The 144,179-nt window shown below is 38.3% G+C and overlaps 1 protein-coding gene and 2 pseudogenes across 1 annotated transcript; 2 read left to right on the top strand and 1 right to left on the bottom strand.

The window, feature by feature from the left end:
* Positions 1-37,750: 37,750 nt before the first annotated feature.
* On the top strand, positions 37,751-38,719 carry LOC102403379 (annotated as a pseudogene).
* Positions 38,720-52,849: 14,130 nt separating this feature from the next.
* Positions 52,850-130,773, bottom strand: TACR3 (tachykinin receptor 3). The gene is made up of 5 exons (XM_006066877.4): positions 129,904-130,773; positions 100,902-101,090; positions 98,807-98,957; positions 55,367-55,563; positions 52,850-53,569 (listed from the first exon to the last, which is right to left on the bottom strand). Exons 1-5 carry the CDS (start codon positions 130,443-130,445, stop codon positions 53,257-53,259), a joined length of 1,392 nt encoding a protein of 463 aa, XP_006066939.4. The 5' UTR covers positions 130,446-130,773; the 3' UTR covers positions 52,850-53,256.
* Positions 105,370-108,024, top strand: LOC102402729 (annotated as a pseudogene).
* Positions 130,774-144,179: the final 13,406 nt, after the last annotated feature.

Below are 144,179 nucleotides of genomic sequence, written 5' to 3'. Positions count from 1 at the left end.
GATTTTTGGATGGCATCATCGGCTAGATGGATGTGAGTTTGAGTGAACTCCAGGAGTTGGTGATGAACAGGGAGGCCTGGCGTGCTGCAATTCATGGGGTTGCAAAGAGTTGGACATGACTGAGAGACTGAACTGAACTGAACTGTGCACCAGATACCCTCTCCCCTCTTTACCCCTCTCTTCACACTAGGCAGCTATCTTCTGTCTAAGGGCTCCTTTGCTCTCTGGCCTCAACTGGGAGCTTGAGTAGGAGATTAGGAGAAGGGAAAGTGAACGAGGTGTTGGCTTGGGAGAACCCTTGCTCAGCCACAGTGGGCTGGCTGCTTGTCTCCACCACAGCTCCTGTTGGGCAGCCTGGCCAACACTGTCTTCTCTGCTCACTCTTTAGGACTGAGGTCAGTGGTAACAGCTTTCTGCTGTTACCATCCCTGGAGGTACTACACCATATGTTCTGATTTCCCTATATCCTGTACCAACTTTTGTAAATAGTCTTTTATTACCCGGCTGTGGTGAGCTGTCTGTCTTTTGCTGGAACCAGGGCTTTTTAAGCTTTCAGAGAACGTCTTTATGATACTTGTTTTGTTCTATCTCTGCTCCTGTCCTTGGTCTACTGCCCCTGTTTTGAGTCTGGAAGACTTGCCCATAAAGAAAGGAAAGTATGGAAAGAGACCAAAAAATAGACTCTTTCCTTGGGTATAATACCAAATTAGAAAGATAAACAGCTTGTAAAGAGGATTGCTGCTGCTAAGTCACTTCAGTCGTGTCCGACTCTGTGTGATCCCATAGACGGCAGCCCACCAGGCTCCCCCATGCCTGGGATTCTCCAGGCAAGAACACTGGAGTGGGTTGCGATTTCCTTCTCCAATGCATGAAAGTGAAAAGTGCAAGTGAAGTTGCTCAGTCGTGCCTGACTCTTAGCAACCCCATGGACTGCAGCCTACCAGGCTCCTCCATCCATGGGATTCTCCAGGCAAGAGTACTGGAGTGGGGTGCCATTGCCTTATCCGAAAGAGGATTAAGTCATAGGTAATGACATTTTGGAGAAGGAAATGGCAACCCACTCCAGTGTTTTTGCCTGGAGAATCCCAGGGGCGGGGGAGCCTGGTGGGCTGCCGTCTATGGGGTCGCACAGAGTCGGACACGACTGAAGCAACTTAGCAGTAGCAGTAGCAGCAATGACATTTTAGCCCTCAAAGTCTTTAAAAGAATTTATTATACCCTATCTATATATATAAAAAAATCCAAATCCTTACCTTCCCCCTTTTAAAATGACCTGTCATTATGGATCACATTTTTTGATAAAATGTATTTTCTGTTTTTTAGCCTTTTTTCTCAATAGAATTTTCACATACATTTCCTCAAGTTTGCTTTTCAGAAAAGAGATTACTGCTTACATTTTTCTTTGTAGGTGGTATAATTCTCAGAACAATGAGATTCTTAAAAATTGCACATCCACGAAATTTGGTAATAAAATTTTATTTAATTAAGCATGCATTTTGGCCATGTAACTATCCTTATTTAAAGTATCTGTTCAAATCTTCCCATTTTAATAGAGTTGTTGCCCTAGTAATTTTTATTGCTTCCTTGTCTTTTTATTCTTATTAATGTGAAAGAAGTATATATGTATTTTAGAAACTACCATTTTGTTTATTTTATATGGTCTCCTCCCAGTTTGTGGCTTCTTTTTTTTAGCAGTTGTTCCAGCATTGGATATTTATTTATTGGACTTGGCAGTACCAAGTCTGTGGAACAATGGATTTCCATAAAGGTTTGAGTATGTCTCTAGATTCTCAGCTGTCTTTTCCAATTAAGACAAGGCTGTCTTAATTACTGGAGAAGGCAATGGCACTCCACTCCAGTACTCTTGCCTGGAAAATCCCATGGACGGAGGAGCCTGTTGGGCTGCAGTCCATGGGATCGCTAGGAGTCGGACACGACTGAGCAACTTCACTTTCACTTTTCACTTTCATGCATTGGAGAAGGAAATGGCAACCCATTCCAGTGTTCTTGCCTGGAGAATCCCATGGACAGAGGAGCCTGGTGGGCTGCTGTCTATGGGGTCGCACAGAGTCGGACACGACTGAAGCGACTTAGCAGCAGCAGCAGCAGCAGTCTTAATTACTAAAGCTTTATTATTAGTCTCAATGTTTAGGAAGAAAATCCATGCTATTTTTGGTCCCTTGCTCTTCCATATTAATTTTAGAATTTGTTTGTCAAGATCTAAAAAATAATATTGGAGAAGGAAATGGCAACCCCCTCCAGTATTCTTGCCTGGAGAATCCCAGGGACTGGGGAACCTGGTGGGCTGCCGTCCATTGGGTCGCACAGAGTCGGACACGACTGAAGTGACTTAGCAGCAGCAGCAGCAAAAAATAATAGGAATTTTAATTGGAGTTGTATTGATTCTAATAATCATTTTAGAGAAAAATAGATATTTTTACAGTTTTCTGTCTCTCAGCAATGAATTTATTTTGTCTCTATTTATTTAGGACTCCTTTAATTTCTTTCAGTAAAGTTTCTTAATTTTCTTCATTAAGTTATTACATCTTCAATTATGTTTATTTTCATTTTTGTATTTTTGTTACTTCTGTTAATATGAGTCATATTTATTATGTGTTAAATTTTATAGTTTGATTTTTCATGCCTTAGGTAAAATAATAGTAAAAATTTTTGCTATCAAATTGATTAAAAATTAGCATATTAATTAAAGTTAAGCAGTTACTGAAACTTCCTATATGTAACATTTTCTTAAACTAAAATATCAGTAAAATAAATATTAATAACATTAAAAATTCTTATAAAAGGATTTCTCATGATTTCCTTTAGAGACTTAATAAAGAAAGTGTGAATTAACACAAAGAAGATTTTTGTACAATTTTTTTTCTTGAGTATGTTAAGTGTCAGAGGATGTTGAAGGTTTCACAACTATTTAAAAGTAATTTTTTTCTACATACTCCTTTCATTCTTCTTCATACTCTTTTATGGAAATCCATATTCGTTAAAAGGTACCCAAAGAAGTTAGAATTGGCTCTTTAATATGTGGACTAATTATTGGTTCCATTGTTTAAATTTTTTTTTTCATTTACAATCAATTTCAATAGCACACAGCACATTTGACAGAGTTGACTTTTTTTTTTGAGTTCTATATTTAGCATATTGTTAAAGCTCCAGGTTGCTGTATTTCATCTTGATGTTGTCTCAGAAATCTTATCAGATATCAATATCACTTTGCTTCTGGATTGATTCCTAACATTGTGTTTTCAGGTAACTACTTTATGCATTAGTTTGCTCAAATGTTATTTTAAGCTTTCTACACTAAAATCATAGCTGTAGCCACCCTACATATTCCTTACCTAAGCCTAACTGGTTCCTAGAGATAGATAACTATTTTTTTTCTCGGTGACTTCAGTCATTCCACAAGTGCTTTACAAGGCACTCATGTTTTGCTGGTTGGAAAAATGCCTATCTTCTTATCTGTTATGGCTTAGGTCTTGTCTGTCACAGGAATACTATACTCTGATTATTTGATTACAATTGGGCTTTTATGAAAAACTCAATACAGAATTCTTTCTAAAGCCCATGACTTTTTAGTGTTATTTATTATTAGCTCTTCCTATTACTTTCTGGTACTACACTCTAGAAATGATATTAGAATTTTTTGTTAAGAGAGAAAAATCAGAAATTGCATTCTAAGTTTTTGATAGTGGAATAGATACTTGTGAACACAATGAGCAAAACCAAATATTTAGGCTTTTGTATATTAAGAATTTAATAATAAAAGATTTCCACTGAAGAAATTGAAGCATCATATATTTGCATAATTTAATATGCTATCAAAATGTTCTCTGATTAATAAATAATATTTTTAATGAGGACAGTGATATAGTTAGAAAGTGTCATGTTAAATGTTCAATGACAAAACCCAAAATAAAACATGCTGGAATGGACATTGCTGTAGAATGTAAACCATTTTCAAGTTACAATATATTCTACATAGCTAGTCAAAGATAAAATAAGATGAAATAAAATTTTTATTTGTATATAAATTTCTTTATTAGAACACATTTTTAATTTTCAAAAATACCTAAAACCTCTGGATATTAGCAAGTTTACTAATGCTAAATTAATTTATAGTTAATATAGATTAACAAGAGAGCTGTCTCTAATTAGTGCTCAGTGGTTTAGTAAAAATTGTCAGTAGGATATCCTGGAAAAAAGAATCATTTACATTTTCAGTTGGCTATAGACTAGTCTTTCACAAAAGCAGTAAAGACTTACTTATAAAACATTAGGCTCAGTTATAAGGATTTTGCCTATCTCATTTTATCTTATGAACCAAAGAGAAATAGAAATTGTTTGCAGCTATTTGACAAATTTTTACCAACCCATGGTGTACTGGAGTCATCTTATAATGAGAGTTGATGGTGCTCATCTCTAATTCTGTGTTTAGTGGCATTATATTGGTAATTTGAGATCAACCATGGTGGGAGGATTTATATCCCAGAAATTGACAAATGCTACAAATCATGGTTTTTTAAATCAACTAGAATGCTGTTTGTTAAACATTATTAGCGCCTCTGATAAGAATCCACATTTTATTAATTTAACCTTCATAATAAACTAACAATGTGGGTTGTTGTCACCATTTTATAAAAGAGAAAATTGACAGAGACTAATTTTCTGAGGATTTTATGCACAGTAGAGTCAGGATTCAAACCCAAGTCTCTCTGATCCCATGGATAATTAATGTGTAAATTTAATTATTTATTAATAAAATGAATAAATCAATAAAAAATTTATCCTATTTCCTTGTTGAGATGGATGTTTAGGCCATATTTTAATATTACTCAAGTAGTAGTAGTAGTAGTTTAGTTCTAAGTTGTGTCTGACTCTTTGCAACCCCATGGAGTTCTCCAGGCTCCTCTGTCCATGGGATTTTCCAGGCAAGAATACTGGAGTGGGTTGCCATTATTTGCAGGATGGCTTGAAGAAAAGAGGAAACTAGAAGAAGAATACAGTATGAGGTTTATTTTGGTAAATCTATATGAAAAGAAAAAGATGAGTGAAGAGCTGACAGAGAACGCATAGATCATATCTCTTGATTGTTTGGAATATCCTTATTGTTACTCTCAGCACTGGATGAATGATCTAGCAATCCAATGTAAAATAAATCAATATTAATATTGAATTTTGACTAACATAAGTATCAATATTAATGCTAACATCACTATCATTGCTATTACTACTTCTACCATGTTTGGGGTGCTTACTGTGGCCCAGGCTTGTGCAAAATGTTTTTTTTTTTGGGGGGGTTTGTATTTTGGATTTTGTTTTATTTATTGAGGTAAAATTGACAGATAGCAGTGTATTGATTTCAGGTATGCTGCTGCTGCTGCTAAGTCGCTTCAGTTGTGTCCGACTCTGTGCGACCCCATAGACGGTAGCCCACCAGCCTCTCTCGTCCCTGGGATTCTCAAGGCAAGAACACTGGAGTGGGTTGCCATTTCCTTCTCTGGTGCATGAAAGTGAAAGTAAAGTCACTCAGTCGTGTCTGACTCTTTGCGACCCCATGGACTGCAGCCTACCAGGCTCCTCCGTCCATGGGATTTTCCAGGCAAGAGTACTGGAGTGGGGTGCCAGTGCCTTCTCCAGATTTCAGGTATACCACATAGTAATTCCATATTTGTATACATTGCAAAATGATCACCACAATAAGTCTACTTATCACCTGTGACCAGTGGCCAAAAAATGTTTTTCTTGTGACTAGAAGTTTTAAGATTTACTCTCATAGATCTTTCAAATGTACAATAGAGTATTATTATTTTTATTTATTAATTATTATTTTTTAAATTTTATTTTATTTTTTATCTTTACAATATTGTATTGGTTTTGCCATATATCAACATGAATCCGCCACAGGTATACATGTGTTCCCCATCTTGAGCCCTCCTCCCACCACCCTCCCCATACCCTCCCTCTGGGTCGTCCCAGTGCACCAGCCCCAAGCATCCAGTATGGTTCATCGAACCTGGACTGGTGACTTGTTTCATGTATGATATTATACATGTTTCAATGCCATTCTCCCAAATCATCCCACCCTCTCCCTCTCCCACAGAGTCCAAAAGACTGTTCTATACATCTGTGTCTCTTTTGCTGTCTCGTACACAGGGTTATTGTTACCAGCTTTCTAAATTCCATATATATGTGTTAGTATACTCTATTGGTGTTTTTCTTTCTGGCTTACTTCACTCTGTATAATAGGCTCCAGTTTCATCCATCTCATTAGAACTGATTCAAATGTATTCTTTTTAATGGCTGCTTAATACTCCATTGTGTATATGTACCACTGCTTTCTTATCCATTCATCTGCTGAGGACATCTAGGTTGCTTCCATGTCCTGGCTATTATAAACAGTGCTGTGATGAACATTGGGGTACATGTGTCTCTTTCAATTCTGGTTTCCTCAGTGTGTATGTCCAGCAGTGGGATTGCTGGGTCATAAGGCAGTTGTATTTCCAGTTTTTTAAGGAATCTCCACACTGTTCTCCATAGTGGCTGTATTAGTTTGCATTCCCACCAACAGTGTAAGAGGATTCCCTTTTCTCCACACCCTCTCCAGCATTTATTGCTTGTAGACTTTTGGATCACAGCCATTCTGACTGGCGTGAAATGGTACCTCATAGTGGTTTTGATATGCATTTCTCTGATAATGAGTGATGTTGAACATCTTTTCATGTGTTTGTTAGCCATCTGGATGTCTTCTTTGGAGAAATGTCTATTTAGTTCTTTGGCCCATTTTTTGATTGGGTCATTTATTTTTCTGGAATTGAGCTGCAGGAGTTGCTTGTATATTTTTGAGATTAGTTGTTTGTCAGTTGCTTCATTTGCTATTATTTTCTCCCATTCTGAAGGCTGTCTTTTCACCTTGCTTATAGTTTCCTTTGTTGTGCAGAAGCTTTTAAGTTTAATTAGGTCCCATTTGTTTATTTTTGCTTTTATTTCCAATATTCTAGGAGGTGGGTCATAGATGATCCTGCTGTGATGTATGTCGGAGAGTGTTTTGCCTATGTTCTCCTCTAGGAGTTTTATAGTTTCTGGTCTTACGTTTAGATTTTTAATCCATTTTGAGTTTATTTTTGTGTATGGTGTTAAAAAAATGTTTTTCTTGTGACGAGAAGTTTTAAGATCTACTCTCGTAGATCTTTCAAATGTACAATCAGATCAGATCAGATCAGTCACTCAGTCGTGTCCGACTCTTTGCGACCCCATGAATCGCAGCATGCCAGGCCTCCCTGTCCATCACCAACTCCCGGAGTTCACTCAGACTCACGTCCATAGAGTCAGTGATGCCATCCAGCCATCTCATCCTCTGTCGTCCCCTTCTCCTCCTGCCCCCAATCCCTCCCAGCATCAGAGTCTTTTCCAATGAGTCAACTCTTCGCGTGAGGTGGCCAAAGTACTGCAGTTTCAGCTTTAGCATCTTTCCTTCCAAAGAAATCCCAGGGCTGATCTCCTTCAGAATGGACTGGTTGGATCTCCTTGCAGTCCAAGGGACTCTCAAGAGTCTTCTCCAACACCACAGTTCAAAAGCATCAATTCTTCGGCGGTCAGCCTTCTTCACAGTCCAACTCTCACATCCATACATGACCACAGGAACAACCATAGCCTTGACTAGACGAACCTTTGTTGGCAAAGTAATGTCTCTGCTTTTGAATATGCTATCTAGGTTGGTCATAACTTTCCTTCCAAGGAGTAAGCGTCTTTTAATTTCATGGCTGCAGTCACCATCTGTAGTGATTTTGGAGCCCAGAAAAATAAAGTCTGACACTGTTTCCACTGTTTCCCCATTTATTTCCCATGAAGTGGTGGGATCGGATGCCATGATCTTCGTTTTCTGAATGTTGAGCTTTAAGCCAACTTTTTCACTCTCCTCTTTCACTTTCATCAAGAGGCTTTTGAGTTCCTCTTCACTTTCTGCCATAAGGGTGGTGTCATTTGCATATCTGAGGTTATTGATATTTCTCCCGGCAATCTTGATTCCAGCTTGTGTTTCTTCCAGTCCAGCATTTCTCATGATGTACTCTGCATATAAGTTAAATAAACAGGGTGACAATATACAGCCTTGACGAACTCCTTTTCCTATTTGGAACCAGTCTGTTGTTCCACGTCCAGTTCTAACTGTTGCTTCCTGACTGCATACAAATTTCTCAAGAGGCAGATCAGGTGGTCTGGTACTCCCATCTCTTTCAGAATTTTCCACAGTTTATTGTGATCCACACAGTCAAAGGCTTTGGCATAGACAATAAAGCAGAAATAGATGTTTTTCTGGAACTCTCTTGCTTTTTCCATGATCCAGCGCATGTTGGCAATTTGATCTCTGGTTCCTCTGCCTTCTCTAAAACCAACTTGAACATCAGGAAGTTCACGGTTCACATATTGCTGAAGCCTGGCTTGGAGACTTTTGAGCATTACTTTACTAGCATGTGAGGTGAGTGTAATTGTGCAGTAGTTTGAGCATTCTTTGGCATTGCCTTTCTTTTGGATTGTGTTGAAAACTGACCTTTTCCAGTCCTGTGGCCACTGCTGAGTTTTCCAAATTTGCTGGCATATTGAGTTCAGCACTTTCACAGCATCATCTTTCAGGATTTGGAATAGCTCAACTGGAATTCCATCACCTCCACTAGCTTTGTTCAATAGAGTATTACTATTTTTTCAATTAAAAGGTTTTTTATTTTAATTGGAAGCTAATTACTTTACAATATTGTGGTGGTTTTTGCCATACATTCACATGAATCAGCCATGGGTATATATGTGTTCCCCATCCCGAACCCCCCTCCCACCTCCCTTCCCATCCCATCCCTCAGGGTCATCCCAGCTTGAGGACACAGTCAGGATGACTGTCTATGAATCAGGAACTGTGAGAAACAAATATTTGTTGTTAAGCTACCTAGTTTATGGTATTTTTGTTATAGGAGTCCTAAATGACTAAAACAGCATGTATTATTGTACTGTTGTAAAATGGGACTCTAGTTTGTAAGTGAGAAACACAAGCTTTAGAGAAGCTTCCCAATTTGTTTAATATTGAATGGTCTAGACTCTCTCTCTCTTTTTTTGTGTGTGTGTTGTAATTACTTTTTTTTTTACATTTATTATATATGTATTTTTTTTAATTTATTTATTTTAATTGGAGGCTAATTACTTTACACTATTGTAGTGGTTTTTGCCATACATTGACATGAATCAGCCATGGCTGTACATGTGTTCCCCATCCTGAACCCCCCTTCCCACCTCCCTCCCAATCCCATCCCTCTAGACTATCTCTTAACCTTATCTTGATAATGTGTGATTTACTAAACTGCTAGAATTCCCTTGCAGTTTTCTCTAAGACAATGCAACTGTTCATGACTAATATGACATATTGACCCGATAAGTCTTGAAATGATATGGGGAGTACCATACTGTCCACTTAACTTCTGAGAGGAGGATTTCTAAATCCGTGACCAAAAGGTGACATATTATATTAGCTAAACCTTCTCCTTTGGCTATATGAAGCCAACATGTAAATAAAAATTCACCTTGACAAAATCCATAGCTTTTTAATCTCTGTTTCTACAGAGAATGAAAGGGACCACAAGGAGAAGATGACAAGGGGTTCAACACATGGGAAATGATTTAACAGCTACTGAACAGTTCTAATTGTTCTAAGAGCTGCAATGGAAATCAACATTTTAAACACTAAGAAGTACAGTAGGCATTTTCATTTCTAATTTTGATGGGATTCTGAATTGGAGTTTTGACTTCACTCCTTAAATTTTCTTTGTCTGGCACTATAGAAAATGCATTTAATTCAATGAAATTACACAAGATATAAGATTTTTATTATTTTTCTTTTGGTTTCTCATAATAAAAATGCCATATTTGTTTCAAAACATGTGTTGTCACTTCAGCCAATACATACTAAATGTAAGGTTTTTGAGCAGCACAGTGATGACAAGCCAGGCAATTTAGTGGTCTCATGATTCAGACTTGAAGCAGCCCAGAGTGAATGCTGTGTAACATCACATCCTCAGACTATGGAGGACCATAATTAAATTGTCAATTCTAGGTTGATTTTCTTTCTCTCGGTATATGTCTCAAAAAATAATTGCAGTTTTGACTTTCAGAGGAGTTTTGATTGCTCTGTATCTATTGGAAAGCATACAATTCTTCATCATTCCACAGCTCTATTAGAGATAAAGGGGAGAATGCAAGGCAATGATTTGAGAACAACATACAAGATTGGATAGAGCTGGTGGTGTGATGTACTTACACTTTATAATACAAAAGGCATTGCAGACATCATTGTCCTTCTTTTGAAGCTCTGCATAATCCTTATAAAATAACTTCAAAAACAAGCTAGAATAAACTAAAAGAAAACCAGAAAATGATTATTTTAAAGTTTCCTTTTTTTGTTATTAATCAAAAATATTAGGGCACATAAAACCAAAAATATGTCTTGAGTGCTTTTGAGTTTTACAGTGTTATTTCTATTAATCAATATGACAATTAGTATGTGTTAAATGATCATTACTTGTCAGATGCTGTTTTAAATACTCTACGTAGATTTTTTTGCTTGAAATTTCTGTTGTTATTAGCAGAAGCTTCCATACTTATTTATGTAAGAATATTATCATGAAACAGATAAAATAGATATTTTGAGTCAGAATTTATTTTTTCAACAAATGGTTATTGAATGTTAGCTATATAGGATATCCTATTTAAATTCTAGGTAATAAGAGAGATGAAACTTCTGTCCTTAGGTACCATGTATTCTAGAAAGTAAGACAGAAAATAAATAAGTACATAATATTATAGGTAGCAAGACATAAAATAAAAGAAAATAGAATGGAGTAATGGGATAGTGAGTGATGTGGTTGCTATTCCAGGTAAATTAATGAGGGACTTTTTCCCCGGAGAGGTTCCTTATGAGTAGAGGTGTAGATGAATATTTAGGGTGAGAGTGTTCAGGGAAGAAGGTGCAGCAAGTTCCAAAGAATTAAGAAATTGGAACGTACAAGGAAGCTGGATGGCTGGAAGGGAATGGGCAGGGAGAAAGTGGGAGGAAATTAGGTCAGACAGGTAGCCAGGAGTCAGTGGATCAAACACTTTGCAGGTCAGGATCACAGACACATGCACTTTTAACTGCCTGGTCTCTCTTTTGTTTCTTTGCAATTGTTTGGAAACATCACATTCTAATTAAATAAAAATGTCTGTCTACTCTAAGACTGAATTATTAGAGCTGAAATTTGGAGAAAAACAAAAAAACATTATTCTGACTGATCTCATTTTAAATCCATGGTCACCAGCTACAGGTGAGTGGGATCAAGAATTCTGACATGAACTTGTTAACTATGAGATGCTTATTATAAATTCAGGTAGAGGTGCAGAATTGGATAAAAACTAAGGAGTGTAGGGTGGGAGATGTGGGGTGATGGTAAAAATTTGAGATATTTCTATGTAAATGGTAGGTGACGGGATTAAACATGGCTAGAAAATAGTCCAAAGACTAAGTCCTTAGGGACAGCAAAATTTAGAATGTAAATAGAAAATGTGCTTCCCTGGTGGTTCAGTAATAAAGAATCCACCTGCCATTGTAGGAGACGTGGGTTCAATCCCTGGATTGGAAAGATTCCTGGAGAAAGAAATGCCTGGGAGATCCCATGGACAGAAGAGTGTGGCGGGCTACAGTCCATGGGGTGACAGAAGAGTCGGACATGACTTAGCTTCTAAACAACAACAAACAGAAGATGCAGCAAAGGAGGCTAACAGGGTGATGAGTTGAGTAGGAAATAACTCAGAGGTTTGTGGCATCCTCGACGTCCAGTGAAGACTGTTCTGAGTAAAATGAAGTGATTAACTATGTCATATACTGTGGGATAGTTGGGTAAGAAGGAATTGATCATTAGATTTGGCAATGTGGATGTCTTTACAGGGGCCAGTCTAATGGAAATAGGTTTGAGAGGATATGCAAAGTGGTGACGTAGTTTGGAATTTGGGCAACACTGAAGGAATATTGTTAGAAAGGGGATTGAAGACAGAGTGGCAGTTAGAACAACATCAAGAATTCAGAAAAAAAAAAAAACCATAGAGAATTCAGAAAGGATGTTTTTTAATAGGAAATATTATAGCATATTTGTGTGATAATTGTAATAAGTCAATTCAGTTCAGTTCAGTTCAGTTGCTCAGTCGTGTCCGACTCTGCAACCCCATGGACTGCAGCACACCAGGCTTCCTTGTCCATCACCAACTCCTGGAGCTTGCTCAAATTCATGTCCATCAAATCAGTGATGCTATCCAATCATATCATCCTCTGTCGTCCCCTTCTCCTCCCACCTTCAGTCTTGCTCAGTGCCAGGATCTTTTCCATTGACTCAGTTCTTCGCATCAGGTGGCCAAAGTATTGGAGTTTCAGCTTCAACATCAGTCCTTCCAATGAATATTCAGGACTGATTTCCTTTAGGATTGGCTGGTTGGATCTCCTTGCAGCCCAAGAGACTCTCAAGAGTCTTTTCCAAAACCACAGTTCAAAAGCATCAGTTCTCTTGCATCAACTGATTCTAAAGAAAGCATCAGCTCTCTTGCTTTTTCAATGATCCAATGGACATTGGCAATTTGATCTCTGGTTCTTCTGTCTTTTCTAAATAAGTCAACTCAGTTCAGTTCAGTTCAGTTCAGTTCAGTCTCTCAGTCGTGTCCGACTCTTTGCGACCCCATGAATCGCAGCACGCCAGGCCTCCCTGTCCATCACCAATTCCTGGAGTTTACCCAAACTCATGTCCATCGAGTCAGTGATGCCATCCAGCCATCTCATCCTCTGTCGTCACCTTCTCCTGCTGCCCCCAATCCCTCCCAGCATCAGGGTCTTTTCCAATGAATCAACTTTTTGCATGAGGTGGCCAAAGTATTAGAGTTTCAGCTTCAGCATCAGTCCTTTCAATGAACACCCAGGACTGATCTCCTTTAGGATGGACTGATTGGATCTCCTTGCAGTCCAAGGGACTCTCAAGAGTCTTCACAGTTCAAAAGCATCAATTCTTCAGCGTTCAGCTTTCTTCACAGTCCAACTCTCACATCCATACACGACCACTGGAAAAACCATAGCCTTGACTAAATGGACCTTTGTCGGCAAAGTTATGTCTGCTTTTGAATATGCTATGTAGATTGGTCATAACTTTCCTTCCAAGGAGTAAGCGTCTTTTAATTTTATGGCTGCAATCACCATCTGCAGTGATTTTGGAGACCCAAAAAATGAAGTCTGACACTGTTTCCACTGTTTCGCCATCTATTTCCCATGAAGTCATGGGACCATATGCCATGATTTTTCATTTTCAGAATGTTGAGCTTTTTCACTCTCCTCTTTCACTTTCATCAAGAGGCTTTTTAGTTCTTCTTCACTTTCTTCCATAAGGGTGGTGTCATCTGCATATCTGAGGTTATTGATATTTCTCCCAGCAGTCTTGATCCCAGCTTGTGCTTCCTCCAGCCCAGCGTTTCTCATGATGTACTCTGCACATGAGTTAAATAAGCAGGGTGACAATATACAGCTTTGACGTACTCCTTTTCCGATTTGGAACCAGTCTGTTGTTCCATGTCCAGTTCTAACTGTTGCTTCCTGACCTGCATATAGGTTTCTCAAGAGGCAGGTCCCGTGGTCTGGTATTCCCATCTCTTTCAGAATTTTCCACAGTTTATTGTGATCCACACAGTCAAAGGCTTTGGCATAGACAATAAAGCAGAAATAGATGTTTTTCTGGAACTCTCTTGCTTTTTCCATGATCCAGCGGATGTTGGCAATTTGATCTCTGGTTCCTCTGCCTTTTCTAAAACTAGCTATATAGAGTATGAAAAAAGTGATGATGAGAGAGAAGGTATAATTATAGAAGCAAGTTCTTTGAGTAGGTGAGAGGAGGTGGGATCCAGTGCCCAAGTGGAGAAGTTGGCCTTACACAGAATCCCAGAGTTTGCCTTTGTAATTGGACATTCCTGATAAAGAGAGTAGTGTGATCAAAGACCTTGTGTAATGGGAATGAACGTGATCTGTTTGAGAAACTGAGAGAAGAGTTGTGTGGTAGGAACACAGAGAGAAAGGGAGCAAATCATTGGTGCTGAACTTGGACTGGCAGGTGTGGAACAGGTTATACAGGGTCCAGGTGTCTAGGGTGAGTTTTTTGGGCTTCATTCTAAAATCGGTGAAAATCACTGAAGGGGATTAACCATGCCAGCAGTCTGTGTGATGTAATCGGATCTGGCTGTTTTGTAAACAGATTGAAGGCAGAGGAGTGAATGAATGCAATGAGAAACTGTGGTGTCTGTTGCACTGGTTTAGGTGAGAGAGTATGGTAACCTGGGAGTGTGGTCAGACTGGAGATGGTGAGAAGTGGAATACTCTAGCTGTATTTAGGAGGTAAAAGTCAAGATCTGTTGATGAACTGGATTTGGAAAATGTCAGAGAAGAAGGAAAATTCCTTCTTCCTTATAGATCAAACTGCTTCTTACCTATTAAAACTCAGTTCAAATATCTCCATTCATATTAGCATTTTCTGACTATCCCAGGAGCATTAAAAACAGGCTCATGTCCTTTACATCTCTTTATGGCACATAAAGTGATTTCTCTGCTGAAGTAACTGTATCTTCAGTAACAGCGAGCTGTGTCGGGGAGGTAGAGGGTAAGATAAATTGAGAAAGTAGTGTTGACTTATATATCATGTTTAAAATGATAGCTAGTGGGAAGCTGCTCTACACCACAGAGAGCCCAGCCTGGTGCTCTGTTACAATCTAGAGGGGTAGGAGGGAGAGGGAAGGGAGACTCAAGAGGGAGGCCTTATGTATAGAATTATGGCTGATTCATATTGTTGTATGGCAGAAACCAATACAACATTGTAAAACAACTATCCAATTAAAAAATAAAAATATAAAATAAAATTGATAGTGACCACTTAAAAAGTGACTTAAAAGCGGTGACCACACTTTTTTCTTTGTATTCCAACATGTGACATCATATCTTTCAAATAATAGATGTTTATTGAAATTGCTGTTGACTAGATGATAGAATAAATTAAAATGCCATAGATAAATAAAGCTAAAATTCATTAAGTAAGCACATATATATTTAATAACAAATAAAGATTTGTTTGTTTTTTTTTGGTAGACATACCTACAAAGATGGCTTAATCCACTAAAGGAAGATCTATAAATCTGAATTCTTAGAAAAAAAATTTAGTAGTGTGCATTTGCTATAATTATGGAAGACAGCAAATTCATAACTTTCACTTTTCATTCATTATCCCGTATCTTTTCCAGCTCATTTCAAAGAAATTTTTTGGCTAACTGCACAAGCAGTTTATTAATAGATAAACTAAAGCAATTGTTTTAGAAATATGTTAATAGTATTTATTCCACTGAAAAGTGATGTATTTCAAAGTTTTAGTAGAAATATATCTTGAAAATGCTTTGGGAATTCTATTAAAACTATGAAAAACAAAATATATGAATGAATATTTTGTAATGATACTTAATTTTTCCAATATTCATATTACACTTAATTGTTTTTTATGTAAATTAATTGTATCCCTTTAAATATGAATTTTTTATACTCATAATTTTGTGAGGAATTATTATGTAATTTTGTCTAGCTTTCCATGCTGTGTAAAATACAAGTTATTGAATATATTATGCTAGATATTTTCTTGTTATTTGATATTTATTAGTTTGAATTTCGGAGAAGGCAATGGCACCCCACTCCAGTACTCTTGCCTGGAAAATCCCATGGATGGAGGAGCCTGGTAGGCTGCAGTCCATGGGGTTGCTAAGAGTCAGACACGACTGAGCGACTTCCCTTTCACTTTTCACTTTCATGCATTGGAGAAGGAAATGGCAACCCACTCCAGTGTTCTTGCCTGGAGAATCCCAGGGAAGGGGGAGTCTGGTGGGCTGCCGTCTCTGGGGTCTCACAGAGTCGGACATGACTGAAGTGACTCAGCAGCAGCAGCAGCAGTTTGAATTTTATTCCCCAAAATTTATTGAGTGCCTGTTGTGTACAAGGTACTATTTAGGTGCTAGAAGTTCTAAAGCTTGGAATCTCCAGGGCCAGGAAAGAGAGCCTTCCCATTCAAAGGTCATCTATTAGAGCAAAGCATGAAGGAAGTGCTGTAGGAACATATAGGAGGAGTGGCTGACTTGTTCTTCCTAGAGAAATCAGAGAAGCTGTCTCAAAGAGGTAACTCTTGAAATGTCATGAAGGAAGAGAGGTCTAGGAAGGAACACATATAGAAGCAGCAGCATGGTCAAAGGCCTGAGCATGAACTGTGTCTGCTCAAATAATTAGGAAATGCTAAGTATGACAAGAACAAAATGTTCATTTGGCTTAGTGTCCGATGATTACGCTGTGTGCTTTTTTGGGCTTCCCAATAAAATAAGCAACACACAAAAATGCTCATTGTTTTTGAAATGGGATTTGTCCTTATCATTCAAAGAATTACTAGTAACAACAAAGATCGTCTCAACTCCAAACCATTGACCATCTTCTGAACGCTGTGAAAATAATTAAGATGTTATAGATAGAATATGCCAACATTCATTAAAATATCCACTCATTTTTAGGATTAGTGAATATGGATCTATATGAAAGGAGATGCTAAAAGATGATTCATAACTTCTTAGATCTCAAGTATGGTGATGTCTCTAAGAGGAAGTGCTTCAGTTCTGAAAGATTTCTTTAATACTTCTTTTCCTAGTTTGGATCAACAAGATCTAAAGCATAAAAAGGGCTCTGGAAACCTGCTAATGTCTCTAAAGAGACTTAGCTCTACACCACAGAAACTGCAACGACATTGCTGGGGATGTAAAGGGAGGGACCGTGTTCCCAGCACACCATTCCTGTCATCTTTAACACAGCCTGCACTGAAGGCAGATAAGCGGCATCCCTGCATTGAACATGGGGAGAATGTGATGTGAGGAGCTTCCCTGAAGTTGACCTCCTAAATTCTGAAAATCAAGGTAAGTTCTACTCCCAGGAAGAAGATGAAAGCAGTGTGGTAGTGCTAGGCCATTCCTGACCGCAGAGCTACAGAAGAGAGATGTAGCCGTGCTGCTTCCAGGCAACAAGTCACCTTTCCTGCCTGATCCCACATTTGTAGAAATAGCCAAACAGATGTCTAGATGGGACAGGCCCTATTCAAGGAAAAAAAAAGATGAAAAATAAACAGAAAAGTACTCCCATAGAATCTATAAAAGGAAAAGAGAAAGTAAGATGAAGGAACATAAGCAGAAGGGACATTGAAATTTAAAGGTAATGATTTTGTTGTCTAGTTTTTAAAAAGTGATAATACTATAAGCAGATCTCATTAACAGTGTTTGATATTAAAATTAGACTTTAGGGTAGGGAACAGTTTTTGCTACTTGTTCTCATCTATACTTATAGTCCATTTTTGTATATTAAAAAGACAAGTCCTATCTAAATTGAAACCTCAGTCTCCCATTTCAAACCCCCACTGTGCCCCCAACTCAGCTCAGGCCAGACTGTGCAGTCCAGCAGAGAAAGAGGGTGTGATCTGGCCTTTCCCCTTTTTTACCTGTTCTACTCCCTCATCACCGCTGCTCTCACCTCCAGCATTGGGACAGGGAGGGGCCAAAGAGGAAATGGTACTGTTATTTGTCTTTAGGCCTTCTGTCTGCCAGATGCATTAAAGTTAGCTTTTGTGGGTTCTTGGAGAACTCTACCCACCCAGCTTGGACCCCTCATACTCTACTTTCTGATGCATTGCCCACTACCAGCTTCTCATTGCTCTAGCTCAGCAGCTGTTGGGGTGACATCAGCTATGCCGCTTCTTTCTGCAGGTTGTTATACACAGCAGATTATTATCCTAGAAGGGCATCCTTTGAAAACTGATCAAGCCTGGCTAAATTCTAGAGTACCTGTTTTGATTTGTGGAAGTTATGCATTTTTCATGCTCCTCTACCAAGCCCTGGAAGTTCAAGCCTCTTCTCTATATAAGAGAATGTTTGTTGCAGAGGATATTATTAGGTTTGGGGCTTTGAAAATCGCAATATATTAAAGTTATAATCTCTATTATATTTTCATAATTATGCCCTTTTTTATGATTTGAGAAACATTTTCTCCGGGTTTGTGAGAGGTACGATTATCCCATTCAAAGCATCCACTGCAGAAAGTAAATAACTTCAGACGAGGCCAATACTAAGAAGCAGTCTTTTTTTCACACGCTTGGGAGAAGAGAATGCAATTTGGGAAGTTTGCAATTCTTATTAAAGCTCCAATATGTACTAAACTGCAGAGCAGAGGATGTAAAAAGCAGAGTAGGAAAACATTTTCTGTCAATGTATTTAGCAAAATTTAAGGAGAAAGAGCTTGGTGAACAAAGAAGAAAATTTCTTGATCTATAGGAGTGTCTATTGGGTCACATGTATTAATTATCAAGCCAACAAATATGTAAATAAGTGGCAGTTCCCAATTTATGATCCACTTAGGAGCAATTAATGATAAAAAGAGAGAATTAATTGAACTACTATTTCTGTAATTACAGACAATTCACTGCTGTATATGTGCTTGCAGCAGGCTTTGCGTATTTTGGCAGGCAACTGAAGGATGCCAGAAAGACATCTCCAAAATATCTCTACAACCCACATCATATAATGCCCAGAATTTCACTATCGTGTGGTTTCTTCTTTTGGATTGAAGTCTTGCTCTCTCCAGGGAGAGAATAGAACTCTTTAGATTTTGCTGACTTCTTTCACTGGAAATAAGAATAGCCAATAATACTGTGAATTCACAAGGGAAAAACTCTGCAAGGGCAGATAACATAAAAATAAAAGTTGGAAATTACTAGCAACTCCACCTTCTTTCTTATAAGTGGGACGGACATGCCTTGCTCTCCTAGCCATTCAAATTTTCTCATCATGCAAGACTGAGAGCCATGAAAACTCCAGGGAGTATAGACTCAAACAGTCTGCATGTTCTTTCTTAAAGCTATAAAACTACTGGAATATGGGGCATTGTACTGGACTTAAAAGTATACCCAAATACTAGCTGAAACAAATAGGCAATAAGAACAGAGGTGGAGAATTTATAACATGACATTTTCCCACTATTTAAAGTATGAATGCATATGGACCAGGATAAGACCATAACACGGAAAAAGAAAGATATTAAGATAAAGCTAATAATTTTACTTTTCAAAAACATTTTTTTTAAACAATAAAGCAAGTAAAAATATTTGAGGGATGCATAAGAAAAACTAAAATTCTCAAAAAATTCAGTTTCAGAGCAAAAAACCATCTATATTGAATTCAGTTGTATAAAGCAAAAGGCAGAAGGACAATTAAAAACTTCTCAATAAAATTCGATTCTTATTTTTTTCTGAACTGTAAGAGCATAAATATGAAAAATAAAAAAGGGACTGTTTCAGTGTATTCATGACTTATTATAGAAACCACTTAGAAGAATAAATATTTTGAAATATCTGCTGCTGGAGTTCAGTTTTTGTTTGCCGTAGTGAGCATCTTTTCATATGTCTGCTTGCTGTGCATGTATCTTCTTTGGTGAGGTGTCTGCTCAGATCTTTTGCCTATTTTTAAATTTGGTTGCTTCTGTATTGTTGAGTTTTAAGAGTTTATTTTTAAATTTTGGGTACAAGAGTTCTTTTTGACTTTGGGTATAAATCCTTTATTAGATATGTGTTTTGCAATATTTCCTCTCATCCTGTGGCTTATATTCTCATTCTCTTTACGGTGTCTTTGCAGGGCAGACTTTTATTTATTTATTCAATAAAAGTAAATAAATAATTGGCTGTGCTATGTCTTAATTGTGGTGAACAAGCTCTTCATGGTGGGGCACAGGCTCGCTAGTTGTGGTGTGTGGGCTTCTCTGGTTGAAGCCGGTGGGTTTAGTTGTTCTGTAGCATGTTGGATCTTAGTTCCTTGACCAGGGATCAAACCTGCATCCCCTGCATTGGAAGATGAATTCTTAACCACCGGACTGCCAGGGAAGTCCCCAGACTTTTAAACTTGATAAAATCTAATGTCAGTTTCTCCTTTCATGGATTATATTTTTGAGAGTTGCAAAACTCATCACCAAACTCAGGGTCATGTAGATTTTCTTCAATGTTTTCTTCTAGAAATTTTATAATTGTGCAGTGTACATTTAAATCTAAGATTGACTTGAGGTTAACTTTTGAATGCAGTGTAAACTTGCAAGTTTTTTACTCGAGCAACTAAGTATATAATGGTAGGATTTACTAAGATGGGAAGACTGAGAGAAAAGTCAGTTTGGGAGTTTGAGATCAGAATCAAGAAGTTCAGGTATACATATGTTATACCACCCTGTTTGACAAACATACAGTTATGTCAAGTAGGAAGTTGAATAGAGAAGAGTCTAATTCTCAGATGCCCATTCTTAATATTAGGAAGTTCAGAAATCTGGTTTATACCTTAACCAGGACCTTGAACTCCATTCCTTCTTGTCTCTTCTCCTTCCTAAAGTATATTGAGACAAAGTACCAACTTTCTGCTTTCAAAAATTTTTTTGCTTATATGAAGTATGCAATAGGACTCCCATCTGAGCCCTATTTTGGTGCTTAGTATGTGATAGCATGCTTACTTGCCTCCTGCAAAACTTGTATGCAGGTTAAGAAACAACACGGAACAATGGACTGGTTCCAAATTGGGAAAGGAGTATGTCAAAGCTGTATATTGTCACCTGTTTATTTAACTTATATGCAGAGTACATCATGCAAAATGCCAAGCTGGATGAATCACAAGCTGGAATGAAGATTGCTGGGACAAATATCAATAACCTCAGATATGCAGATGACACCGCCCTTATGGCAGAAACTGAAGAAGAACTAAAGAGCCTCTTGATAAAAGTGAAAGAGGAGAGTAAAAAAGTTGGCTTAAAACTCAACATTCAGAAAACTAAGATCATGGCATCTTGTCCTATCACTTCATGGCAAATAGATGCGGAAACAGTGGAAACAGTGACAGACTTTATTTTTTGGGGCTCCAAAATCACTGCAGATGGTGACTGCAGCCATGAAATTAAAAAAAGGTTGCTCCTTGGAAGAAAAGTTATGACAAATCTAGACAGCATATTAAAAAGCAGAGACATTACTTTGCCAACAAAGGTCCCTCGAGTCAAAGCTATGGTTTTTCCAGTAGTCATGTAGGGATGTGAGATTTGGACGATAAAGAAATCTGAGCACCAAAGAATTGATGCTTTTTAACTGTGGTGTTGGAGAGAACTCTTGAGAGACCCTTAGATTGCAAGGAGATCCAACCAGTCAATCCTAAAGGAAATCAAAGGAAATCAGTCCTGAATATTCATTGGAAGGACTGATGCTGAAGCTGGAACTCCAATACTTTGGCCACCTGATGCAAAGAACTGACTCACTGGGAAAGACCCTGATGCTGGGAAAGATTGAAGGTAGGAGGAGAAGGGGATGACAGAGGATGAGATGGTTGGATGCCATCACTGACTCAATGGACTTAAGTTTGAGTAAACTTCGGGAGTTAACAATGGACAGGGAGGCCTGGTGTGCTGCAGTCCATGGGGTTGCAAAGAGTCAGACATGACTGAGTGACTGAACTGAGCTGAACTGTATGGAAATCAATCCTGAATATGCATTGAAGGGAGTGATGCTGAGGCTGAAGCTCCAATACTTTGGTCACCTGATGGGAAGTGCCGACTCATTGGAAAAGACCCTGTTGCTGGGAAAAGTTGAAGGCAAGAGGAGAAGGGGTGACAGAGATGAGATGGTTGAATGGTATCACTGATTCAATAGGCATGAGTTTGAGCAAGCTCTGGGAGATTGTGGAGGACAGGGAATCCTGGCGTGCTGCAGTCTGTGTGGTTGCAGAGTCAGACATGACTGAGCAACTGCACAACCTGTAATAGGGAAGCACTGGCTCGTTGGTGAAATTTTACCTTGATGAGATCTATTCAAACTATGGGACAAGGGGAAAACTTTCAGATCGTGGGACATATTTAACCCAGAGGCATAAATCTTTGAAATTTTGCTGTTATATCTGCTGGCAAAGGGAGAAAAATAGAGGAATACCAAGTCAAATGGGCCAGGCTGCTTTTGAATTGCAATTCCTTCAACCCTTGAAAAGGGGTAGGGGTGAAAAACCCACCTGCCAACACAGGAGACACAAGAGATGTGGGTTCAGTCCTTGGGTTGGGAAGATCCCCTGGAAGAGGGCACGGCAACCTACTCCAGTATTTTTGCTTGGAGAATCCAATAGGCAGGGGAGCCTGGCAGGCTGCAGTCTATCGGGTCTCAAAGTCGGACATGATTAAAGTAACTTAGCACACATTCATGGAAGTGGGACACCAATAAAAAGAATATAGCTACATACCAGACTTCAGTCCAAGGGAAGCGGGGAAATGTAATGTAGTTGGGCATTCATATGTCCAGAAACCATGGGGGAAAAGTGAAGAAGAGCTTTCACTACAGTTACAGCTTCATTTGTTCTTTCCTTCTTCATTCTCTGTATTCCAGAGACATTGAGTTTGAGTTCCTATATTGCTCTTTCCTTTCCTGTGGGTTTTGCCAATGCCATTCTTTCTGCTTTATAAGCCTTTCATCCTCTTTTTCACAAGCTGAAAATTACTCAGAATTAAGGATATTTTATGTACCTGCAGAAAGTTGTTGTTTCCTATGTAACACCAGGAGACTTTAATAACTCATTCAATGACTGCCATGCTGGAATGTAAGATTCAGGAGTAAAACTCTGTCTTGTTCTCCACCAAATCCCCAGTATCTGGCAGATAGCTGTTGCTTGGCAAATATTTCTTGAATGCGTACATGGATGAATGAATAGGGGAATGGGTCAGTACAAACATAAGTAAGTTTAGGGATAATGGGAAATAAGCAGATGCAACTCCAATGTGACATCTTTGGTTTTTGCCTATGAATGATAACTGCAAAAGCAGAGTAGGTAGCTGCTGGAAGAAAAATTGAGAAGATTGGTAAAATTTGTGTAGTTACAAAGAGAAATGAAGGAAGACTAATGAGTAAAAGAAAAAAATAGCCAATAATGTTAAATATTTAATTGTGGTTGAAAACCACAGCTCTACATTGGTAGCTAACCATTATGATTTTCTCCAGTATTGTATAGTTTCAGAGACAAGGCATTTTGACAATGATAATGCTTAATAATGGCTACAATTTATTTATACAGGAATGAGTTTAGCACTTTATATGTAATGATTCATGTAATATTTTCAACATTTTCCTTATTTATAGATGAGGACACTTAGGATTAGGAAATTTAAGGCCCAAGCACATGTAATTATCTATTAGAGAAGCTTTTTGATTGCACTCACATCTGCCATACCTCCAGGACAGAGATTTACAAAGCAGGCTGGCAGAGGAGTGACTGTCACAGGAAAGCAATAACAGTGCTGTGAGGATGCCCTGGAAGTGCTGGTTCCTAGGGTCAGTTTGGGTTTAGAAGGTATGAGGCCTCATGGATGCTTAGTGGGAACAGGTAGTGGTAGAGGTATAAATGTAGGTATGCAAATTATATTTTCACATTTTAGATCAGAAGATGAAGTTGGGAAAATGACAAGACTGGAAATATAGACCTTAATAATGTTTTGTCAGAGGGGAATGGGAGTGAAGCTTGTTAAATGGCTGTCCACATGGGCATTGTCTTTCAGAATAATAACAGGAGTTGGTAGAATAAAAGACTATGATCAGGATACTAAAGGTGGCATAAGAAAATGGAGGACAGTTAATGGCTGTGATGAAAATGAGAAGCACAGAGTATAGCTGAATCTTTAGGGGCTCAAATAAGGAGGGATTTTGGGGTGAACAGTAAATATAATGAGAATGAAATTGCAGTGGATAAACAGGAGAAAGAGGAATGTATCTTCTCACTATGAAATACTGTACAAGGAGAATTAACAACTTCTGTGCAGGACCTTTATATCATTAGAGGAGAGCTGGGGTATAGTTAGGGCCAAGGGGTGAAGGGAATTGTTAGGATATTGTGCATTATAGAGAAGTTCTTTGAAACAGAATGGGATTCAATGTGGTTCCAGTAAAAAGAGGTAGAAGTAGAATCAGCAAGATAACGATAGCTCTGGGAGGGAGAAGAGATAAATTAGATGGAGGGCTTTGCAATGTGGATTATAGATCAAGGGCACTAGAAAGGCAAGGAATACAGAGGAAGATGGGATATACTTGAAAGTAACTAACTAGCCTCAGGGTTCCAGCTGGGGCTTTGATGGTAAGTTGTTTTGTTGCCACTGTAATTTCAGATCCAAGCTTTCTGGGGGAGCTAAAGAACAAGAGGTGAATTGCAAAATAATATTAAGGGCTACTAGAGTGAGAAGAAGCTAGGTTAAAAATAGAGAATAAAGTTTATCTAGGTGGAATACATTTTAAAAGGGTGTGGCGATTTGAGGGAAAAACAAGAAAAATAACACAATTTCTTTATTTAAAAAATTTATCTTTTGTGTTGCTCATTTGCTTTTTAGTGGCCGAGGCGGTCTGAGTGTTCTCCTCAGCTTGACCAAGTTTTAGATGATTTCTTTCTGCCTATGTATGTGGCTCAGTGGTAAAGAATCCGCCTGCAATGGCAGGAGACCCCGGTTTGATTCCTGGATCGGGAAGATCCCCTGGAGAAGGGATAGGCTACCCACTCAATTATTCTTTCGCTTCCCTGTGGCTCAGCTGGTAAAGAATCCAGCCGCAATGCAGGAGCCCTGGGTTCGATCCCTGTGTTGGGAAGATCCCCTGGATGAACGGAAAGGCTACCCACTCCAGTATTCTGACCTGGAGACCCTCTTTGGAGGGTCGCAAAGAGTCTCCAAAGAGTCGGACACGACTGAGCAAGTTTCACTTCACTTCCTGCCTATAAGTCCCCTCTCTCTCATCCCTCCCTTTTAGGGAATCCACATGGCCTCACCCCCGAGGTCCCTCCCCTTCCTTTCTCTAGAGCATTTAATTTAGAACACGTGTAATTGTACATTCTTTTTCTGCTCTATTGAGATGTAAATCTTTAAAAATCCCTCTTGCCAGTTTTGACAGTTTCCAGTACTATCTTTTTCAAGGACCTGGAAGCTATGTCTTTGAAATATAATCATTACAAAAGATAGTGCTCCCACCTCCCTGTTTCTCTGGGAGGGCAGGAGCCTAATTTCAGTTGCCCCAAGTTGAAGAACGATCTCCTGTCATAAACATAGGAGAAAGTTTGCTTTTTCTCTGGGTGAGGTCAAATAGCAAACAAAAATGACTAATGTTCTCCTCTCACCCCAGTGATGAAAAGGGTCTCACCCTGTGTTGCTGCGAGTTGAGCATAGCTGGCTTCTGGTCGCTCTTTCCTATTGCAGTAGACTTGAGTGAGGACTTACACTGTTTAACTTTGCTCCAGCTTTTGCTTTGACAGTAGTTTGAGAGTATTTTCTGTCATTTTCTTAAAGACAGACTTTTCAAAAGTAGACTGTTTCCTAACCAAGGGCAGGGAAATAACAACTTGAGATAGCTTAGGAGATTTGATCATTCACAAAAAATTTCCAAGACTGCTAAAATTTCTGGAGACAATTTTCACAGAAAACCTCAAGAAGTATATATTAAAGTATTCTTCTTTCCCTGGGATAGAAGAATGACACAGAATATTTTCAAAGTTAAGAGGAATAGAAGTTTGCCTTTGCATTACTAGTATCGACCTCTATCTAATCTGGGCTTTCAATGAGTCTTGCAATGGGATGATTAAACCTTCTGCCAAGTGGGTCTCTGAGAACTTCAGTTGTATTTTCCAAAAGGCACCACTGACCATACATTATTTCCTCCACAAATCACCCTCTCACTTATGCTTAGTTATCAATGGCACGCTTGTGTGCCGCAGTCCATAGGGTCCATGAAGTCGTAAAGAGTCACATGACTTAGTGACTGAACAACAGCAACAATAAATGACAAATCAGGTGCTTAGCCAGTGCTCGATTGTGACCATGTTTATAAAAGCAAGTGTTGGGGTACCGTATGTTAGAAAACTTACTAATAGTACGCTCAGTGAGACTTGAGGTGGTGATTAGGAAGCATCTCCTTGAAATTCTTGTCTTGGAACACATGCTTAAAGGTGTGGTATAGATATTTTAGACCATAACTGCTGCTGCTGCTGCTAAGTCGCTTCAGTCGTGTCTGACTCTGTGCGACCCCATAGATGGCAGCCCATCAGGCTCCCCTGTCCCTGGGATTCTCCAAGCAAGAACACTGGAGTGGGTTGCCATTTCCTTCTCCAATAACTGCTGCTAATACAATCTTTATCAATAGATATTAATTCCCTTTCCAACTATTTTTTCTTCTATTGAGAGAATATATATATATGTACTGGGTGTTAGTTTGAAAAAATAATATAAGAATCAAATATCTGTGAACATGTGAATAGATACTATTATACTTACATGAACCATCCTTAAAGAAACAATAACAACAGCAATAATACTTATAGAAAAATAATTATGCATTATCTGTGGCAAAGAGTCTGACACGACTGAGTGACTAAACAGCAATAATCTTTTGCTAAGAGTTTTGCACGCATTATTTAATTTGTACAACAACCAGATATTTAAATTATGTACATAATATGCATGCATGCTCAGTCACTCAGTCATGTCCAACTCTTTGTGACCCTTTGGACTGTAGCCTGCCAGGATCCTCTGTCCATAGGATTTTTCAGGCAAGAATACTGTAGTGGGTTGCCATTTCCTCCTCCGGGGGATATTCCCAACCCAGCGACTGAACCTGTGTCTCCTGTATCTCCCACATTGCAGGTGGATTCCATGGTGGTTGTAAATCTGAGTTTCTTTTCCCTTTTCCAGCTCAGCTTGAGGGAGAAGGCTAAACACCTCTTCCACGCTCCCTCAGGAGAGGAACCATCACAATGGTCTCTATATGGATTTCCTTCATTTTTATCTAGTTTGAATTTGTCAAAGGATTCATTTTGATAGCTCTTATTAAGTTCAATGTGTTTATCATAATGTATCACCCATTTTCTCCAGCTTTGAAGTATTAGGTAAAATTTTGAGACAACAGAAAAAGTTCTATTCTCTTTTCTCAGTAGCAAATTTGATTATAAATTTGTTCCTCCTTATCTTCTGAATGTACAAACATGCTTAATTTTCATTTCAATGTAAGTAACTCACAAAGGGAAAAATCAGAAAAGATAAAAGAGTGATTAGAAGACAAACACATGAAAACAAAACAAAACAATTTAAAACTAAGTCTACTGCTCTGCTTGAATAAAATGTCATAGAACTGGATAAATGTCTAAGAATCAAGGATTAGGTTATATAATCTCCAAAAGGCATTCAGGTATTATTTTAATTATCTTTAAATCCTTTCTATCTTTATTTCATAAGGGTTGAGTTTCATAGAATTCTCCTACAAATCAGAGAGATTAATATACTCAGAGAGGCTAAAAAAAATCAAATTCTGGGTGTCATCTCCCCAGGAAATCATTTGGAGAAAACTAATGGGCTATTCTGTCCTAACCTAGAGTTTGTTTTGCAGAGAAACACTTCACTAGGTCAATTTCTAAGGCAAATCTGATTTAAAACCTATCTGGGGACATTAGCTGCTTTTTGAGTCTCCTAAGAAGCAACTAGAAAAGCCACATTTATTTTCTTTAACTGCAATGAATTTATGACATTTCTATTCTAGTGTTTCCAGTGTTCTATGAGCTAGATTACACTGGGCAATGGACCCAAGTTAGGACTTCTTGAAACTGATTGCTGCTTAGAATGAGATTTTGATGTGTGTGTGTGTGTGTGTGTGTGTGTGTGTGTGTGTGTGTATAAATGTGTTTATTTCTCTTGCATAAATAGTCAAAAGTGGGATTTTTGAGCCATACAGTAAGTGTGTTTTAACTTTATGAGAACCTGTCAACTTTTTTCCAGAGTGACTATGCCTCATGCATGTCCTCCTTTACTTGGATTTTTTTCTCTATACCAATGGTACGCTGATAACAAGGACCTCCTTTGTGGCTCAGCTGGTAAAGGATCCACCTGCAATGCGGGAGACCTGGGTTCAATCTTTGGGTTGGGAAGATCCTCTGGAGAAGGGAAGGATACCCACTCCATTATTCTGGCCTGGAGAATTCCATGGACTGTATAGTCCATGGGGTCACAAAGAGTCAGACACAACTGGGCGACTTTCACTTCCACAAGAATAAAAGAATTATGACAATGGGAACTATGCTATCTGTAGGATAGAATTAGAAGGGAAAACAGCTTTCTAGAGGTAGATCCCTTGAGTTGCAAATAGTATAGCAATGGAAAATATATGCTCCTGATTTTCAGATTAGTTCAGACTTCAAGCATGATTTTGGTCCTGATTTTGGCATTCAAAAGGACTCTGCTAAATTTTCTTTCATAATAATGAGTAGTACAAGAATTATAAAGTTATGTACATTTAATTTTTTGCTGTGGAAGACTATTTTATTTTTTAGTTTAATGTCTTGAGGTCTGGTTCAAGATCCTGCAATATACATTTAGCCATAGTGAGGGTTTGTCTTGGGACTTATTAACTCAAAGTACTCAAAATGTGTAGTTATATAAGTATGCTTCATCTATACTAGAGTTCCATTGCATGGAGCTCCTTTATCTTGATTTACTGAACATTTATATAATGCTTAACAGTTTTACCCCTCAAAACACTCATTTTGTTATTATCTCTGCTTAGAAGTCTTTAGCTGCAGGATCTAAGGAGGTCCAAAAGGAGGCCCTGACAAATGAGAACTAAAGCATCATTTGTTCACGTTGTGCTCTCATTTCTTAAGGACGATTGCTGATTTCTGTTAGATTCAACCAAGGTCATCCATTTAAGACATCAGATTGGGGACTAAGGCACAAAATCAAGCCGTTCCCATGCTTAAAACCTTTACTCAAAGAAAACAAGCTTTTATTGCAATTTTCTTCAAATTCTCCATTTTCATTTGAGTTTTCAAATCATCTTGTTTTTGCTGCGGTGCTACCTTCTCCTGTTCTCTCTGGCTAATTCCTTATTTGAAGGCAGAACCCAAGCTAAGGTTCATGGTGAAGCCGTAACTCCTCTGCAGATTAACCATATGCTGATTCATATTGTGATCTAACTTTGATTTCCACTTGGTGAGATTAGGATTCCATGTAGTATTGAGCACATTAAAGCCAGCCATTACCTGTATGTAGAATTCACGAAAAAATACCACCCCCAAGACAGTCTTCAGCCCTTCCTCCTTTGCTGAATAGCAGCAACTTCAAGTTGAAAGAAAACAAAACAGACAAAACAACAACAAAAGAAAAGGTTGGGCGGTAGGATCTGTGTCATTCCTGCTTTCAAGCATTGATGAAGGATATGGGTATTTAATTTTAACAGCTTTCTATAATTTGACTCATTATATTTCATAAATACCTTTATTGTATCCATGAATATCTATGGTTAGTCTGGAAAAGCTGCTGACTAGAAATGAGATAGTATTTAAATCTTTATTCCAAATTCAGGTTTACCATGGGTACCTTGGCTGCCTGGCTTTTATCTCTCCTAAAGGCTGTTGGTAAACTACATCTTTCCTTCAATCTCTTTATTTACACTATGTTAAAAATGACAAAATGCTCTTTTCCCTAGCAATTATCTTCTTATCTCAAAATTACATCTTTTGCAGGATGAAATTATCTAAGGAAGCAATTGTAATGTGTATCAGCTCAGATCAGTATGTAAGCTTATTAGTAGCTTTATTAAAAGTTTTAATTTCCTAAATTAAAGTACAACTTTTAAATTTTTGTGAAGAAATTAATTATTTAGATAAGTTGGTTAAATGCAAAGAAATAGTTGTGTCTGCAGTTACTAAAATTTTAATTTTGAAATGTTAATCTCCATGTAGTGAAACTATTATTGACTGGATCTGCTTAAAAGGCTGTCATATAATTATTTTTGCTAGAAATTGCTTTAGTATAGCTTTAGTATAATACTGGTCAGAGAGAAATGCAATAAATTAGCCTACAAAGATTATAAAGCCTTAATTCAGTTTGGGGGTATCCTCAGTTAGATGATTTTGTTTAATGAGTATCAGTTCATTGGAGATAGGAGCTCTGGAATTTAGTGCTTTGAATTTTACATGCTTATAATTTTGTGATTTTTGAAATATCTATTTTCTCTGAAGCTACTTACTTTTTTATTTTAGATGTTTTTCTGGAGGATAAATTAATTGATATGTTTATAACCTTTGAAAATTATTTTCTCCAATAAGTGGTTCCTCTGTACTGAAACTGAGATTGATATTATCATTTTTCCTATTTTAGACATAGATAGCTATCAGAATTTTCAAAATTTAATGCCCAAATCTCTCAGAAAAGAAAACCAGTCATGGTTGTATGTAAGTCAGTTATGATGCATTTGGCATAAGGACCATTTTAAGTCTGTTTAATCAGAAGCTCATACCTAGATGGTCCTGAGGTTGGTTCACAGGTGTATTTGTCTCTCTCAGTCAGACTTATTATCCCTAAACATAATACCCACTGGGCTTCCCACATGGTTCTAGTGGTAAAGAACCCACCTGCCAATGCAGGAGACATAAGAGACACGGGTTCAGTCCCTGGGTTGGGAAGATCTCCTGGAGGAGAACATGGTAACTCACTCCAGTACTCCTGCCTGGAGAATCCCTTTGACAAAGGAGCCTGGTGGGCTACAGTCCATGGGGTTGCAAAGAGTTGGACACAACTGAAGTGACTTAGCACGCATGCATAATACCCTCTAGGTCCATCCACATTGTTGCAAAAAGCAGAATTTCATTCTTTTTTAATGACTAATAATTCATTGTATGCATATATACCACATCTTCTTTATATACTTATCTGCTGATAGGCATTTATGTTGCTTCTGTGTCTTAGGTACTGTAAATAGCACTGCTGTGAATATTTGGGCACATATATCTTTCTGAATAAGTATTTTCTTTTTCTTTGGATATATTTCCAGCAATAGAATTACTGGATCATATGTAGTTCTATTATTAGTTTTTGAAGAGTCTTCATACTATTTTCTGTAACAGCTGTACCACTTTATATCTGCACCTACAGTGTAGGAGGGTTCCCTTTTCTCTGCATCCTTGCTGACATTTGTTATTTGTGTTTTTCTTGATGATAGCCATTCTAACAGGTAATCACAATCTCACTGTGATTTTGATTTGCATTTCTCTGATTATCAGTGATGTTGAGCATCTTTTCATGTGCCTGTTGGCCATCTGTAAATCTTTTTCAAAAAATGTCTGTTCAGGTCTTCTGACCATTTTTAAAATAATTTGTTTTTGATAATGAGGTGTATGAGTTTTTTACATATTTTGGATATTAACTCCGTATCAGTCATATTATTTGCGAGATTTTCTCCCATTCTGTCTTTTTTTTTCCATATTGTCCATAGTTTCCTTTGCTATGCAAACTTTTAAGTTTAATGAAGTTTCCCTTGTTTAGTTTTGCTTTCATTTCCTTTGTCTTTGGTTGTTGTTGTTGTTCACCTGCTAAGTCATGTCTGACTCTTTGTGACCCCCTGGACTGCAACATGCCAGGCTTTCCTGTCCTCAACTATCTCCTGGAGTTTGCTCAAATTCATGTCCATTGAGTCGGTGATGCCATCCAACCATCTCATCCTCTGTCGTCCCCTTCTCCTCCTGCCTTCAATCTTTCTCAGCATCAGGGTCTTTTCCAATGAGTCAGCTCTTTGCATCAGGTGGCCAAATTATTGGAGATGTAGCTTCAGTCTCAGTCCTTCCAATGAATATTCAGGGTTGATTTCCTTTAGGATTGACTGGTTTGATCTTCTTACTGTCCAGTGGACTCTTGGGAGTCTTTTCCAGCACCACAGTGTGAAAGCATCAGTTACTCGGCTCTCAGCCTTCTTTATTGTTCACCTCTAACATCTGCACATGACTATTGGAAAAACCATAGCTTTGACTCTATGGACCTTTGTCAGCAGTGATGGCTCTGCTTTTTAATACACTGTCTAGGTTTGTCATAACTTTTCTTCCAAGAAGCAAGCGTCTTTTAATTTCATAGCTGGAATCCCCATCTGCAGTAATTTTGGAGCCCAAGAAAATAAAATGTGTCACTGCTTCCACTTTCTCCCCTTCTATTTGCCATGAAGTAATGGGACCAAGATCTGTCTTAGGTGGTGGTGTTTTGGTTGCTAAGTTCTGTCCAACTCTTGCAACCCCATGGACTGTAACCTGCCAGACTCCTCTGTCTATGGGATTTCCCAGGCAGGAATACTGGAGATGGTTGCCATTTACTTCTCCAGGGGATCTTTCAAACCCAGGGATTGAACCTGGATCTCCTGCATTGCAGTTGGATTCTTTACTGACTGAGCTACAAGGGAAGTCCCTCTGTCTTAGAAGACAGATGCAAAAAAAAAAAAAAAAAAAAAAAAAAATTGCCGTGATTTGTGTGTGTCCTGCCTGTGTTTTCGTCTATAGGTTTTGAGCAAAAGACTCAAGCCAGCACTTACAAGAAGAATAGATCTATACAACCAATATGTTTTTAAAAGGGTACTCAGCTTCACTGGTCATCAATGAAACACAAATTAAAACAATAAAGGATAGGACAGCTAATGTGAAAAACAGTCTCAAAGTGGTTGAGGACATGCAGTAAATGGAATATTTGTAGACTGCCCATGAGAATATCAATTACTGCAACCACTTTTGACAGTACCTACTAAAACTGAACTTGCATATGCCCTAAAGCTTATGACTAAGGCACCTAGAGACAAATATAAGAATATTTCATAGCATCATTGTTTGTAATGTCCCAACACTGGAAATATCCAGTGTTCAAACATAGAACAAGGGAGTACTATACAGAATTAACAAATTTCAAATCCCATGCAGCTAAAGAAGGTCAGTAGTTGCTTTCAAATGTTACTTAAATCTTTAGTTCACTGTTGGATTTTATTTTTGGTGGTGACCTATTGGACTTGACATAGTCCTGTAACCTAAAATAGAACTTCCTATCATCAAATGGTATATTATATGTTATATGTTGGAGTTTTCACTTTCATGCATTGGAGAAGGAAATGGCAACCCACTCCAGTGTTCTTGCCTTGAGAATCCCAGGGACAGGGGAGCCTGATAGGCTGCCGTCTATGGGGTCGCACAGAGTCGGACACGACTGAAGTGACTTAGCAGCATGTTATATGTTGGAGATGGTGTGAAGCAGAATAATTTGGAGGAAAATGCTCAACATCTCTTTCTAACAAATGTTCAGTGTAAGTATTACACATAAATCCATAAAGAAAATCATGTTTGATGATAAAATTAATTTCTTCTTGCTAACAAATTTTGTTAAATACATATTCTGAATCATTGCTCAATAATGTGAAATATATAGCATCCGTAGTTCAAAAGAGTGAGGTGAGTTAAACTGTGTTTCAGCTTTTTAAAACTGCATATTTAATTTGTTTCACTCTTGGGATCACAAGCATCTATATAAATTTTCAGTGTGGTGCTATAGCACTATAACTTTTGTATATTTCTATACAATTGTACTGAGGCTTAAACAGAGTTTGGGAGACATGACTTAAAAATAAACAATATTAGAACTCAGTCTAATAAAGTATAAAGGGCAAACTGTCTCTCTTACATGCTTATTTACAGCTTATTTATTTTGCTATAATTTTAAGAATGGATTTTGACTAGATGCTCACAAGGAAGTTATATGAGTTCTATTCAATCCCCTTTAAAACTGTCTAACAGTTGAGAAATCTGAGTAAATTAGAATTTCATAATTCCAATTTTACTTCCTTCTATGTGCTATCTCAGAAGTTATTAGAGGCTGACTGCAGTTAACCATGTCTGTTTAATAATGGTTTTTATTACTATGTAGGTACTGCATTTTAGGAATTGTTTAGAAACATGAAACTCGTGATATGAGTTTCACAGGAAACCCCTGTGAAACAGTTATTTTCCCCATTCTACAGAAGAAAATTAAGATTCAGAAAGATCACAAAGCTATCGGGATTGGAACAATGGCCTGTATTAATCCAAACTTTATGCTTTAACAGCTGCGTTCCTTTGCTTCATTCATTTGTTCTTTTAACCATTTTATATTAATTTTCTTTATATGTCAGACATGGCCCTGGATACTGAGATTCCCTTGGTACATAAGCCAGTCAAGGTACAGCTCCCAGTCTGATATGGGAGACAGTTATCTAGTAAATGAGTAAATACATAAACAAGAAAAGTATCAGATCAAAAAATGTATGAGGTGATAAGGTGGAAACTGAGAGATCAGGAAATATATCTAAGAAGAAATATTTTAACTGAGATCTGATGGACGATAATTAACTAGCCATGATAAGATCAGAAGGAAGGTATTGCTTGGCAGAAAGGAACTAACTTAAAAGCCCAAAGGCAAGAATTCTAGGGAGAGAAGAATTTAGTTCTGTTGTTGAAACAGAGTGGATGATGTGAAGCATAAGGCCAGATGAATCAAGGAGGCAAGCGGAATCAAATCATGTAAGACTTTGTAAGTCAGGAGAAGAATTTATATTTTGTTTTATGTATGATGGAAAACTACTAGAATTTTTAAACTGGCTATTGTGTGAATAATGAATTTTTCATAGTAAGAGTTAAGGCTCAGAGTCCAGATAGGGGATCACTGTGTTGATATAGGTGAGAGATGCTGTGCTGTGCTGTGCTTAGTCTCTCTGTCATGTCTGGCTCTTTGTGACTCCATGGACTGTAGCCCGCCAGGCTCCTCTGTCCATAGGGATTCTCCCAGTAAGAATACTGGAGTGGATTGCCATGCCCTCCTGCAGGGAATCTTCCTAACCCAGGGATTGAACCCAGGTCTCCTTCATTGCAGGTGGATTCTTTACCACTTGAGCCAGCAGGGAAGCCCTAGGTGAGAGATAATGCTAGCTAAATATGAGAGGCAATGCAGGTGGAAAGAAACAGATAGTTCTGGGTTACATTTCTGAGGCAAAGTTGATAGGACTTGCAAACAGATTAAATGTAAGAGGGAAAGAAAATTGTAGAAGATAGCTTATTGACTTAAGCAACTTGTTGGATGGTGCACTATATATTAAAATGTGGATCAGAAGGAATTCATTTTGGAGACGTTATGACCATGTCCTATTCATTCCATGGCTGAAGGAGAGCTCCTATGTCCCAAATCATAGAAGATGGTAAACAACAGCACTGACACTAGATAGATGCGATTGACAACTTCTTAGTCATGTATTCTCACAGCCCAGGGGAAGAGGATACCACGTGCCATGCCAGGTCTAACAGGTGTTGCACTCTGGGCCACAGTGAACCAGAAGGGGCTGTGGAAGTAGGTCGTATAGTAACAAGAGGGTGAGTTGCCCATGGTTCCTGCCCTCTGGTTCCTGCAGTAGGATATGATTAGCTTGCTTAAATAATTTCTTAAGTTGGTAGGCAGGTGATTCTGTTAGCTTTAGGACCAGGTGGAGGCAGCTGGTTCAGCTGATAGGGAACTAGTAAGATGGGAAACATTTTCTATTGGGTAGAAGCATTTCTGGCAAGAGCATGGAACTCACAGCTAGAACTTTGGGACCCTGTGAAGCTCGGAGATGTCATGGCAGCACTTAAGATATCAGATCTTATAATACAGCAGGAAAATCAAGCTCTCTTTGGTCATATTATGTTTGAGATGCTTGTGTGAAGATTCTGTTCAAGTAGAGCTGTCAAACTGTATATACACATCTAGAACTATGAGAGGTCAAAGCTGGAAGCAATGATTTAGGAGATAGGAATATTTAAAATGATGAATCTGGATGGGAGAATATTTTTATAGGGAAGAGAAAGGGGCCTAGGACTTAGCTTTGGATACATTTTCAAAGGTATCCAAATGTACACTGAGAGAAAGAGTGTCAAGCAGACTAGGAAGTGTAGATGGTGAGACTGGAAGAAAACCAAATGGCTGAAGTTTCTTGATCCAAAAGAAGCATTCCAAGAAGGAAGGGATCATATATGACAAATGCTCCTGAGTTGTCTTGTAAGATATGTAGTCATTAGAATTAAAACATGATAACCACGAGAGTCTCTGTGGAGTTGTGGGAAATGGAGAGGATATTGGAGATTCTTTGTTGATCCTCATTTAGAGTTCATCTCTCAGAGACCGATGTAAGAATTTGTGAGTTGGGTTTTATGTAAGTACTTAACACCTGAGAAGTCACAAAAGGCAGAGGTAGAGCAGCCAGCTCATGGTGCTGCCTTCCTCTCATGTCATACTTCCTCAGTATTTACCTTTGGAGCCTTGATAACCTTCTTTTAGTTTCACAAGCAAGACAAGTTTCTGCTTCAGAGAATTTGTATACACTTTTTTTCTCTGCCTGAAAAAAGAAACTCCCATTTTCTTAAGGATAATCTAAATCAGGGTCAGCTTAGGTTTCTGTTTAAATGTCTCTTTTTTCAGGAATCCTCCCTGTGCTTTCAAATGAGGTTATGTTTCTCCAATTGCATTCTCACTGTGAATTCTTCCTTCACAACTCTTCCATGGTAATCATTAAATGCATATCCATGTAATTATTTCAGTATTGTCTCCTTCACTTGACTATAAGTTCTATGATGTCTCAGACTCTATTTTGTTCTTAATGGTATTTCATGTGCTCGACACAAGTGCTGGTATAATGAGAGTGAACAATAAATATTTCGATTATTGTCTTCCCAGTCATAAGTAAAAATAGAAGAGCTTCATTCAATAGGAAGGATAAGGACAGAACCCATTCTTTTAATTTTTTTTATTTTTTATCTTATGTCTAGGATAGCTTTTTAGAAAATTAAAGTATAGTTAGTTTACAGTGTTGTGCTAGTTTCAAGTATGCTGCTGCTGCTGCTAAGTCGCTTCAGTCGTGTCCAACTCTGTGTGACCCCATAGATGGAGGCCCACCAGGCTCCACCATCCCTGGGATTCTCCAGGCAAGAACAAGTTATTTTATCTATCTTTGTAGCTATTTTTATATTGCATATATCTGTTAAATATTAGTAAATGACAAATATGGGAAAATTTTGTTGGTGTTGGAATAGTGCCTTGGAATTATTATTTTTTTTTTTGCTATCTCATGGGCATAAGTGTTAGTAATCTACTCAGGAACAGTAGAAAAGGTTCTGAGGAAGGGCACTCTGACATGGATTCATTACCTTTACTTCATGCGTGATCTTCACCTCATTCTGAACTTGATGCCATTACATTCTTAATCTCTGTCTCTTTCTTCCCCCCTCCACCTTAAGTCCTTGATCTCTTTACTCATACCTGACTCTCATGTCTTCCTTCATTTCATCCCTAATCTTAAGAAATTAGTCTCAGACATGCAGTAAGTTCATCTGTTTTACATTAAAGTCTTCCTGAAGCAAAAATGACTTTATTAATGTTGCTGGGTTAAAATAAAATGTTATGTATCCAGTAGCTCCGATAGCTTGTACAAATAGTGTAAAATAATTAAAAAAATTTTTTTGGAGCTTAGTGAGGCCTTGCAGGGCAGGGAGGCCCAGCCCGCGTGTGGCCGCAGCCAGGGACACTGAAGCTGGGGGACTGCCCTCAGGCGCTACCCGGCTGGGCTGTGAGCTGGCTGCAGCATTGGCAGTGAGGCCGGGATGCCAGTTGGAGCTCTGCAGCGCAAAACAGAGGCTGCGCCCCGGTCACAGGCAGGGGTAGAAGGCCAGCGGGTCGGCTCTCCCATGCACAGTGGATGCAGATGCGGCAGCGGCAATGGATGTCCTAGAGGAAGACAGCTTCGCTCTGTCCTCCTCTTGTGCCTCTGATGCAGAATTTGATGCTATGGTTGGATATTTAGAGGACATTGTCATGGATGATGAGTTCCAGTTATTACAGAGGAATTTCATGGACAAGTACTACCAGGAGTTTACAAGCCTTTTTAAAATAAATATATTTCTTTGGTAGAAAAGTATATAGAAGAACAGCTGTTGGAGTGGATTCCTGGATTTAACATGGCAGCTTTCACTACAACTTTCAGTTCAGTTCAGTCGCTCACTTGTGTCCAACTCTTTGTGACCCCATGAATCACAGCACGCCAGGCCTCCCTGTCCATCATCAACACCTGGAGTTCACTCAGACTCACGTCCATCGAGTCAGCAATGCCATCCAGCCATCTCATCCTCTGGCGTCCCCTTCTCCTCCTGCCCCCAATCCCTCCCAGCATCAGAGTCTTTTCCAATGAGTCAACTCTTTGCATGAGGTGGCCAAAGTACTGGAGTTTCAGCTTTAGCATCATTCCTTCCAAAGAACACCCAGGGCTGATCTCCTTTAGAATGGACTGGTTGGATCTCTTTGCAGTCCAGGGACTCTCAAGAGTCTTCTCCAACACCACAGTTCAAAAGCATCAATTCTTCGGTGCTCAGCTTTCTTTTCTTTCTCAACTCTCACATCCATACATGACCACTGGAAAAACCATAGCCTTGACCAGATGGACCTTTGTTGGCAAAGTAATGTCTCCGGTTTTCAATATGCTAAACTTTACAGCACCATAAAGATGAAGTGGCTGGTGACATTTTCAACATGCTGCTCACATTTACGGATTTACTGGCTTTTAAAGAAATGTTTCTGGACTACCGAGCAGAAAAAGAGGGCTGGGCACTGGACTTGAACAGCGGTTTAGTGGTGACTTCACTGTGCAAATCATCTTCTGTGACAGCCTCCCAGAACAATCTGTGGCCCTAGGCCCCACCTCTAGGCTGTGGGCTCTTCCTGGAGATCACCAACTCAATAGAATGGGAGAGGCTTTGGCTAATGATGTCAGAAGAATACATATTAACTCTGATCTGCAACTCATTAATGTTAAGTATTGATGGGTCAGAAGAAAATTACTTGACCTTCCTGGGACAAGATGTTCTTGTTTTTGGTAACCCTAGTACTCCTCCCTGAGCAGACCCCTCTCTCAGACTTCAGAGTCTGGCTCCTGCAGCAAACCCAAGTCCAGCATTCCACCTGGGATTCCCGTGCCCAGCATTCACGTCGGGATGTCTGTGTTGGGAAAATCCACCATCACCAACTCTCTTGGCTGAGCCGGCCTTACATATCCCATTAGGCTTTTCGTGCACTCACAGTGCTTTATATGGATCATAGTCCTGAAAGCCTCAGTGGGCATTTTGACTGGGAGTAATGACCTAGGAGTTAACTCAAGCTAGCTGCCCATCTCAAGATTTCTGAAAATCCTACCATCACAGCTAGTAGGAATCAACTTGCAGAGATTTCTTTTACCTAAAAGCTAATGTGAAATTGAATTCCTAGTCTTAACATGTGCAGTCTTTGTATCACTGTCTTCTACGGGTCCAGATGTTGTCCCATTGTTTCTATAACCCTCGTTTACATGTTTTTGAAAAAATATTTTCGTAGGTGAATACTCAGGCTAACCTAGTGGATACAGTCTTGGAACTTCTGTGATTACTCACTTCAAGATCAAAGTATTGTATGCTGTGTGCTTTTTAGCTGTTGGTGTTGTGAAAGCTAAAATGCTTTCTACCTTGGTGGTCCATTTTACTGGGTGCCAATGAATGTATGCTGAAAGTAGTCTAAAAGATATCCTTTTCTTAGACCATATTCGTGTTTGTGCAGGTTTGCTTAATACCCTTTCTATGTAAATCAGCTCCTTAGGTTTGGGGTAGGGGCTCTGCATTTCCTTCTTGGCTGTCAAAATAATCCCACCAAGATAGTGTTCCATGGTCTAGCTTAGCATGAGTAGGAGATAGCAAACAGCTTTACTGGTCATCTGCTTAGATTCAGTACATTGTCTTATTACAATGTTTGATAGAACGTTACTGGCCAGAAAACATGGGTGAAATAAAAAATATAGTAGTTCAATTCCCAATGTATAATTTTTTTGTTTTTATTTTTCAAGTAAAAATTAGAATCTCTAAAAAAAATTTTTTTTAATTGCCTTTACTGACTTAGGAAACACACTGAACTCTGAGTTTGATCTGAAATGTTACAGAGGAGAAAGGCCTTGATCATTTGTAATCAGATTAGCATCCGTTCTTATGATGTTGATGCATGGTTGGAAGAACCTAAGGAGAATGTGAGGAGGGCACTTTGTGTGAATCTAAATTGATGTTATAAAAGTTAACTGGCTCTGCCTAGTGGAAGTGATTTATTATTTGGCATAGTCAAGCCTCAAAATAATTTTAGGGTTGCCTAATGATGTACTGTTAGCTTCCTTTATTTTTAACTTTAAAAGTAATTTAAAAGCTAGTGGGGAAAATGTAGCTTATTTAGGCCTCCTTGGCCCTGTACACTTTGTTTTATGTGATTCACTTCTTCTTCTCCTTGGAGAAGAGATTTATCCTTGAGGATTCAGCTCAAGCATCACCTCTCCTGTGAAAATTTTTCTGTATACATCTCCTTTTTTTCTTCCCAATTTTCCCACGCAGACAGAGGTGCTCTTTCCAAGGCACCTTATAAATATATTCTTTAATCCTTTGCTATATTGTAGTGAAATTATTTGTTTGCAAATGAAACTGGGACATAGCATTTTGAGGATTCAACAGAGAGATTCAAAAGAACAGATGTTATATTCGTCAACAGTGTCTTAGTCATAGTTAAAGAATTGTCCTAGGAAAAACATACAGAGAAAACTAATAAAAGAAAATGACTATAACTCTTGTTCTGATTCCATTCTCAATAAATTTCCTGAATAATTGTTTTTCCATGTAGGAAGCTAATATGCTAGCTATAGTATTCTGATATCTTCTCCAGTTGCTTGTGAGATTTGCTAATATTACTCAACTACTGAATTTGGAATTAACTCTGGGATGCTGCAAGCTTAGACTAAGAACCAGGACTGACATTTATTTATTGGGGTAACCAGACCTCATAAGATGTTTCAGCATCTAACTGGTCAGGATCTTCTCTGAAAATTCTACATGTTTTGAAATGTTTGATGGTAGTAATTCATCTACTTCAAAACCACCAGATGCAATATATACTATCCATTCTTTAAAGATTACAATATCAGAATGTGTCAGGATTCTTTGCTTCCTAAATTTATTAGCAGAGTCAGAGACAGACATACATAACCTTAATTTCATTTTATGTAGATGGATCTCACAAATTACTAGTCAAAGGTATAGGTAGCTTCTGGAGTCAAATACGCTGGATTCAGAGCTTTATTTTCACCAAAAGCAAGCTGCATAATTTGGGCAAGATGCTTAAAATATTTGCATTTTCATTTATTTACTAAATTAGTAAATAAATACAGGTATAATATTTCACCTTATAAAGCTGCATAAAAATTAATGAGCTATCCATGATTTAAAAATAGAGTCTAAGTGCTTCAATTGGTAATAAAGAGGGTGAAGCTGATTGAAGATGAATTTTATTTGTTGAAATAAATATGTGAACTTTAAAAATATTTTACTAAATTGGGCATGATTTTCTCTTGCCTTCACATGTTTTTTGTTGAAAGCAGACAAAATAAACTGAGCAATCTCTACTTCTACATGGCAAGGAAATCCTTATGTCTTTGGCATAATATTATGGATTATTGTGAATGTTCGGTACCCTCATAGTCTTTATATACTCACAGTTTCTGAGGATGAGCATAATGATAAATTTAAAAATTATGGTTGTCTCAACCCTGCACTGAACAATGAAATTTTGTATGATCATTGAGGACTATTAGTACCAAAGCAATTATATAATGCTTAGATAATTTTTAGCTGCTTTCACCTTTATCCATACATGACTATCCTTAATAGTCTGCTCTTCCGTTACTATGTGACGTAAGTAGACTACATTTTAAACTTGACCCTGATCTTCATGGACTCTGATGGCAAAAAAGGGAAATGATTGACTCATGTTTGCTGGAGGTCCTTTGATTCCCGAGAGAAGTTAAGAGGTGAAATCTAAGAGAAGTTAAGCCATCTGGAGGAGGCACTCATCTCTTTGAACTTGAGGTAGCTGGGGTGATAGGTTTTTCAGCTTGAGGAGAGCAGCTAGCTAGCATGAGTACTATAATTGTCATATCAGGCTCAAAAGAACTTTCAAAGCAGTTGCTTAATTTTGGTTTACTATGAATTTGGAGCTCCAAGTCTGAAAGAAGGTTTCCAATAATCCAAGAACAAAAAGGAAAACGGCCTTAAAAATTCCTTCTTATATTCATACTTATAAAACCTAAAACCACAATTTTCTGAAATATTTAAATCTTCTAAATTAAAAGTTTTATTTTCAACACTTAGGCAGAATGTTAAAATATATGTTAATAACCTAAGAAGATACAGTACCTTTCAGTATGTTAACATAAGCAGTTGAACTGCCAAGCAGAAAATAAGTATAATTGTTTATTTTGTATGCTTATAATCTTAAGAGGTATTTTTACTTATCTTGTGTCTTAACGACCATAGTCAATAGTAAAGGGAGCTGATAACATCTCATTTTTACATTTGATTCTATACATGTATTTGTAGATATGACAGTCATTAAAATCATCTACTAAAATACTCCACTGCCAGGTAGACACAATACTTTTCCTCTAGAATTTTATCATTGCTAAAACCAGTGCCTACTATTTACTTCTATTTTTCCCTTTTTTGAATGTAAGTTTGTAGTTATATTTGTTCTGTTCCTTTCCCACCACTGTACATTGGATGTGGGGTGGGACAGATGCTTGTCTTTAGACTGTAGATTGCCGTGCCAGGAGTAACTCCAATCAGGTAGATGGAGAGGGCTGCACACCACCAGGATATCCTAATCTTTGTACTGGGTGAAGTAACTGGGTGTCACTTTCTGATGTCTACAATGGGGTGTGTAGGGAGTCTATTCCATTTTGAGCACAAATGGTGCTCATAGACATTTAGTGGTCAGATGGATCATCTGTGGCAGAGACTAAATTTCCATGAAAGAGTTATGCCATCCTCCCATAGTGAGAGGTTGTTGCTGAGGAGTGGCTGCCTAGTCAAGGTCGATATTTCTTTGGCTTTCTTTTGCATTTAGGTAGTGCCAAGTAGATTAGGAATCAGACATACCTAAACTCATTTCCCTCATGCTTTGATTCAAGATAATGCACTCACTTTGGAAGCTGGGTTTTGAAAATACTGATGCTGCAGAGGAAAAGAGCTCAGTTCATTCACTCAGCTTGGAGGAGAACCACATCTTCCTTCTCAAAGACAGAAATTCCATCTTTGAACTTTGTGTGAAAAATAAACTGTTAAATGTATTTAATGATTATTTTATAATATACATTTTTTGTTTCATGCACTTAATTGATCATTACTTGTACTAATGCCAATATGTGTTTGATATTTAGAAGTCAGATTCTTCAAATAATACAATATTTCGTGACTTTAAATTGGCTATGTTTGTGAGGACTATTTTTAGTTTTTGTTTCTCTAGGAATGCACATCTGATTTCTGAAACTATTGTTCATTTTTAATTTGAGGTAGTTAAGTTATCCACTTTAATAAATGCATCACAGGTCTGTGTTTTCCATAATATCACCTTGTTCTTTACATTTTAGGGGACTAACAGTCTTTCTAAAGTTTTTGAGTTTGCAGACAGCGATCTCTTTGCCATTTCCACTATTGGTATTGCAAACCCAACCTTGGGATAATGTAAAGGTAGGATAAAAACAGGGCACTGACTTGCCCAGTGGTGGTAGAGGATGGCTGGGTTGCGGAGATGCAACATAAAAGGATAAGGTGAGATGAAATGGAATTCTTGTGTAGCAGCAGGGTCTGCTTTGGTGAGTTGGGAGGTAAATTGCACAGGTTTTTTGAGCATATTAGCCTGGATGACTATTCTTTAGTAAATAAACTGTTATTCTGTACCTGTACTTGCAAGGCTTTGGAATGAAAAAGGTAAAGAATATTGGCCAAGAATATATGTTCTTCTTTTCATACCTTTATTGTGTATGCAGAAAAAGTTTAATTTCAGTCAGATCCCTCATTCTTTAGGAATTAGACATATTTGTCAAGATTTGCATTTTAGCATTAATTCTTTGAATATATAAACTATTTTTAAGTATGTAACATTGTCTTTGAGATGCCTGTATTCCTTACCTTTATGTGTGTTAGTCACTCAGTCATGTTTGACTCTTTGTGACCCCATGGACCCTGCCAGGCTCCTCTGTCCATGGGATTCTCTAAGCAATAATACTGAAGTGGGTTGCCATCCCCTTCTTCACGGGATCTTCCTGACCCAGGGATCAAACCTGCATCTCCTACATTTCAGGCAGATTCTTTATCATCTGAGCCACCAAGGAAGCCCATTCTTTCCCTAATACCCAACATTTTTGAGCCTGTTTCTCTTACTTAAAACCCTCATACAGCTCTCATTGATCCAAGGACCCCACTGGACTCCCCCTTGATCTGTTGCATTTGGTTCCAACTTGCCTAATTTAGGCTCTCGGTGGCTTCTTGAGTGCTAAGAATTTGTTGCTATCATCAATGCACATTAATCAGTTCATTCATCCGTGCATCTTGCAAACTATCTCTATCCACTACACTTGCGTATTTTATTAATGGTGCTCTGCCAAATGAAGAGTCTTGTACTTTGAAACTCTGCCTAAATTTTAGGAACACAAAGCTGAGGCTTTACATGTTTTAGTGCTTCTTTAGTCTAGTGCATAAACATATGCTTAATGGTTAAATTCATTTAAAATTCATTTATCCTCTCAGGCTAACTAGGAATTCCCACCCAGATTGACTCAGGGTATTTGGAGGTTGGAGGAAGATGGAGTCTAACAATTAAAACCTCTGGTATAGATAACGATTCTGATTTAGAATGTAGGACAAATTTCTGATACCTTTTATTTTATATTTTTCAAAATGTTTTGTTTTATTTTATTTTTTTAAATATAAATTTATTTATTTTAATTGGAGGCTAATTCCTTTACAATATTGTATTGGTTTTGCCATACATCAACATGAATCCGCCATGGGTGTACACATGTTCCCTAAATTGGAGTTAGTTGCTTTACAATGTTATGCTAGTTTCTGCTGTAAAATGAAGTCATTCAGCTATTTGTATTCATATATCCCTTTCTTCTTGGACTTCGCTCCCACCCCGCCAACATCCATCCCACCCCTCTAGGTCATCAAAGGGCACGAAGCTGGACTCCCTGTGCTATACAGCAGGTTCCCACTGGCTGTCTATTTTGCACATGATAGTATATACATGTCAATCCCGATCTCCCAATTCATCCCACTCTTCCTTCCCCCTGCCCCATGCATCCATACATCTGTTCTCTATATCTATATGTCTATTCCTGCCCTGCAAATAAGTTCATCTGTAGCATTTTTCTAGATTCCACATACATGGGTTAATATACAATAATTTGTTTTCCTCTTTCTGACTTACTTCACTCTGTGTGATGCCTTTTTGATTCATACACTAGAATCCTTTTCTACATCCTTTCCAATACATTTTAGAATGGGCTGTGGGCATCTTGTTATAAACTTAAAAGAATGTTTCATTGCTAAAACAATGTAAAGTTAATTAAAAGAGGTCTTCATCTCATTCTCCTGAAATCTCAGACCAGGCAGAAGTTCAAATTCTTTAGGAGGAGATTAGGCCATTCATCACTGCTTGTTTGGCTTATCAGAGTCATGGGAGTTCCTTTCTAATTTATACCATTTCTTTAGGAATGTGACATTATATTTAGAGAGCAATGTAATTTCCCCTAATCGTGATATCATCTGCCTATCAATAGCCAAATATTCTGACCTGTAAAAACCTGTAGCAATTGTTTTTCAAGTTTGCAAGGCATGGTAACCTTGAAAAAATGGAGAGATTTCCTGTGAATTCCATTTAAATAGTTTTACTCTTCTCCTCAGAATAATACTCTTAAGATTTTTATTACTTGTGCAGCATATGCTTATAAAGGAAAATATGATTAACACAGAAAGAAGAAAAATTGTAAACTGTGTCTTCAGATGAGGAAATGTGGTATGGTTGGTATCTGACTGTTAAAGGGGTGTAGCATGGTTTTTACTGTTATCTTGGTGGCTGCATGGAAAGCTTGTGCTGGAGTTGTTGAAAGATGGTAGCGGTAGGTGTCAACTGTTTGCTGCTGCTAGAACACCACTGACCATAATCTTTCCCCTTCTACATCTGAGTTCCTTCTACTGACTCCATTACAGACCCTAACAAATTCAGGCAATAATAGAATGTATACTTTTACAAAATATCAGTCTTGGTTTCACAGTGAACAGCATACAGAAGAGGGGGCTTGGTGGTGAGAGACAGTTGGAAAATGTCATCTGACATACTCTTACTTGAGAAATGATGGCTATATGAAGAAATGATGGCTTCGATCTCCACTATACTTTGTATCAAAGCTTTTATATTCACTCATTAATTTAACAATTATTTAGTGAGTCCATCCCCTAGTAGAGTTTATATTGATCTATTTGGGGGTAGGTAATAAATATAATGAATAAGTAAATTATATGGTATTCTAAAAAATGATTAATGCAGGCTAATGTTAGCTCAGCTGGTAAAGAACCCACCTGCAATGCAGGAGACCCCGGTTTAATTCCTGGGTTGGGAAGATGCACTGGAGAAGGGATAGGCTACCCACTCCAGTATTCTAGGGCTTCTCTGGTGGCTCAGCTGGTAAAGAATCTGCCTGCAATGTGGGAGACCTGGGTTTGATCCCTGAGTTGGGAAGATCCCCTGAGAAGGGAATGGCTACTCACTCCAATATTCTGGCCTGGAGAATTCCATGGACTGTATAGTCAATGAGATTGCAAAGAGTCAGACATGACTGAGTGACTTTCACTTCACTTCTGTTAAAAAATGAAGAGCAAGGTGGATAACTGGGAGGAATTGGAGTAGGGGGTGAAGATTTGTTATTTTAAATGAGCTGATCAGGATTAACCTCACTGGGCAAAGATTTAAAGAAAATGATGGAGTTTGTCATGTGGTTATCTTGGTGGAAAATATACTGGACAAAGGAATATTCTGAGTAGAAAGCAGGAGCAGGTTAACTGGACCATAGACTCAAAAGCCAGTTCCAGAGTCCTGAGGTTGTAGCGTGCTTGACACATTCCAGGAAAGAAGCTGATGTAGATGGCTCTGTGGATCCTGTGGGATATGGGAGAGAAAAGCAAAAAAACTAAGAAGGGTCATATCATGAAGGGCCTTGCAGGCCATTGTGAGGATTTTGGCTTTTATTCTGAGTGGAATGGGAAGACATGAGAGGATTTTAAGCAGAGATGTGAGATGATGTGATGCAGTTTTAAAGAATCATTCTGGTCGCTTTCTTGAAAATAAACTTTAAGGAGGGCATGGGATGGAGATTGTTGCGATAATCCAGGCAGGAGGTAATGGCAACATGGATCAGGTTAATAGTGGTTGATGTAATGTGACTCTGTAGAACACTGGATACCTTTTAAGAGCTTAGAAGATTTCCTGATGCTTTGGATATGTGGTGGCTGGTGAAGATATCTTACTTTTTTCTCTCCTTCCTTCTTCATGATAAATTGCTGGAATAGGTAGTGATTGCTTGTATCTAAATGAGGTTGAGAGACTGAATCAAATAAGATGTCCTTGCAGCTGCTGGAAATGGAGAGTCAGTGTGGGTCATTGCTACCCCCTGACCTGAAATTGTTCCAAAGCACTCTTCCTTGGAGCAGTCAGTGATGCTGCCAAGGAAACTGGAAAAGAAAAATTTCTGCTTTTCCTCCCTCATCTCTTATCTCCTGAAATTTAACATTTTTATTATTCAACCTAAAAGGGTTGCACCATTCCTAAGAAGTGAGTTTAGTTCCATGAGTCTGAAGCTACTCCTTCTATTAATTGGCCATTTCTAACCCTTCACCTGTATAGCTTTCCACACTCAGGGGCTTCAGCCAGATGGCTAATTTCCAGAACACTCAGGTAATATCTGAGATTTTGTGCAGACTCTGGAAACAGCCCAGAGCTCAGAGATAGGGGGCTATAGGCTACTTATGTCCCTCAGGATCTTTGGATAAAGGCAGAATGATACAGGCAACAAGGGTTTCTTTAATCCCCCCATAAACACAATGACACCAATGATGTTTTCGAACATTTATTTAATGTTTGACTCTGCCTTATTCATGCACTAGCTCATTCAACCCTCACATCAGCACTTTGAAGAAATTACTGTTTTCTTTTTTCACTGATGAATTAAGTGATGCTCAGAACAATCACTTGCCCCAGGTCCCCTAGCTAGCAGATGGTGAGGCTTAGGTATAAACTCGAGTCTGTCACTTGTTACAGCTCTGATACCATGGCTCTAAGATACTCTGCTCCATACTCAGCTACATGCACTTGTTTTATTGGAGTTGAATTGCTTTATAATGTTGGGTTAGTTTCTTCTGTACAGCACCATGAATCACCCATATGTACACATATATCCCCTCCCTCTTGAGCTGTCCTCCCCGCACTCTTGCATCGCACCCCTGTAGGTCGTCACAGAGCACCAAGCTGAGCTCCCTGTATAACAGCTTCCCACCAGCTCTCTGTTTTGCTCATGGTAGTGTATCTACGTCAGTGCTACTCTCTCAGGTCATGCCACCTCTCTTTCCCCACTGTGTCTACAAGTCCACTGTCTATGTCTGTGGCTCTATTCTTGCTCTCCAGCTATAGGCACTTTTGAGTCTATGTTCCAGTTAATCTGCTCCTGCTTTCTACTCAGAATATTATTCTACAGTTTAATATCTTTGCTCCCCATAGACGCTTTTTCTGAACCAAAGTAATTTAGGAAAACTAGACCTTTATGGGCTTTCCTAGCTGGCATTAGTAGTAAAGAACTTGCCTGCCAATGCAGGAGACACAGGAGACATGGGTTCAGTCCCTGGGTTGGGAAGATCCCCTGAGGGAGGAAATTGCAACCTGCTCCAGTATTCTTGCCTAAAAAATTCCATGGACAAAGAAGCCTGGCAGGCTACAGTCCATGGGCTCACACAGAATCGGACACAAGTGAAGCAGCTTAGCAGTAGCACTAGACATTTTATGAGGAAAAATAAGGGAGGAAGCACAAAATAGCATTGAGGGATGGTTAGGTATGTTTAGAGAAGATAGAACTTTCCATAACATATGTTTTGCTAACCAGTAGGAAAATAGTGACTGCTTTTATTTTTAATATTATTTTTAATGATTTTAAAGGAAAATAAAAATAAATCAAATCTGTTACACATACCACACATACAAAGGGTAATGAATGTATTAAATCTATTAATGCTCAGTATAATTATCGTAACTTGAAAATACTTTATTCACTAGCTACAAACCGTATATACATTTATTTCTTATGTACACAGAATTTTTGCCAAGCTATTTACAACACACAGTTACTATTGGACATTATTCTCCATTGATGCTTGGCCCGAAGGAAAATCTCACAACCTGGCTGATGTCATGCTTGAATTTTCTTAACTTTTGGCACACTGTCAACAATAAGTGGTATCTCAGATTGTTACTTTTAAAAGTGTGAGAAATCGCTATAATTCTTCTGCCTTTACAGTTGATGGAATAATTTGCCAGACACTAATCAGAAGTTTTCTGATGGAATTCTGCATTGACAAAAATCAAATTCAGATTCTGAGCTAGCTAGCATTGATTTTTCACATTTATTTTGTGCTTCTGAGGTTTGACACTAAGCTTCTTGGCATTCTTCTGTGTGCTTTGTAAGGATGGAGCTCACTGTGAAGTACCTAGGATCTCTGGTTATGAGATTGGGCAGATCTGGAAAAGAATATGAATTTGGCTGCTGGGTCAGAAATGTCATCATCATGAATTTGGAAGACAGAATAATACAGCAGCATACTGAGCTGGCTAAAAAAATGAAAGCTGTTTGTTTGTATTCTGTAGTAATCACATTTGCTTTAATTTTTTTCCCATGCAGGTAATTTAAAAAACATTTTGTCCAGATGCAAAATAATGAAAATACAATGTTAGTTATTTTTTGTCTTTAAGAAGAATATTTTAATTGAATCTTTTCTTGAGAACTTTTAGAGTGCTCTCAAAATAGTTTGTATTTTTCTGCTGCTGATCTAGGTACAAAAAAATCTAGAATGTTTTGACCATCTGCTGGTATTTCCAGTCAGTGTTTGCCTACAAACAATGAAAAAGATTCACAGTGAACTTGAACATCAGAGAGCAGAGTGAACTTTGGAGGCCAATTCTTCCAAACCCTGACAAATATGAAAACACTGGCACAGCTTTATTTAAAATGACACCTACTAAAGCTGGTTTCCATGTGTTATTCTACAGTTCTCAGTGTGAAGATTCAGACAAAAGGACTAAAATCTTATCTCTTTCATTCTTTCATATTGTACTCATTTGTTTTATTATTATTACTTTTCAAATTTTTGAACTTAAAATATTCTGCTTTATAAGGTCTTGGTTTAAGAGTCATGAGCATTGAGTTAATGATGTCAGTTTTCTGTAAAAAGTATTAAGGATACTGTCTGGACCTCAGGTACTTCCATCATGCCAGAAGGATGATCCTTGGCAAGCAAAGCAACAACAACAAGAAAACATACAAAACAGCTGATTGGAGCAATATTTTCCCTTAGATGTCCTACGAAATTATGTTGAGTTTCTGTAATGGGTGAAGGCAGGAGTTATGTTTTTCAGATGTGCTTTGGTAATGGCTGATTACATTGAATGTGAGGGCCAGATTTCACATTCTAATCTACTGCTGAATATGGTCCCATGCATCTACAACATTCATTAATGCTGGTCTCACAATCATTCATAAGTTTAAGAAGAAGAAATGTTTGCTTTAAAATGTTAGGCTTTTTCTTGACATTTTCACGTTGTACGATAAGCATTTTACATGTTTTGGAATGAACACTTAAACACTAGATTCAATGACTAGGAACTAAATAATAATACAGTTGCTTATCTAAAGCATGCGTACAAGCTTCACAGACTTCATTGAGCTGTTTGTGGCAACTCTGGCCACTTACTATTTCAGCATTCAATTTTGAATTTAATTCTTTGAAGTTTTTTTTACATACATTAAACCGACTGTATGTGTCTGCACACTTGCATGTTTATGTATATATATGTATCTGTTTATTAGTGTAATTAAAATAAATTTGCTTAAACACTTATGATAGAGGTGTTTAGACATTTAACACTTTGTAACAATTAGATACTTCTGATGCTGGATCCAAAACAGGGGAGGAAGATTGGAAAATTTAATGTTGTGGCAGCAAACACCATGTATTCTCTTAAAATAATTGTTTTTTATCTTGTTCTTAAGAAAAATGGTCCTATATTCATGGAGGCATACAATCAAAGTGTCGCAGGTAATTGTAGTTAGATAGCTTTAAAAATCTAACTGAATATTTTGAAGGAGAAGTTTGTACTACACATCCACATTCTCAGAAGGTTACTGCTTTCTTGCGCCAGATTGATGATATCTCTAATTCAAGAAAAGATGGCTTTTGAGCACTGAGTTCTGGAAGATAAATTCCACACTTAATGGTGTGCCTTGATTTGTTATAGCTCTCAGAAATGTGTCAGTATATTTTTTTCTTATAGTAAAACAGTTTCTTCTTTAGGACTATTAGCTCATTTCTTTCTGGGGAAATTTCTGAATTATCTAAGCAGATAAAGGAAGGCTCTTTCTGTAAAAATATGTATATTATACTCCTGTTTGCCCGGTATTAGTTCATGTGTATCCACATTTTGTCCAGCTTTCTATTCTAACAGTTGATTCTGTTTTCTACACCTTACTTGATTTACCTATATGTATACTAATACATCCTGTGGAGGAGGGCATGGCAGCCCACTCCAGTATTCTTGCCTGGAGAATCCCATGGACAGAGGGCATGGCAGGCTACAGTCCTTAGGATCACAAAGAGTCAGACATGACAGAAACAACTTAGCATGCACTCAAACAAGTACATATAAGTAGTACATAGACTTTTGTCCTAAGGCTTTGCATTTAAATGTATTTTCTGATACCTTCTCTTAGTCCTTACTCTTTTTTTTTTCCAGTGGGGGAAGGGGAGAGAATAAGGGCAGTATACAGTTGTTAATACTCACCTTAAACTTTTTCCTTGGGTTATGAAGGAAAAATACATTTTCCTTTAGAGCTAATAGATGCTCTTGTCTGCTATCATAGCTATAAATTAGTATCTTTAATTCTTGTCTAAAAACTGGTAGTCAGTTTCAGAGATAAATGAGATTCTTCCCTTCTTCATTAGAAAGCCTCTTTACTATTATGCAACCTATTTTTTTCTTAAACCTACAAATATTTGTGAAAAATAAAATAAGGAGGATCACTTTGGCCACCTCATGCGAAGAGTTGACTCATTGGAAAAGACTCTGATGCTGGGAGGGATTGGGGGCAGGAGGAGAAGGGGACGACAGAGGATGAGATGGCTGGATGGCATCACCGACTCGATGGCCCTGAGTCTGAGTGAACTCCGTGAGATGGTGATGGACAGGGAGGCCTGGCGTGCTGCGATTCATGGGGTCGCAAAGAGTCGGACATGACTGAGTGACTGAACTGAACTGAACTGAGGGATTTGCTTTGTCATTTTAAAGTTCTATCTTTGACTATTTCATAGTTTGGCTCTTTAAAATATGTAATAGTCAAAAACTAAACGATTATGTTTTTCTTTTGAAGCCACTTTCCCAGAAAAATAAAGAGAATAATGTGTGCAGCTACCTAATAGTTTGATCAGGTTTCTTTTTCAATTATATTTCATGGCGAATATCTTTAAATCTCAAAAAATTTTTATCCTACAGAGTTAATTCTCTTTAGCAAAGATTGTCATCAATTTTTACTCTAAGAGGTTAATTTCCCATCATTTTAGTTGTAAAATAAGTCATATAACTTTTTTCTTTAATAGCTATAGATGAAAATTTTCATTTTATATAGATTTTATTTTTATTCGTTCACATCATTATATTTTTATGGTTCTTTAATCTTTTGGGGAAATCATATGTCACTTTAGTGTCACAAATATATATTGCAATTTTTCAATGAGAAAAATGAAACTCTTTACAAATACTTTTCAGAAATATGTTTCTGTTACATACAATTATTAAATTTTTCAAAGAATAAATTTAAAGCCCATTTGATTTTTGAGGGGTCAAATACCTTAATACTGTCTTTGCTAAACTCAAATGCTACCTTTCTCAGTTGAAACACATTGCCTAAAAATTGCCTCTCTTTTTTACAGACTATGTAGGACAGGGCTGGCAATCAGGAGAATGTGGACACTATGGTGACACCATGATGACCTCACTCTACTCTTTCCACTCAAGAAATGAATTTAAGAATATTCATCCACAGAAGTATAGGGTGAGCTTATGAAACTTGAAGTGGTGGAGCCAGATTTGGAATTCTGGCGGGAGCAACCATTGAAGCTTGGGTCTCTTGGAGGCACTCTCTTCTTCCGACTGGATCTGGTGTTATCTGCATCACTAGGGTCAAACACCACCGTCATGGACTCCATCCTGGTCACAGTGTACAGGCTGCTTTGCCGAGTCGGGTGAAACCTGGTAGTCTTGAGCTCCAGCTCATCGTAGCTAGAAACTTCAATGAAAGGACACCAGCGGAATGCTCTCTTGAAGCCTGCTCGAAATCTGAGGAGAAGTAGGCCACAAGAAGAAAAAGTCATATTTTCTTTTTTTTTTTAATTTTATTTTATTTTTAAACTTTACATAATTGTATTAGTTTTGCCAAATATCAAAATGAATCCGCCACAGGTATACATATGTTCCCCACCCTGAACCCTCCTCCCTCCTCCCTCCCCATTCCATCCCTCTGGGTCGTCCCAGTGCACCAGCCCCAAGCATCCAGTATCGTGGACATTTTCTTCAACTTCTACTGAAAGCTCTGCTCAACGCAATTAAGCCAACTCATTTTTTGAATTTAATTTTCTAGTCTAACTTTTAGAATTTATGCCACAGTACTGGTACTAGTTTTCTAAGTCCTTTTTGTTTGAATTGAATCTTAATTTCCCATTGATCAAAAGCAAGTTGTCAAAGAGTAAAAGTGCAGTATCAGTAATCAATATGCCAAAGAAGCAGTGTGGGTTTCTTCAATAATTTTATACACTTGCATAAGTGAATTAAGCTTTCTGGGTACGGCCCTGAAAAATGACATAGTTTGAAATAGATTCTTATGGTAATAATTACACATTTATAAATTAGTCTCATTTAGTATTAAAATTAATTGCTCAGCTGGATGTTTTTATCTAACTGCATATTAAAGTGCAAAATCTTTGGCTTTGTAAGCCATTAAATGAAGTTGATTAAAAACATATGCTCTACTTTTAGGGTTATTTGAATTGATATATGGCTTGTGCAATTAGTGAAAAAAAGTAAGAATTAAATAATATTTTTAAGAAACTTAAGGAATGGTGTGGTAGAGGTCTAACTTAAAATACAGCTGAGAATTTAGGTTGAGTAGCTACTTACACGAAGTCTCATTCCCACTTGTCTACCATATTGGTTTATTAAGGAAATTATTCACCTTATGAAATTTAACCTCCATGTGCTGACCTTACAACTAAGGTGTTTTTAATCTGGAAACCAAAGTTTACCTTTTTTTCCCAGTCTTAAATTTAATTGTGAATATTTCTCCTTTTCTTTCCAACTTCACTTTAAAACTAGCTTCCCCTCTTCCAGAGGTTGCACCCTGTCTTACTCACTGACTTCATCATACTGGAGGGAGGTTTGGGATTCTTCTCCTTAGTGTTGCTTCTGTTACTCTTATGACACTTTCTATTTTGAAGTCTATTTACAAAACACCCTTCTTAATAGGGTCCACTCACATATGCCATCGTCTCTCCATCTGTGCATTTTTACAAAGTGTCTTCATTTCTTTGAGAACTTGAGCACATCCTCACCTCACCTCCTTTAATAATAGGACATTTCTTTTTCTTTGACAAGTAAAATTCTGAAGGATTTGGAGAGAGAATTCGGCGTATATAGAAATCAGCCATTTAGAAACCCCAAGAGCATTGTTTTGAGGGGGTAATTGTTAAGGTGAGATAGTTCATTAAATAGGGAGGAGTTGGGTTTCCCTGGTGTCTCAGCTGGTAAAGAATCTGCTAGCAATTCAGGAGACCTGGATTCAATTCCTGGGTTGGAACAATCCCCTGGAAAAGGGAATGGCTACCCACTCCAGTATTCTGGCCTGGAGAATTCCATGGACTGTGTAGTCCATGGGGTCGCAAAGAGTCAGATATGACTGAGTGACTTCCACTTTCACTTTTTCACTAGAAAAATACCTAGCTCTGTGCTCCTCTCAGTGAAGTTTTCAATTTTCCATTCCTTTTGAATTTTAACTGTGTACCAAGAAGCTTAAACAATATTATATGCTTTCAGTGAAGCCAAAAGTGACACGGAACTTGCATTTGGTAATCTTATTTTTACCTCTTATTCAGACAGCAGTAGATGATGGGGTTGTACATGGTCGAGCTCATTGCCAGCCAAAAGCTAGCCAGATAGACCTGCTGAATATATTTCCACCTGTTTAGTTGTTGATAGATTGCAGTGAGGATGAAATAAATATGATAAGGCAGCCAGCAGATGGCAAATGTCACCACAACAATAATCATCATTTTTACAACCTGGAAAGAAAGAAAGAGGTCATTTTTGGCAATATTTAGTTCTAATAGCTTACCGCAAATCATATTTTGCTACCGATACAGTTAAATATATGGCGTGCCTAAGAAATAGTCAATAAGTTAAAGAATGGCAAGGTAATATCGGGAGAGTTACCTAAGTTTCAAGAAAGGATTCTTGTGTCACCTCGTGAATGGGTGGCACTCACTCAAATATAAATATATTTTAATTGGCTCGAAGAAAATAAGTGTTTATAAAACAACAAAGAGCCTGGGAGCAGACAGGAGAAAGAACTAGGATTTGGCTGTGCTAGCCCGCACTATAAAGAGTGAAGACATTCTATCTAGAGAAACAGACTGTTGAGTGACAGTTGGGGTGTATCAGACTGTAGGGGTTGAGCAAGTTCCTCCATATTTATTATTGCCTGAGTATAGCTCATGACTATTCAGATTTCTTTACTTTAATGCCATGCTCACTGGGAAACCTTCAGAATGTTAATTTGGTTTCTTTTGTAATCGGATATTGGGAAAGGTTTCTCTCGATAGTGATAAAGGATATTCACGTTAGTCTGAGAAAATATCACTAACTTTAAATTTGTAAGTAGGCAGTTGGCTTATACACCTGGTCTATATATCGACTTCTGTGATTTTGGCAAGCATGGATTATTTCCTCTCTTTCCACACTTTTGAACTACAATATGTTTGAAAGCTCCTGTGAAAGTAGAATGCAATCTCTCCTCCACCAGTCTTTAAATTCCTAAAAGGCATAGAGAATTCTTAGTTATCTTAATATCCCTAGCATCTAGCACAGTTTCTAGTATATTGCTGCTGCTGCTGCTGCTAAGTCGCTTCAGTCGTGTCCGACTCTGTGTGACCCCAGAGATGACAGCCCACCAGGCTCGCCCATCCCTGGGATTCTCCAGGCAAGAACACTGGAGTGGGTTGCCATTTCCTTCTCCAATATATTGCTAGAGATAGATAATTAGATATAAGATGAATGAATAAGGAATGACTATACAATTTGTAACAGGAAGTTGAGTGGGAGGATGTTTTGTATGTCTCTAAATAGGATAAAATTGGATAAAATTTGCTAGACTCAAAGTAATCAACACAGTGATTACTGTGATCACAGTGATCAATACAGTGAATAAAGTGCACAGAAAGCCAAGTGGCTTGGCTTGGCTTTCTAAGTGAAAGGGAAAAGTTAGTAACAACATTCTAGAATAACCTCATTTAATATTTCTCACTTACTCAACCAATCTGTTGAGTAAATTTGTTCATACTTCTTTTGGGAATTTGTAAAAAGTTTAAAATAATGCATATTAAACGAAATAATTTTGAGGTTTACCCATAGTCATATTAGAACACAAATCAGAGAAAGTCCTGATGTAAATGACCTATGTAGTATCTTGAAACTATGAAAATACATTATTTAAGTACTGGGTTCATCATTTGATTGCAAGTGAGGATTCAGATGAAAGTTGATAAGGTTAAAAATCATGAGAGACATGATTCTAGAAATAGACAAAGCATGAAATGGATCAGTGTGGAAGGCAAAGCTTTCCCAAGGGTCTAATCATGGTAACATCTAGATATCTAGTTTTAGGTGATAAAAATTGGCCATCAGAGCTGAAAATCCAGATCAGTTCAGTCAGTTCAGCCACTCAGTTGTGTCCAACTCTTTGCAACCCCATGAACCGCAGCATGCCAGGCCTCTCTGTCCATCACCAACTACTGGAGTCCACCCAAAATCATGTCCATCAAGTCAGTGATGCCATCCAGCCATCTCATCCTCTGTCGTTCCCTTCTCCTCCTGCCCTCAATCTTTCCCAACGTCAGGGTCTTTTCAAATGAGTCAGCTCTTCACGTCAGGTGGCCAAAGTATTGGATTTTCAGCTTCAACAGCAGTCTTTCCAATGAACACCCAGGACTGATCTCCTTTAGCATGGACTGGTTGGATCTCCTTGAAGTCCAAGGGACTCTCAAGAGTCTACTCCAACACCACAGTTCAAAAGCATCCATTCTTTGGCACGCAGCTTTCTTTATAGTCCAACTCTCACATCCATACATGACCACTGGGAAAACCATAGCCTTGACTAGATGGACCTTTGTTGGTAAAGTAATATTTATGCTTTTTAATATGCTGTCTAGGTTGGTCATAAGTTTCCTTCCAAGGAGCAAGCATCTTTTAATTTCATGGTTGCAATCACCATCTGCAGTGATTTTGGAGCCCCCCAAAATAAAGTCTGACATTGTTTCCACTGTTTCCCCATCTATTTCCCATGAAGTGATGGGACTGGATGCCATGATCTTAGTTTTCTGAATGTTGAGCTTTAAGCCAACTTTTTCACTCTCCTCTTTCACTTTCATCAAGAGGCTCTTTAGTTCTTCTTCACTTTCTGCCATAAGCGTGGTGTCATCTGCATACCTGAGGTTATTGATATTTCTCCCGGCAATCTTGATTCCATCTTGTGCTTCCTCCAGTCCAGCATTTCTCATGATGTACTCTGCATAGAAGTTAAATAAGCAGGATGACAATATACAGCTTTGACGTACTCCTTTTCCTATTTGGAACCAGTCTGTTGTTCCATGTCCAGTTCTAACTGTTGCTTCCTGACCTGCATACAGGTTTCTCAAGAGGCAGGTCAGGTGGTCTGGTATTCCCATCTCTTTCAGAATTTTCCACAGTTTATTGTGATCTACACAGTCAAAGGCTTTGGCATAGTCAATAAAGCAGAAATAGATGTTTTTCTGGAACTCTCTTGCTTTTTCCATGATTCAGTAGATGCTGGCAATTTGACCTCTGGTTCCTCTGCCTTTTATAAATCCAGCCTGAACATCTGGAAGTTCGTGGTTCACATATTGCTGAAGCCTGGCTTAGAGAATTTTAAGCATTACTTTACTAGCGTGTGAGATGAGTGCAATTGTGCAGTAGTTTGAGCATTCTTTGGCATTGCCTTTCTTTGGGATTGGAATGAAAACTGACCTTTTCCAGTCCTGTGGCCACTGCTGAGTTTTCCAAATGTGCTGGCATATTGAGTGCAGCACTTTCACAGCATCATCTTTCAGGATTTGAAATAGCTCAACTGGAATTCCATCACCTCCACTAGCTTTGTTCGTAGTGATGCTTTCTAAGGCCCACTTGACTTTACATTCCAAGATGTTAGGTTCTAGGTGAGTGATCACACCATCGTGATTATCTGGGTCATGAAGATCTTTTTTGTACAGTTCTTCTATGTATTCTTGCCACCTCTTCCTAATATCTTCTGCTTCTGTAGGTCCATACCATTTCTGTCCTTTATCAAGCCCATCTTTGCATGAAATATTCCCTTGGTATCTCTAAGTTTCTTGAAGAGATCTCTGGTCTTTCCCATTCTATTGTTTTCCTCTATTTCTTTGCACTGATGTCTGAAGAAGGCTTTCTTATCTCTCCTTGCTAGTCTTTGGAACTCTGCATTCAAATAGGTATATCTTTCCTTTTCTCCTTTGCTTTTCACTTCCCTTCTTTCACACCAATTTGTAAGGCCTCCTCAGACAGCCATTTTGCTTTTCCAGATGAGTAGCTCACAAAATGCCATCAATAGCCACATAATGTAAAATGTTTTGATTTTTTTCCCATGTTTTTTCAATTGCACTTTTTTTCTGAATAACTGTGTTCAGAATTCTGCATTTTATCTCTCTCATTTTAATTTATATATTTGTAGAATACAAGTAAGGGGCATATTTAAATATAATTTACATTTATACAATGCTTCACACATCTAACAACTTACTAATTGATTTTCAATCGGACTTTAGGAAGCTAAGGCAAAGGCCAAAAACTTGACCACTGTGATTCATGAAATCTAAGTTAGATTTTTTTAAAACCCAGACTCTTTAGTCTGTTTTTTCTGCTTACAATTAATAACTCTTACTGAATGTCTATTGGGTCTAAAAAAACATAATAGAGAAAGATAATGGGTAGAGAACCAATTCCTTAACCTGAAAAAGATTATGATATAATGAAAAATATTGAAATATAAATTAAAGTACATAGAAATGTGAATATAAACATGTGTAAATAAATTAAAAAATAATATTTATGGGACCTTGAAAGTGAAAGTCGCCCAGTCCTGTCGGACTCTTTGTTACCCCATGGACTATACAGTCCATGGAATTCTTCAGGCCAGAATACTGGAGTGGATAGCCTTTCTCTTCTCCAGGGGATATTCAATCCAGGGATTGAACTCAGGTCTCCCATATTGCAGGCGGATTCTTTATCAGCTGAGCCACAAGGGAAGCCCAAGAATACTGGTGTGGGTAGCCTATCCCTTCTCCAGCGGATCTTCCTGACTCAGGAATTGAACTGGGGTCGCCTGCATTGCAGGCAGATTCTTTACCAACTGAGCTATCAGGGAAGCCCATTTACTCGTTTATTATAAGCAAGAATGACTCAATGCATGTTACTTGTAGATCAGGGAATATTAGGCTGAATGACATGGGTTTGGTTGATTTTTTTTCATTCTTGAGTATGTGAACATCATACTGTTCTTCCAACATGGTGCACAGAAGTCCTGTCCAAAATTATTCTCCCTAGCTCCTCCCTCTCCCTAGCTTTCCCCCACGCTCCCTAGCTCCTCCCTTCCCTCTTGCCCCAGTTATTCTCATTGACTAACAACCTCTTCTCCCACAAACTTTTGCACAATTATCACTTTTTCTATGACCAGCCTATTCAAAATTGCAATCTGTCCTTCCAACACTCCCCTAAACCCCTTAGCCTGTTCTTTATTTTCAGTTTATGTGTCATGTGTATTCTTTACTTTGTGTCTCCTTATGCGAGAATACTAAAGAAAAAGCAAGAATTTTCTGCTTGTCTTATTTACTTACATATTTCAGTCATGTAGACTAGATTTCACACAAAATTGGTGTTCAGAGTTTTGAAAAATAAGTTAATTAAACTGAATAAAAAAAGAAAGAAACTAAAAGACATGTAGTTGATTAGGTGATGCTCATGATTTTACTCCATTATGAATTACTCGTATCATTTGTCCTCCAACTTTAGATGAGCATATGTAATATACAATGAGTTATTTCCTTTTCCAGGCAAACAAATTCAAGTAATGTGTATGAGTGCAAAAGTAATGTTATCAATATATTATTTTGGATGCATGAATGCATTGTATTTCATTCTGAATAAGTGTTAAGAGCAAGAAAAAATATTTATGACAGTGTGAACATGGTTCAAGCTACTATGTTAAATACAGTATCAGCAAATATACATAAAATTGCTTTTATGCAGACTAACTGCAAACTACCTTTGCATGAAATTGTTTTCCAACAATAGCTGAAGAGCTGCAAAGGCTATCAGAATCTTTTAATGTAACTGCCAACCATCAATGTAGAAGAAGTCCAAAAAGAAGGAAAATTAAAGTGCATGTGTAGAAACAGTATCAGATAACTTATAATTCACATACACATGACCTTAAGGATTCTGTTGCAAGACATTTAGAAGCCTATTTGAAGATTTTTAGGAAAAATCTAAAAGAATCTAAGAGAATGGATCTTTCACAGTGAAACAACTGCTATATTTTATTTATTGCTATACAAAGTTTTAATCATTACTGTGGGTCTCTGCTCATAAAATTTTGTGAAATGATTTCAGATATCAAACTCTCAGGCCCACAGGTTGGATGTAAATGCAAAAGTAGTCTCTTGGGTTGACAGAATTATTTTGCTTTATGAAGTACTGAAATCATGAAATTGTAATCATCTTCCTCATAAAAAGGCAAGGGAAAGAGCACTTTGAAGCACAAACCTTGAGCAATGATAGATGTGTAACTGCTCAGTTCCCCCATGTCTCATGGCTGGATAGTGGCACTAGCTCAGATAGGCTCTAAATGCTATTCAGGAAAGTTGGTAGACTTGATATGTTTTAGGCAAATAAGAGACTGGGATGAAGATTATTCAAATCTCTCACCATGCCTTAACAAATTTTATTGTGACTTGATACAAAGATGGATTGGTGTTGGGTATTCCTTGAAGCTGAAAGACATAGCCAGCTTCTGAGGCAATGGGATTTATTTTCCATGGCAACATGGACACTTGTGGCCACCCTGTCCTTGGTACAGGCACTTACTAGCAGAGGAAGAAGGGAGGTGGGACAAGTGAAGTAGCTCTTGTAACAACACTGCCCCTCTTTAATAGTTTAGAATCCACTTTACTCACATAGGCAGGATTGAATGCATATCAAAAGTTAGTGAGAATAAGCTTTGGGCACTTTTATTCAGGTATCTAAGGGAAAAACATTCTTTGATTTTCATATCTTGTGCAGGTTAGACTGGAATGCCTGCAGCTGTTCTTATCTATCATATTAAATTAATGCAGGATGGATGATCTTGAGTTTTTAGTTGTAAAAGAAAAATGGATCAGGCTAGGAGATTAAATGAAATATTGCCAACCTTAAAAAAATCTGGGAATTATACTCTTCAAGGCAGAATTTATTCTTTGTAAATGTCTAGATTGGAAATGGTCAACCTGTAATGAGAAGAAACATCCTGTTTTGATTAAAATCTCAGAGCGTGTTTTAAAGAACCATCCCATGACTATACCCTACTACTTCTCTGTAACTTTTGTCTGCACTGATGTCCTTAAATGACAAATGTATCTCTTTAGGTCAAAATTACATGCTTGCTTATTCTAGCTTCATATTAGCAAATTATAATATTCTCAAGAATAATATATGGAAAAAATTAATGACAAACATCAAAATATAAAGTACTGCATCTTGGATTATTTAGGTGGGCTTTTTTGTTATTTCAGTTTCAAAGAACACATTTAAATTGTCAATCTCAAGTGAGAAAATAAAACTAAGTAGTAACACTTGTGAAAAAAGTTGAGGGTAGTCCAGAAGATGAGTTGAATTTTTTCAATAATTTCAGAATTAAATGAGAATATTGTGTTAGTGTCATCCAAGAAATTTGACACTGTTGCCAAATCCAGCTAACGTGACTATCCAGTTAACATTAGCTTAGAGTAATGATTGTATGGAATTATGTTGAGGCCAAACAAACAAAAAACCATATATGTATATGCATGCAACTGTGTAAAATGCTTCTGTCTGTGTGTGTATGTTTGTGTGTATGTGTGGTATTGTGTTTAGATTCCACTTCTTTACATTTCATTGGTTGTTTCACTTTTAATGTAATTTTAGTTTTCCAATGGAAACAGCCTTTTAAAGTATTATTACTTTCAGGTTTATGATGTTCTGAAGCCAAAACAAAAGGGATGTCACATAAAGGAAGGCAAGAAGACATTAGAAAAGAAAGTACATTAAGGCAAGAGGAATAAAGACTGATGTTATGGGATCATGGCTAGAGATAGAACTTATAGAGGCTTACTAGGGACTGAATTATGTCCCCACCCCCACACTTTAAGTTTTAAAGTTTACTTATTCTTTAATTTATTAAATTTTTTCTAGATTTATTGAGATAGAATTAGCTCATAACATTATGCAAGTTAAAGTGTACAGCGTGATGATTTGATACATGTACATATGGTGAAATGATTAACACCTTTATCACCTCACGCAGTTACTTGTGTGTATATGTGTGTGCATGTGTGCTTGTTGAGAACATTTAATATCTACTCTGGTGTAACATCTATGAGGCATCCCCAGTGGCTTGTGAACTGGCTTCCTGATGGGATCCATGATGGGTTAGTAGGATCTGAATGGCTTTGACATGTTCAGTTTGGAGCCCTGCCTACTTCTCTACCAGCTCTCTCCATCCTCTAGTTGTGCAAATCTCCACAGTCCTCTGGATAGAGGGAGACAGAGATGGGCTCTTTGGCAGGGCTCCGCACATCTGAGGAAGCTGAGAACTCATCCCTGATATCCTCTTATCACCACCACCCCATCCCTCAGGGAGAAATCACAGCTAAGAAGATCCTCTTGGTACCGAGTTGCCTTGCAATGGGAAGGACATGATGTGTACAAAGTTAGTTTGTTTCTCTTACTCTTTCCAGGGCATCCAATCTCAGATTTTTTTTTTTTTTGTACTGCAACTTCTCTATTGGAATCCCAGACTTCCACAAAGGTTCTCTGATCCATGGGTGACCATCTAAGTCAGTTTTTTCAAGGGACTCCTGGTTCACACCTAAGGGCCACTCCAGGGTTCATGGAGTGAACAAGGTTCGAGGTCTGTATGTTTATTATCTGACTCCCAGTGGGCAAGACTCTTCCCAGGTATGGTGCTGGTGACAGAACCAAAGCCAGATGGGGATGTGGCCAAGTCCTCTGAGGTGTGGAGTTAGTTCTGGGTCTATAGCTGGGACCATGGTAGGTAAGCCATCCTCCAGGGTGCAAATCTATCTTCTCAAAGTGATTCTGCTCATTCTTGTACTGCACTGTGGTTTTAGTCTCCTACGTGGATCCCCCAGCTACCAGAAAGGCACTATTGTTTATGGATAGATTTACAATTGTTGTTGTTGAGGGGGGTATGATGAGGGATGTCTTATTTGGCCATCTTTCGGATGTCACTCCCCCAAATTCATATGTTGAAGTCCTAATCCTCAGTACCTCAGCATGTGACTGTATGTGGAGACAGGTCTTCTTTAAAGAGATAATTAAGTTAAAATAAGGTCATTAGGGCAGGACCTAAACCAATATAACTTGTGTTCTAAAAGGAAAAGACAATTAGAACACAGACACACAGAATGAAGGCCATGTGAAGACAGAGGTTTGCAGCCATCTGCAAACATGGCTGACAGGTCTTAGAAAAACCACTCTTGATGACACTTGAATTTATACTTCTAGCCCCCTGAATTGTGAGAAAATATTTCTGTTGTTTAAATAGCAGTCTATGTTATTTTGTTATGGCAACCTGAGCAGATTAATACTATGTTTGAAATGCTGAGGACAGTTTAATATGTATGGCTTCATTCCAGCAAGGTAGGAGGCAAAACACTATACATTTTCCCAGTGAAAATAGAGATCTCCAGAGAGATTCTGATTGCCTGAGAATTGCTTTCAGGGAACTAAAGGACAGATCAGGATCTTTATTTCTATCAGTTGAGCCTCTCTTAGGTTATATATGGCCTTCCTCACAAGCTCTGTTTTCCATGATAATTCCTTTGCAACAGAAATGACAAGCACACAGAAAGCTTACTTGCTGGGCAAGGTGATAGGTTTTTCGTGGTTGTTATACAAATCAAAAATCCAATTGAATCTGTCACTTGAGCTTAGACTGAAGAGTGGTTCCTTTGTTTAAGGCAAAAGGTTCTTTGTTATACACTTAGGTATTCTCTTTTTAAGGAGCAGATCTGGCTTGTTAGTATTTAGAGGAAAATAATTAAAATAGAAAATAGCCATAAAAAAATTCTATGGTTTATAAAACAATAGAAGTAGATCTATTTGCCAATATTTCAGCTATTCAATTAAGCAAGATCAATTTCAACAGGGATTAACAAAAACCAAATTGTCACCTATAACCTCAGATATGCAGATGACACCACCCTTATGGCAGAAAGTGAAGAGGAACTCTAAAGCCTCTTGATGAAAGTGAAAGTGGAGAGTGAAAAAGTTGGCTTAAAGCTCAACATTCAGAAGACAAAGATCATGGCATCCAGTCCCACCACTTCATGGGAAATAGATGGGGAAACAGTGGAAACAGTGTCAGACTTTATTTTTCTGGGCTCCAAAATCACTACAGATGGTGACTGCAGCCATGAAATTAAAAGACGCTTACTCCTTGGAAGGAAAGTTATGACCAACCTAGATAGCATATTCAAAAGCAGAGACATTACTTTGCCAACAAAGGTTCATCTAGTCAAGGCTATGGTTTTTCCTGTGGTCATGTATGGATGTGAGAATTGGACTGTGAAGAAGGCTGAGCGCCGAAGAATTGATGCTTTTGAACTGGGGTGTTGGAGAAGACTCTTGAGAGTCCCTTGGACTGCAAGGAGATCCAACCAGTCCATTCTGAAGGAGATCAGCCCTGGGATTTCTTTGGAAGGAATGATGCTAAAGCTGAAACTCCAGTACTTAAGCCACCTCATGCGAAGAGTTGACTCATTGGAAAAGACTCTGATGCTGGGAGAGATTGGGGGCAGGAGGAGAAGGGGATGACAGAGGATGAGATGGCTGGATGGCATCACTGACTCAATGGACGTGAGTCTCAGTGAACTCCGGGGGTTGGTGATGGACAGGGAGGCCTGGCGTGCTGCGATTCATGGGGTCGCAAAGAGTCGGACACGACTGAGCAACTGATCTGATCTGATCTGATGAATATTGGGGCCAAGTCATGTTTTTGAGGCTTCTTTGATGGTAGAATAGGGAAGAATGTTAAAATATGGTTTAAAATGTGGTTTACTTTAAAGGCATACATCTAGAAAATAACACAAAAATGTAATGAAATTAAAAGTGTGTGTGTGCTCGGTCTGTCCAACTCTTTGAGGACCCATGGACTGTAGACTGCAGTGCTTCTCTGCCCATAGAATTTCCTAAGAATACTGCAGTGGGTTGCCATTTCCTGCTCCAGTTAAAGTTTAGGATCTTTTGACATGCAGAAGGGGAGAGACTCAAGAAAATTTCTGCCTCAATTACCCTTCTATGGAAGAGGGTATAAGAGAGGAAAGAACTGAAATCAACTGCCAGGTCACCTCATCTTTCTGTGTTCTAGAAGTTGCAAGGAGAGATTTGTTTTCTTGAGAATGGGCTTGGCCAGAAAAAGGACTAGGCTGATATCATTTGCAAAAAAAAAAAAAAACAGATTTCATGTCTTGTTATGTGTTGACATAGCTTGTCCTTTAAAATATATTATTAATATGTTATTATTAATATATTGTGGTCCAAAATGTTGAGCCAGCCAGTGTCTTTTGCAGTTGACTTTTTATCTTGAAGGTGTGCATACTTTGTTTTTGTGAAATGGCATAAATCTGGAATATTTGAGATTACTCTTTTCTGTATTTCTATAGAAAATAAGATCAGTCACTGAAAATTAATTTTTTCTCTACAGTATATGACACACTAAAAAACATGATTTGTAAATGATGTTGTCCTTATTTGTAGTTACCTTGAAATAAATCTGCATGATTTGTACGTGCTTACCCCTGGAAAGTCCCAATCCAGTTTCTTTCCTTGTAAAAATTTCTACCAAACCTTTGGGAGAGTAGTACCTCAAGCTCACTCTTGGAGTAGCTTCCCTCATATTTCTTCATGCAGGTAGCATTTAGATACTTCCTAATTAGACCTAGTGGGCTTCCCAGGTGGCACTAGTGGTAAAGAACCCATCTGCCAATGCTGGAGGTGTAAGAGAGGCAGGTTCGATCCCTGGGTCAGGAAGATCCCTTGAGAGGACATGGCAGCCCACTCCAATATTCTTATCTGGAGAATCCCATGGACAGAGGAGCCTGGTGGGCTACAGTCCATAGGGTTGCAAAAAGTTGGACACGACTGAAGCGACTTAGCACATATACATGCAGTTAATCCTAGCATATTATATCTTATAACACAGATACATATTATAGTCAAGCCTGTTTCTATTTCCTTCTCTCTGGATATGGGCACGTGTATTGTTAACCTTTGTGTCTCCAAAACTTAACATATTTCTTGACATTCAATAAATACCTTTAAGATTGAGGATATCTTAACTTTACCGTCCATGTTATGAAAATTTTGACTGCAAGAAATATCATTTATCTTTTTCTTACCAGTGTTTTGCCCTATCATGCACATAATAAGAATTCAAAAATAGTATTTAAGTAAACTTAAAAGCAAAAATTGTTTCAAATGTTTTAAACCTAATTAAAATCATTATTATTGCCTTTGGTCTCTATATTTAGCCGGACATTTGGGAAGAACAGTTACATGAACCATGTAAAGGTGTAACCTTAAGAAAGAAGTTCAGTTATCTTTGTTTACTTAATCAATTATATCCTTAAATTATAATTGTTCTACAATAATACCACTTTTCTAGAGAAACCAAGGCCCTACGCTCTAGAGATACAGTGCTAAATTAAAAAGAAAATACATTTTCTGTTTTCACAACACTTCCATTATACTAAGTTCAGTTCAGTCGCTCAGTCGTGTCCGACTCTTTGCGACCCCATGAATCGCAGCACACCAGGCCTCTCTGTCCATCACCAGTTCCTGGAGTTTATCCAAACTCGTGTCCATTGAGTTGGTGATGCCAGCCAGCCATCTCAGCCTCTGTCGTCCCCTTCTCCTCCTGCCCTCAACCCCTCCCAGCATCAGGGTCTTTTCCAATGAGTCAACTCTTCGCATGAGGTGGCCAAAGTATTGGAGTTTCAACTTCAGCATCAGTCTTTCCAATGAACACACAGGACTGAGCTCCTTTAGGATGGACTTGTTGGATCTCCTTGCAGTCCAAGGGACTCTCAAGAGTCTTCTCCAACACCACAGTTCAAAAGCATCAATTCTTAGGTGCTCAGCCTTCTTCACAGTCCAACTCTCACATCCATACATGACCATTGGAAAAACCATAGCCTTGACTAGACGGACCTTTGTTGGCAAAGTAATGTCTCTGCTTTTGAATATGCTATCTAGATTGGTCATAACTTTCCTTCCAAGAGGTAAGCATCTTTTAATTTCATGGCTGCAATCACCATCTGCAGTGATTTTGGAGCCCCAAAAAATAGTCTGACATTGTTTCCACTGTTTTCCCCTCTATTTCCCATGAAGTGATGAGACCAGATGCCATGATCTTCATTTTCTGAATGTTGAGCTTTAAGCCAAGTTTTTCACTCTCCTCTTTCACTTTCATCAAGAGGCTTTTGAGTTCCTCTTCACTTTCTGCCATAAGGGTGGTGTCATCTGCATATCTGAGGTTACTGATATTTCTCCCGGCAATCTTGATTCCAGCTTGTGCTTCTTCCAGCTCAGCGTTTCTCATGATGTACTCTGCATAGAAGTTAAATAAGCAGGGTAACAATATACAGCCTTGACGTACTCCTTTTCCAATTTGGAACCAGTCTGTTGTTCCATGCCCAGTTCTAACTGTTGCTTCCTGACCTGCATACAGGTTTCTCAAGAGGCAGGTCAGGTGGTCTGGTATGCCCATCTCTTTCAGAATTTTCCACAGTTTATTGTGATCCACACAGTCAAAGGCTTTGGCATAGTCAGTAAAGCAGAAATGGATGTTTTTCTGGAACTCTCTTGCTTTTTCCATGATCCAGCACATGTTGGCAATTTGATATCTGGCCTTTTCTAAAACCAGCTTGAACATCTGGAAGTTCACAGTTCACGTACTGCTGAAGCCTGTCTTGGAGAATTTTGAGCATTAATTTACTAGCATGTGAGATGAGTGCAATTGTGTGGTAGTTTGAGCATTCTTTGACATTTCCTTTCTTTGGGACTGGAACAGCAGACTGCGCATGAAGCACAGCCGAGAGGAGCTACCCCATGCCCAAAGTCAGGGGTGGCAACCGAGAGTGCAAGGCGCAATGGCACAGGGGCAGCTGAGAGGAACTACCCCACGTCCGAGGTCAGGGGTGGTCGCTCAGAGGAGCTATCCCACGCCCCAGGAGCAGTGGCTGCACTGGTGCAGGAGAGCTGAGAGGAGCTACGCCACATTCAAAGTCAGGAGGGGTGACTCCTCCAAGGTAAGGAGCAGCGGCTGCGCTTTGCTGGAGCAGCTGTGAAGAGATACATGTCTAAGGTAAGAGAAACCCAAGTAAGGCGGTAGGTGTTGCGAGAGGGCATAAAAGGGCAGACACACTGAAACCATAATCACAGAAAACTAGCCAATCTGATCACATGGACCACAACCTTGTCTAACTCAGTGAAACTAAGCCATGCCATGTGGGGCCACCCAAGATGGATGGGTCATGGTGGAGAGGTCTGACAGAATGTGGTCCACTGGAGAAGGGAATGCAAACCACTTCAGTATTCTTGCCTTGAGAACCCCATGAACAGTATGAAAAGGCAAATGATAGGATACTGAAAGGAACTCCCCAGGTCGGTTAGTGCTCAATATGCTACTAGAGATCAGTGGAGAAATAACTCCAGAAAGAATGAAGGGATGGAGCCAAAGCAAAAACAGTACCCAGCTGTGGATGTGGCTGGTGATAGAAGCAAGGTCTGATGCTGTAAAGAGCAATATTGCATAGGAACCTGGAATGTCAGGTCCATGAATCAAGGCAAATTGGAAGTGGTCAAACAGGAGATGGCAAGAGTGAACGTCGACATTCTAGGAATCAGCGAACTAAAATGGACTGGAATGGGTGAATTTAACTCAGATGACCATTATATCTACTACTGTGGGCAGGAATCCCTTAGAAGAAATGGAGTAGCCATCATGGTCAATAAAAGAGTCCGAAATGCAGTACTTGGATGCAATCTCAAAAACGACAGAATGATCTCTGTTTGTTTCCAAGGCAAATCATTCAATATCACAGTAATCCAAGCCTATGCTCCAACCAGTAATGCTGAAGAAGCTGAAGTTGAATGGTTCTATGAAGACCTACAAGACCTTTTAGAACTAACACCCAAAAAAGATGTCCTTTTCATTATAGGGGACTGGAATGCAAAAATAGGAAGTCAAGAAACACAGTAACAGGCAAATTTGGCCTTGGAATACGGAATGAAGCAGGGCAAAGGCTAATAGAGTTTTGCCAAGAGACGCAGTGGTCACAGCAAACACCCTCTTCCAACAACACAAGAGAAGACTCTACACATGGACATCACCAGATGGTCAACACTGAAATCAGATTGATTCTATTCTTTGCAGCCAAAGATGGAGAAGCTCTATACAGTCAGCAAAAACAAGACTGGGAGCTGACTGTGGCTCAGATCATGAACTCCTTATTGCCAAATTCAGACTTAAATTGAAGAAAGTAGGGGAAACCACTAGACCATTCAGGTATGACCTAAATCAAATCCCTTATGATTATACAGTGGAAGTGAGAAATAGATTTAAGGCACCAGATCTGATACAGTGCCTGATGAACTATGGATGGAGGTTCGTGACATTGTACAGGAGACAGGGATCAAGACCATCCCCATGGAAAAGAAATGCAAAAAAGCAAGATGGCTGTCTGGAAAGGCCTTACAAATAGCTGTGAAAAGAAGAGAAGTGAAAAGAAAGGAGAAAAGGAAAAATATAAGCATCTGAATGCAGAGTTACAAAGAATAGCAAGGAGAGATAAGAAAGCCTTCCTCAGCGATCAATGCAAAGAAATAGAGGAAAACAACAGAATGGGAAAGACTGGAGATCTCTTCAAGAAAATTAGAGATACCAAGGGAACATTTCATGCAAAGAAGGGCTTGGTAAAGGACAGAAATGGTATGGACCTAACAGAAGCAGAAGGTATTAAGAAGAGGTGGCAAGAATACACAGAAGAACTGTACAAAAAAGATCTTCATGACCCAGATAATCACGATGGTGTGATCACTCACCTAGAGCCAGTCATCTTGGAATGTGAAGTCAAGTGGGCCTTAGAAGGCATCACTATGAACAAAGCTAGTGGAGGTGATGGAATTCCAGTTGAGCTATTTCAAATCCTGAAAGATGATGCTGTGAAAGTGCTGCACTCAATATGCCAGCAAATTTGGAAAACTCAGCAGTGGCCACAGGACTGGAAAAGGTCAGTTTTCATTCCAATCCCAAAGAAAGGCAATGCCAAAGAATGCTTAAACTACCTCACAATTGCATATTATACTAAAGAGGTAGTCATTAAATAATAAATAGACAAATATGTATAAAACTACAAATTATGATGAATTCTATAGAGAAAAAGAATGTCTAGGTTATAGAATACAGTGGAAACTCTATTTGAGTAAGTAATATTTCAGCTGGAATCCAGAATATATACAGGGAGAAGAATCAAGGGCACATCAGTCTATGTCCTGATAACAGTGTGAATGGAGACTGAGACATGAAGGAAAGGGCAACAGAAAGCAAGCATCATTGGAACATAGTATGGGAATAGTGCAGTTGCATAGAATTAGGATGACAATAAATAGTAAGTTATGCAAGATTCTGCAGGACCCCGTAAATTGTTTTTGGAGTTTGCAATTTTTAAAATCTATTTTTCTTAAATATATTGGAAAACCACTATAAAGCTAAGCAGATTGCAAGAGTTGATTTAGAATTTTAAAACATCATTTTTTACAGCATGATGACTCCTGTTAATACTGTATTGAATATTTAAAAACTGCTAGGAGAGCAGGATCTTTGAGATTCCCATAAAAAGAAAAAATTATATGTACCAATGGACTTATTGTGGTATCATATAGTGATATATACAAATATTGAATTTTATGTTGTACACCTGAAACTAATATAATGTTATATTATAAATTACATCTCAATAAAAATTCTTGGATGCTGAATAGAGAATAACTCTGAAGAGAACAGGTGGAGATCTGGGGAAATGAGTTGGAGAGGCTGCTGTAGTGGACCTAGTGGCTGTTGTAATGATAGCTTGGAGAGTTATTTCAGCGGAAGCAGAGAGAAGTACAGAGATGGGAGATATTTTTAGGGAGGAGAATCAATAGGATTCAGTGATGCATTAGGTGGCAGTGAGAGGGATAGGGAAGTTTCAAGGATGACTCTTTGCAGAATTTAACATCTGGGTGAATGGAAGTAACAAGATGACTTCTTGTTATTTGGATGACTGGAGGAAGACTCTTCTTTATGCCAGATATGAAGACAAACTCAAAGATCAGTTTTGTATATTATAATTTAAAAATAGCTCAGAAATAACAAAAGCAAGGACATCAATTACGCAGCTGATTATTGTATAAACTTAGAGCTAATGGAGGAAGAACTGACTTGGAATAGACACATCAGAGTCAGTGATCTACTGATGATATTTAATGTCATGGAAATGAATGAGTATAGGAATGAATATAAAAACAGAATAATGAATATATTTTATATAATTGGTTCTCTTTCTATGGAGAACTCTAATATAGCTATAATATACTTCACAGCTCCCTATTATATACTCTATATGTTTTGCCATTCTAGAAATAGTCCAATTTCTGGGCACTTTCATTTTAATATAAAAATATATTTGATCTAGGGGAGAATATATATTTTTCTGATCATCTATTCTATTCCTCATCAGTAGCTAATGCCATTTAGTTACTGCCTTTATAGCATTGCTTCATACTTTGTTAATCCATTGATTCTGCAAATGTTTATTGAGCATTATATATAAATATATACATATATATATGTGTGTATATATATATAGTATTGCCTCAAACAATTAGGAAGCCTGAGAATTTCCACAATTTGCCATCTGCAAGGTGGAGACCCAAGAAGGCTGGTGGCGAAAATTGATATAGCAACTCAAGTAGTCAGAGAGAGAGCAAATTCAACCTTCTTCTGCTTTTTAGTTGTATTCAGGCTCAACATGATGTCCACCTACACTGGGGAGGACCATCTGCTTTACTTAGTCTACCAATTCAAATGCTAATCTCTTCTGGAAATATCCTCACAGACACACCTAGAAATAATATTTAACCAACTCTCTGGGTATCCAGTGTCCCAGTCAAACTGACACATAAAATTAACCATTACAATAGCATAGGGTTCCTTATGCCATTGAATTGAATTTTAGTATATTACTAATCAGTTCAGTTCAGGCTCTCAGTCTTGTCTGACTTTTTCTGACCCCACGGACTGCAGCATACCAGGCTTTCCTGTCCATCACCAACTCCCAGAGTTTACTCAAACTCATGTTCATCACATCAGTGATGCCATGCAACCATCTCATCCTCTGTCGTCACCTTCTCCTCCCAACTTAGATATTTCCAAGCATCAGGGTCTTTTCCAATGAGTCAGTTCTTCATGTCAGGTGGCCAAAGTATTGGAGCTTCAGCTTCAGCATCAGTCCTTCCAGTGAATATTCAGGACTGATTTCCTTTAGGATGGACTGCAGTCCAAGGGACTCTCAAGAGTCTTCTCCAAGACCACAGTTCAAAAGCATCAATTCTTTGGTGCTCAGCTTTCTATATAGTCCAACTCTCACATCCAACCATGACTACTGGAAAAACCATAGCTTTGACTAGACAGACCTTTGTTGGCAAAGTAATGTCTCTGCTTTTTAATATGCTGTCTAGGTTGGTCATAGCTTTTCTTCCAAGGAGCAAGCGTCTTTTAATTTCATGGCTGCAGTCACCATCTGCAGTGATTTTGGAGCCCCTGCCCCCCCAAAAATAAAGTCTGCCACTATTTCCACTGTTTCTCCATCCATTTGCCATGAAATGATGGGACTGGATGCCATGATCTTAGTTTTCTGAATGTTGAGCTTTAAGCCAACTTTTTCAGTCTCCTCCTTCACTTTTTATCAAGAGGCTCTTTGGTTCTTCTTCACCTTCTGTCATAAGAGTGGTGTCATCTGCATAACTGAGGTTACTGATATTTCTCCTGGCAATCTTGATTCCATCTTGTGCTTCATCCAGCCTGGCATTTCGTATGATGTACTCTGCATATACATTAAATAAGCAGGGTGACAATATACAGCCTTGACGTACTCCTTTCCTGATTTGTAACCAGTCTGTTGTTCCATGTCCAGTTCTAACTGTTGCTCCTTGACCTGCATACAGATTTCTCAGGAGGCAGGTCAGGTGGTCTAGTATTCCCATCTTTTTAAGGATTTTCCATAGTTTGTTTTGATTCACACAGTCAAAGACTTTGGTGTAGTCAATAAAGCAGAAGTAGATGTTTTTCTGGAACTCTTGCTTTTTCAATGATCCAACGGATGTTGGCAATTTGATCTCTGGTTCCTCTGCCTTTTCTAAATCCAGCTTGAATATCTAGAAGGTCACACTTCATGTACTGTTGAATCCTGGCTTGAAGAATTTTGAGCATTACTTTGCTAGCGTGTGAGATGAGTGCAATTGTGTGGTAGTTTGAATATTCTTTGGCATTATCTTTATTTGGGATTGGAATGAAAACTGACCTTTTCCAGTCCTGTGGCCATAAGATAGATATTTGTCTGCATTGCTCATTGCATTCTATTTCAATGGTGGCCAGAGAAACTATTTTCATACACAAACTTACTTTTATAACATGTGTGATTGTGTCAGTGAAGATTTATTTATACCCTAGGGTAAGTATAAGTCAAAAATACATATTCTAGAAGCTTGCACTTTCTTCTCTTAATAGAAGCAATGGTAAAAAAGAAAGAACTTGCTTTTTAATTTTTTAATTTTTGCAATGCTGTGTTGGTTTCTGATTGCAAATCAAAACTACAGTGAGGTATCAGCTCACAGCAGTCAGAATGGCCATCATCAAAAAATCTACAAACAGTAGATGCTGGAGAGGATGTGGAGAAAAGGGAATCCTGCTGCACGGTTGGTGGGAATGTAAACTGATACAGCCATTACAGAGAAGATTATGGAAATTCCTCAAAAAACTAGAACTCGCTTTTTATTGAAAGGACTAACTCAGAAAAGAATAACACTATGTAGGTACATTTATTTTTATAAGACTATTTAAGAAAGAGGATGATAGATAGATAAATAAATAAATGACAAATAAAACCTCAAAAAGTAAAAGTAAGGGACAAACACTTGCTTCCTGAAGCAGAAGGGAAACTAAAACTTGTTGAAGCTCTTTTATGTGCGAGGTACTCTGCTTGCATTGTATGCATTATATGCTCATTTTAATTAATGCTATTGGTATATATTAGCAGTGCCTAGCTAGCTGTGTTTTAATTAAATTTATTTAGGTACAAATTTATTTTCTAATAGAGAGTGTTGTCAAGGAGTTGCAGAGGCTGATTCTGGCGATAAAGGTAAATAGAGCATTTTTCTGTACATGAAATTCTATTCAAGTGAGTGACTCCACATTGCTAAGCTAGACCTCTCTTCTAACCTGTTATTTTTTGCCTTGTGATCCTTAGATACCTTGCAAATCTGTTTGTGTTTTGAAGTATTTCTTCACTTTTCCATGGTAACATCTTTCAACAACTGGAATTTTAAATTTAAAAATGATACATGTAATTTCCTTATTTTCATGCCATAATTAAGAGATCTTATCTTTTCTGTTTTAGTCCATGAAGTAAACTTAATCTAGGTACTCTGGTTCTTTGTCTTGTTTCTAGCAGGTAGATTCCTCAAGGCTTGTTTTTATTTCCTTTTTGTAAGTCCAGGCTCTATCACTCTTTGCTTGTAAAGATAAACTGAAAGTGTTCTTAAAACTGGACACCATAGAAGGAGCACAGGCTTCTCTCCTGCTGGACAGCTATGTGTCCTCAGAAGATGGAGCAATCCGCCCCATCTGTTCCTGTTGCTGCTGCTGCTGCTGCTGAGTTGCTTCAGTCGTGTCCGACTCTGTGCGACCCCATAGACGGCAGCCCACCAGGCTCCCCCGTCCCTGGGATTCTCCAGGCAAGAACACTGCAGTGGGTTGCCATTGCCTTCTCCACATGTGTCCCTAGTGGGTGCATCAGCCCTGTCACAGTCTCAGGAATAATGAGGTTGTTGTATAAAACCCTCTACTTTTCTCCCCTTGATTGCAGCACCCACTTGGCTTTACACGCTCCTCTGAGCTCTGCCCACTGTCCCGTCACAGTTGCTATTTCACTCAGGAGGTTTAGCAAGTGGCAGACGAGAAGGTAGAATTCAGGCCACCGTCTTCCCCAACAGATAATCTGTCTGAATATCTCAAAGACATCAAAGTTTTGTGTATTAAAGACATCAAAGTTTTATGTATTAAAAAAGCTCCCTTGAATCTCCTCTCCCCCTCCACCCCACCTCCAAAGCTGTTCTTTCTGTGAACTTCCCTATCTTAGTAAATGGCACCACCACCCATCTAGACACTTAGAAGTCATGCTTGTTTCTTTGCATCAGCTCATTTTCACTGCCCCTTTCAATACCTAGGAAAATCCTGTAGGCCATGTCACCAAAATATCTCAGCCTTTTGTCTTAGCTCTATTACAATAACCTCTGACAAAAATCATTATCTTTCTCCTGGACAAATGCAATAACCAGCAAATTGGATTTTACTGAAAGCGTGAACTTTCGCTTCAATTTGAAGCAAACTTTGAAGTCTGCATTGCACAGTGGTATACAGCAGTGTCAAGAGCACTGGACTCAAATACTTTGATTTAAATCTAGGCCCTGATTGTAAATAGCCATGTAAAATTGGGTAAATGACTTAAATTTTCTGAACATCAATAATCTTGTTAGTAAAGAAGAGATAAGAACACTCATCACACAGGGGATTGTGAGGATTAAGTGGAAAGGAGACTGCCAGGCTCATAGAATACTCAGGGCATGCTGAGGTATTCATTTTTACTTCATTCCCAAGAACTGACTAACGTATAAGCATATTTTAAAGTTATTGGTACTATGGCCTAAACTGATTATGAATTTTGTAAAGGCAAAGGAGGGCTCTGGTGGTGGGCTGGGGGACAAGAGGTAAAGTGAAGATTGGGTATTGAAGAACTCAGGTTTTCTCTTAAATTTTGTGACAGAAGGTATACAGACAATAGGAGTTTTAAAAACAGCTCTTTTTAAGAATCATAATTCCTGCTCTCTGTGTTTATATGATTGTGACTAAAAGTAGAGCTATATAGAGATGGCATCAAATCCATGTTTTAAGCCCAGTCATTTTATAGTTACAATGGCTTTATCATTTCTTCAATACAGCATATTTCTATAAAAGAGCAAGATAACTGATATTACTTGAAAAGCATTTCTATAAGAAAAATGATTAAGATTTTTATAAAAGGGGGAAAAAGGAAAAATAAATATTCTCTTCTTGATATATATTTTAGTTTTATACTAGATAATTAGCAAATTGAAATTTATTTAGTAAAATATTAATTTAACAACAAAAAGATTAACCATAAATTAACCATGAATATTTTTAAAAGTTAAAAATACTTAGATTCACCTGGCCATTTATTTATTATCTATAGTATTTACAGCATAAAATTAATCCAAGGCATATAATCTCAGTATCTTTTTATTGGTATTTAAGATTTCAATTTGTTTGCAAATTTATCTGACAAAAATAAAAATTAATCTGTCTATATATTTATTCTTTTAGATACATGAATAATTTCTGGACAGAGAAATGTCCTATATTCTAACAATTCCAGAAATATATTTTAAAACATCAAATTTAAGTCTACAGGATATGACAGGAAAATTGGGGATGTTCCAGAAAATTAGCTTCTTAATCTTGACTGCTCCTGCAACATGCAGGACAAAACTATGAGCAGTTAATTAGGTGAAAAACAGTTGAAACCTTTGAAGAGTGGAGATATTTTAGCAGCTACCCCTCATAAGGAAGATAGCATTTAGAGTTTGAGTCTCATCAGACTAGAGTCTCAGGAAACAACTTGGGTTTTCCTAGAAGTTCTGGGCCTTAGGAATAAATACTGTGCCAAGGATTAAGAGATTAACCTTAATACCAAGGGCAAAAGTAAAATTGATTCATCCTAAAAAAGTACCAAACCTCTGCAGATTTGAATGATGAACTGGCAATTTAACTGCCTGCTAAGAGAAAGCACTGCATTTTTCAGATGAACAGTCTCATAGTATTCAGTATACCACCTCAGATGGGCATATATGCAAAGGAATTAAAAATGTGACCATAATCAAGAAAAAATGAGTCAGTAGGTTTTGCAATTAATAGGTAAAGCCTTTAAATAACTATGCTAAATATGTTAAGTGAAGTATTTACAGAAACAGATGGTTATAGTGAATTAAAAGGTGGAGAATTTCAGGAGATAAGTGAAAATTGGAAAACTAAAAAATTCATGTGGAAATATTAGGACAATACCTGAAGTCATCTAAATAAAGTCCTAGATGTTTCATTTCAATTCTGACTATGTAAATATTGGATAATACATACTAGATAATGCTTGATTCATTTTGTCAGTATCTCTTATCACTTTCCAAGATTGTACTCCCAGAAAAAGACATTTCTTTTGTTTCCACTACTACTAGAAGAGAAAAGCACTTTTTTTAGGATCACTGAAGTGCTAAGTTCACATTAATTGATTCTCTTTCTGGCCAGCGTCTATTCTTGCTAGCAAGTCACAAAACTTGGTACATTAATCAAAAATAATTGCTTCTTCTCAGGAAAGCTATGGTAAACCTAGACAGGGTATAAAAAGCAAAGACATCACTTTGCCAACAAAGGTCTGTATAGTGGAGGCATTGGTATTTCCAATGCAGTTGGATTGCTCCCATTTGAAGTGCAGAGTGACTGCCCAGTTGGGTGGGAACAAAACTCAGGTGATCATGGCTGCAGTAGAATCGTGCCTGCAGGTTCATCTCATGGCCTTGGACACTAAGGCAGAGTGCCAAAGAATTGATGCCTTTGAACTATGGTGCTGGAGAAGATTCTTGAGAGTCCCTTGGACTGCAAGTAGATCAAACCAGTCAATAGCTCCAATACTTTGACCACCTGATACAAAGAGCAGACTCATTGGAAAAGACCCTGATTCTGGGAGAGATTGAAGGCAGGAGGAGAAAGGGATGATGTTTGGATGGCATCACTGATTCAACAGACATGAACTTGGGCAAACTCTGGGAGAGTTTGGAAGGACAGGGTGAAGGTGAAGGGAAGTCTGGTGAAGGACAGGGAAGCCTGGCGTGCTGCAGCCCATGGGGTTGTAAAGAGCTGGACACGACTTGGCAACTGAACAATAACAACAACACAAATGAAAACCAGATTTGGAGAGTCAAAATGAGTCATGATCTTTTAATATTTTGAGTCATAGATGTTAGAAGATCGTGAATCATTTGAGTTGTGGTTTAAGACAAGCAAACAAAGAAACTTAGAAAATTTTCATTCATTTTGAAATATTCCATCCTTCATAATAAGTGTGACCTTTCACATGCAATAATAATTCTTTTTAAAGTAATGATTCACTTGAGCCCTTAGGCTTTGTAAAATTTGTTGGAAGAGCTAGTTAAGCAAATTGATGTTTCCTGTGTAATGTTGTAAGTTGCATGCTAGAGTTTGCCATGTGATATAATAGGAGCACATGGACAAACACTGAATGCAGATTGGGGGTGGAAGTTTGAAAGAGGCTTTCTAAAGGGAGAAGTGCCTGTGATACAGTTTTAAAGACAAATAGGAAATAGCCAGGTGAGAGAACCAGAAAAGGAGTGGGAGAAAGGGGAGAAGAGTGCCCTAGTCACCAAAATAAAATATACAAAGCTCAGGCCTCCCTATAGTACTACAAACAGTTTGATGGTGATTTAGTGCGTAATATTATTATGAGATATGCTGATGGAGAAAGTGAGAGAGATAGAAGTTAGACCAGGGAGGGCTAGAGAAGCTACTAAAGGACTTTTAAGGAGAGTATTAATAAATTTGGGGCTTCCTGGTAGCTCAGATAGTAGAATCTACCTGCAATGAAGGAGATGCTGGTTCGATCCCTGGGTCGAGGAGATTCCCTGGAGAAGGGAATGGCAACCCACTCCAGTATTCTTGCTTGGAGAATCCAATGGACAGAGGAGTCTGATATTCTATAGTCCATAGGGTCGCAAAGAGTCAGACACGACTGAGCGACTAAACACACACGCATATTAATAAATTCAGATTTCAGAAAGATGACATTGAAGACAGTGTAGTATCAATTTTATTTGATCAGATTTAATGGATGCAGGAAGATCTTTAGTTGACAAGCATATTAATCTAGGCAAGAAACTGTGGGTGCGTGCAAATTGTGTCTGACGCTTTGCAACCCTATGGACTGTAGCCCACCAGGCTCCTCTGCCTATGGAATTTTTCAGGCAAGAATATTGGAGTGGGTTATCATTTCCTAGTCTGAGGGATCTTCCTGATCTAGGAATTGAACCCATATCACTTGTGTCTCTTCCATTAACAGGCAGATTCTTTACCACTAGCGCCACCTGGGAAGGCCACTTTACTAGGCAAGAAACTATGTAGGTCTAAACATAAGTGAAGCAGGAGCTTAGGAAAGAAAAAAATATGTATTTGAGTGCTTTTAGAGTTAATTTAAAGGACTTTGTAATTAACTAGATTTCAGCTGAGGAAAGAGAGATGTTATAGATCATTTCCAGTTTCTTTTGTCTTTGGCTACTCTATGGAGTATTACTCACAGTAATATTACTCACAGTAATATTCTGTGAAATGTGAAGAGTTTCAAAGAATTTTTTTAAAAAATTTATTATTATTATTACTTTTTACTTTACAATATTGTATTGGTTTTGCCATACATCAACATGTATCCTCCATGGGTGTACACATGTTCCCAATCCTGAACCCCCCTCCCACCTCCCTCCCTGTACCATCCCTCTGGGTCATCCCAGTGCACCAGCCCCAAGCTTCCTGTATCCTGCATTGAACCTGGACTGGCAATTCGTTTCTTATATGATATTATACATGTTTTAATGCCATTCTCCCAAATCATCCCCCCCACCCCCCACAGAGTCCAAAAGACTGTTCTATACATCTGTGTCTCTTTTGCTGTCTCGCATACAGGGTTCTTGTTACCATCTTTCTAAATTCCATATGTATGCATTAGTATACTGTATTGGTGTTTTTCTTTCTGGCTTACTTAACTCTGTATAATAGGCTCCAGTTTCATCTACCTCATTAGAACTGATTCAAATGTATTGTTTTTAATGGCTGAGTAATATTCCATTGTGTCTATGTACCACTGCTTTCTTATCCATTCATCTGCTGATGGACATCTAGGTTGCTTCCATGTCCTGGCTATTATAAACAGTGCTGCAATGAACATTGGGGTACACGTGTCTCTTTCAATTCTGGTTTCCTCGGTGTGTATGCCCAGCAGTGGGATTGCTGGGTCATAAGGCAGTTCTATTCCCAGTTTTTTAAGGAATCTCCACACTGTTCTCCATAGTGGCTGTACTAGTTTGTATTCCCACCAACAGTGTAAGAGAGTTCCCTTTTCTCCACACCCTCTGCAGCATTTATTGCTTGTAGACTTTTGGATCACAGCCATTCTGACTGGCATGAAATGGTATCTCATTGCGGTTTTGATTTGCATTTCTCTGATAATGAGTGATGTTGAGCATCTTTCCATGTGTTTGTTAGCCATCTGTATGTCTTCTTTGGAGAAATGTCTATTTAGTTCTTTGGCCCATTTTTTGATTGGTTGTTTATTTTTCTGGAATTGAGCTGCAGGACTTGCTTGTATATTTTTGAGATTAGTTGTTTGTCAGTTGCTTCATTTGCTATTATTTTCTCCCATTCTGAAGTCTGTCTTTTCACCTTGCTTATAGTTTCTTTTGTTGTGCAGAAGCTTTTAATTTTAATTAGATCCCATTTGCTTATTTTTGCCTTTATTTCCAATATTCTGGGAGGTGGGTCAGGGAGGATACTGCTGTTGACAAGCTTATTTTGAAGTGTCTGTTATACATAGCCCTGGTGTGAGAGATGGTAAATAGGACTTAAATCTGGAGCTCAGAGCCTGAATCTTAGAAGTTTAGATAGGAACAGAATGCTAATGTCAATTTGGAAGTAATTTTCCAAAGGTGTTAATGTCTTGGGAGTGGATGAATTTATCCAAATAAGGCTGTATTTGAAAGCTATAAAAATGTGGAGAATTGGCTTCTGTGGTAAAGAACAGCATTTATGTGGTAGAGGAAGGAAAGTGTGTAAAGGATACTAAAGAGGAGCGGCCTGAGGAGAGGAAGGAGGTAAATAACACGGGAGGAGAGACTTATGAAGTGGAGAGTGATGAGAAGGTTTCTATTGTGCCAGTCTGGTCAAGGACTGAATATATCAAGTGAGGTTAGCAACAAAGAAGGCAAAGGTAACTTTGGCAAGACTGGTCTCAGCAGAATGGTATGTTGGAAGTCACAAGGCATTAACCAGAGGAGTAAAAGATTGGTAAACAGGAGAGAGCAAATGTGAGCAAAACAAGCTGGAAGAGCCGTGCTTACATTTTGAAAGGGAAGTACAGTGAAATGAAAGAGGTCATGGTTCAGAAGAGAAATGGCTTAATTGAGGGATGACTGCTCTTGAGAAGGAGGTGCTAAGGATCTAGAACATAGGTAATGCATGAAGGTAATGGATGAAGAACATAAGAAGACAGTGACAGAGGAAGAAGGCAGCCACTTGACGAGGTGTGTGGACAGTGAACTTCCTCAGCAGTCCATGACCACTTGAACCCCCATCCCCACACTGAAGGGAATCCAAATATAATACTGCAGAAGAGCTATGTTGTTGTGAAGATGTGGAGCTTAGTTGCAAGGAGCAATCAGACCCAGAAGAGACCAGTGTCAAGGTGACCGGATAATGGTATTCATTAGCTTTAAGGAATCACACTTCCAAAAATAAAATGAAGCACATAGTTTTAACCAAAATGAATGGTAAGGAAAAATGATCAATGGGCATGTTGTGAATTCATTTGCTATATCTGTTGCTGCTGCTGCTGCTAAGTTGCTTCAGTCGTGTCCGACTCTGTGTGACCCCCTAGACGGCAGCCCACCAGGCTCCCCCATCCCTGGATTCTCCAGGCAAGAACACTGGAGTGGGTTGCCATTTCCTTCTCCAACGCATGAAAGTGAAAAGTAAAAGGGAAGTCACTCATTCGTGTTAGACTCTTCGTGACCCCATGGGCTGCAGCCTACCAGGCTCCTCCATCCATGGGATTTTCCAGGCGAGAGTACTGGAGTGGGGTGTCATCACCTTCTCCACTTTGCTATATCTACCTGCTCTGAAACAAATACCTACAACTCTCAGGATAAAGGATTCAAACTGAATAGATTAATTATCTTTCCTAATACTTAAAGCTAATATAAATAAAGCTATCAATATAAGCTTTTCCCCACTCAACTAGTATAACCTGGTACTTTAGTTTGGATGAAAAAAATGATTGTGTGTGAAGCAATCCATTTCAGAGAAGTGAGAATCTGATAAGTGCTGTTAAATCACCCAAAGACACAGACTCTGTGACTTTCCTCTAAAACTTTAAAATGCTATTAACAAATTCATATGTGGAAAATAGTTCCTTTTGTGTATGATATTTTTTTTGTTTTATTATCACAGAATATAATAGAGCAGCCATTGCTATACCTTTTATGTATTCAGAAATGAAATCATGTAGCAAAACTCTCCTAAACTATGCTTCTCATCTCAGGCTATGAGACTTGCTGCTGCTGCTGCTAAGTTGCTTCAGTCGTGTCCGACTCTGTGCGACCCCATAGATGGCAGCCCACCAGGCTCCCCCTTCCCTGGGATTCTGCAGGCAAGAACAGTGGAGTGGGTTGCTATTTCCTTCTCCAATGTATGAAAGTGGAAAGTGAAAGTGAAGTCGCTCAGTTGTGTCCAACTCTTAGCGACCCCATGGACTGCAGCCCACCAGGCTCCTCCGTCCATGGGATATTCCAGGTGAGAGTACTGGAGTGGGGTGCCATTGCCTTCTCCAATGAGACTTGAAGAAGGTATAGGTAAACACCTTTCCCTTTGAATCATTTGCTCAAAACTGCCTAAATTCTCAGATAGAGAAAACAGATAAGAAAGCAAAAGAAATGGCATTGTAAGGTATAGTGTCTCTCATTCATTGTATTATAGGTGATCCTTAAGTGAATGTGTCTCTTTTATTTATTTATTAACTCAAGGCACCAGAGTTTGTGCTCATTGTGCTGAATACTTCCTAGTGAAAATATGTGGTCTGGTAATGAGATGTTCCAGGAGATGCCTCATGAAATCTTATGTCTAGAAGATAGACTGTGATGTTCCAGGTATTGTAATGACGGAGATCTGGTTTGTATTTTCAATCAAGTTAAGGATCTTCTAGTTCTCCATAAAGCCTTGTCTAAAACAAAATACTCTCCCTTGTTCAAGCTCGATTAACTGTGGCATACAAACTTATGGTCACCGATCATTGGTTTTCAATTTCCAAATGATGCACTATGTATGTAGGGAATTATTATCACTTGATTTTCTGCTTTTTAATCAGCATGGGTGGCATTTGAAGGATGTTTATTCTAATGAATACTGGGGTTCCTATTCCCTTTGGTATGCAACTACTATTCTGTCCATTGTTTTCAGTTCTTTTAGGATGCTGTTTCCCTTTACAAATTTAATATGTGAAACATATTCCTTTAAGGTATCAGTGAAAATCCTTGTTTTCATCTGGGCTTAGATGGCTGTGGCAAAAAGGCTTTAGAAATCCCTATTTCAGAGGCTTATGTAATTTGTATGATTTATATTTCAGAGCATGTTGGAGCATGATGAAATAATGAGGGTAATACCTGAGAATCCAAAGTTAAGAAGTATCCATGATATATTATTTCACCAGTTCTAAATATTTCCATTTCTCTGATAATGAGTGATGTTGAGCATCTTTTCATGTGTTTGTTAGCCATCTGTATGTCTTCTTTAGAGAAATGTCTATTTAGTTCTTTGGCCCATTTTTTGGTTGGGCCATTTATTTTTCTGGAATTGAGCTGCAGGAGTTGCTTGTATATTTTTGAGATTAGTTGTTTGTCAGTTGCTTCATTTGCTATTATTTTCTCCCATTCTGAAGTCTGTCTTTTCACTTTGCTTATAGTTTTCTTTGTTGTGCAGAAGCTTTTAAGTTTAATTAAGTGCCATTTATTTTTGCTTTTACATCACTCATTATCAGAGAAATGCAAATCAAAACCACTATGAGGTACCATTTCACGCCAATTAGAACGGCTGCGATCCAAAAGTCTACAAGCAATAAATGCTGCAGAGGGTGTGGAGAAAAGGGAACTCTCTTACACTGTTGGTGGGAATGCAAACTAGTACAGCCACTATGGAGAACAGTGTGGAGACTCCTTAAAAAACTGGAAATAGAACTGCCTTATGATCCAGCAATCCCACTGCTGGGCATACACACCGAGGAAACCAGAATTGAAAGAGACACGTGTACCCCAATGTTCATCGCAGCACTGTTTATAATAGCCAGGACATGGAAGCAACCTAGATGTCCATCAGCAGATGAATGGATAAGAAAGCAGTGGTACATATACACAATGGAGTATTACTCAGCCATTAAAAGAATGCATTTGAGTCAGTTCTAATGAGGTGGATGAAACTGGAGCCTATTATACAGAGTGAAGTAAGCCAGAAAGAAAAACACCAATACAGTATACTAACGCATATATATGGAATTTAGAAAGATGGTAACAATAACCCTGTATATGAGACAGCAAAAGAGACACTGATGTATAAAACAGTCTTTTGGACTCTGTGGGAGAGGGAGAGGGTGGGGTGATTTGGGAGAATGGCATTGAAACATGTATAATATCATATATGAAACGAGTTGCCAGTCCAGGTTCGATGCAGGATACAGGATTCTTGGGGCTGGTGCACTGGGACGACCCAGAGGGATGGTATGGGGAGGGAGGTAGGAGGTGGGTTCAGGATGGGGAACACATGTATACCTGTGGTGGATTCATTTTGATATATGGCAAAACCAATACAATATTGTAAAGTTAAAAAATAAAATAAAATTAAATTAAAAAGATAAATATTTCCAAATAGAAACAGATTAAAGAAATGTTTGGGAGAAGTACAAATGTACAAATTTGAAAATCTGTAAGTTTGGAAATATACTGAATGAAGCATATAGAAGAACAGAGAATCATAGTCCTTTGGGGACCTACTGCTTAAGCAAAATAGTAGAAGAAGGTCTCTATGAAATCTTTTCATAAGTGAAATGAAAATGAAAACAGTAGAAGAAAAACCTATGGAAAGACTTGGAGCAAGTAATTAAAGTTACATCCATAAAGGGCTCACGTGTCATACCTGGTATGACAGAAACAGTAACAACAGCGACGCCAGCATTAGTTTTCTATTTGTAGTCCTCTCCTGACTTGAAGGAGAGTGAAAGTGGGTCTATGAAGATTATTTTGTTTGCTGAGAAGGGTAGTGGATATAGATGGGGATTGTAAGTTTGGAATCCTTTGAATCATAGGATCTGTGCTACTGTTTGAATTGTAGGAACTGTGCTGGATTTGTTTGGAAAATTATGGGTGAATGGTCTTTCTGAGGCAGAGAAATAAATTAAGGAGAGACTACAAGAAGGAAGTGTAAAGAGGGAGAAGGAAAGTGGGAAGGAGAAGAAGAGGGAAAGAGAGACATACATATTAATACAGTCGCCAGGAGCTGACTAGAGAAGAAATGCCAGAGGAGTTTTGTGTTCTGAGAGGCAAATTCTTTGGACTAACATACAAAATCCTCAGTAAAATTTACATCTCTCATTCAGGTTACGTGAAAATGAAAAAAAAAAAAGTGATAGACATGAAGTTAGTTAAAATTTGGGTCATATAAATAAAGGTAAGTGAAAATAGTAGGTTATTGGGAACTAGCTATCCTACAAAATCAAGGGTAAAACTCACATAGAGCACTATGTGGAGGCAGACAGGTGTGAGTCTAGGCTCTTCTAAAGACTGCACTGTCCCCTGATGCAAAAAATAAGGAAAGATGGAAAGGCAAAATAATTTCAAAAAGAACTGTCTCCTTTAAGGCAGGAATGAAGAAAGAGGGGTCAAGGAGAAGGGGGAAATAGAACCGCTCTCAAAAGTAAATTGCCCACTGGGAATGAGATAAAGGAGTAAAACGTTCAAGTCAAACAAACAGAAAAGCAGTTTCGTCAGTTTTCTTTCTGCTCAAGGATATGCTGTTAGAATCAAGTGGAGAGGAGTGATACACTATCTCTCGTTAAAGAGCGCTTGCACAGGCCAAGGATCCTGTACTTTTGTCGCAGGGCAGAAGTCCTCCTTGGTGACCAGAAGCCCTTGACTCTATCAACCCCTGTGTCCTCGCTGTCAACCAGGGGGACACTAAGAAAGAAATGTACTCATGTATTCTTTACATTTTAGAAAGGAGTTTTGTTTTCAGGAAAATTATTTACACCTGATGTTACCAGCTGAGGGGCTGGAGTAGAATGGGAGGCTCGTGGAAATATTTGCTAGGCTACTAAAACTGTTTTGGGGATACTCACCACTTAAGCCCAAGAGTATAACCCCTGCGATCCATCATTCTGTTAACTGAACCTCTCAATTATTTTCTTGACTAGGCAATTTATATTTGACATTAATAAAGTTAGTCTTGCAGAATTCTGAAGTGTTTTTTCCCTCTAAGAAAGAAAGAGGCAATTTTTTTTTTCCCCAATGTAGTTTGATGTTAAGGGAATTCGGAATTTTACAATGACAAGTATATGCATGGTATAAATTCTTTTTACTAACTTAAATTTTCAGGTTACTGGAATACTATATCAAAAATTGTATACAGTGGGGGAGATCCTATATATTGTTTTACTTGTAGCAGGCCTAAGAAATGTTTTTATTTAATGAAATACAGAAAACTTTCAAGAACAGTTTAATTTATTCAGCAATAGATGAGTAAACCTCATTTTTAGTTCTGAGGATATTAATATAATCCTGAAGACATGCATTTTGTCCTGAAGATTCAGACCAAAATCTTTCCTCTGTGTGCTGGGTCTAGGGGTAGAGCATCAGGTTGGAACTCAGGAGAGTTAGTTCTCCTCCTAATAATTTTTGACCTTTAGCAAATCATATTACATGCCTACATTTTCTCATGTATAAAATGAGAAAATAGCTGATTCACAAAACTTCATTCTTTCAATCATTTATTAATTCACCATCCATCCATCCATCCAGAAAGCATTATGATAGGCACCAAGGAGACCAAGGTGAGCACAGCACATCTCTTGTTCAGTAGTCTACAACAGATCTGAGAGTTTACCTGTGATAAAATGCCCCACATTTCTTAGGGGTATTACCAAGCATCATTTTAATTTAACCTAATTTTAAAGTACCTTATTCTTTCCTCCTCTATTTTTTGTATACTGTAACAGTACTTGAACTTACTTGAAAATGAGGTTTAATTATAAACTGAAGAAGTGTTGATGGTTATTAGATGATATATTATTGTTGACATAGTGAAATTTCAATCATTCACACATAATCTAGTTAAAACTATTTAAATTTACTTTAAGAACTACTCAAGCAAGGCAAAATAGGAGAATATGATTAACAGTTAGCAATGGGCATTAGTTTTAAGAGCAGGGAAAAGATAGCATGTTCAAGGAGATTTACTTTTATCAGATTAGAAGTGGAAAACATTGAAATGCATTTTGTCAAGAAGAGACTCAGAAGACCTTCACACTGCTGGGTTTCAAGGAAGATTTTCAGATGGACGTTTTTAAGGTCTTGGCGGCCATCCTATATCTGGGCAATGTACAGATTGCAGCAGTGGGCAACGAGAGATTGGTGATCAGCGTAAGATATGTGACCTAAGTCAAGAATCTTGTCAACCGAAAACCTGCACTAAAAGCTCGATGAAAGAACATGAACAAAGAAAACCACACATTAAAGTACAAAGACCAATCTATTCCCATATAAGAGGTGCCATTGGAAAGGCAGAAGAGCGTTTTAGCCTTAAGTACAAATCTAACAACTGGGCTTCCCAGCTGGTGCTAGTGGTAGACTCTGCCTCTTTCCACCTTGCTAGATTCTCCTCAAGTAAATTTCTTCTTCATCCAAAACCACTATATTTTCTCACAGGCTTCATAATTCTTGTCAATAATGTCCTAATTTTCTCAGTGATTGAGTCTTTAAATAGAATTTGTCAATTTCCTCTCCCTCAGTCTTCTGATCAAATTGATGATTATTAAAAAAATTTTTTTCCACATAGTTGTTCAGTTGCTAAGTTGTGTCCTACTCTTTGACACCCCATGGGCTGCAGCACGCCAGGCTTCCCTGTCCTTCGTTATTTCCCGGAGTTTGCTCAAATTCATATCCACTGAGTTGGTGATGCTCTCCAACCATGTCATCCTCTACCACCTCCTTCCCCTTTTGCTTTCAGTCTTTCCCAGCAGCAGGGTCTTCCAGTGAGTGGGCTCTTCACATCAGGTGGCAAAAGTATTGGAGATTCAGCTTCAGCGTCAGTCCTTCCAATGAATATTCAGGGTTTTTCAGACTGATCCCTTCTATTTTGCCATGACCTTCTCTAGCTTCAACATTTCTGCTTATCTGTCTTTAAAATAAAACATTTTCCATCTATTCCAGAATATTATTATGAACTAAAATTAAAAAAAAAATGTGTATAGATTGCATTCTATAAAAATAGAATTGGCAAAAAAAGGGAAAAAAAATTGGAAAAAATTTCCTCACAGATTCTGAGCTAGTTTTGGACTCCATGATTGCTCTCTTGCTTTGCCATCTAGGGCACATATATTTATTATGTGTATTTTACATGCATTCATATATACATATTTATAAAAGTAATGGATAGAGAACTACTATATATAAACAGCATGGCATTGCACTATAAATTGATGTTCTATGTATTAATATTTCCCGTGATTTTCCTTCCTGTTTCTGTCCCACTAGTGTGCCTATGAAACACCTACCTAAGCATAGGTTAAAGCATGTATTTTTTTTCTTTCCTCAAACTAGATAGGGCTAGAGGTAGAAGAAGGAGGTAGAGGGGTGGCTGAGACTGGAGAGTAAAAGTATGGGAACAGAAGTCCAATGTAGAAGAAGAGCAAATTTTATTTTTGAGTGGGGGGTGCTTCATGCTGAACTAACCTTAAGTGTTGATCTTCCCATCCCAATCTCGGCACAGTATCCTTGCACACAACAGTATAATATGAATTACTGGTTACTTCAGTCAGTTCAGTTTGGTCGCTCAGTCGTGTCTGACTCTTTGTGACCCCATGAACTGCAGCACGCCAGGCCTCCCTGTCCATCACCAACTACTGGAGTCCACCCAAACCCATGTCCATTGAGTTGGTGATGCCATCCAACCATCTCATCCTCTGTCATTCCCTTCTCCTTCTGCCCTCAATCTTTCCCAGCATCAGGGTCTTTTCCAATGAGTCAGCTCTTCGCATCAGGTGGCCAAAGTATTGGAGTTTAAGCTTCAACATCAGTCCTTCCAAGGAACACCCAGGACTGATCTCCTTTAGGGTAGACTGGTTGGATCTCCTCGCAGTCCAAGGGACTCTCAAGAGTCTTCTCCAACACCACAGTTCAAAAGCATCAATTCTTCGGCGCTCAGATTTGTTCACAGTCCAACTCTCACATCCATACATGACCACTGGAAAAACCATAGCCTTGACTAGACGAACCTTTGTTGACAAAGTAATGTCTCTGCTTTTGAATATGCTATCTAGGTTGGTCATAACTTTCCTTCCAAGGAGCAAGCATCTTTTAATTTCATGGCTGCAATCACCATCTGCAGTAATTTTGGAGCCCCCCAAAATAAAGTCTGACACTGTTTCCACTATTTCCCCATCTATTTGCCATGAAGTGATGGGCCCAGATGCCATGATCTTAGTTTTCTGAATGTTGAACTTAAGCCAACTTTTTCACTCTCCTCTTTCACTTTCATCAAGAGGCTCTTTAGTTCTTCACTTTCTGCCATAAGGGTGGTGTCATCTGCATATCTGAGGTTATTGATATTTCTCCCGGCAATCTGGATTCCAGCTTGTGCTTCTTCCAGTCCAGGGTTTCTCATGATGTACTCTGCATATAAGTTAAATAAGCAGGGTGGCAATATACAGCCTTGATGTACTCTTTTTCCTATTTGGAACCAGTCTGTTGTTCCATGTCCAGTTCTAACTGTTGCTTCCTGACCTGCATACAGGTTTCTCAAACTTATGTGGGGTCAAAGGTGTGAAGGAAAATTTTGCCTCCAACTAAAATCAACTACACAAAACCCATTAGAAAACTTTCTATAAGCTTTGCTCACTAATATTTATGACCTGAAATATATCCTCTTTTATAGGATTTTATAAAGTTTAAATAAAATCACTTGTGCCCAATGCCTGGTCCACTTTATATGTTAAATAAATGTTTGATTATCTCAATCATGGATATGTAGAGCTGGAAGAGAACTTGGAAGTGATCTGCTTCAATCTTCTCATTTTACAAATATGACAATGAGCCCAGAGAAAAGTGATGACTCAAACAAAGTAAGTCTGAAATAAAATACCATGTCTGGAACTCAACTGTCCAGAGTCCCAGTTCTTCCACAGTAGTATCTCTTATATCTCTTTTGTTTTGTATCATATCCATCACCCTCTTTCCTGTTTTGTCTCTCTCTCTCTCTCAGGTACACACAAGACATTGTACTCATTTGGCTTTACAAACCTGAATTTTATCCAGATATGAGAAACAATTACATTTATATCTGTCTATTGATATTTGGCAGTGGTGATGTAATTATTGTGGAATGTTTTTAGTTGCAGCAAAATCATTAATATCATTATGTCTTAGGGTGTTATATTAACTGAGGAGAATTTGTTAAGGGAGGTTGTGTATTGTTTTTATTCAGCATATGTTAGAGGAGCTTTAAAGTGTTTAAAAAACTCATTTGAACTAAAAACAAAAAAAGTATTCATTTGAGCTGATTTATAATTTTTAATACTCAAAACCAGGTTTTAGTGTGTATTTTTGCAGGTAAAATAGATGCCTCCTCACTTTGGTAATTGCATGCACTTCCAGTGTACAGATCAACTGGTTTTTAAGATGTAATTTTTAAGTTGATTGCTGGTACTGGAAATAAGTGTTAAGTTGACTGCTGGTACTGGAAGATAATTTTTTCTTAAAAACAACATTAGTATTTTGGTCAGTTTAACCTACAAGAGCTTTTAAACTCAGAATGTATCAATAAATAATACAATAATTTATTCAATTGTACTCCTGGTAATTAAACAACTAGAAAAATAAGAAAATAAGTACTTTATCTTATTTATCACTACCATCCAGCAAAGTACAGAAATGATCATTAAAATATAGAAATTATGATCACGTTCTCTAGAATTAGACTTTCTGGGTTTATAACCTGACTCTGTCATTCAATAGACTAGGCAGTTACTTAACCCAGCTAATGACTGTTTCTTCATCTGTCAACTGAAAATAACAATAATGCCTCCCTTATGTGGTTGTCAGAATTCAATTGGCTAAACTATTTAAAGCACCTAAATCAAGTGTCTGGCACATAACAAGCACAGTAAATGCTTGTTGCGTATATAGAGCTATCACAAGCATTGTTCTTTATATTAATGATAATAATTAGGTTTATTTTTGTCTCATAAATAGATGAAGATACACGCAGATTGGAATTGCATGTTTATGACATTAAGTACCAGACACATTAATACATACATTATCTTGATTAGCCCTCATCAAAAAACTTTCAAGAAAAGGAAAAATAAGTTCATATACTGTGAATGAGAAAATGGACAGGAGACTGGCTCAAGGTAGCTGCCAACTCTTTGCAGTTCAGTGTAATGGAAAGAATGCATTCCACAGGACTGAAGGGGCTTATTTATGCTATTACCAGCTGTATGAATTTGGGTCCCATTCACCTTCCCAGATCTTCAGTTTCCTGATTTGTTAAAAATGGAAGAAAATAATTTTCACTATGCCTACCTCCTATTGATCCATTGGATTGTATAAAAAGCAAGAGAGTTCCAAAAAATATCTACTTCTGCTTTATTGACTATGCCAAAGCCTTTGACTGTGTGGATCACTACAAACTGGAAAATTCTTCAAGATATGGGAATACCAGACCACCTTCCCTGCCTCCTGAGAAATCTTTATGCAGGTCAAGAAGCAATGGTTAGAACTGGACATGGAACAACAGACTGGTTCCAAATCTGGAAAGGAGTCACCCTGTTTATTTAACTTATATGTAGAGCACATCATGTGAAATGCCAGGCTGGATGAAGCACAAGCTGGAATCAAGATTGCCAGGAGAAATATCAATAACCTCATGCAGATGACACCACCCTTATGGCAAAAAGTGAAGAGGAACTAAAAAGCCTCTTGATAAAAGTGAAAGAGGAGAGTGAAAAACCTGGCTTAAAACTCAACATTCAAAAAATGAAGATCATGGCATTTGGTCCCATCACTTCATGGAAAATAGATATGGAAACAGTGACAGACTTTATTTTCTTGGGCTCCAAAATTACTGCAGATGGTGACTGCAGCCATGAAATTAAAAGATGCTTGCTCCTTGGAAGAAAAGCTATGACCAATCTAGACAGCATATTAGAAAGCAGAGACATTCGCTGACATAGGTCCGTCTAGTCAAAGCTATGGTTTTTCCAGTAGTCATGTATGGATATGAGAGTTGGACCATAAAGAAAGCTGAGCACTGAAGAATTGATGCTTTTGAAGTGTGGTGCTGGAGAAGACTCTTGGGAGTCCCTTGGACTGCAAGGAGATCCAACCAGTCCATCCTAAAGGAAATCAGTCCTGAATATTCACTGGAAGGACTGATGCTAAAGCTGAAGCTCCAATACTTTGGCCACCTGATGTGAAGAACTGACTCATTGGGAAAGACCCTGATGCTGGGAAAGATTGAAGAAGGCGGGAAGAGAAGAGAGTGACAGAGGATGAGATGGTTGGATGGCATCACCCCCTCAATGGACATGGGTTTGACCAAGCTCCAGGAGTTGGTGATGGACAGGGAAGCCTGGTGTGCTGCAGTCCATGACGTCACAAAGAGTCGGACATGACTGAGTGACTGAACTTATTTACTTACTTAGGCCTACCTCTTGGGACCACTGTGATGATTAGTACAGTCTATGTATGAGAATGCACTTCATATAATATAAGTAATACTCGGATTTAAAATATCATTCTGAAACCTATTGCTTTGAGATAGCTCTCTGATAGAACTCAACTCTAAAAACTTTGTTTAGGATTCAAGTCCAAGTTCTGCTGCTGCTGCTGCTAAGTCGCTTCAGTCGTGTCCGACTCTGTGCGACCCCATAGATGGCAGCCCACCAGGCTCCCCCACCCCTGGGATTCTCCAGGCAAGAACACTGGAGTGGGTTGCTATTTCCTTCTCCAATGCATCAAAGTGAGAAGTCAAAGTAAAGTCGCTCAGTCGTGTCCGACTCTTAGCGACCCCATGGACTGCAGCCTACCAGGCTCCTCCATCCATGGGATTTTCCAGGCAAGAATACTGGAGTGGGGTGCCATTGCCTTCTCTGAGTCCAAGTCCTGCCACTTATTAATTTTGTGAATTTGGGACTCAATTTCATTTTTCTGTAAAACAAGAAAGATTCACATAGATAATGTGAGAATTAAGTAATAATCATGTGAACGTTATTTACAAACTGTGACTCGTGTTAAAATGTAGGTCAATATTATGTTTAAATAGATAAATGACCTGTTTTATACCTCTTTACTTTTCTACCACATGATGCTTTCTGATCTTCATAATAAAGTGCTTTATATATTCAAAGTAAAGTGCCTATTTAACAAAGTGCATATATATACAAAGTGCCTTAAGTAACAGGTACAATTGACTGAGAACAGTTCTATGTGCCAGGAAATTTTTGAAGTGCCACTGGTATTATTTTCAAAGTATGCATATTGTTAGGCAGGACAAATGTAAATGTTGAGTGGGGGTGGTTAATCCTCATTTTTCTGACAGCTTCATGTTAGTGTAACTTTTAGACGTATTAGGTTCTATATAGCTTAGACATGGAATTTATTTCCACTGGCTGTTCTTCATAGAATTTAATCTACAGGACTCAAAACTGAATACAGTTCTTGAAGACCTTAAGAAAAAAGAGAAATGGAAGCAATGCTTCTTAGTCGTTGCAAAGATCTTTTCAGTGTTCTGACTAAAATTTCTTAAACTTTTTTTTATTCTTATTCACGTGTCTGGGGAGCTCAATCAGTAACTGCAGTTTGTTTATTAATAGCACATTGACTCAGAATTGTTTATGGAGTTGTTTTTTCCCAGCAGTCATGATGAATTTGCTCTCTTGTAACCAATACTGTCTTATTTCTCAAGTCCAATCTGTAATATCAAAGATGTAATCTCTAGGAGACAACATATGATTAAATGGCCCATCCAGGGTAAAATTCACATCTTGCACCTAAACAGTCATACTGATATAAGAAAAGAGCATAATTACTAGAAATAACTGTATTCTAAACTATAGTAGACAATATTCAAATTTTAAATAAAAAAATTAAGAGAAGAGCTATTTTTATTTTGAAATTTTAAATTTTGGGGCAAAATGCGGGTTACTTTCACAATACTAAAGGTCATATCAGTAAGTGACTGTGAAAGATACCTAAGGACAATGTGATTTATTATGAGAAGCCCATGTCATAGATGTCATTTTATACTATTTCAGCCAAGATCACAACCTGAGAAATAGAAATATGGATTAGAACTTTTATATATCTTAATTTTTGAAATATTCTAGAAGAGTCAACCTCTCAGTTTGAATTGATATTTATACTTTGAGAAGGAAATGGCAACCCACTCCAATGTTCTTGCCTGGAGAATCCCAGAGATAGGGGGAGCCTGGTGGGCTGCCGTCTATGGGGTCGCACAGAGTCGGACACAACTGAAGCGACTTAGCAGCAGTAGCAGCAGTAAAAATGAAATATGTATGCCATATTCTCATCTGCTATAGAGGGGCAAATGCAAAAATATTCCCTCTTTCTTTTGTTCCCTCTCGGATTCAACTCAAAAATAAAAAGGAACACTCAGATTAAATTTTTATCTCTTCCTAGAAAAATATTATGTCAATATTAAGGAAAAGGAGCTATAATCTATAATTACTGAACTTATTTTTAGTTGTGTAGAATTGAACAGGGGAAAAGTATTTTAAAAATGCTTAAATTAGTAGGAAAGAAATAAAAGACAAGAAGGTAAGCAGGAAGTACAAAGACAAGTGATTCTGAAATATAGTACATAGAATATCGGGCTTCCCTGGTGGCTCAGTGGTAAAGAATTCTCCTGCCAATGCAGGAGATGCAGGAGCCATGGGTTCGATCCCTGGGTCAGGAAGATCTTTGGAGAAGAAAATGGCAGCCCACTCCAGTATTCTTGCCTGGGAAATCCCATGGACAGAGGAGCCTGGTGGGCTACAGTCCCTGGGGTCGAAAAGAGTCAGACAGAACTTAGCAACTGAACAACAGCCAACTATGTAGACTATCACATCAGTTATTTAATGTGATTATGCCTAAAACATAACTGTTAGAAAATACGCCCCCTGCAAAGAGTATCTTGCAGCATGATCAAGATGTTAGAAAGTGAGAATCAAAATAAAGGAGAAGGAGAAACTGTTCACTTAAGATGATTATGTTACTGAAGTTCTGCTAGTTCTACGATTCTTTTTTTTTTTTTTAATGTGGTAAAGACATAGTTTGGTTGTTTGTGCATTTCACTTTTAAATTTTATTGAAGTACAGTTGATTTACAAGTTTTGTTAATTTCTACAACAAAGTGATTCAGTTATACATATATAATTTCTTTTCCATTAGGTTTTTATCACAGGCTATTGAATATAGTTCTCTGTGCTATACAGTAGCGTCTTGTTGTTTATCTATTCTAAACGGAATAGTTTGCATCTACTAACCCCAAACTTCCAGGCAATCCTCTCTCCCTCCCCCACTTTCCCTTGGGAACCACAATCTGTTCTCTATGTCTGCGAGTCCATTTCTGTTTTGTGTGTGGTTGCGTGCATTCTAAGTCACTTCAGTCATGTCTGACTCTATGCAACCCTGTGGACTGTAGCCCACCAGGCTCATCTGTCCATAAGATTCTCCAGGAAGAAATACTGGAGTGGGTTGCCATGCCCTCCTTAGATAAGTTCATTTGTGTCATATTTTAGATTCTACCTATAAATGATGTCATATGGTATTTGTCTTTCTCTCTCTGACTTACTTCACTTAGTATGATCATTTCTAGGTCCATTCATATTACTGCAAATGGCATTATTACTTTCTCTTTATGACTTAGTAGTATTCCATTATATATATGTACCACATCCTCTTTATCCATTTGTCTGTAAATGGAAAATTAAGTTGTCTCTTGTCTTGGCTATTGTAAATAGTGTTGCAGGGAACAATAGGGTGCATGTTTCTTTTTGAATTATAGTTTTCTCTGATATATATGCCCAGCAGTGGGATCGTGTACTTCATTTTTAAGGTTTTTTCCCAAAGAGAAATAAAATGAAATTATATATATTATAGGCTGAAATAACTAAATTGATGTGAAAAAATATTTTCTTTCAAATACTCAACCTAATGATAAAATGCTAACCAAACATAAAGTCTTATCTGTTTGTCAACAGAGAAAAACCTATTAATGTTAAAATAAAATCTATTTTCTATACTAGATTTTTAAAACCTGATTGATTGTTGTTAAGTGAGTATAGGTAAGTAATAGTTCCACATAAATAAATGAATCATAAATGGAATAATAATAATTGACATCATCACTTGGAGAGAGAAAGATGGAATAGAGATTCTAAGATTCCTTTTAACTATGCAAATTTATTATAAAAAATCTCACTCACTGAGTCCCATAATAGTAGTCAGAAAAGGAAACAATGAAAAAATAATCCTGCTAAAATATCACTATGATAATTTTTATAGGTTTTCTTGCTTAATGTGAATTGTTCAGAAATAAGTTTTATCATGTCACCCAGTAAGTTGTACAACAGTATTAATGTAACTTCATCTGTTAATCAGATGGCTGCGTGGAAATCAGATAAAGGATAGGGGTGGAATGTGGGGAGATGTGGGGAAGAGAAGAAGAATGGGATACATAAATGGATATTACAGAATTATAGCACATGCTAAGAGAGATGCCTTTCCTGGGATAAATAAAACTTCTGAAAGATTATGTAGTACATCAGAGGCATTTTATTTAATAAAAGACTAAGATAACTAGAGCTGCAGAAATACAACCAACTGTGACTCCTAGAGTGAAATTTCAGAAGTTTCTGGTGGTACAATTAAGAATATTCTGCAAAAGTAATAGTCTTTCTGTAGGGAAGTGACTACTCTCATCATAAACTACTATTGTACATGACTAGTGGGTTATAGATGGAGAAGGCAATGGCACCCTACTCCAGTACTCTTGCCTGGAAAATCCCATGGATGGAAGAGCCTGGTGGGCTGCAGTCCCTGGGGTCGCTAAGAGTCAGACACGACTGAGCGACTTCACTTTCACTTTTCACTTTCATGCATTGGAGATGGAAATGGCAACTCACTCCAGTGTTCTTGCCTGGAGAATCCCAAGGACGGCGGAGCCTGGTGGGCTGCCGTCTATGGGGTCACACAGAGTCGTACACGACTGAAGCAACTTAGCAGCAGCAGCAGCAGCAGTGGGTTATAGAAGATAAAAAGAAAGCAAAATTTAAAGAAAAAAAAGAAAGAAGGAGAAAAATAAAAGTAGGAGTAAAGCATCAAGTTATATATTAAAATGCCATAATTAGGTTTTTTTTCCCTTCTCTGATGCACCACAAGTCATGCAAAATGCTGGGAAAGTTATACTGAACAGTACCTTTCTTTTAGCCTTTAGCTGCTCATGATACTTGTCACAGGTGTCCCCCGGGATCTCTCCTCCCCAGAGGGTGATTCCAACGATGGTATATGTGATACCCATGACAAGCAATGGGAAACAGTACACCAGTATAATAACAATAATATGGTAACTGCAAGAAATAAGAAAAATACATGCTGAAGAGCATAGTGGAGTAAAATAAAGAGACTTTGAATTCATTCCATTTTAAGTCATAATTGAAAATGCCAATGCTTAGCCCACATTTTCTCTTCTAAGTCCTCATTTCACAATTTCACCAAAACACCTAGCTATTGTCACCTGTACTGTGTGCTGTGCTCAGTCGCTTCAGCCGTGTCCAACGCTTTGCAACCCCATGCATTGTAGCCCACCAGGTGTCTCTGTCCATGGGATTCTCCAGGCAAGAATACTGGAGTGGGTTGCCATGCCCTCCTCCAGGGATCTTCCGGACCCAGGGATTGAACTCATGGCTTCTGCATCTCCCACATTGCAGGTGTATTCTTTACCACTGAGCCACCAAGGGAAGGCCCAGCTATTGTCATCTACAATCATCCACATACTACCAGTCTGACTTTGTCAATTTTTACTTCACATATGAAAACTATAGCATTCTTACAGAGCTCGTTTAAACTGCACATTTCCCCTTGTCTAGAGCCTTCAAGATGAGTACTTTTCCTTTGCTTGGTAATCATTAGGCTAACCTGATTAAACAGATAATCAGAGGACAAGAGATGGCACAGAGTAAACTGATCAACTGATTCATTTTCTTCTGTGTAAATCTATTACATACATCTTGCAACATCAGTCATATTTGAAATAAATCATTTTTCATCCAAAGGGAAAAAATGTAACTAGATGTTCTGAGTCATATTAGAGTTTTTTCAAAGTCTTGGCACATTTTGATTGCATCATTAAATTTGGTAAATAACGTATGGAGGTATTAGTCACGTCAAAGTCATTATACTATAAATTATCAAACTAAATATTGGGATTTCATAGCTTTCAATAAAAATTATAAAAATATTACTATGGTGGACTAAGATGGCAGCCAATAATATAATAGCCAAATTAGAATTTGTATAAACTTTTGAGTGACTTCCACTGTCTTAGGAAGGCTTTAAAGTAATTAAAGATTTTGGTATACTAATCTCAATATCTGTGTTTATTTGGTAAAGCTGTCTTCCTGATAGCTTATTAAGTGTTAAAGTCAGTGGTGAATTGATTCAGTCAACAAATAATTTAATTTTATTATTATGAATAATTTTGTTTTGCTATCATACAAATAAGATATATTAGTATTACATAATGGAAAGAATGCAGTCCTCAGTTTAATAACTGCTGCCTGCTTTTCCTTTAATAAACACTCCTCAATCTTTTCCTTTAAAAATCTGGACTCTGAGTAGAGCAGAGTTTGATAAAATATCTGCTTTAAAAGATGATCATTGTATTTGCATTATGTGTTAGTTTTTAAAGGAAAAAAAAATAGATCACTAAATAAGAATTTTATTTGAAATAAAATTTAAAAGGTCAGAATAAAAAACAAAATGGAAACAATTATTTTGCTAATTTGCTTTTTTAAAGGTGTGTCCAAAATATGAGATACCAAATTCTAACATGTAGCATTCCTATCTCCTTTCTGACCTAAGTGTTTAAGTTTTTAATGCTAAAACAAAGGAACACAACCAGGAACACACCAAGACTCCCTTTCCTTTCAGCCAGGCTTCTTACAAGAGCAATCCACACCTTTGGGTTTCAATTCCACCCTTCTCACTCATTCTTTAATCCAGAACAATGCTTTCATCTCCAGTTATCTTATCATCTTCTCTGGAAACTCTCCAGAGCTACCCCATCACATTTTTCCAGTTAGAAATCACTGTAACTTATACAAACTAATTGATCATATCATACTGTACTATATATAGATAGTTTAGTGTTTTTATGTGTCTTTTTTCCCAAGTAATGTTTGAGCCCTTGAGGGAACTGTCTATGTCTTATCTGCTTAACTGTTGTTCCCAACCTATAGTTCCTTAAGTGTTCAATGCATTTAGTTGAAGATTATAATAGATAATTAACTTACGTGAAATGTTGTTTGGGGCCTTCTGGCCATTGCACGTAGCAAAGAGTACGGCCCGGCATGACTTTGGTTTTGGAATAAAGACACTGAGGGAATGCAAGTAGAAATGCTAGGATCCAAATGCCTCCAATGACAATCTTGGTTGCGGTGGCAGACAGTCTGGGCTTCAAGGGGTCAATAATGGCCATATACCTGTATAAAAACAAACAAAACCATTTTGTTGGGTCTCTTGTTAGTGGAGTTTAAAGTGAGTTTCAGAGGAGTTTCAAGGGCCATGGTTATCTCTTTTCTAGTAAACAAATTGATAAAAATTTCGTTTGCCTAGAGTAATTATGGCATAGTCTCATCAATCAGGCAGATCAAGGTTCAAATCCTATCCTGTCACTTATTTAACTTTTGAACTTCAACTTTATTATTTTTAAAATAGAAATAAGAACACTGCCTCTTAGTGGTGAAGTCAAGATCAATAGAAATAATACAAGTGAAAGGTATCGATTATTTGGTGCTGTGCCTAGCACATTATCAGAACTCTGCCGAACGGAATGGGAAAGGTATGCATTAAGCACTTAAATATATGAGTTCTGTACTCCAAGACTCCCATTTTTCTTGTGTATGTTTAACTTTATAAAAAGAAAAGTCTAAAGAACTAATATGGATAATGTCTGCATGATTGACAAAGATGAGAAATCCCTAGGAAAGATATTGTCAACATATCCATTGAAAAGCATCCAGAGACATCGTTCAGGATTTAGATGAGGATGAATAAACCAAGTTTGACTAAGGTTATGCTGTTACCTCCAAAACTGAGTTCATACTACATCATAAAAATCTTCATAGTGTCTATGTAACTATATATAACATAATTGTCATAGGAAAATATATTTAAGGCTCTAAGAAACATGCTGCTGCTGCTGCTAAGTCACTTCAGTCGTGTCCAACTCTGTGTGATCCCGTAGATGGCAGCCCACCAGGCTCCGCCGTTCCTGGGATTCTCCAGGCAAGAACACTGGAGTGGGTTGCCATTTCCTTCTCCAATGCATGAAAGTGAAACGTGAAAGTGAAGTTGCTCAGTTGTGTCTGACTCTTAGCGACCCCATGGACTGAAGCCCACCAGGCTCCTCCATCCATGGGATTTTCCAGGCAAGAGTACTGGAGTGGGGTGCCATTGCCTTCTCCGAAACATAAGCACATATTATTTTTAGAGTGCAACTTTTTGGAAAATTAGAAACTCTTTGAATATGATAACAAAAGTCAAGCTTTATTCACTTGGTAAAATAGTAACACTATGTCTGGGAGAATCAAATTCTAATTTTAAATTGGATAATATGGCTCATTGCCAACTTATGGCCAATAGTCAGAGTAGAAAACAATGTATGCTAAATTAATTGTATCTTGGCATTTCTCTCAATAAAGCATATTATTTAATCATACTACTTTTACTGTTGACCATTTTGTGTTTCTCAAAGGTAACAGTTTTATCAAAGAATAAATATTACTTAAACCAAAAACATTTACTCTTATGAATAAATATTTCAAAATAAGAGTAATTCATTAATTTGCTTATTGCTCTTTGCTTTTGCAACTATTAGGTAGAACTAGATCTTCAGTGATATATTGGTACTTATATACTATTCATAATATTAGCTTTAGTTGTAATTTACTTAGAGGAAATACTCTTAATTTATTATATATGACAGCTAATGTGTCCGATTCTTTACGATCCTATGGACTGTAGCCCGCCAGGCTCCTCTCTCCATGGGATTCTCCAGGCAGGAATACTGGAGTGGGTTGCCATTTCCTTCTCCAATGACAGCTAATAGGCAAAAGTGAATGTTAGATATGACAAAAGTAACCGTAAAACAGTACCTTGGTTTAAGCAAATACACTGCCTAAAAAAAGAAAATAAAACGCATATGTTTGAATCTGAAAACTGTCTAAAATTCACCTCTCATGCTTATGTTGGTAAAAATTAATTCTAGCAATGTGTATTGATTGCTAAGCATAACCAGGCAACTTATTACACACACACACACACACACACTGTATATATGTGTATATACATATATATATTTAACATCCAGAAAAGTTCAATAAATCAAATAATACTATCTCTATTTTACAGAAAAGAAAACTTGAGGCTTAAAGTTTAAGTACATTGTTTAAAAATGTCCCAGATGGTAAGAATTGGAATTCTAAGCCAGCTCTGCCAATCCTTGAAGTCCATATAGGTACAGATTATGGCTTTGAATATAACTATTCATATAAGGAAAAGAAAGAGAAATATGTAAGGTAGATGTCTTCCAAAGAATCAGAAGTCACATTTTGTTTATAAATTCAAACATTTATGTGTAACATTAAAGACAAAAGTCAAATGTATAAAGGCAATAATTTTGGTTGGTTATTTCTGTTCCCCCTGCCGTGGACTGTAGCTCACCATGCCATTTCTCTCATTATATTGAAGTGTTGCTTTATGGTATTTACAGAGTCAGACACAGAACTTATCAATAAATGTTGTACTGAACTGAATATTCCTCAATCCTATTGTAATCTTTGCTTTCTTTTTGCTTGTACTGGAAATTTATGAATCCAGTTCGAATATTTAGATAGTTGCTATGTTGAGACTAAAATGAGAAGTTGAGTGACATGAGTAGGTTTAAAGTCCTGTACAGCCACTTCAGCATGGACAATTCAAAATAAACTGCAAAGTTCTCATTGATCTTTTTTTTTTTTAATCTATTAGTTTAGTGTTAGAGAAATTATTTCCTACAGGTAGGATACTGTTTCACTTAAACTATATGGAAGCAAGCAATCAGTTTATGTTCTCACCAACACTTAAGTGAAAGTAGAAATTTTGAAACTTCAAGCTGACATTTTTGTCATTTTTGGTTTGATCTATTATTCATTAATTCAACCAAATATTTATTGGATGCCTGCTGTAACATTCCAGACACTGTGGTAATACAACAGTGAGAAAAAATGGCCTTTGCAGAACTCACAGTCGAGTGAAGTAGGCAGATACTAATCAAATAATCTCAAGAATAAGTTTAAAATTACAAATATAATAAGTGTTACAAAGGCAATGTTTATGGCTGTTTTAGTGCATTTACTGGAAAAAACATTTAGATGATCAATCAGTTCTCCCTAAGAAAAGAGTTCTGGGTTGAAACCTGAAAAGGTGACTAGGCAAGGTAGCAGAAGGGTGAGGGTTGTAAAAAAGATTTCTGGGAGAACAAACAACACATGGAAAATTCCTGTGCAAATGGTGGGTTTTTCAGTTCTGTTCAGTTCAGTTGCTCAGTCATGTCCTACTCTTTGCGACCCCATGGACCGCAGCATGCCAGGCCTCCCTGTCCATCACCAACTCCTGGAGTTTACCCAAACTCATGTCCATTGAGTCGGTGATGCCATCCAACCATCTCATCCTCTGTCATCCCTTTCTCCCACCTTCAATCTTTCCCAGCATCAGGGTCTTTTCCAATGAGTCAGCTCTTTGCATCAGGTGTCCAAAGTATTGGAGTTTCAGCTTCAGCATCAGTCCTTCCAATGAACACTCAGGACTGATCTCCTTTAGGATGGACTAGTTGGATCTCCTTGCAGTCCAAGGGACTCTCACGAGTCTTCTCCAACACCACAGTTCAAAAGCATCAATTCTTCAGTGCTCAGCTTTCTTTCTTTTCTTTCTCAACTCTCACATCCATACATGACTACTGGAAAAACCATAGCCTTGACTAGACGGACATTTGTTGGCAAGGTAATGTCTCTGCTTTGTAATATGCTGTCTAGGTTGGTCATAACTTTCCTTCCAAGGAGTAAGCATCTTTTAATTTCATGGCTGCAGTCACCATCTGGAGTGATTTTATGGGTTGAATTATGTCCCCCTAATAAAAGATACATTCAAGTCCTAATACCCAGTATCATAGGAGGTGACCTTGTGAGGAAATAGTTTTATATAGGTAATCAAATTAAAATAAGGTCATCAGGATGGACCCTAATTCAATATAAGGTATAAAGGAGAATTCTGGAAACAGAAAAACAGAAAGAATGCCAGATGAAGATGGAGGATTGAGTGATGTGTCTACAAGCCAAGGAATGCCAAAGACACCAGCAATCCACCAGAAGCTAGGAAGGGCAGGCAGAATTTCCTCATAGGCCTCAGAGGAGCATGACCCTTGCCAACCCCTTGATTTCAGACTTCTAGCTTCCAGAAATGTGAGAAATAAATCTCTGTTAAGTCACCCAGTTTGTTCTGGTTTGTTACAATTTGATAGGTAAGGGTGGGAGAACCATGTGCACTTGAGGAACTGCAGGCTAAAGTAATTGAAATGCTGAAAGTGAAGGGGGAAAGTGATTTGAGATGAAGTTGTAGTGTAGGTCATGGAATTTTGTCCTCTCGAAAGTAATTGAAGTGATTCAATCAGGAAGGGAGAGTAATCAGATTTTAGCCTGGAGAATGGATTGAAAGAGGGAAAGAATGGGAGCAGGGAAGTAAGTTACCTCGTTACTGTTTTTGTTTGGGAGAGAGATGATTGCTGCTTGGGGCAGAGTATTACCACTGGAGACTGAATTACATTAATGCCTGAGGAAGATAAAGAAATGTTGAAATATTGTAGAAAGGGAGAGCCAGTTGGCCAAAAAAATAGGTGGAACTGCCAGGCACTGCTGAAGAAATTGGTGATTAGGAATTCACTGTGGCATCGATATTTCCTATTCTGTAACTCGCTCTAGGAATAATAATTCGTTCAACAGTGACATGAAGAAAATGGATCCTTAGGGTCTGCAAATAAAGACCCTTTGGACCTTGAGGAGAAATGATCAAATCCAGGATATAATTTTACTCAAATGATTGTCAGTACTTTATTATTCCTTTAAATAAATATATATCTTTGATATGATCACATTCGACTTTTCTAGGTGCTTGTTTGAGCTCACTACTGTTCTTCCCTCACCAAACAGATTCTCAAATATATTAGAGCCCCCTTAGTATGACTTGTTTCCCAAAAAATAGCTATGATTGCATTTTTCACTCTTCTGCTTAACATATCACCTAAGGAAGTTTTAAAGTCACTTCATTTCATTTTGATTTTTTTTTTTGATGTGGATGATTTTTAAAGTATTTATTGAATTTGTTACAATATTGCTTCTGTTTTATGCTGTGGGGTTTTTTTTTTTTTTTTTTTTTTTTGGCTGCAAGGCATGTGGGAACTTAGATTCCTGACCAGGGATTGAACCCACACCCCCTGTCTTGGAAGACAAAGTCTTAATCATTGGACCACTAGGGAAGTCCCTATATCCATCAGAAGCTCACATTTAATGCCATCTTTTATTAGTTTTCCTTTTCACTGCAATACTAGATCACTTTCCTTTATCATTTACTTCTTTTTCTGATATGATTCAAGGGGTCTTTTTCATCAGAAAGATGTCTTTTGCAAAATAGAATTATTTGACATAACTGCTTACTCTCAGTAAGTAAGCTTTTCCATTTTGTAATTGTTCTTGGTATATGGTATAATTCTTCCTTTTGTTAACCTTTTTATAAGCTCTGTTTCTGGATCTTTATATGCTTATACACACTTAAACTTTTGGGTATAAAGACAGTGCAGCCTTCAAATGTTTGCTTCTTATATTAAGTATTATTTACCTGAAATAATACAGATTTTACTATTTCCACTTTGCTTCTGGCCAGAGTAGACACTGTTTTAGTAAATTCAGGACCCTCTAATCTGAAGTGAAGAGATGAAGCCTTAGGAAGAAGTACTTGGTAAGAAATATGTGTATAGCTGGAGACTTAGCCAATTTGTAGCAAAACTGAAAGGCAAGAGTGGTACATATATCTCAGAAGTTATCTTCTTCCTGCCATGCCCTCCAGGGGTCTACATTAGGTAAAGCCAAGAAGAGGCCAGAGAACAAGGGACGTTATTGCTATAGTCAGTCTATAGATGTAGTCAGCCTGGTAGGCAGGGTCAGAAAAAAGAGTGGAATAGATAGTGAGTAGATCTGAATTGAAAAATGGAAATTATCCAGCTCAGATAGTAATTTCAGGTTTTTTCACATGCTGGTTTCCTTGCTGAAGTGATTTTCTCTTGCTCATACATTATTCTAAAGTTCTACAGCTGGAAAACTTCTATCCATCCTTTAATTTCCACTCTGGTTACAGAACGACACTGTAGATTCTTTTCCTCTCTCTATCCAGAGCTTGTTTTTATGTCTTCAGTGCTGCAACAGAATTATGCTTGTACTTTGATTTTAGCTCATGGGAGATGTGATTTATTCTTCAGTGTTCTCTAGCACCTAACAAATTATCCATAGTAGTCGGCTTGATTGTTGAATAGTGACTGCAAATAGTTGATGAATATTTGGACAGATAGATAAGTGAATAATTGTTTGTAAATGAAAACTTCAGAGTGTACACAATTTTAAAAAGGAAGAAAGAAGAAAACAAGGGAGGAGAAGACAAACTAAAAATGATTCGGGAATATCAACAAATGGTTGAGACTGAGCTAAAGTTAATCTGTTGTGACAATCTGGATGTACTGGACACCTCATTCCAGCAGCTAACACTGGTGAGTCCAAGGTTTTCTATTATAAAATGAAAGGGGACTACCACACGTGTCAGGCTGAATTTGCCACAGGAAATAACAGGAAGGAGGCTGCAGAGAATAGCCTAGTGGCTTATGAAGCCACTGGTGATATTGCAATGACGGAACTTCCACCAAAACATCCCATTTGCTTAGGTCTTGCTCTCAAGTTTTCTGTATTCTACTATGATATTCTTAATTCCCCTGACTGTGCCTGCAGGTTGGCAAAAGCAGCTTTTGATGATGTAATTGCAGAACTGGACATGCTGAGTGAAGAAAGCTATAAGGACTCTACATTTATCATGCAGTTATTACGTGATAATCTGACACTATGGACTTCAGAATAAGGAAGCGCTGCAGGATGTGGAAGATGAAAATCTGTGAGACATAAAAGTCAACAAGAGAAACCATCTCTGACCACCCACCTAGACCTTCCCATCCCACCCCTCTTGGAATTCCCCCATTGTCACTAAGAACCACCAAATCTGACTTTTACATTTGGTCTCAGAATTTAGGTTCCTGCCCTGTTGGTTTTCTTTCCTTTTTTTTTTTTTTTTTTTTTTTTTAACAGTTTTCAAAAGTGCCGGGAGCCAGCACGGGAGTCCCCACCCATGACAAGGTCATGCGGGAGAGCTCTGATGGGCAAGGCGAGTCAGAGCTCGAGGCTGCCCCGCCCCCCCCCCCCCACGGACCTGCCTTAGCGTCTACCCCAAAACCAGAATCTGTCTGTTTTACTATTTCATGACCTTCACCAACTCCTCTGACATTTACGGGGGCTATCCCCGACCACCTTTCTCTGTAAGAAAATCAACTTAGAGCTCTAGTTAATAAGTTTCCAGGGTATAATGGGTGTGTTCCAATTCAAATCCCTTAGAAAGCTTTCTAACCTGCCTGAACAGGTTTCCAGACTCTTACAGCTACATATGTGATTGTTCGCAGCCTCCCAATCACAAGAAGCATGGGAAGTTCAAGATATCCTAACAATGCAGAGCCTCTCGAGGAGTTAGAAACTGTTATAATAGAACTAATAGAGGATTTCTTTGTTGAACCAATGCCTGCTGCCAAGTTTTCATATCCCCTACCCACTCACTGAACCCCTGGGAGTGTATTGATTAATATAGTTAGTATATAGAAATATAAGTAGTAACTTTAATGTTAATAACCTTAGACCTTTGAGCTAATAAATTCCTTGATTATCCCCCACTGCACCTTAGGAATGCAACTCTATCTAGTGTGCTCAGGGAGTGGCACTAAACTCTAAGAAAAATCACCTGAGGAGAAAATAAGTTTTTCTGGTTGATTAACCCTTATCAGAAGAAGAATGTTAGCAGGTCTCCTGACCAGAAGATGATGTAAATCACCTAAAGCCTTTGTTTATGATAAGTTTGTAGAAAGAAAGCCTGGTTTCAATAATGGTCAAGGTCTGCTGACCTTGCATGACTTTGCATCCCCTATTATCTTCTATGTATAACTTAGGGTATAAAAGCTCCTTTTGAAAATAAAGTTGCAGACCTTGCTCAACAGGCTTGGTCTCCCTGTGTCGTTCTTGCTTCCTTTTCTCTCCTTTTCTTTTCTGTTCTTTCAGGCCAAAATAATTGGAGCGCGGGGGTCCTCTGAGATGACTTACTTGCCTGGGCTTCTAAGACCCACTCAAGAAGGTGCGTAAGGTGGGGCACCTTCCGCTATTCGAGAGGGCGCCTGTGGCCTCTGTGGTCAGGGCAAACCCGGTGTCACGGGTTTTATTGATTTTCCACGTAAACCAGTTATTATAGGCCTCTGATCTCTCTGCTATGATATCCCTTTAATCACCAACACTGTCTTCCCGAGGGAATCCCTGGATCCAACCGGGGCTGGACCCCAGTACAAAAGTTCTTAAAGGCAAGAGTGAATTTCTGTGGATTTTACTAGTCCCAGCTTTTAGGTTAAGAACACTAACAGGACTGCATAGAGGCTTTTTCTGCATTACTGTATTGTCTCCTGCCAGACGTGGCAAGATCATCATTAGAATGGAAATTACATTCATTCGAAAGCCATTAGAATTTTACCTGATGCACGTATCTAAGAGAAAGGTTAATTGCACTATAGAGGTTATGTGGTATCATTTCCCCTTTTTCTAGTTGTTTAAGTTGAATTTTATACCAGTGTTTAAAATTAATTGGATGTTAACTTGAGGTGGTAAAAGGTTGTTTGGGGAGTTTGTTGTAATGGTTTTGCTGTGTTTCAAACTCTGCTGAAATGTTGCTGAAAAGCATGGTGCTGGTAACAGTTCAACAGTCCATGGCTGCTCATTCTTGCCTACTTTTACTCTCCCTCTGACGCAGGTTAGCATTGAAGGTGGTATGGAAAAGCCTGCGTGCATGTTCAAGTCTTTGTTTCTTTTCTTTACCTCTCCCCCTGGGCCCTGCCCCTCCCCTCCTTGCTCGTTCAACGTCTGTCTTTTGTTCAATATGTGTAATTTGAAGCTAATTTGTACTGCTGGATATCTGACTGGAGTCACAGGTACAGAATCTGTATCATACTGAAATACAGCATGGATTAACATTAAACAAATAAAACAAACCTAAATTAAAATGGTATAGCTTTCTTTGTTGCTGTTCAGTCATTAAGTCGCTTAGGTTTCTTAACTTTGCTAAATGGGAATAATAAACATAATGTAGAGTATAATTATGTGGTAAAAATGACATTAAATAACAGTGTATACAAGGAGACTTAGATAATATCAGGCACAGTAGACCCTCAAATCACGCTAAAACTATGTTGAATACAATTAAATTAACACTTGAAACTTAAAAAGTAAGCTGCTGTGGTAAGCTTGAGATAAAACCAAGCAAAGATAACACATCTAATGTGGTTCTTAGCTAGTTGTGAATAGAGTGGAAAGAAAAATAAGTTCATGCCAAAATTCTGACCTAAGGATTAAAACAATCTCTTTTGATATTATCCTAGCTCTTCAACAGAAACTATTTAATCAGGGTAGTGCATTATAGGTTATTTCTCTTTCAAATCTCTCCCTTAGACAATTTCCTGTGTGGAGACTAGTAAGGTCTTTGCACCCTCAAGTCAGGGCAACTAGTGCTCAATGGTTCAGTGATTAAATAGAAAGGTTCAATGTTATATTTGGAGACTCTGTAAGTTCTTTGGGTGCAGTGGGAATTAATTTCCCTCCCTCAGTTTTGTTTAATATGTATCTATACCATCTTAAACTCCTTTTTGAAGTGGCCTGTGGCAATTCTCGGAGAAGGCAATGGCACCCCACTCCAGTACTTTTGCCTAGAAAATCTCATGGACGGAGGAGCCTGGTAGGCTGCAACCCATGCGTGCGTGAAGAGTTGGACATGACTGAGTGACTTCACTTTCAGTTTTCACTTTCATGCATTGGAGAAGGAAATGGCAACCCACTCCAGTGTTCTTGCCTGGAGAATCCCAGGGACAGGGAAGCCTGGTGGGCTGCCATCTATGGGGTCGCACAGAGTCGGACACGACTGAAGGGACTTAGCAGCAGCAGCAGTGGCAATTCCACTCTGTTATCTTTAACATTAGAGAGACGGTGTTGTCAATCAAGCATAAGGACTTCTACATCTTCAGGTAATTTGAGTTGTGATGATGTAAATGCTTACTTAAAAGAGGTATAGATAACTGTCGCAAAGAGTCGGACTCGACTGAACCACTGAACTGAACTGAACTGAACTGAAACTAGAATATTAATATAGTCTTGGATATCATGCTCATGCTCAGTCGTTTCAGTCATGTCCAACTCCTTGCAACCCTGTGGACTATAACCCACCAGGCTCTTCTGTCCATAGGATTCTTCAGGCAGGATTACTGGAGTGGCTTCCCATGCCCTCCTCCAGGGGATCTTCCTTACCCAGAGGTCAAACCCAAGTCTCCTGTGTTGACTGCATTGCAGGCAGATTCTTTACCTCTGAGCCACTGGAGAAGCCCATTCTTGGATATATACTTAGATTATAAATATATTCATAACATCTGGGATAATACTGCATATATTTGGCACCCATAACATATTTATTGGGGGTTCCCTGGTGGCTCAGTGGTCAAGCACTCACCTGCCAATGGAGAATATGTAGATTTGATACCTGGATTGGGAAGATCCCTGGAGCAGGAAATGGAAACCCACTCCAATATTCTTGCCTGGGAAATCCCATGGACAGAATAAGCCTAGTGGGCCACAGTTCATTATGTCACAAGAGTCCAACACAACTTAGGAATAAAACAACATATTTATTATATGAATGAATATATATATATAATATATATATTATATATTAATGAATGAATGGAGGTAATTTTAAAAATCGTTTTTCTATCATTGAAAAATTTGTACTCAAATTAACTTAATAAGGTATCATGAATATATAATTAAAAAGAAAAATCAGCTAAGAAAATAATAGCAAACAATAGCAACAATAACAGCTACAAAGAAAGAAAGAAAAGGCATCCAGATTCAACAGGAATACTGTGTTTATTACTGACAGGAGTAATACTAGCAGAAGTAATACTGCTTTTCTTAGCAGATGAAATGATCTTCCATATTTCCATTGCCTACTCCAATTGAAAATCCTAAGGAATCTGCAAAACTCAAAACCCATTAAAATTAATAAGTGAATTTAGCATGGTCACAGGATACAGGTTAAATCAACTGTATTTCTATATACTGGTTATGTCTTGCCCACACTAGTAGTAGATATGCGCAAGACATAACTAGTATATAGAAATACAATTACATCTATTACTGTGGGCAAGAATCCCTTAGAAGAAATGGAGTAGCCCTCATAGTCAAAAAAAGAGTCCTAAATGCAGTACTTGGGTGCAATCTCAAAAATGACAGAATGATCTGTGTTCATTTCCAAGGCAAGCCATTCAGTATCACAGCAATCTAAGTCTGTTCCCCAACCACTAATCCTGAAGAAACTGAAGTTGAACAGTTCTATGATGACCTACAAACCTCCTAGAACTAGCACCAAAGATGTCCTTTCCATCATAGGGGACTGGAATGCAAAAGTAGGAAGTCAAGAGATACCTGGAGTAACAGGCAAGTTTGGCCTTGGAGTACAAAATGAAGCAGGGCAAAGACTAATAGAGTTTTGCAAGAGAACACACTGGTCATAGCAAACACCCTCTTCCAACAACACAAGAGACGACTCTACATATGGATATCACCAGATGGTCAACACCGAAATCAGATTGATTACATTCTTTGCAGCCAAAGATGGAGAAGCTCTATACAGTCAGCAAAAACAAGACCAGGAGCTGACTGTGGCTCAGATCATGAACTCCTTATTGCCAAATGCAGACTTAAATTGAAGAAAGTAATGAAAGCCACAGGCCCATTCAGGTATGACCTAAATCAAATCCCTTACAATTATACAGTGGATGTGAGAAATAGATTCAAAGGATTAGATTTGATAGACCAGGTGCCTGAAGAACTTAGGAGAGAGGTTCATGACATTGTATGGGAGGCAGTGATCAAGACCATCCCAAGAAAAAGAAATGCAAAAAGGCAAAATGGTTGTCTGAAGAGCCTTACAAATAGCTGAAAAAAGAAGAGAAGCTAAAAAGAGACAAAGGAGAAAAGGAAAGACATACCCATCTGAATGCAGAGTTCCAAAGAATACCAACGAGAGGTAAGAAAGCCTTTCTTGGTGATCTATGCAAAGAAAGAGAGGAAAACAATAGAATGGGAAAAACTAGAGCTCTCTTCAAGAAAATTAGGGACATCAAGGGAATCTTTCATGGAAAGATGGGCATAATAAAGGACAAAAACGGTATGGACCTAACAGAAGCAGAAGATATTAAGAAGAGGAGGCAAGAATACACAAAAGAGCTATACAAAAAAAAAAAAAAAAAAAATTCTTAATGACCCAGATAATCACGATGGTGTGATCACTCACTTAGAGCCAGACATCCTGGAGTCTGAAGTCAAGTGGGCCTTAGGAAGCATCACTATGAACAAAGCTAGTGGAGGTGATGGAATTCCAGCTGAGCTATTTCAAATCCTAAAAGATGATGCTGTGAAAGTGCTGTGCTCAATATGCCAGCAAATTTGGAAAACTCAGCAGTGGCCACAGGACTGCAGAAGGTCAGTTTTCATTCCAATCCCAAAGAAAGGCAATGCCAAAGAATGCTCAAACTACTGCACAATTGCACTCATCTCACACACTAGCAAAGTAATTCTCAAAATTCTCCAAGCCAGGCTTCAACAGTACTTGAACCAAGAACTTTCAGATGTTCAAGCTGGATTTAGAAAAGGCAGCAAAACCAAGGATCAAATTGCCAACATCCATTGGATCACTGAAAAAGCAAGAGAGTTCCAGAAAAACATCTACTTCTGCTTTATTGACTATGCCAAAGCCTTTGACTATGTGGATCACAACAAACTGGAAAATTCTTCAAGAGATGGGAATACCAAACCACCTTCCTTGCCTCTTGAGAAATCTTTATGCAGGTCAAGAAGCAACAGTTAGAACTGGACATGGAACAATGGACTGGTTCCAAATTGGGAAAGGAGTATGTCAGGGCTGTATATTGTCACCCTGTTTATTCAACGTCTATGCAGAGTACATCATGCAAAATGCTGGGCTGGATGAAGCACAGGCTGGAATCAAGATTGCCGGGAGAAATATCAATAATCTCAGATATGCAGATGACACCACCCTTGTGGCAGAAACTGAAGAGGAACTAAACAGCCTTTTGATGAAAGTGAAATAGGAGAGTGAAAAAGCTGGCTTAAAACTCAATATGCAAAAAACGAAGATCATGGCATCTGGTCCCATCTCTTCATGGTATAAGATGGGGAAACAGTGGAAACAGTGACAGACTATCTTCTTAGGCTCCAAAATCACTGCAGATGGTGGCTGCAGCCATGAAATTAAAAGACACTTGCTCCTTGGAAGAAAAGTTATGACCAACCTAGACAGCATATTAAAAAGTAGAGACGTTACTTTGCCAACAAAGGTCCGTCTAGTCAAAACCATGATTTTTCCAGTAGTCATGAATGAATGTTAGAGTTGGACTATAAAGAAAGCTGAATGCCAAAGAATTGATGCTTTTGAACTGTGGTGTTGGAGAAGACTCTTGAGAGTCCATTGGACTGGAAGGAGATCTATCCAATCCATCCTAAAGGAAATCAGTCCTGAATATTCATTGGAAGGACTGATGCTGAAGCTGAAGTTCCAATACTTTGGCCACCTGATGCGAAGAACTGACTCATTTGAAAAGATCCTGATGCTGGGAAAGATTGAAGGTGGGAGGAGAAGGGGATGACAGAGGATGAGGTGGTTGGATGGCATCACTGACTCGATCGACATGTGTTTGAGCAAGCTCCAGGAGTTGGTGATGGGCAGGGAAGCCTGGTGTGGTATAGTCCATTGGGTCACAAAGAGTCAGACATGGCTGAGCGACTGAACTGAACTGATACTAGTTATGAACAATCTGAAAATGAACTTCAAAAAATTGTATTCAGCAGCACAAAAAAGTAACATTTAGTAAAATTTAATAAATATAGGAAGAAATGTAAAAAAATAATTGATACTTGTATATTGAAAACTATAAATCATTGTTGAAAGGAATTAAAGAAGACTCGATAAGTAGAAGTCCATGTCCAGGGATTGGAAGACTCAATACTGTTGAACTGACAATGCTTTCCAAATTCATTGAAAGGCTTAAGACAATCCTTATAAAAATTCTTACTCTAATTCCAGAATTTTAAAAACTTACCCTAAAAGTAATTTGGAAGTGCAGTTCTTTTAGAATAGTCAAAAATTTTTGAAAAATAAAAAGTTGAAGTACTTATACTTGCTGTACTTCAAAACTTACTAGAGGGCTACAGTAATCAAAATAGTGTAGTACTGGCATAAAAATAATCATGTAGATCAATAAATCAAAAATATCAAGAGTCTAGAAATAAACACTTTTGTGTTCAATTGACTTTTGGCACATATACATCCAAGGCAATAGTTTGGCTGCTTCTTAGAAAACCAAACATACTCTTACCATAAAATCCAACAAGTGTGCTCCTTGATATTTACTGAATGGAGTTGAAGACTTATGCCCCCTAACAGCTCCCCCCACAGCAGTGCCGCCCCCCACAAAAAACCCTGCCCATGGATGTTTATCACAGTTTCATTCATAATTGCCAAAAACTTGGAAGCACCGAAGATATCTTTCATTAGATGAATGAATAAATAAACTATGGTGCATCAGATAATGAAATATTGTTCACTGTTAAAAAGAATTCTATGTCAAGCCATGAAAAAGCATTAACAACATTTAATCCATAATTGATAAGTGAAAGATGCAATCTGAAAGAGGCTACACACTGATTCCAACTGTATGATTACGGAAAAGATGAAACTATGGACACAAGAAGATCAGTATTTGCTAGGGATTCAGGGAAATAGGGTTGACTAGGTAAAGAACAGAGAATTTTCAGGGCCCTGAAAATACCCTGGAGGAGACCATAATGGTAGATACACGTCATTATACATTTGCCTAAATGCATTGAATGTATAATACCAAAAGTGAAGCCTAATGTAAATGACAGGCTTTGGGTGATTATGATGAGTCAGTATAGGTTCATCAGTGCTAACAAATGTACCAGTCTAGTGGGAGATGTTGATAACAGGGAGGCTGTGCATAAGGGGGATGGGCAGAAGATATATAGGAAGTCTCTGTACCTTTTCTTCATTTTTGCTGTTAACCAAAACTTTCTCTAAAACAAACCCTTAGGAAAAAAAAGTCCTGAATTTGAATATTGTTTACTTTATTCTTTCGTATAACATATACAGAGCCAACATATTTTTTTTTGTACCTTTGTGAGTTTGAATTGACTTCAACATTTTATTCTTGAACTTGGAAAATGTTGAAATACCTCTGAGAGGTTTTGTTTTGTTTTTTAATATGACGATTTTGGCCAGTGTCTCTTCCTCTCAGACATCTTCCTCATTTGTCAGTATCATTTTCCTCATTTATGTTGATAAATTCACCTTTACTAATTTCCCCTGGCTGCATACTTTGAGTCTCTTGTTAAGTGACTGTCAACATTCAATATGCAGCTATTCTTCTTTATCTTCACCTATATTGAACTTGAATTTCACTTTTGGTGTTAATACTTTTTATTTCTTCACTACACCTTCTTCTTTGTTGGCAAGTCTTTCTTTTGATTAGCCATTTTTCTAAGATGTAATTTGAGTTTATCACTGAAAGACAATGAGGCAATGCAACTATGTGCTTTGCTGTGTGTGCATGAACCAACTAACAGATAATCAGTGACCAGTCAGTAACAGATTTTGAAAAATAGGAATATGATTGACCACTGATTGTGAAGTGCATATGTTATTTGTGGAACAATTCATGGACTGAAGAGCTAACGGCTTTACTTTATGCAAATACAGTTAATATGACATGGTAACAAAAACTTGAGCTTGCTCTTGAGGGGACTGGTATTGTTTTATATATATATATAACTATTATGTATGTTATATTACTATATTACAAATAAATATATAAATATATAACTAAATAATCTTGGTTAATTGAAATTCATGCAAAGCAAGGAGTTCATGTATAGAATTGTGCACACATAGAATTTGTTGCATATGTGTGTGTTCTTTGGCATATGTGTTCTATTTTTGAGCTGCTAAAACTTTAAAATGGTATCCTTTTATATGTTTCTAAGGAGACCTGTTTCATTCATTTTCATTAAAGATAGTCTCTGCAATGGTTTTGTGACTAGTCAATGGGGATTGTCAGTAATTTCTTATATAGAAAAAATTAGTAATTTATTATTTTAAACATATTATATACAGTTTTGTTTCTGAAATATCAGAGCCCACAACATGAAATTTAGATTATGTTAATTTTTGTTGAAGAGATATTGAAAATATTTATATTTTTGGAGTAAAACATTTTAAGCTAATGAAACAAGAAGGACATTTAAGAGTTTTGAATTTATTTTACACCATGTAGTTAACTTAATGGAGAAAATAGCCTTCATATATCCATTTAGTTTGAAGGTTTAAAACTACGGTACTTTGACATATGGTACTGTGACATCTTTTAAATTCAGTTAAGTTTATTCATCTAAGAATTCTGAATTGTGATTAAGAGTACTTATGCAGAATAAACACTCCATTTGTATTTTAATTTCTTCAGAATTGTTCCCTTTGCTCATTTGAAAATCTAATCTTTTTCTTTATAGATAATTCAGTTTAATATGATAGTTACATATTAAGCTGTATAGATACTTTAAATGTTTCATTTTTATTTAAATAGTAACTACTTATAGCAAATTTACTAGGAGAAATTTTCTATACTTTTGTAAAATAACTTTAAAAATGTTTCTAGATATATTCCCAGTACTGGAATTGCTGGGCCATATGATAGTTCTATTTTTATTTTTTTAAGGAACCTCCATACTGTTCTCCACAGTGACAGTATCAATTTACATTCCCACCAACAGTGCAAGAGGGTTTCCTTTTCTCTACACCTTCTCCAGCATTTATTGTTTGTAGATTTTTTGATGATGGCCAGGATAGGGTCGGGGTGGAAGGAAGGAGCAAGAAGCAGCCAATGTATGTATACATATAGCTAATTCACTATGTTGTACATTGTAAAGCAATTATACCCCAATTAAAAAAAAAATCAGTGTTTCACAAATAAAGGTGATCACCATGTGAAAAAAAATGCTTCTACATTTCTGTGTTTTTCTGCTCTTCTGCTGCTGCTGCTGCTAAGTAGCTTCAGTCGTGTCCGACTCTGTGCGACCCCATAGACGGCAGCCCACCAGGCTCCCCCGCCCCTGGGATTCTCCAGGCAAGAACACTGGAGTGGGTTGCCATTTCCTTCTCCAATGCATGAAAGTGAAAAGTGAAAGTGAAGTCGCTCAGTCATGTCCGACTCTTTGTGACCCCATGGACTGCAGCCCACCAGGCTCCTCCATCCATGGGATTCTCCAGGCAAGAGTACTGGATTGGGGTGCCATCGCCTTCTAGTGCTTTCCCCTGCTATGTGTTCTCATACTTACCATAGACTCTATTATTCATTTACTTCATAGAGATGAGCTGATTATATAGTATTTTAGAAGGTGATACAGATACATGTGGCAAAGAAAAATTTAAAGCAATTAAAATAACAGAGTGCTCAAGGTCCAAAGTAGTACAGGTAATGAACAATGTGGCTGTCTGGAGGAAGTGTTTCACACAGAGTATAAGATTCTGAGGCGGAAACATGCTTAGCATATTGATGTCTAGAGATGATTGAGCAGAGCTGTGACATGGTGAGTAGTAGGAGATAAGATCAGAGAGTAACAAAGGACCGCTTATTATAAAATCTTACAGACCATTGTAAGACTTTGATTACTACCCTGAGAGAACTGAGGAGCCACTGGAGGACTTGCAGAGGGGATAAATGATCTGACTCATTACAGGATCACTTTGATAGTTGCATTGAGAAAGGGAAACAAGAGCAGGGATAGAAAAAAACTGTTCAGTTCAATTCAGTCGCTCAGTCGTGTCCAACTCTTTGCGACCCTGTGGACTGCAGCAGGCCCGGCTTCCCTGTTCATCACCAATTTCCAGAGCTTGCTCAAACTCATGTCCATCAAGTTCGTGATGCCATCCAACCATCTCATCCTCTGAGAAAACTCTTAGGTGAGAAACAAGATTGACCTGGGCAATGGCACCCCACTCCAGTACTCTTGCCTGGAAAATCCCATGGATGGGGGAGCCTGGTGGTCTGCGGTCCATGGGTCGCGGGGGGTCGGACACGACTGAGTGATTTCACTTTCACTTTTCACTTTCATGCATTGGAGAAGGAAATGGCAACCCATTCCAGTGTTCTTGCCTGGAGAATCCCAGGAACAGCCGAGCCTGGTGGGCTGCTGTCTATGGGGTTGCACAGAGTTGGACACGACTGAATCGACTTAGCAGCAGCAGCAGCAGCAGCAGGGAGGAAACAGTAGACATTTTAAGGAGTGATTAGATCCCATATATATTTTTAAAGTAAAAGTGATTAGATTTGCTAATTGATTAGACATAGAGTATGAAAGAAGAGATGGCCTAAGAATACTTTCAAGAGTTCTGACCTCAAGACTGTAGGGTGAATAAGTTTTGGAGGAATGTAGGGAACTCAGTTTGAAGCATGTGACTTCTGAGATGATTATTAAACATTCAAATGATGAAGTCCAATAGATTGTTGGATTTAGGACTATGGAATACAGCCAAGGGGTTCAAGTGGAGATATTAATTACAGTTTCATTAGAATAGGGGACATGTCCTTCTTGTTTATCCCAGTGTGCCCTCTTTCTACACAGTGTTAATACTTACAAGGTTCTTAAGAAATACCTTCTGAGTGAGTGACTACAAGAATAGTGATTTGTGTGCTGGTAAATGTTTAACCACAGGCTCTCTAATGAAAAAATAAACAGAACAAAGCAAAATTCATGATTTCTAGCATTTGCAGATTTCTGTGGTGCAAATATTCCTACTATGATTTCAGGCTACCAAAGTAACATTGCTGACAACGGAGTTGAGAAGAAATATGCACAGTTGATTCCCTCTAACAAGTAATAAAACAGCTCCAGAACAGAACTGAGCCCTTTGTTGCGTAGTGATATAATCAGATACATATTTTCCTTACTTATAAGTATGGAAAATATAAATAATCTTTGACACTTGGGCAGATTTGAAGGTAAAGAAATTCATAGATGATAATTCATATGAGCTCAAAATCGAGGACTTGAGCAAATATTTAAAAACCTTTGTCATATACCAGACTGAATAATAGAAATACTGAGCTAATTTATCCCTGTGCCTTTAGGTAGTCTTCTAAATTACTCCACACAGATGTGATATCTTTACATAATTCCTGAGAAAAAAATTTCAATTTACAAATTAATCCATTGTAATATTAACAGTACTCTCTTGCAAGAGTGTCTTCATGATTTCTAAGTTAGCCTAGAAAGTATGTTAAAAATGTTGCCATAAAACATTTATCAATAAAATATCTATACAAAGTTTAATCAAGTCACTATCTTCTTGAATCCAAACTCTTTGGCTTGACTTTTTCAGAGTCATTATTGGGTTTTTAAACATTGTTTACTTATTTAAAAAATTTTATTGTGGTCAAATATGCCAAACATAAAATTTACTAGGTAACTATATCTAGGTATACAGTTCAATGATACATTCACATTGTTGTGCAACCATCAGCAACATACATCTCCAGGACTTTAATTATTATTTAATTATTTTACTGTATTTTGTTTCATGTAAAAGGAGCACATTTTGTTGTAGATAATTAGAAAAGGAAAAGTATAAAAGAAAATAAAATCACCCAAAATCTTACCATTCAGAGCAAATCAAATCTACATCTACCTTATTGTACATATAGAATTATATCAGACTGTTAAATCCATTGTCTAACAATTCCTCAGATCCTGTTAAGTCTAAAATGCCTTTCAGATTCTGACTGTATGATGAAGTGGTGGGGCTGCAAATCCCAGTTGTATGTTTTGCAGCATTTATTTAATGTACCAGTGAGAGAGCCTTAATTAGAATGGTTTATTCTCAGAGCAATGAAGCATAGGGAAGTAGGACAATCCCTCATCCTGGACATGTGCTTTAGAGCTGAGCCCCAGGGAGAGAGAGTTGCAAGTAGATGAAGGAACACTGGTCATTAAGAAATTGTTAATGGAGCAAAGCTTACGGACAAGATAATTTCTCTGAATTCTATATGGAACACAAATAGACATCACAAAAATATCAGGCAGAGGGCAGTTTGTAACTTAAGACTTTTGCAGGTTTGGCTGCAATATGCCCAAAACAGCCACTGGGAAAGGGCATGGCTTATTCCAGACGCACTGTTATGCTCTGTACCAAAGTATTGACATTGCTTTTCCTTTTTTGTCTCTGTCTCTCTCTCTGGCCAGGGCGGAGTAGGGAGAATGGAAATGCTAAAGAAGACTACGGATAAACTGTTATCAGACCTTTCTAGGGATTCTTTGAAATACTGGAGACTAGTTGTCTTTGAAATAACTAGCAAGAAATGGTTTATAAGTAAAGGTTATGGACTAAAAAGTGTTGGGTATGTTAATGTTAGCACATTTATATATATGTGCCTAGAGACTTGATTGGGATTCCTTGGTGGCTCAGATGGTAAAGCATCTGCCCACAACGCGGGAGACCCGGATTCAATCCCTGGGTGGGGAAGATCCCCTGGAGAAGGAAATGGCAACCTACTTCAGTACTCTTGCCTAGAAAATTCCATGAATGGAGGAGCCTGGTGGGCTACAGTCCATGGGGTCACAAAGAGTCAGACACAAATGAGCAATTTCACTTCACTTCAGAGACTTGATAAAATTGATGTTATATTCAAATGTAATTTCTAATTTGCTAGGTAAAATTTGATTTTTAAATGCTTCAACATTTATTTGCTCATTTCTTTTTGTTGGGGGTTTTAGCTGTTTTCAGTTCTTTGAATTTTGATTTGAAAAATGTTTTTGAACCTGTTGGAAAATTGCACCCCTGCAATTCGACAATACATATCCAACTACTAGATTAAATCATATAAAATAATGACATTTTAAGCTATAAAAATTGGCAGTTACATATGGTTCAATCTAAAAGCATGTGTAAAAATGTCATATTTACTACAATATAGCAATATCTGTAAATTTTAATGGAAAAAGGTTGTATCTCATCACTTTAATTTTTATTTGATTACTTTTATGATTATTTTATTCAGTAGTCTGGATTGTGTGCTTACCATGTGCCAGCTGGTATGATAGGTGTAAGGATACAGTAAGGGCTAAGCACAGAATAAATATATTTTGATAATCCTGTGAATGGTAAATTTAAAATGACACAATAATGTGATGCTATTTTAGTAAGTTTAGTAATTAAAAATGTATCTTTATTTATGCATATGTATAATGTACTATGATCCAGCAGATGTTGGCAATTTGAACTTCCAGATGTTCAAGCTGGTTTTAGAAAAGGCAGAGGAACCAGAGATCAATTTGCCAACATCCACTGGATCATTGAAAAAGCAAGAGAGTTCCAGAAAAACATCTATTTCTGCTTTATTGTCTATGCCAAAGCCTTTGACTGTGTGGATCACAATAAACTGTGGAAAATTCTGAAAGAGATGGGAATACCAGACCACCTGACCTGCCTCTTGAGAAACCTAGATGCAGGTCAGGAAGCAACAGTTAGAACTGGACATGAAACAACAGACTGGTTCCAAATAGGAAAAGGAGTGCGTCAAGGCTGTATATTGTCACCCTGCTTATTTAACTTATATGCAGAGCACATCATGAGAAACGCTGGGCTGGAAGAAACACAAGCTGGAATCAAGATTGCCAGGAGAAATATCAATCACCTCGGATATGCAGATGACACCACCCTTATGGCAGAAAGTGAAGAGGAATTGAAAAGCCTCTTGATGAAAGTGAAAGAGGAGAGTGAAAAAGTTGGCTTAAAACTCAACATTCAAAAACGAAGATCATGGCATCTGGACCCATCACTTCATGGGAAATAGATGGGGAAACAGTGGAAACAGTGTCAGACTTTATTTTTTTGGGCTCCAAAATCACTGCAGATGGTGACTGCAGCCATGAAATTAAAAGATGCTTACTCCTTGGAAGGAAAGTTATGACCAACCTAGACAGCATATTCAAAAGCAGAGACATTACTTTGCCCACAAAGGTTCGTCTAGTCAAGGCTATGGTTTTTCCTGTGGTCATGTATGGATGTGAGAGTTGGACTGTGAAGAAGGCTGAGCACCTAAGAATTGATGCTTTTAAACTGTGGTGTTGGAGAAGACTCTTGAGAGTCCCTTGGACTGCAAGGAGATCCAACCAGTCACTTCTGAAGGAGATCAGCCCTGGGATTTCTTTGGAAGGAATGATGCTAAAGCTGAAACTCCAGTACTTTGGCCACCTCATGCGAAGAGTTGACTCTTTGGAAGAGGCTCTGATGCTGGGAGGGATTGGGGGCAGGAAGAGAAGGGGACGACAGAGGATGAGATGGCTGGATGGCATCACTGACTCGATGGACGTGAGTCTGGGTGAATTCCGGGAGTTGGTGATGGACAGGGAGGCCTGGTGTGCTGCGATTCATGGGGTGGCAAAGAGTCGGACACGACTGAGCAACTGAACTGAACTGAACTGATAATGTACTATGCAAGAGTTGTATATACATACATACATATATATATATAAAATACATACATGCTAGATAAATATATCACGACAAATGAGAGTTAAAATGTGAATGTCAAGATCATAGATTGGCTATATTTGGGGTGTAGGACAATTATGGATAAATTTAACTTTCTAATATATATGTTTAATTTTTTCACTATGCCTGTATACTCATTATAATTAATCAGGGAAAATACATTTAAATAAAAGATTGGTATAGAGGACGGATTAGGATCAGAGATTGGGGACTGGAATGAGAATGATTTACAGAGCTTTTGCCATATGTTACAACTTTGAATTATTTGATTCTTAAGCTGTATCCAAAGTTCAGGTAAAAAGATACTTTTGGAGGAAATGCATTTTATCCTTTCTGGCAGTTTTTTCAGTTCAACAAATCAGACCATCTGGAAATTGTGATCAGATAGAGGTTTTACAGCTTCATTCACTGAGTTTGCTTTGGGATATGCCTGGGCTTGCCCGGTGGCTCAGTGGTACAGAATGGTAAAGAATCCACCTGCCAGTGCAGGAGACGCAGGAGATGTGGGTTCAGTCCCTGGGTGGGGAACATAACCTGAAGGAGGAAAGGGCAAGCCACTCCAACATTCTTGCCTGGAGAATCCTGTGGACAGAGGAGCCTGGAGGGCTACAATCCATGGGATCGCAGAGTCAGACACGACTGAACTACTGAGCACGACACCAGGTAGAGAAGAATGAAGACATTGGTCAGGCACTAGAATTAAAGACTGATAAAGGCATTTAAAAAAATTTACTGAAGTATTTATAGCCATAATATTTAAAGCAATGGTAAAATTTACTGCAGTACATTTAGATAATTTGTTATCAGATTGAGGCCTCATGATTTATGATTATATATTTTTATCTGTCCAAAATAAATTTCAAAAGAAATCAAGGTTCTATGAATACTTTGCATAACAGCTCTATGAAAAGCAAATTTAAAAAATGTATAGCATACAAGGTAAGTTTTTAATTTATTTGGATAAAACAGAAATTATTTCAGTTAGATTAAATATTTATTTTAATAATTATTTATGTCAGGTGTCCCTGGGTTTGAAAAATATAAAGAATTTTTTGCTCTGTTTGTTAAGGCTTTTGGACTATTAAATAAAACACATTAAATTACATCCTTAAGGTTTCCAGGTAAAAAAACAGTGACTGTCACTTAAAAAAGTCTTTAAATATTTTAATTGATACTGGACTCTATGCTCTGAAATTGTCCTTTCAGTTCAGTTCAGTTGCTGAGTCATGTCCGACTCTTTGCGACCCCATGAATCGCAGCACGCCAGGCCTCCCTGTCCATCACCAACTCCCGGAGTTCATTCAAACTCACGTCCATCGAGTCGGTGGTGCCATCCAGGCATCTCATCCTCTGTCGTCCCCTTTTCCTCCTGCCCACAATCCCTCCCAGCATCAGAGTCTTTTCCAATGAGTCAACTCTTCGCATGAGGTGGCCAAAGTACTGGAGTTTCAGCTTTAGCATCATTCCTTCCAAAGAACAACCAGGGCTGATCTCCTTTAGAATGGACTGGTTGGAATTTCTTGCAGTCCAAGGGACTCTCAGGAGTCTTCTCCAACACCACAGTTCAAGAGCATCAATTCTTCGGCACTCAGCTTTCTTCACAGTCCAACTCTCATATCCATACATGACCACTGGAAAAACCATAGCCTTGACTAGACGGATCTTTGTTGTCCTTTACTGTATATTAATAAGGGCTTCCCTCATAGCTCAGTTGGTAAAGAATCTGCCTGCAAAGCAGGAGACCCGGGTTCAATCCCTGGGTCAGGAAGATCCCCTGGAGAAGGAAATGGCAACCCACTCTAGTATTCTTGCCTGGAGAATCCCATGGACAGAGGAGCCCGGAGAGCTACAGTCCATGGGGTCACAAGAGTCAGATATGACTTAGGGACTAAACCACATATACTAATACACTTTTCTAGAGTTTCTAACTTAACTTTAAAATGTGCTTAGAAAATGGAAGAAAATATTTTCTAATATCCCTATATATCAAGTCATATACCATATATTAAAAAGATAATATTTTTATTATACTAACTGTTCTATTAATAATTTTCTAACATCTCAAAATTCTAGCATTCTCAATTAAAACACATAAATATATGTGAGATGTTTTATATATACATGTAAAATATATAGCATAGACAAGTGCTAAATTTTAATATTAACCTATAGTTATTGCAACTAGTTAGGAGTCATAAGAAAGTGTAGAGGTTAAGAACAGTAGGGGTGTAGGGGTCCTGGAGTGGTCTGCAGTGGTTTGAAGTGCTACTGCGTGATCCTGTGAGAGCCAAACATCTTTCAAATAAAAGTTGTGTTCAAATGTTACATTTCAAAATGCCAAATTTGGGAAGGATAGTGGAGAGAAACAGTGACTCTTCATTGGCACTAATTCCACTGTGTGTGTGTGTGTAAGGATGGTGAAGTAGCCTTATAGGCAAGAAGGAACTGTGTAGAACTTAAAGATGATGTTTTGGTCTATGGAACATATATAAGATTTGCAAGAATTTCTAACAAAGCAAATGGATAGGATGTTTCAGGATAAGATCAGAACCTGTGAACTCACATTCAAATCTTTAGTAGAATTATTAATTACATTAAAAATGTGAAGTTAGAAGTCAAGCAATTCTTCCAGTGCAGAATGAGTGCAAAACATTTAAAGGAAAACACAGTGTTTTTATTCAAAATGTGGGACTGTTGGTTTGAGGTTTTCCATGTGTAAAATACAAATATTTATTAGGGAGGATCTGCAATCCTTTTCAGGTCTAAGATTTCTGAGGTCAGAGGAGGTTGTAAGCATTTTGCTACAGCTAAAGCAAAGCCATAAGTGCCTGCCTCAAAGCTGAAGTAGTTTCAAACCTCAGAAGATCTTTTTGATTTTAGGCAGACAGACACAAGGGCTTCCCAGGTGGCGCTAGTGGTAAAGAATCCATCTGCCAATGCAGGAGACACAGAGATGCAGGTTGGATCCCCGGGTGGGGAAGATCCCCTGGAGTAGGAATCAGAAGCCCACTCCAGTATTCTTGCCTGGAAAATCCCATGGACAGAGGAGCTTTCAGGCTATACAGTCCACGGGGTCACAAAGAGTCAGACACGACTGAGTGCACACACATGGAGAGGGACACAGTGAGTTCAATACATTTTTCACTTAGGCTGGGAAGACGCAATTCAATTTATGTTAAATGGGAATAGAGGGGCTTCCCAGGTAGCACTAGTCATAAAGAACCCACCTGCTAATGCATGAGACATAAGAGACATGGGTTTGATCCCTGGGTTGGGAAGATCCCCTGGAGGAAAGCATGGCAACCCACTCTAGTTTTCTTGCCTGGAGAATCCCATGGACAGAGGAGCCTGGTGGGCTACAGTCCATAGCTTCCCAAAGAGTCGAACATGACTGAAGAAAATTAGCACAACACAGCACATGGGAAATTATACTCAATATCCTGTAATAACCTATAATGGAATATAATCTAAGAAAAAAATGGGACTAGAAAACACTCACAATTCAATAAGCCAAGTGTTACTATCACAATCTAAATGATGTAATCCTTTACCAATTAAGACCCAATTAGGGCTTATGTAATTTTATGGTTATTTCAATAAAGCATTAATTATATTGGGAACTAAAATTTCCTCAAGCATATTGCACTGAATATGCCTCAGACTCTATTGCAAATTGTATGATCCTTAATTTTGAATAGTTTTGGTAATTGAATAATGTTTTCTAGTAAGGAAATAGTAAGGTATAAGTAGTAAAACATTCATTGATTTCAAACCAGTGAATGTGATGAAATAGCATTACATTATCAATTAGAATAACTCCAATGTTATTTCAGATTTTACATAAATACTGGCAGAAAGTAACTGGGAAAATGACCTTTTTTTCCCCTCACATACTTGAAACACTAAATTTTTTTCCCCTTACAGCCTTCACACACTAAATTTTCATCAAATTTCATAATGTATCATTAACATTTTAAGAACATTGTGAGAATCTTATAACCTGATATGCTAATGCATATCTCCTCCAGATTAGAGCAAAGAATAAATCAAACCATAGCAAAACTAAAGACAGATGCTCAAACCAAAGAAGCATCCCTTTCTAGATCAGTGGAGCAAGATTAGAGGTGGTTTCACTTGTTTTCTAACTTGGAACTGACTTTGTTTCTTCTTCGTACTCACCTTTGTGCCTACAAAAATGAAGGAGTGAGATACTTGAAAACTAGACATAGAGGGGAAAAGAAGACTGGCAGTTTCAGAGAGTTTAAAAAAATGTGGTTTTGTGCTTACATATCCTAGTCAGTGGTAACTAACCACTGTTCCTTCAATTTAACCCCATGGGCCTGGCATTTGAAAATCGTTTCTAAAGCTTTATGCCTTCAATACCTTCAATTTCAAAACAATAAACACAGAGGATGGACTGATGGAAAAAAGTCATTTTTGTTCTTATTTTTTTTTTCATAATGGTGACTTACTGTAGTAAGAATTAATATTAAGCTACATTTTATTTTCAAACAAGTTTGTTAATATAGAAAAAAGTATTCTTTCCTTTTCATGGATGAGAACATTAATACTTGAAATTAAAGTCACTTCACCTCCCCCACCCCCATCAACCCCATGCAAACTGCCAATCACAAAATGGAGACTAAAAGCCACTATTGTGGTTCATTTTTAGCATGATATTGAATTAAAGTGTAACCATCAGTAACAGGGCTTCCCTGATAGCTCAGTTGGTAAAGAATCTGCTTGCAATGTAGGAGACCCCAGTTCAATTCCTGGGTAGGGAAGATCCACTGGAGAGGGGATAGGCTACCCACTCCAGTATTCTTGGGCTTCCCTTGTGGCTCAGCTGGTAAAGAATCTGCCTGCAACTTGGGAGACCTGGGTTCAGTCCCTGGATTGGGAAGATCCCCTGGAGAAGGGAAAGGCTACCCACTCCAGCATTCTGGCCCGGAGAATTCCATAGCCTGTATAGTCCATGGGGTCTCTAAGAGTCCAACCTGATTAAGTGACTTTCACTTTCACTAGTAACAGGTAGATATTTACCATTGTCTTAACACAGTCTGCAATTGTCCATAATACTCAATATGAGGAAGCAAACACACACTGAAATTTCATAAACTGGATTATGAGAACAAATGTTGGATGTCTCTCCAGCTTCTTTTAATTGCTTAAGAATCTCGGGATTCCCAAAGTAGATGGAGGAACATTCTAAAAGATTATCTTTAAACAGTTATCAAGTGGCATGCCTCATTTCCTAACCACTTAGTTTTTGGGCTTTTTCTTGCCTATCATCTGAAAGAGTCAGATACCATCTTCCAGGCACAGGGTCTCCACAGATTACTGGAAGTGAAAGCTAACCTGGAGAACTGGAGAAACTGCTGGCTGCTAGCAATCATTTGGAGGGAGCTTATTGCCTCTGTTGGATCCTCAATAACTGGGAGACCAAACCGGTGCTGGCCTTGGGGCAAGGATTGGGTACAGGATGGATGGCACTAAGAATCAGCAAACCAGAGAAAGGAGGCGGGTAGCATTCATTTTTCTGACAGAATAGTGACTAACAGAGAGGAGGAAGCCTCCAAAGTACAAGTTAAAGGTCACATAATTTTTGTGGCAATTGTTTGAAGCCATTTGAGAAAATGTACTAGTGTTAAGTGTTTTTAGTTGAGTTTGTCCTACTTGGAATGACAGGTTTTCCCATCTCTTTCATTCACCTTCTTCATTCTCTCTAGATGACCTCAATGGGGATTAGGGGTTTAGGGTGGGAGTGGGGAGGCCATAGAAACAGAACAAGTTCAGCCACTGATGGACCCATTTGTAAATGGGTTCATCATCATCAGTGTTAGTCACTCAATCTGTCCGACTCTGAGACCCCAAGGACTGTAGCCCTCCAGGCTCCTCTGTCCATGGAATTTTCCAGGCAACAATATTGAAATGGGTTCCCATTTCCTTCTCCTGGGGATCTTCCCAACCCAGGAATTGAACCTGGGTCTCCTGCATTGCAGGCAGACTGTTTATTTTCTGAGCCACCAAGGTTAGTGACCTGCTTTAAGAACTTTCACCTAGTCCCTTTCCTTTCATCAGATCCATTTTGTCACCATTTGTTTTTAACCTTATCCCACTGCCCAGCTTCTCTGTCTGCCTCATCCTCTTCCTTCCTCCCAGTGTTCTCCTCACCTGTCCACCGAAATGGCTGTCATAGAGTAGATGCTGGCGAACACCGCTGTGATAGGAAAGAAGTTCTGGAAGCGACAGTAGTTGGCGCCGAAGTACCACTCGCTGTGCAGCGCATAGATGAAGTTGACCAAGGTGTTGAAGGCGGCCATGGAGGCGTCGGAGAAAGCCAAGTTCACGAGGAAGTAGTTGGTGACGGTCCTCATGCGCTTGTGGGCCAGAATGATCCAGATGACGATGAGATTCCCGAAGACAGCCACGGCCACCACCACGCCGTAGGCGAGGGACCAGAGCGCGATGCGCCAGGACGGCTGCACGAACTGGTTGGTGATGTTAGACCGGGACTGCAAAGGCGCGGGGGAGGCCGCCGCCAGACCCAGCGGGGAGAAGGAAGCGGAAAGATTGCCGGCTTGGACGAGCAGTTGCAGCCACTCAGTCTCAGCCTTTCCCGCGGCTGCCCCAGGCTCGAGCGCACTCAGGTTCCCCGTGTCCGCGCCGGCCGTTCCCCCGTTCGTCCAGTTCGCGGCTACGGGGAGAGAGGCCATAGCGATGGGTATGCAACCTGAGTCCCCTCGCTCACCCACCGTCAGCCCGGCCCGTCTCTCGCGAAATTCTTCTCTGCCTCCCAGTCGCTTCGCTGCTGAGCGGACCTCAGCCCCGCCCCGAATCGGGATGGAGAAGGTACCACGGCCCTTGCTGGTTAAGGGATGCTTTGACCCTGTAGGTGATGGGGAGAAAGGAGGCGCTTTCTCCAAAAGCGACTTTGAGCATCTATCGGGCAAGAAGGATGAGACAGTCTGAAAAAAGTGATGTTAGGGACTGGCGCCAGCGGAGACCCTCTGGGAATCACTCCTGCTGGAGTTCCCCGGGCACCAGCTGAAGCGCTGAGGTTCAGGAGCCGCTGCGAGCTTTATAGTCTCTTACAGGGCTCTGCTTCGGTGACGTTGTGGGGGCCGCGGAGCTGACAACCCCTTTTTGGAAGACGACTGCGCTCCTTTCCTCCACCCCCGCCCTCTGGGTTTCATTCATTCGCTGCTCGCTGGAGCTTGGCGGGTTGACAGGCTCAAGGAAGGGCTGCACTTTCTTATATGTAATTAAAATCTTGACAAGATTGTTTTTCGTCTTTTAACTTCAAGATATTTTGCTGAAGTCCCTGCTTTCAACTGTATTGTGGACTCTTATTTTCTAAACCAATTAAACCATTCACCCCTAAGGCATAGGCAAAGTCCCAGAAGATTTTCTGGCAATATCGCCTGTGGGTGCAGTTAGCTGAGGGCTGTGAGAACCGCTCGTTTGTTCACTGGCTTTTGGAATTTCACTCAAATTTCTGCTTGTGTGTTTCTGTTTTCCCTTCTCAGATCCCATTGCTTTTCCCGCTTCCCAAATCCACCCATTCCCTCTCTTCCTGTAATCTCAGTCACCAGAAATTTGTCCCCTCCTCTCTCCTAACCCCCAGGCAGAGAGAGACTTTGGCCCAGAGGATTCTCTCAGGTTGGAATGCCCTAACATACTGAGGGTAAATCAGAAATATCGAGATGTAGGTCTTCTTGAAACACAAGGACAAGACTTAAATTTCACCATTTCTCTGCGATGAATGATTCCTATGAACAATTACATAAGTACACAGGGCTATAGGGTTTTGAACATTTGGAGCCTTGGCTTTTAGGGCCTGATCATGTGGACACACTGATGAGAATGAGACAAATGAGCTTTGGCTGACAGCACCTGAGCTGGAGTGTTCTGTGGAGTGTGAGCTGGAGTCTGTGCTAGGTGGATCTCACCAGCCATTTATCAGGATGTTCCAGAGCCAAGACTCTCTTTTATATTAGTCTCTTGTGGAAGGGATTTAGGGCTACACGTATTTTTAACAATCTCCCCAAAACACTTGAAATCTTTTTCCCCCTACTTGAGCTCTTTTTTCCCCCACTTGAACTCTTTGTGCCTTGATTTCCTTATTTGAAAGTGAAGATTATTTTTTTAAATCTACATTTCAGGGTAAACAGGGGGATGATAACAGCCTTTCAACAACACCAAGCAGGAGAGAGACCTCAATAAATGTTAGTGCCCTTCTCTCTTGTTACAATATGCATTACATACAAACATTTTCAGGTAAGATGTATTGGAGAGCAAGTTTGATTTGCTTCAAGAGAATGTAGCTTGTGATTTGTGAACACTATTCTTTAGTGTAAGTATCTATTCCTTAAAAACCCTAATTATTGCATATATGGACTTAGAGTGATGAATAATATTCTCTTTTTTTTAGTTTTTATGACAAAAAGTTAGTGTATAGAAATAAATTTGAGGCACCCTAATAATAATTCTATGGACACAGCACTGCTTCAAAATAAATGCATGCTGAAAATGATAATTATCAAAGGTTATTATTTTCTATTTTTTCCCAGAAAGACCTGAAAAACATGTGATAAATCATAAGTTAACAGATTCCACACTTCCTGCTAATTAATTCTAAATTAAATTGTTTTCTTTTGAAAGGCAAATTACTTCTGTCAATTTACCATCTTGAAATTACTTAAGTTAAAATGAAAGTCTTCCTTCCCTAATGAAATGAAGGAAGAAAATTTTTAAAAGTTCTTTCATATGACACACACCATTTATCAAGATTATGAAATGGACCACGTTGTGGTTTGGTAATTATAACTTTAAATATTTGATCAAAATATGCATTCTGCTGCTCCTGCTGCTGCTGCTGCTAAGTCACTTCAGTGGTGTCCGACTCTGTGCGATTCCATAGATGGAAGACAACCAGGCTCCCCCATCCCTGGGATTCTCCAGGCAAGAACACTGGAGTGGGTTGTCATTTCCTTCTCTAATGCATGAAATGAAAAGTGAAAGTGAAGTCACTCAGCCATTTCCAACTCTTAGCGACCCCAAGAACTGCAGCCTACCAGATTCTGCCACCCATGGGATTTTCCAGGCAAGAGTACTGGAGTGGGCTGCCATTGCCTTCTCTGTAAAATATGCATAAAAGTTACTTATTTGTGTAAAAATCTATTCAGTTTACACTACTGTTTTACTTATTTGTGTTAGTTGCTTCAGTCGTGTCCAACTCTTTGCAACCCCATGGACTGTGTCCTGCCAGGCTTCTCTGTCCATGGGCTTTCCCAGGCAAGAATACTGGAGTAGGTTACCATTTCCTTCTACAGTTACTTGTCCATACAGATCATCATAAGTCTGTAATTTTGTCCTTATTGTACTTACACAGAAGTAGAAGTGATATGACAGAAAATGATTGGCAATGGAATTAGGAGAAGATAAAATAACAGGCATTTAAAAAGTTGATATACGGCAAAACCAATACAATATTGTAAAGTTAAAAAAATAAAATAAAATAAAAATAGAAACAAACAAACAAAAAAAGTTGTTTTCTTTCAGAAGAAGAGAGGGATCCAGGTCATAGCTTTCCTTTAGATCTGCCTTACATAGAAAGACTCTCCATGTGTCCCAGTAGAGTAGTTATTGTTCATGCATTGCTTCAATCATTCCTTTGTGTATTGAGTGTACTTCTTTCCAGTTCAGTTCAGTTGCTCAGTCGTGTCCGACTCTTTGCAACCTCGTGAATCGCAGCACGCCAGGCCTCCCTGTCCATCACCAACTCCCGGAGTTCACTCAGACTCATGTCCATCGAGTCAGTGATGCCATCCAGCCATCTCATCCTCTGTCGTCCCCTTCTCCTCCTGCCCCCAATCCCTCCCAGCATCAGAGTCTCTTCCAAAGAGTCAACTCTTCACATGAGGTGGCCAAAGTACTGGAGTTTCAGCTTTAGCATCATTCCTTCCAAAGAAATCCCAGGGCTGATCTCCTTCAGAAGTGACTGGTTGGATCTCCTTGCAGTCCAAGGGACTCTCAAGAGTCTTCTCCAACACCACAGTTTAAAAGCATCAATTCTTAGGTGCTCAGCCTTCTTCACAGTCCAACTCTCACATCCATACATGACCACAGGAAAAACCATAGCCTTGACTAGACGGACCTTTGTTGACAAAGTAATGTCTCTGCTTTTGAATATGCTATCTAGGTTGGTCATAACTTTCCTTCCAAGGAGTAAGCATCTTTTAATTTCATGGCTGCAGTCACCATCTGTAGTGATTTTGGAGCCCAGAAAAATAAAGTCTGACACTGTTTCCACTGTTTCCCCATCTATTTCCCATGAAGTGATGGGTCCAGATGCCATGATCTTAGTTTTCTGAATGTTGAGCTTTAAGCCAACTTTTTCACTCTCCTCTTTCACTTTCATCAAGAGGCTTTTTAGTTCCTCTTCACTTTCTGCCACAAGGGTGGTGTCATCTGCATATCTGAGGTTATTGATATTTCTCCTGGCAATCTTGATTCCAGCTTGTGCTTCTTCCAGTCCAGTGTTTCTCATGATGTACTCTGCATAGAAGTTAAATAAGGAGGGTGACAATATACAGCCTTGACGTACTCCTTTTCCTATTTGGAACCAGTCTGTTGTTCCATGTCCAGTTCTAACTGTTGCTTCCTGACCTGCATATAGGTTTCTCAAGAGGCAGGTCAGGTGGTCTGGTATTCCCATCTCTTTCAGAATTTTCCACAGTTGATTGTGATCCACACAGTCAAAGGCTTTGGCATAGACAATAAAGCAGAAATAGATGTTTTTCTGGAACTCTCTTGCTTTTTCCATGACCCAGCAGATGTTGGCAATTTGATCTCTGGTTCCTCTGCCTTTTCTAAAACCAGCTTGAACATCTGGAAGTTCACGGTTCACGTATTACTGAAGCCTGGCTTGGAGAATTTTGAGCATTACTTTACTAGCGTGTGAGATGAGTGTGATTGTGCAGTAGTTTGAGCATTCTTTGGCATTGCCTTTCTTTGGGATTGGAATGAAAACTGACCTTTTCCAGTCCTGTGGCCACTGCTGAGTGTTCCAAATTTGCTGGCATATTGAGTGCAGCACTTTCACAGCATCATCTTTCAGGATTTGAAATAGCTCAACTGGAATTCCATCACCTCCACTAGCTTTGTTCATAGTTTCTAAGGCCCACTTGACTTCACATTCCAGGATGTCTGGCTCTAGGTCAGTGATCACACCATCGTGATTATCTTGGTCATGAAGATCTTTTTTGTACAGTTCTTCTGTGTATTCTTGCCATCTCTTCTTAATATCTTCTGCTTCTGTTAGGTCCATACCATTTCTGTCCTTTATCGAGCCCATCTTTGCATGCAATATTCCCTTGGTATCTCTGATTTTCTTGAAGAGAGCTCTAGTCTTTCCCATTCTGTTGTTTTCCTCTATTTCTTTGCATTGATCGCTGAGGAAGGCTTTCTTATCTCTTCTTGCTATTCTTTGGAACTCTGCATTCAGATGCTTATATCTTTCCTTTTCTCCTTTGCTTTTTGCTTCTCTTCTTTTCACAGCTATTTGTAAGGCCTCCCCAGACAGCCATTTTGCTTTTTTGCATTTCTTTTCTATGGGGATAGTCTTGATCCCTGTCTCCTGTACAATGCCATGAACCTCCACCCATAGTTCATCATGTACTCTATCTATCAGATCTAGTCACTTAAATCTATTTGTCACTTCCACTGTATAATCATAAGGGATTTGATTTGGATCATACCTGAATGGTCTAGTGGTTTTCCCTACTTTCTTCAATTTCAGTCTGAATTTGGCAATAAGGAGTTCATGGTCTGAGCCACAGTCAGCTCCCAGTCTTGTTTTTGCTGACTGTGTAGAGCTTCTCCATCTTTGGCTGCAAGGAATAGAATCAATCTGATTTTGGTGTTGACCATCTGGTGATGTCCATGTGTAGAGTCTTCTCTTGTGTTGTTGGAAGAGGGTGTTTCCTATGACCAGTGCGTTCTTTTGGCTTCTTTCCAGAAGCTATACCAAATACTAGGGATATAGCAGCGAAACAGCTGGATACGAACCCTGTCTCCACAGAACCTGCAGTCCAGTAGTATTTTTGATATTGAAGTGAGAATCATGAGTGATAGAACGGTAAGGCACAGACAGCAATGGAACTATGTCACCAAGGAAGTGGATGCTGTTCCCACTGGCTTCTTTTAACTTTGCTTAAAACTTTTCTTTGTGAGGATAAAGTGAAGTGTTAAAATGAAGATAGACTTAGCAGAAGCTTATGCCTTGAAAAATGGGAAGGCTTAGGAGATAATGGTTAAGGAGAAGGTTTTCCAACTAAGAGAATTTGTTGAATAATCTGGCCATCATAGCTCCAGAATCTGAATCCTGCTCTTATCTAAGCCCACGCTGCTGATTTCCTAATTCTTCCTCATCCTCTTTCTCTTACCTTAAGAACTCCAAAAGTCTTAGCCTTGAACTACCAAGGAAAGAGGCCACGAGGCCAAGATACACCTTCTAACACACTAGAAGGTGACTTAGAGAGGTATCCAATGCTCCCACAGCTAGAACCTGGAAGTATGTTTGAGTATGTGCCTATGGAAATATCTGAGGATCCTGGGAAGTAAGCCAAGCATGGTACTGAGGGAGACATTAATAGGTTTTAGATTTAGTGTGTAAATCTTGGTTTGATGGAATAAATGTAATACAAATTATGGTCATTTATGTGAGTGCTTATAGTTTGTTCCTAATAACCAAGAAATGTTTGCCCATTTTACTGTGCATAATAGATTACATTTTTCCAAATTTTATTTACTCTCCATATTTTTATTTATAATACTTACTGGTGATGTTCCCCATTAATTTGCTAACAATTTATATTAATAGAATGGATCCTGGCCATGTATTATTTTTTCCTCTCTTACAACTCCAGGAAACAATATGGCATATTTCATGCTTATATTTTTATTTTTAACAGGCCTCCCCAAAATAAACATTTCAGGATAGAATTTAAGGTACTGTTGCTGGCTAGTGAGGGAGTTATTTTCAGAAAGGAAAGGTTGTCAAATTTCCAGATTTCTGTCTCTGGCAATAATCTGTTTGACAGTTCTCCAGCACTTTTAGTTTCAATATGTTCATTATTCCCCATTATGTTGAGATATTCTTTTCATCAGTATCATTTCCTGGTAAATCTACTCTTTGACTCTCACTTTATTGGTTTCCCTTTATTATTTCATTGTACCTGCTTGGCAGTTACACTGAGGTCATTTCCACCCTCTGAGTTTTGGGCTCCTAAAATCAGATGGCTCAGTATTGCTGGCAACCCACCAATTAATCAATAGTAGATCATCTCCAGTTAATTGTGCAGACAGCTACTCAGCAATATTTGCTGTCTACCAGACACCCTTTCCATGTGGGTCTATGATCGGTTCCCAGCCATTCTTCAATTCTCTTTCTTTTCCATCTTCCTCTTTGTGTTTAACAAATTATGTTGTTTCCAAAGTATCTGACAGAAGAATTTCACATTTCTGTGCATTCCATCCATCTCTTAGGAATTTATTGTCTCTGTGAAAGTGGTTTATCTTCTTTCATCTGTGCTATGCGTTCTTTTAACAATTCCTATCCTCTCTCTCTCTTAAACACTTACTTTTCTATAAGATTGAGGCATATTTAAGAATCTATATGAAATAGCCCTTTTCCTGATTACATTCCATTTTGGTTACCACTGTTCTCTCTCTTCTTTTGTTTCTAGATGAAATTTTTAAACAAAATATCTAAATTTAATATTTCCACTTCATCGCTCACAATATCTTTAGATATGAAAATACTTAATACTGTTGTTCAGTGTTTAGTCCTATCAATTCAGTTCAGTTCAGTTAAGTCACTCAGGTGTGTCTGACTCTTTGCAAACTGCATATTAAACAATTTTTCACTTTCCATCCTGAACTTTCTTGATCTCTCTGTAGCATTAGCATTTGACATTTGCATTAATTTCTTAGGGTTGTCATAACACATTACCACAAACAGAATGGCCTACAACAGTACTTATTTTCTCACAGTTTGAGAGGTTAGAAATCTGAAGTCAGGATGTGAACAAGGTCGTTTTTTCCTTCCGGAAGCTCTGAGGGAGAATGTGTTCCATGTACTCTCTCCTGGTATCTGTTAGTTGTTGTCAATCTTCAGTGTTTCTGGGCTTGTAGATGTATTACTCCAATCTCTGCCTATCATCACATGATAAACTTGTGTGTCTTTACATCACATCCCTGTATGTTGTTCTGTGTCCAAATGATCCTTTTCTTATAAAGACATTAGTCATTGGCTTAAGGGCAACCCCAAGCCAGCATACATCATCTTCACTTGCTTACATCTGCAAAGACACTATTTCCAAACAATGTCTTCACCTGTATAAATATATTCATTTTAACTCAACATGCCCCAAAGTTTTACCTATTCCAAGGTCAAGTCCAAAATCTTCTGAAATATTAACTCAAAAAGCTCCAAATCTTATCATTATCAGAAATGCATAAGATTCTGTGTATAGTCTGTCATGCAGCAAAATTCCTCTCCATTTATGGATCTTTGAAACTAGAAAGCAAGTTATCTGTTTTTAAGATTCAGTGGTGGGGGCTTCCATAGTGGCTCAGTGGTAAAGAGTCTGCCTGCCAATGAGATGGGTTTGATCTCTGGTTTGGGAAGAATCCACAAGCTATGAATAAGCTGCCACTGTGCCACAACTAAGTCTGTGCTGTAGAGCCCAAGATCACAACTACTGAGCCCATATGCCACAACTACTGAAGTCCGTGTGCCTAGAGCCTGTGCTCTGCAACAAGAGAGAATGAGAGAAGCCCGTGCACCACAATGACAGAGTAGTCCCTGGTTACCACAACTAAAAAGACTCGTGCAGCAGTGAAGACCAATGCACCCCCAAATTAATAATTATTTAAAAAACACAATGGTGGGGCAGGCATGAAATAGGCATTCCCCTCTGAAAAGGGAGATAATGGAAGGAATTAAGGAATCACAGTTTTAAAGAAAATTCACAATCAAGCAAGGCAAAATCCATTAGATATAAGGCATGAAAACTACTTTCTGTTGCTTGATGCTCTGTCCTCTGGGTCTGCAGATTCCATCGGTCCTTGCTTCTGGGTCAACCAAAGCCCTATTTGTCCCTGCCTTGGGCTCTTAGTGGTAGTCCTGCCATTTTAGCTTGAGGTTTTCCCATCCTGCGGGCCCAAGGAGGGGGTAGCCCTATTCTCTAGAAATGAGGAGGTGCCATTTTGCTGACCACTCAACCAGCAGGATGGTTAAACGATGTTTCTTTCCTTTTTTGGAAAGACAACACACATTTACAGTCTAGTATCTCTACTAGTTTATTTCTTGTTTCCTACCAACAGAATTCCAAAAGTCCAAATGCCCTTCTTCATGTCATCCTGTCTCTCTCTGCTTCAGTCCAAGATGTCAGTGTTTCTGCTAAGATGACTGTTTGTATCCATCACACGCCTAATCTTTCCAAAAGTTTGTGAGGCCGCACTCTTGGTGTTTTCTCCAAAGCACAGTATTCTCATTTTTTACCATATGGACAGGCTAAGAATTTTATAAACTTTCTCAAGTTTTCTAGCTCCTTGTGGCTTAGCAGGGCTTTCTCCAAGTTAACACTTGCATTTTATTACAAGTAGCAAGTAGAAACCAAGGCTGAACTTCTGTGCCTTGCTTGGAAATCTCCTCAGATAAATATCCAAGTTTGTCGGTTACAAGTTATACTCTCCACTCAAAAGCAAATCTCCAGTCAGCCAAGTTTATAACAAACATAACAAACTGGAAACTCTCTTCCAGTTTCCAGGAACTTATTCCTTATTTTCTTCTGAGATCTCATCAGAATCGCCTTGTACAATCATATTTCTTTTCTTTTCTTTCTTTCTTTCTTTTTTTTTTTTTTTTTTTTACCATTTTTGAAGTCTTTACTGAATTTGTTACAATATTGCTTCTATTTTTGTGTTTATGTTTTTTGGCCAAGAGGCATGTGGGATCTTAGCTTCCAGACCAGGGATTGAAATGCCCCCTATATTGGAAGATGAAGTGGTAACTACTGGACCGTCAAGAAGTCTCTTCAACCATATTTCTAACAGTCTCTTCAAAGCAATATAGGTTTTTACTACCATATACCTCAAAATTTCCTGAAGAAGAGAGTGGCAACCCACTCCAGTAGTCTTGCTTAGAGAATTCCATGGACAGAGGAGCCTGGTGGGCTATAGTTCATAAAGTTGCAGACATGACTGAACGACTAACACACTCATACACACACACACGCGCGCGCGCACATCCCTCAAAATTATTCCAGCCTCCATCACCCAATTTCAAAGCCGATTTCACATTTTAAAATATTTTTTACAGCTGCACCCCACTTTCTCACAACGTAACCTAAAGCATTATTATTAATTTCTTCATTTTTAACTTCCTCTCCCTCTATGAGGCTGTGGAACAACTATCTGCTGCTTTCTCCTTCCTCCCTACATCCAAACAATATGTAAAGGCTTTACTTCCTCTGACTACCATTTATTTTTGGTGTTTTCAAGGATTACTGTCTTGATCCTTTGCTTGTGTTTCTCTGTATACTCTCTCCGAGATATCTACCTTATGCAAATACAAGTCTTTGCTGCCATTAGTCATGGTGTCTACCAAACCTACATTTCCAAGCTTCCATACTCAGCTACCTACTGGACATGTCCCTTCAGATGTTCTACAATCACTTCAGACTCTTCAGTACCCAAATCGAACTCACCCTTAAGATCTTAAACCCATTCTTTCCATTTTTCCCATGTTGATGAGGAAATAAATCTGGCTGAATTTAATTTTTCAAAGTACAAACTGGGAAATTATTCTAGATTTCTTTGCATTTCTCTTTCTCCCCGATTCCACTCCCAATCACTTACTGACTTCGGATTAATAGATTCAGCATTCTTAGGAGTTCTTACATCCATGGAATAATAGAGATTGAAAGACTAAAGTATCCACTGGTGGATTCCTACTTTCAATCTTATTATTTCTTCTGTGGAGTCTGTGACAGACTCATAATGGATAACTCTAGTGAATGGATCACTGCTGGTTTTGGTTAACCCTCTTCCTGTCAACTATTTTTTACAATGGTTTAGAGAGACCTTTCTAAATCTGGTGGCTCAGACGGTAAAGCGTCTGCCTGAAATGTGGGAGATAGGGGTTCGATCCCTGGGTTGGGAAGATCCCCTGGAGAAGGAAATGGCAACCCACTCCAGTACTCTTGCCTAGAAAATTTCATGGATGGAGGAGCCTGGTGGGCTATAGTCCATGGGGTCGCAAAGAGTTGGACACGACTGAGTGACTTCACTTTCGCTTTCTAAACATAAATTAGATCAATCATTTCCCTGCTAAAAAATCTTTCAATGGAAAGCAACAAGACTCTTTATTATTGGGGTCCCATTTGCTTCTTCAACTTCACCTTTTACTTCTCCCTTGCTTGGCTCTTCTCTTTAACTATCGAAAAGTACTGGCAATTCTTCCAACATATCTTATTCTTTTACACATCATGTTTTCCCAGTCCCTGTCTCTCCCCTGGAATATTTCTTCCCTTTCTGTACTTTATCACCTATTCTTTAGGTTTCATTTTGATTATTTTGAAGAGGCTTCCTATGATGGAGGCAGTCCACCATATTACCCTTGTTTATGTCATTAGCTTGTCTTTTTTCACAGGATCCTGTAATTACTGATTTACCTGGATGTCTTCCCAACTAAACTATGAAACATTCAAGAGCCAAGTATGGACTTTGTTCAGCAGGCTAGCTTAGAACCTATAACAAGTGTATGTGAATGGAATAACAATGCTGAACAGGCCAGTTCTTTCTATATATAATATGAAAGTAACAACCCTAAATTGGACATTGAATTATTTAAGAGCACATTTGACTTCTAAAAATGTGACCTTTCAGAAACAAAGTTTTATTTTATTGGGTTTGTTGTTTAATAGATTCAGCATAGGTGAAATTTATTTTGCATTGAAAATGGTAATTTTAGAAGTTAATTTGTGTAGAAAATGATGTTAGGAAGAAATAATTGCTTTATTCAGGAAGATACACTGTGACATTTTACATAAGAAATGATACACTGGCCTTTTCCCCTTATCCCAGAGACCTTGAGGTTAATACTGTCTGCCATTATTACTATATTTATAGAAGATCATATTAGATTTTATTTTTATAATAAGTTCATAATTGTCTCAAGATATATATTCATGTGTGCTTAATCAAATAGCATAGTTTTATGAATTCATTCAGTTTATATGCACACACACAGGGTATTCAAATACCACATTCATTCCTTTTAACAAAATATCATATTCACAAAATTTTAGTTTTTGTCCCCTTTTCATATAAAATATATTGAAAATGAGAATTTTCTTCTATCTGAGTAAGTTCACTAGAAACATTGAAATATTTGATTATATATCAAATACTGAAATATCCTCTAATAGCATATTAATAAAAATAAATAATATGTGACTAAAATGACTGATTCAATTTATCACTGTTACTGGTAACATCATCAATTCTTTTGTATATTTACCCTGTCAAATTTCAGACAAAGAAATGCAGTACAGATATGTATAGTTTACATTTCAAGCAATAAGTTTGAGAAAACTTTGGCTTTGCATATTAAGTCAACTGAGAAAGTTTTGTAAAATCTCAATAAAGAAAAAGTGTACAATTCCACTATACTGATTGGGAATGTAAGAAATTAAGTTTGGAAATCCAGTTGGTTTCCCGGAATCTACAAATGAATCACTTGTGGAAAAGAGACAGTAATAGTTTATGATACATGAATCAAAGAACCATGTTAATTTTATACTATAATTAACTTTCCTTGAAAATGTATTGTTTTCATAAAAGAGAACCTTAATTTTTCTTATTTTGTTTATTTTTGTCATTTTGTATTATGATTCAGTTCTATGTTCATATTCTGTGGAGTGAATTTCCACAGAATATGAACATAATGAATGAATCATGCATAGAGTTACTTCTTTTTCTGCTAGTTTTATTTATTTATTTTTTTAATTTTATTTTATTTTTAAACTTTACAATATTGTATTAGTTTTGCCAAATATCGAAATGAATCCACCACAGGTATACCTGTGTTCCCCGTCCTGAACCCTCCTCCCTCCTCCCTCCCCGTACCCTCCCTCTGGGTCCTCCCAGTGCACCAGCCCCAAGCATCCAGTATCGTGCATCGAACCTGGACCGGCGACTCATTTCATACATGATATTATACATGTTTCAATGCCACTTTTATATAAAAAAACAATGACCCATATAGCTTAGGTAAAAAGAATAGTGAGATCTTTGCAACATAAGAAAATACTTTGGAAGCATGACTCTCATTTTTGGAGTAGCTATGGTTTAAAGACTGGGGCCGGAGTGGCTATGGTTTAAAGACTGGGGCCGTGGACGAGAGCACATGGATATGAGCCATAGTGATGACTCAGAAGTGATTGATATCCTCATTACCAATGTTTTTAACCGTCCACATGCACAGCATAATCACAGATTACATGAGGATTAGCTCTTACAGTTTGAAGAGAAAGTCATATTATTGAAGTCACCCTTGAGAATCCTCTATATCACTTATATAGTATAATATGTACACACACCATATTTCCTAAGGGTTGATATAGATGGTCTTCAGGCTGGAATATATTGCTGCTTCTTCAGTTTAACACATGATAAAGTATTAGATTGTATTTAGAGTCCAATAGTATAAAATACACATTTAAACACTAGACTCACACTTGTTTGTACAAAACCTTTATACAAAGAGTTGAGAATGACTGAATAGAAGATTCATGTCTCCTGTCCCTCTTCCCCCTGGGATTATGCTAAATGAATTAAATGAGAAGTGTATTATATAAATAATGCAAATTATTTCTCTCCTTTCTTTCTTTTCTCCCTACCTCTCATTCCCATTTTTATATTCTTTATTTTCCAAGTATATCTATTGGAGTCTTAGAAAATTAAATGCATATATAATGTAATTCCATAGATTTATATAGTGATGATAATTTTGCCACCTGCATTTTAACTCAAGTAATTTGGAGACAATTTCCCAAAGAAATAAAGAACATTTTCATACAAATGAATTACAAAATAGTTGTAGTAACATTAGAATTTGTTTATTTTTGTGTAAGGAGAGAAAGTAAGTATAGGGTGATAAGTTAGACATCTGTTGATTATCTGCAGATACTGGGATTTCCTGTACTGATTCAAGAGATACAGGTGACATAATTAGGAAAAAAATTAATCTTTCAAAACCATTAAAGTACATATTTTTCTAAATTTAAGAACTGCTGAATTTGAGGGGAAGTAGTTAGTTGAGCTTCCCTGATAGCACAGTTAGTAAAGAATGCACCCGCAATGCAGGAGACCTTGGT

The sequence above is a fragment of the Bubalus bubalis genome, chromosome 7 (genome assembly GCF_019923935.1).
Source record: "Bubalus bubalis isolate 160015118507 breed Murrah chromosome 7, NDDB_SH_1, whole genome shotgun sequence".
Lineage (NCBI taxonomy): Eukaryota > Metazoa > Chordata > Mammalia > Artiodactyla > Bovidae > Bubalus > Bubalus bubalis.
This window is presented reverse-complemented; position numbering and strand designations above follow the sequence as displayed.

Coding starts and splice junctions, on each gene's coding strand:
- TACR3 (XM_006066877.4), bottom strand. CDS start 130,445: ATGGCCTCTCTCCCCGTAGCCGCGAACTGGACGAACGGGGGAACGGCC. Junction 101,091..129,903: donor ACAGCCATTTCGGTGGACAG/GTGAGGAGAACA, acceptor GTTTTTATACAG/GTATATGGCCATTATTGACC. Junction 55,564..98,806: donor AGCTAAAGGCTAAAAGAAAG/GTACTGTTCAGT, acceptor CTTTCTTTCCAG/GTTGTAAAAATGATGATTAT.